The following is a 122,052-nucleotide window of genomic DNA, read 5'->3' as shown; positions in this document are numbered from 1 at the left end:
TTGCAGTAATGAGGACGGCCACCGCCCTAAAAAAAGAAGCCATTCAGAAAGGGTGACAGAGGTGAAAGCAATCACTGGACACCAGTGAATTTAAAGGTCACCAATAAACATCCTTGAATATCGTCCCGTGTTCCGTTTTTCAGTTCCCTCTCTCGACACCTTCCTTTTTTAAACTTTGCTTTCAGTGCAGCCTTGATGTTGATCTTTCTGTCTCGGCAGCACATTCGGTCCACAGTGCTGGCTCAGCGTGTTCTGACCGATGGGGGAGAGTTAGGGAGAACTTTACTGACCTAACTCTGGACAATTTTTACTGAGGAACCTCTGATTACCACCATGTCTCCTTTATGGTCTCCCAATGAATAGTTCCCTCCAACCAAAATGTTTTTGTCCAACTTGTCATCACTCTCTTACAGCCTTCAGCTCATCTCACAGAGACATTAGATTATCTCCAGAGTCATATCGTCAAATCACATCTTGCAACTAATTAAACACTGTTTTACATGCATGAGACACAACCTTAGGGACACAGAAGGACACGGAGAGGGTTGACCTTTTAATTTTACACAAATTAAGTGGAAAGTTTGGTCCTTTTGTTTCAAGCGGTAGGGGGGTCGTAATGGTTATGCTGCAACCAGAATGACTCAAAGAGGAGCTAAAACCAAAAAATATATGTTTTATCTTTCAAACATTCATTCACTGAACTAAAGAAATAATATTTAATGACCCAAACTGATGAAAATTCGAGTTCTTAATATGTTCTTGTGGTTTTTTTTGTAATGATTCAGGACATTTAAGGAAAATTACGCTTAGAATTTCCATCTCTAAGTATTTCTTTATTCAAATCGTTCAAAACTGCTGTTTAAAAAAAATCTCTTTTTTATGATGTAATAAATTAGCTGACCATCTGTTCCGCTTCATTCCGATCCATCCACTTGCTGACAAATAGATCCATGTCTTTGTTCTCTTCGTCTGAGCTGGTATCTGACTCAAAACTTCACGGCTGGATAGCTCCAATTTGGCTCGCCATTTTTATGGCACCGGTAATATTAGGTTGGGGTTGTGAGGGGCGGAAAGCTAGTGGGAGGACATGTAAACAGAGAGCTCTCAACGATGGTCCCGCACACAACTCAGAGGCAAATTTCTAATTAACTACAGCCGCTCTGCAGAAACTATGTCCTACAAAACGACACAGGTTTTTAAATTTTGGCTAAAAATGGCATAATCATAATTAAATGACCACTGGGATGCTTTGAAAATAGATCAAAAGATGATTGGAGTGGGACTTTTTAGGGGGAATTTTGTCAAATTTTAAATTAACAAATTTCAGATCATTTAGATTGAAGTTATATTGTGTATATAATGTGTACTTCTATAATTGGTTTACTTTTCTTTTTTAATGGCTTCTATGTTACCCAAGAGTTGTTGAGAATTGTTAAAAAATGAATTAAATTTGTCAGCAAATCTAGGCTGATATCTCTGATAAATTCTTGAATTGCTTGTATTTAGTCTAACAATGATGATTAGATTAAATAATGCTTATTATTTGTCAAATGCTTATTCTAAAACTAATTTCATTTCATTGTGGGAATAAGCATGCTGATATAACCAGTGATTCCAATGGAGCAATAAAATTAACAATTTAAAAAAAATGGTGACGGGAAACAGTTTTTGTCTGGGGAAAAAAAAGCAAGGACTTCCTTTAATAGAGAATTGATTCTTGGATTAGATTGGTCAATATTCCATCTTCTAAGTGAAGACTGATTTGGTTTGATTAATAGGTCTAGATTAGATTAGCGATATCTCAAAATTAATAAAATAAAAGATGCTTTGAAGGTCAACGTTATAACGGCTCACGGGGTCCATACAGCTGGTCAGTCCCTCCCTGTGTGTAATTCTGAGTGGCTGTACTGTCTTTGTGTCCTGGTGGCAGTTAAGGTCGCGTTCTGACCTCAGAAGCTACACTTGGAAAAGTGCTCCATGCCACTCAGCCAAATTTGCAGAGATGGCAAAGCAGAATTGCTTTCACCAACTCGAGTCCAGACGGTTGGAGGTACAGAGAAAAGCAGCTGAATATTTTAGACAACAAGGATTTGTCTGTGTCCCTGTGACTTTCCACACACTTTTTCAGCAAACTGGATGGTGTAAATAAGTGGTTTTAAATGAAATTCTTACAACTTACTTAAACCTTGTAGTGGGCTGGAATGAAAATCCTCATAGGGGTGTTGATGTGTGTACAAAAGACTGACTCCCTTCGGAAATCAGCTGCTTCCAGAAATTCCAAAAATATGTAAATAAACAAAAAAATTAAAGTGCACACACACTAAAGCTCTGTGATAGACCCAAAGTTCTACTTAACCTTTCAGAAAAATACACTTTATTTATCTTTATGTGGACATTAAGCCATTCATTTATAAAATGTAGCTTTTATAGTTACAATAATTGAATTATAAAAGTGTCATATTTTCCTTTAAAGAACAACTTCTTCACTTTTGACAGGAAGTTCCTTTCAAAATAAAATACACCCTATGTCAAATCTGATCCTCCTGCTGCAGCATGTGTCCTGGAATTAAAAATTCAAAAAAAATCAAGTCAATCTATCATGATAATCTCTCTATATTATTGTGCTGCATAGATTAGTATATGTGCTCAACTTAAAAAACTAATTTGATATTTATTAAATTTTTTTGTATTTTTCCTAAAACCAAAAAAACACAATGAAACAAAAAAAAGTGTCACACATGTTTCCAGAGACTCAGGCTGCAGATCTCAGGTTCAAGGTGTAGCTGGTCAAATTAGTTATTCCGAACGGGAATTTAGCTGGCTTTTAAAATGGATGAATGATCACCAAAAACAGAGTAGAAAAAGTTAAAAAAAAATCACAGCTCATTAAAGTGAAATTATTTGTTATCTTAAAGACAAAGCTTCCATCAGCTGCTTTGAAGAGTTTGTTACCTCCAGAGAAGCGAAAACGACAGAACACAATCCGACTTAAATAATTACACTTTACTGCTATTCAGCCAGAGCTACATATACAGTTTTTTTTCCATTTTATGAAAACTTTCTTCTCAACTGGAGAGTATAAGAGACTAAGGTCAAGTATTTAATATGTTTGCTGTGCCTTAACCCTTTAACTCCCTAACCAATACAAAAATCAAGAATGTTTTTTCTGCTACTTATTGCCTTTAGGGATTACCACAGACAATCAATGGTTTTTTGTTTTTTTTTTAGTATGTTTTCTAAATGGGCTCGACCATTTGGTTGAGCTGGCATATCAGCAGACAGAAACTCTACTGTTTCCAAGGTGCTTTTTTAGTTTTTTTACACAGTTCTTGAAATGTAAGAAAGGTCTTACAATGTGAATAGGTAGCACAGAGTTAATAAAGCTATTTAACCATTTAATCTAACCATAAACTCTCCTTTTCTTCCTGGAAACAAACATGCTTAAAGGCAAAATCACAAAAGGTTGAGTTAAAATCCTCATTTAAAGAGAAAAATGCTGCTCTGTTACTGTGATTATATAGCTGGGTGTTTTTTAGTAGCGTATACTTTAATCATTGCGAAGTTTCTAGGCATAGGTACCTAGAATAGACACAATATGAAACTAGATTATAGTCAATTTTAAAGTCCCTTAAATGAAATGAAATGCTAAATGTTTCATTGCTGCACTTAGAATAAAGCTGTGAGGCAAACAAAAGCCGTTGTTACAGCGCAGTATCCTTACTATATGTGATGTGTGCTTCCACCTGCAGGAAGCCTTTGCCAACAATGACGCTTCTTGGCCGTGAACTCCTAGAATGATGCTGGCTGGTAAATGATAGCCAGCCAGCCCACTCGGTGTGACTGGGGCAAATCTACTCTCCTAATTTTGGGATCTAGTTCGGTGTTCCTCCTTTATTTCAGTCAGGAGTGCTGTTTCTGATTTAGCTTTTCTTGCTTCATGTCCTCCTAGAACTAGTTTCTGCCAATTTTTGTGTTCAATTGTTTTTGTATTTAAAAGAAATAAAACCTTCTACACCCACTCCTGCATTTTACTTAGTTTTGTTACACCCACACTTTTTTTTTTTTTAGTTTTGTCATTTTGGGAACCATCCTCCACAGTGGAGGAAAAAAAAGGATTGGTCAGTCACTGGTTTTGCTAGGTTTCCGGCTGAAAAAGAGGACAAAGGTCTGTAATGTTCTACACCTGGGAGACAGAGTGAGATTTTAAAAAACAAGCAGGAATTCTGTCCCTCACAGATCTGTTACTTCTTCTGTATTAATGTTTCCTGTTTGAACTGGTCGTCTGTATGAAGACACCTGTCCATACCCTTAAACAGACGTTCCACTGTAACAGAGGCCAAAGAGCTGTCCAAAGACACCAGAGACAAGATTGTAGACCTGAACAAGACTGGGATGAACCAATCTACAAGAAGTAAGGAGCTTGGGAAGAAGAGATCAACTGTTGGGGCAATTATTAGAAAATGGAACAAATGGAAACGGGAACTTTCTGCATTTGGGAGTGGAAACATCAGGCTTAGAGTCTGCTATCCTTCAAAGGAGACAGCAGGACGACTGATCCATATAAAGGAAAGGACCATTATAAAAATGTATGAGAAAACTCTCCTTCCATCAGCAAGAGCATTGAGGATACAACATCGCTGGATCTTGGACAATGATCCCAAACACATCATCTAGGCAACAAAGTAGTGGCTACGTAAAAAAACATTTTAAGGTTTTTTGAGTGGTCTGGCCAATCTAATCTAATCTGTGAAGGGAGATGAAAGTCCCAAACATCCCCAGCCGAAAACATAACAGCTCTTGAGAAGAGCTGGATGGAAGAGTGGGCCAAAATATAGTCTTGAATCATGGTGAAGACCTACTGAAAGCACTTAGGATATGTCATTGCAAATGGGGTTACATTACAGAGTATTTAAGTGAACTTTTGTTACTGACCTTTTTTTATTTATTTTTTTTTTTGCAACATTATAGAATTAAATTCTCTAAAAATTAGAATAATAAAACTATGAAATAGACAGTGCTGTGTTTGAGGTCAAAACTGCCCAAAAGAATACTTTTAATGTAATTATTCTTTTAAGTGTGATTATTAGGTTGCACTAGTTCAACTACAACTAATTACAGTTATATTACTTTTTTTTTCAGAATGGCTTGAGATATCTGAGATCCCTCCGATAAAAAGATCCTTATCCCTCTCAACAGAGCAGCAACGTCTTCCTACAGTTTGATAAAACGCTGGACAACTGCTGATAGAAATCTCATCTCTGGGAGTCATTCTCCCATCCTCTAGTATACAGTAAGAGCTAAAGGTCACATAGAGTGATGGCATTAATGAGCATTAGATTGTAGAGCCGGACCCACAGCAATCATTTCATAGAAATTGAAGTTGGAGCCTGTAACATTCCAAGATTAATGCAGCGAACAGAAGGCTGGCGAGATGTTTTGTTATACTAATCACATCATATATTAAAGCATAAATAACATTAAAATGGATAATGAACGCTCTGGTCTGTTAATAGATATGAACTAAAATATTAACAGTGTGTTCACCTCTGAGAGTTGCTTCAAAGCATAAAATATTGTTCTTTGAGGTCTTAAAGTTGTTCTTGTGAAGTGTGAATCCACATATGAACCTATTTCTTTTGCAAAAAAGGAGAATATTTTGTTAGTCTAGTAGTTTGTTAGCCAGTCTCTGGAATGTTTATGATAGACATAGATCTTTTTTACACATAGCAGGTGTGGCAGCATGCCTGCTACTCCTTTTTAGGCTGTTTTTCACTTGGCAACAACGGAGAAGTGACCGGAGATCGCAAGTTTTCCAGAATGTGCAGGACTCTTAAAGAGATTTTCATGAATATTACACTATCGGTATTTTTGTAGTTTGACTTTTGCAGATCTGACCATGAACTCCTGCGTATACAAGTGATGCAGCCCCAAAAATGAGTCCCGAATGACAGTGGATTTGGATCTCGGTGAGGGAAAAAGAGTGAAAGAAAAACAAAAAATATAGTTTTATCTTGCTCCTTTCTACGGGGTAAACTGCTGGGGGGATGGATGCACCAACAGGAATGGGAAGATTGACTAACTGGAGTGGAGATCTGGCTCTGTTGTCCCAGACTGTGGTGGGTGAGAGGAGGATGTTACAGAAACTGGAATCCATCACAAACAATCCTCTTCATCTCCATCCTGATGTCACAACACGAGTCCTTGCATGCACTGAGCTGCTCCTTCAGACTTTAACCTCTTTCTTCCTGTCAGATAATAAACTACAACATCTAATAGATGCTGAACAATAACTATTGTTGTTAATTTGCATTTATCTGCTGTTTTTAATAGATTTATGGTAACAAGATAATTTCCCCTTTGTGGGATCTATAAAGTTTTTTTCTAATCTTTTCTAAACAAATCACTAAAAGCAAAGAGTTTCTGTCAAATTGGAAATGTAGACAGTTGAGAGACTTTCTAAAAACTGATCATTTGCATCAATTTAGAGCTTGAAAGACTGTCGCTGACAGTGCTCTTTCTATTAAATTTTATACTGTACTGTAATGGGGGTTTTTTTTTTCAGCTAATTGGGACCTCGAGTTAATTTATTTGGTCACACGTGTCCTTGAAATTATTAGCAGTCAGTCACTATGAGATAGTAGAAGAAAGAAATGCAAGATTGTGCTTGTATTACATTGTGGTTGGCCAACATAGAGTAAAATATACCCAAGAAATAAACATAAAATGGCTGTAAATTCAGTGTGAAAGTACCTCTAAAAAGTATAAACCTTCACAGCACATTTCTCATTTAGCCAGAAACTGCAGTTCTGCGACCGGGATGCATCCTCAACCTAAAAACACAAGGACCGTTGTCCCATTTAGGAAAAAAAATAAGGTTTATGTCGTGGTTTAACCATGACATTAAAAGTTCAGTGGGATATCGACTAAAGAGAGCAGACTACAGCCTGATCACCCCCAGAAAACAACCGAGCCACAGAGCTGTCCATCCTGACAAACTGAGGCCTCTTTATCTGAAGTCCTTAATTAACAGCCATGTCTGCAGGGTGTTGATCAGTCGCCTGGGGCTGCCAGACAAACAGGATTCTGATGTATATGTGAGCCAGGGGGCGGTGTGCAATTCCAGACCTTAGCACCAACACCAATAGATGTCATCAGATCCAACAAGCTTCGTTTCTACATTCTCAGGATTTCACAAACTTGTTTTTATGTCGAGATCAAAGTATTAAAGAACAAAGATTTGACATTTTGAGTGCATTCAAGTACATTTCTGATCACCTCAGCGGTGTTAAAAACCTTCCAAATACTGTGAAGTTTTTTGCTTGGTTTGTGACATGTTTGGAAAATGTTCTGCAGTCATAAAATATTCATTTTTTCTGTGCTACCCGTTGAATAAAATGGTAAAATATACATTGCACAAACCAACAGAATTGTTTTAGGAAATGAAGCTAAGAAAATAAAGTTTTCTTTGACAAAGATCTCAATCTATCTACGCACCGGGCATTTGACAAGAAGTTGAGTGTAGCACGTTCAGCAGGCGAAAATTTCTGTTTAGTCCAAAGCGTTGCCTCTGGACAAGCAGGGAGGGGCTTCGTCTTCTTATCCTACTGTTTACTACTGCATGAACATTATATTCAAATTTATATGCCAAAATTGTATATATTCCATTTTTGTTGCTGAAGTTAGAAGCTGGTGAGGTAACGCTTTATATTAAGGTGTGCTTGTTAAGTATTAATAAGATATTAATAAGCATTAGTAAGATGCTTATAATTTGCTTATATGCACTTATAAAGATATTAATAAGCCGCTTATTACACTATTATCTAAATTATGGCGTGGTATCAATAAGATATTAATAAGCATTAGTAAGATGATTATAAGCACTTATAAAGATATTAATAAGCCGCTTATTACACCATTATCTAAATTGGCATGATGTCAATCCAATTAATTATGTGCTTATAAATACTTAATAAGCAATTTGTAAGCTACTTATTACAGTATTATATATTATCAGGTTAATGGGCCGGTAAGAATATGCTTATAAAGATATTAATAAGCTGCTTATTAGACTGCTATTAAATCGCAAAGCAAAAGGCCACAAAGAATATGCTTATAAAGATATTAATGAGCTGCTTATATTGCTTATTACTGATGTCTAATACCAAGTTAATAAGCCACTAAGAATATGCTTGTAAATGTGTTTATACACTGCTTATTACACTAGTTTGCAGTACCCTAATCTAAAGCGTGGACCATTTGTGTTAATAAAGAAAAAACACAACAAACACTGTATGAGAAGTTTTAATTTAAACACAAAACATTACAGCTTTAAACATGACACTCTCTTTTGCTGTTTAACTCTTTAAATAATGACTTGGTAAAACAAAACATCCAGTTTGTGCCAACTGTGTGGTTAGTGACTTCAAGGCAAAGTTGTACACAAGTCTCTGAGGGCAAGTCCAAGTCAAGTCCCAAGTCTAAGGTTACAAGTCGAAGTCAAATCACAAAATTGTCTCTGTTTTTTTTTTTTTGTTTTTTTTAACTGTTTAAGGGTCCCTCCCATTCTTGGGAAAACAAACAAACAAAACAAACAAACAGACAAAAAAAATGTGTTTGTCCTCTAGTATATTGTAAAAGCAGACACCAGAATTACTAAAGCCTTTTAATTGATTATTAACTGAAGGCTAGTTGTGTGAATGCATTCAATGCACTCCCTCAGAGCATGTCATGAGGTCCCGATGCAGACTTGATGCAGCACAACGACGAAGCACGACGAAGAACTCTGACGGTCCTGCCAGAGTCAAACTGGAATCCTTGAACGTGCGCGTGTCCCACTCACTCGGTTCCTATCGTCTTCGTGCAGTCCCGGGGTTTTCAGTCGCTGGGTTAGCGGCTCAAAGTCCAGTCCGATGCAGGGTACGCTACGTTAGCTAAGTCGCGCTGACTAGCAAGCTCACACCCACCAAGTGCATCTAAACTTATAAAACCATAAACATGCTATTCTGAACTCACTGTCCGTTCGTTCTTAACATATTTATCCGTTTCTGAAACTTGTTGACAGGCTTTCTTCATCCTTCAGCCACGTTTTTCTGCCGCGAGTTTCTCGTCTCCTCCTCATGACGTCATCATTCTGCCCCCTCTCTGCATCCTCCAATCAAATTAATAGTAACAAAAATATATTAAGGCCTCTTCCTAATTAAACAGCAAAAGAGAGTGTCATGTTTAAAGCTGTAATGTTTTGTGTTTAAATTAAAACTTCTCATACAGTGTTTGTTGTGTTTTTTCTTTATTAACACAAATGGTCCACGCTTTAGATTAGGGTACTGCAAACTAGTGTAATAAGCAGTGTATAAACACATTTACAAGCATATTCTTAGTGGCTTATTAACTTGGTATTAGACATCAGTAATAAGCAATATAAGCAGTTCATTAATATCTTTATAAGCATATTCTTTGTGGCCTATTGCTTTGCGATTTAATAGCAGTCTAATAAGCAGCTTATTAATATCTTTATAAGCATATTCTTACCGGCCCATTAACCTGATAATATATAATACTGTAATAAGTAGCTTACAAATTGCTTATTAAGTATTTATAAGCACATAATTAATTGGATTGACATCATGCCATAATTTAGATAATGGTGTAATAAGCGGCTTATTAATATCTTTATAAGTGCTTATAATCATCTTACTAATGCTTATTAATATCTTATTGATACCACGCCATAATTTAGATAATAGTGTAATAAGCGGCTTATTAATATCTTTATAAGTGCATATAAGCAAATTATAAGCATCTTACTAATGCTTATTAATATCTTATTAATACTTAACAAGCACACCTTAATATAAAGCGTTACCGCTGGTGAAAGTATAGTGCGCTGGTTTCAGGCTCCCAGCTGTCCCCAGCTCCATCTGTGCTCCTGTCCTTGGTCGTGGACCTCACCTCTGGCTCATCTCACACCCCCACCTGTCACGCAGCTCCATCTAGATAAAGGATCATCTGTGCTCCTGTCCTTGGTCATGGACCTCGCCTCTGGCACGTCTCACGCCCCCACCTGTCACGCAGCTCCATTGACATAAAGGATCGTCTGTGCTCCTGTCCTTGGTCGTGGACCTCGCCTCTGGCTCATCTCACGCCCCACTCAGTTGGAGGAGGCTTGGTGCAAAATGTTGTAGTGGTGCAAATCTCGTAAATCTTGCTCCAGAGTTTTTATTTTACAGCTCTATTCATAAATTTGAAAGATTTGGTGTGATATAATTCCAGCTGAGGACAAACCGCCATTATGAAGTTATCCTTCCATGATCAATTTTTAAACAATTGGCCCTTTTGTGAATTAAAAAGGATACCATCCAAATGTCACAAATCCAAATCCCTGATTGGTTAAAGTTCAACTTGGTTTAAATCGCAACACATGTTTTGTATATAGAGTCTGAAAAGTTGTAAAAAGTTGTGTAGAAATGCATGAATGCAAAAGCTTTGAACGAAACATGCATTTACAAAGACTTTTCGAGGTATGTACACACTGGCCGCATGTGATGCATTCAAGAGCGTGCAATTCCCGGTTTCATGAATGCGCATGTTCAACCAGCACCAGATAAGAACGGGCTTCTTCTTTTTTTACTGTTCTCTCCAGGTTTTCTCTTTCACAGCTCTACTCCCACATGTGAAAGTCTTGATGTCATGTAATTCCAGACAGACACAAACTGCAATTATTAATTTATCCTTCGTGATCATGTTTACAATTTTTTGCCTGTTTTGAAGAACAGGTTACAAAATACACATTTGGGTAAAAGTATAACACCTTTTTAGGGTTTTTGTTGTCTTATTTTGGTTGTCTTGACCCATTTACAGAATGTTAAGCAATGCTCGCCCACGATGAAAAGAATGCATGAGAGAATGTTAGAGAAAATTCGTTTGGCTTGCAGGTTTTTTTTTTTTTTTACCTATTTTGTTTTTGAGGCCACAGAGCTTCAGGACCATGTACACCTTGAAATGCACGACTTTGTGGCTTTCAGTCAAACAAACGCTCATCCTGTTCACAGACGGTCTCACTCTGCAGCTATCAGTGAACTGTTGTGTCTTTCAGCAAATCCTTCACTTTTGTCTGATTGACAGTATTCATTCAGGGGAACACAACTATGCCTGGAGCTGCTTTTGGGCTGTTTTTTCTTCAGCTTTTAGTCTCCGTTATCCAAGGTAATTGTGGACATCTACATGTACTGTAACTTACTGTATGTCAAATCAGTGGCTTGCTTTGTTAAACCTCACGCAGTGTGTTAGTTAGTTAGTGGCTTTTGCTTCTAACTTTTTCTACTCTGTTTTTCTGTTAGGGCTCCAGAATGTCAATGTCATTCCTGGGTCAACAGTGGAAGCCGTCGTGGGGCAGAACGTCAGTTTGCCGTGTATCTTAAAAGAAGATCATGACCTTAAAATCATTCTTTCTGAATGGACAAAAAACGGAGCAACAAAGCTGGCGTTGTACAGTGTAGACCACGGACTGCACCTCTTTTGGACAAATGTTACTGTCCAGATTAAGAAAAGTAGCACAAACAAAATACTGGGCACCTATCAATACCTCCAAAATGTAAAGAAATGGGATAGTGGAAATTATAATTGTAAGATTGCAGGTTTTCCTTTAAGTTCTAATATAAGTGTAACAAGTCTAATAGTCAAAGACAGACCTGGGCATTATACGACCCATGAGCCAGAAAAGGCCCTTTGCTTACCTTTGACTGCTCCGCGTGAGGTAAATGGAAAATCTCCTGAAAATAAAACACATTTCCAACAATTACAAGACAACATTGATCCCACTCCTCCATAGAATCCGCGCCACACTTAAAAGCCTGTTTAAATTGCACAAGAGTTTTTGGAGGACAAAATGTCTGCTCGGGGTAAAAAGCACAAGACAGAAATCAAATGCAAAGTTTTCAACAAAATTGGACTGTTAAGTACTTTTTCACTTATATTGGAGGTAAAGCAGTGTGTTCAGTGTGCAAGGAGCAGATCGCTGTATTTAAGGATTATATTTTGAGTCAACATTACGATAGGAAGCACGGCGAGACAAACAGAAACTTCCCCGAGACCGAAATGGCGCGGACTGCAGAGACTTTGCTTGGTAAGATACAAAAATGAGGATCTAGGACATCTTGGAAAATATGGAACTTTAGCTAAAAAGTCAAGTGGCAAAATTTGACTTTTTTTCTATGGCTGTGGACGAGGGATAACAGGGTTCAAGATCACGGAGGAGATGGCTGCAATGTGCGGACTAAAGAGGGGACAATGACCGGGAGCAATCTGCTCACAGAGGTAAATGCTTGCATGGACGCACTGGGACAGAAATGAGACACATTGGTGGACCTCGCAATGGCTGGCTGTCCATATATTACTGGAAAAATGTTGGACTTTTGAAACGTATCTGAGACAAAGTGACAGAAAAAGGCACATATCTTTTTTTTAAAACTGTAAATAAAAACATGTAACATAAGGGGAGGGTCCACTCAAGACTTTTCTTTTACCCTTTCCTTTTCAAGCACATTGCTTTGTGTTATACTTGTAATATATATATATGTATATATATATATATACATTTATATGTGGGTGTGTGTGTGTGTGTATCAGCATGAGCTTTACAAGTTAGTGCTTAAACTCAACCATGTGTTTGATATTGTTACAAAAATTGTAAACTTTATTAGGGCAAGATTGTGGGAAAATTGTGATGTCTATTTAACACTGTTGTGATTCATAAAAATATCTAAAAGTTCAATGTTTTCTTTAGCTTTTCTTTACTTGTGGATATTTGATTAATTTTTTTTTCAAAAACAAGGTAATTGTTTCATTTCTTATTTAAAGCAAATGGTCTTAACAGGTCGCAAAAACAATACTATTTGTTACTATCTTAAAATAAAGAAATACAATTGATTTTACCAAAAACAAGCAGGAGAAACTCATACTAAAGAAAGGGGAGTTTACCTCCAGCTGAATGACAACAGGCTACATCTGTGCTTCCTTCTCAAGGTCCACATGGTGCTTTAAAGGCTTCCTTCACCACTCCTGAAACTGAAACTGATCAGACACAGATAGACACACAAAGATCCACAAAAATGCAGAGGTCCCACTCTGAAACAGGAATAAAACACCCCCCCCAAAAAAAACACAGAACAAAAAGAAAAACAAAACGAATGCATAACAATGACCATTGATTGAAAGGAGGCTCTTAGACATCCTAGTTTCAGTTACGCTTATCATCATGTTACTTCACAGCTTAAGTCCTTCTGTCTTCTTTGCAATAAAACCAACATTGAGAAAAACCTAAAGAAACAAACCACCATCGCTAATTTCTCCTTCGTGATCATGTTAATTCTGTGAATTAAAAGGGACGCCATCCATGCAAGTCACTGATTGGACAAAAGAATGTGTGTTTAATGGCCACCATTTTTTTTTTACGTAGAGTCCAAAAAAAATGGTAAAAACTTGCATAGTTTGAAATCTAAACATTCATACAGACTTTCATTGAAAGTGGCCACTTGAACGTGCGTTGCCGAGGACGGCGTGAACGTAGCTTGAGCGTTATGATGTGAGGAGGACAACAAGACGACAAACATAAGAACAGGTTACAAAACACATATTCTGTGTAGTGATATAAATGAACTATCCTTGACATGTCAACGTCGGGAGTGGGGTCGCACTGAACTTAATTTTTTTCAATGATTTTTGATTTTCACTGGTGTCCAAAGCAGACGACATCCTGTCTACTTTTTTCCACTTTTGTCATAGCAGAAATAACATTTCAGTGTGATAGTGGGGACATCTGGACCCCAAAAGATAACACAAGGGTTAAAAAAAAAAAAACTAGTTACAGCAACACATCTTTTAGGGTTTTTTTTTTTATATGTTATATTTATTATCTTGACCCATTTTCAGACTGTTAAGCAATGCTCGGCCCCAATGAAAAGAATGCATGAGAATGTTAGTGATTTACATCTATGTCAGGTATCTGTTTGGCTTGAAGGTTTTTTTTTTTTTTTTTTTTTTTCCTTTTCTGTTTTTGAGGCCACAAAGCTTCAGGACCATGCATGACTCAAAATGCACGACTTGTGGCTTCCTGTCAAACAAACGCTCATCCTGTTCACAGACAGTCTCACTCTGCAACTATCAGTGAACTGTTGTGTCTTTCAGCAAATCCTTCACTTTTGTCTGATTGACGGTATTCATTCAGGGGAGCGCAACTATGCCTGGAGCTGCTTTTGGGCTGTTTTTTCTTCAGCTTTTAGTCTCCGTTATCCAAGGTAATTGTGGACATCTACATGTACCATAGCTCACATCAAATCAGTGTCTTGCTTTGTTAAACCTCATAGAGTATGTTAGTTAGTTAGTGGCTTTTGCTTCTAACTTTTTCACTTTGTTTTTCTGTTAGGGCTCCAGGATGTCAATGTCATTCCTGGCTCAACAGTGGAAGCTGTTGTGGGGCAGAACGTCAGTTTGCCATGTATCCTAGAAGAAGATCATACATTCAAGATCACTATTATTGAATGGACAAAAAACGGAGCAACAAAGCTGGTGGTGTACAGTGTAGACTATGGACTGCACCACTTTTGGACAAATGTTACTGTCCAGATTAAGAAAAGTAGCACAAACAAAATGCTGGGCACCTATCTATACCTCCAAAATGTAAAGAAATTGGATAGTGGAAATTATACTTGTACAATTTCAAGTTTTCCTTCAGGTTCTGATTTACGTGTAACAAGTCTAATAGTCAAAGGTAAGTTGAGCTTATGTAGATTTATTTTAGCACACCTTAAACTGTTTTTGCGTTGCAACACATGGCCTCGAAAGTTGTTTTAATTTTAACAATACGCAAATACAACTCTATTTCTTTGCATAATTACATTTTTTCTTCTCAATTAAATCTCCAGTCCTTTTCTTTTTTTCAAGGCTATAACTTTACTGTAAGGCTGTGATTGATTCACCTTTTAAAAAATGTCCTTTTCCCACCAGATGAAATTCAAATCATTTGCGATGCTAATGCAACTGTTGAGGTTCTCTACGGAGGAAATGTCACCATTGGCTGCACGGACATTCCTCATGCACAATATAGATGGACCAAGGTAAAATGGGCTAGAACCATTACGATGAGCTGCCAAAAAAAGAAAAAAAACAACATAAAATCAGCTGTTTTGGAGGAATTTGACTACATCTATTTGTTATTATGTAAGAGATGCATGTTTTTTTGCCTTAGGACCAGAGGCTGGTGTCAGACAAAGAATTTCTGGATCTCCGGTTGGTGACAGACGATCATGCAGGGATTTATATTCTGACCGTTGATGCTGGAGCCAAAAGCCTGCATAGAGAGTTTAGCATCATTGTGCAATCAGAAACCAGCTTTACCACAGGTAAGTCTTCCTGTTGGTTTTCTTTTTTTTTCTTTACACCCACTTGACCCACTCTGAACATGACTTGCCATTTTGCATTTTTCTCAGCAGTTCAGTGCTGCAGAAGGACAATTACGTCAGAATGAGTTAATTAGAAACTTCAAACTTTTTCTTTATTTCCTGTTAGATGTCAGATAGTGTTGAACTGGTTGACAAAATAAGGTGTTCACAGCATCTGAAGCTACATTTATGGTAATATAGTCAAACACACTCACAGCTTTAGATGATTCGTTCTCAGTTGTCTGAAGCAGACGTTGTAAAAAACAAAACCAAGAGGGTTTATATTCTGTTAAAATTCAGCTTTCTGTGTTGGGATTGATTCCATTTGGGTAAGTGATCTCACAAGGCTCTGCTTTCTTGTATGCATGCTTCACAGAAATGTAAAAAACAAAAGTTTTCAGGTGCAGATAAAACAGTTGTAGTTCCTGTTCTTGTTTTCTTCATACTTTCAAGCCCTAAACAGCCGTCAAAAACCCAAATCCTCCTGTGGAGTGAGAGCACAATCTATTGGTCAGACTAGAGAATTGCAGCAAGTTGATGCCCACAAATACACTAATATTATTTTTAAATTAATTTAAAGTATAACTTTTTGAGTTTTTTTGTCTGCTCAATATTCTAAACAGTACTAGAGTGTATGGAGAAATAAATAGTTCATAGAATGTTCACACAGCTTTTGTCATTGTGTTTCCTATTGACATCCACAATTTAATATCCTGAATCATATTCAAAATCCTTATGTGGTTCTGGTGCATCCAAATTCAAATTCATTTTATTTTTAGCTAAATTCAAATTCAGTGACTTTTTGGCTAATGACTTAACTTTTCAACCTCATATTCTATTCAAATATATAGTTAATAAAAAAATAACATTTTTACGACGTGCATGAAGGGCTGATACAAAGAAAGGAACACATACAGGAATCGTTGGTTAAGAGATTTCTGACTGGAAGAAACAAAAGTGGATTTAGTTGCCTTTTCTAGCATCAAAATCGTAACAAGGCTGTTTTATAAAGATGATTCAGAGCTAAAGGTCTTCCATTTAAATATTTCTGCCTTTTATTAAACCATTCATGAAGTCTAATCTCACTTATAATGACGTCCGTTGTACATAATTCATCAAAATATTATCTGTGCTCTGAGCTCAGTGAGAATAATACATACAGGAAGTTTGTGTAAATATATCAGATATTCTTTTCTACCTGATTATATTAAGGGATGATTTTGATTTTATTACAGCAATGCACAAAATCTGATCTCAAATAAATCAAGTAAACTGTGAGTTTAATTAGAAGTTCCTAAATATGTAGGGAAAAAAGTAAGTAATAGAGGTAGAAATATATATATATTCTCTTACTTTCACTCTTTTTTAAGCAATTAATTGAACTGTTTTTGACAAAAACCCCATTTAATGGATTTTTTATGTACAAGTAAATATGTCTATCAAAAGGATTTATAATGACATTATGTGTATATCTATGAATATATATCTCATTCACTTTCAATAATTTATTTTCCAATCAAATCAAACCATCTTAAGTTTAATATAGTGGTAGATGTAAATCTCGTTTGTCTTCTTTTGTATTTTTTTGTTTTTGTTAGTTGAAATCCATTCCAAATGATTTAAAATCACTTTAGTGTTTTGGAATTTTGGAAGAACATCCTTGTAATTAGGAAAAAAGTTCAGTGAAAATGAATAAATAAAATGTTCTCATCGCCTAACATATTATACAAGATAGTAATCATGGAGCATGACTGTTAAAGTAGCCAATTGGGATTTTTGGGGAATTTCCACCAGAAAATAAAAACATAATATAAAGAAAATGATACAGCATGGTGACAGAGACAAGTTTTAAAAAATGGGTGGACAGCAATTTCATATCAAGTGAGAGTAAGCATCATCAGTGCTGAATGTCAGGAGTGTACTTGTGGGTAAGGACCTTTTCTGTCCAAAAGTCACACAAGAACTATGAAACTATGACTCAAGTCCACGTAATATAGTGAACTGTGATACTATAAATACATCTGTCTGACCAAAAGACCATCATCTGGAGTAATTATCATGTTTTAGTCCAAACCAAACAGCCTTTTAGTAGAAATACCCCAAACTCACTGTCAGGCACAATGACAGAGATGTGAAGATTTGGTTGTTTGGCTGTCCCTTAACCTGGACCTTTTGCTGTATATGATTTCAATGAATATCCTGTTTAAACCACAGAAGAGTTCAGATAAAACTGGGTCATCTGATAAAGAAGGTTAAAAAGCAAAACAAGCAAAAGCATTTGACATTTGCTCCAAAAGAAAAAGGTAGAAATCCTAATCAAAGTCAGATTCTTGTTCAGTTAGCTGTCAGTGGGCTTTAACAATAAACATATATATATATATATATAGCTTAGTCCCGTTTCAAATAAATCTGCTTGTGCTTACTGATGTCAAAGCAAGTTTGAGAGGCACACGGTTCAAAATACCGTCAGGTTTTTTGCTTTTATTACAAGCTGCCAACCAGACTGGGTGTTATTGTAAATAGCTTAACGTGGTTGAGAATTTGTGTAGTCAGTAATGTTGTATTATCGATATCCATTTTTTATTTATTTATTTATTTATTTTACGTGTTTCAAACAAGGCGGGATGTTTTTGTAAATATGCTGACATGGCTAACATTTAGCATTGTCGGAGTGTTACTGCTGGGAGTTAGCGTAGTCACAGTAACATTTGTTTTAGTAATATCAGTCTGTTTATATGTGTTGTTAACAAGGTTGGGAGTTCGTTTAGTTAGAGCAAAGTTTGTTTTAGCGGCTTCACTCTGTTTTTTACGTGTTCCAAACAAATTTTTGTAATTAAGCTAGCGCGGCTAATGTGTAGCAGTGTCGGCCTGTGTTTTTTATGTGTTACTAACAAGGGAGTTTCAGGTTTTGCTACTTTAATATGGCTAATGTGTTACATGTAAGTTCTAGAATTACTATGAATGCAGTTGATAAAGTCTAACTAACAGATTCGAGGATGTGTTGAATGCTAGTTTTTGAATGCACTTTTGACTTATGGTGTTCACACAGGTTTGTAGCTATCAAATACTAGCACATGTATTCACAGTTGAGAGAGTCTTGGTCCCAAATGCCAAAGTTGTGCTAATTTATTAATCTTGCCCCAACCTTTTTCTTACACAGCTGGTCACAAACCGCATTTATCAATTTCTCCTTCATGATAGATTTTCAAACGGTGGGTTCTTCAGCGTTTTGAAAAGGACACTTTTTTGCCAAGGATTTGTACGTAGACTGACTACAGAGTTAAAAATGTTTCTGAGCCCAGTGTGAACATAGCTTCATAGATTAATATGTCTTAGATATGATATAAATTCAAAAATGGACCATTCCTTAATGGTGCGCCTTATAATGCGTTGTGACCTATACAGCAGAGTATATGCTGTCTTGTGTTGAAAAATATAGAACAAAAAGTTTCAACAATCAATCTGCTGACTCCTGTTTTTCTCTGTGTATGTGTTTGACAGTTTCCATGGACTGTTATAAGCATTTGTTTGACAGAATCTTGTTCTTCCTCTTTCAGATGTCATGACAGTTGCACCAGAGAACCTGACTGAAATAATTCACAGCAGCTCCACACCTCCATCAACTACAGAGCTTCCAGCACATGTCAACTGGACCACTCGTCCAGATTCCAGCGATGCTTTAGTCACTGATTCTTTAGCCACAGATGTTTCAGAAACAACAGAAGAGAAGACAACCCACTCTATCAGCTTTACATCTGCAATGACTCCTGACAACTACTCGGAAACCAGTCAGCCGTTCAACTTTACTACAACAAACGCTGATACAGCGTTAATCCAATCTACACTCGACACCACCACGGATCAGATGACAGAAGAACCCATGTCTACCCATGTGGACCCGACTACTATTAACTCAACAGTCACAGAAGAATCCAGCACCCTCAATAGTTCTACAATAAAAGTTAACCTGGAGTACACTCCGACTGTGAATTCTCCTGATGGGAAAGGTAATATTTAATAAAATTTCCATGTTTTTATGATTAAAAAATATGTTTTCAGAGTTCAAAGCATCAGAATCTTGATGCGATCAACAGCAATTTGCTTGCAGATAGGAGTTGGTTTTCCCATTTCGAATGTTTGAAGTTATTTTCTGGTCGATAAATGTGTTTGTGGCTCCTCATGTAAGTCCACGGGGCCGTAAAATCAACAAAGAACAGTTTCTAAAAATATCAGAGGAGCCGAATTCTCCACAGGAAGAACCCCCAAGAGCTTCAGGTGAATGTTTAGTCAGAGTTAATATCTGTATATTCCTTACATGTTGTATTTTGATAAACTCCAGCTTTTTGAGCCTCAAGCTACTTAGCAAGATGGAAAATGTATCACGAGTGGATAGAATTGGTGCACAACCACAAGAGGATTTGAAGAAAAATTCAGCAAATGGTTTATCTTTTTTTACTTAAATCACCTACTTATCCTGCTTGGTTTGACTTAAGTATTCTCTGTTAAAAAAAAGAAATGTCTTTGCTAAAATATATATATGTATATCTCCTAGGTACCGCACGAGGTCATTTGGTGTTGATCATCCTTCCAGTGCTGACAGTACTCGGTGTTTTTGGTTTCCTCTATTGGGCACACAAAACATATAAAAGGTAAAAGCTCCACCCTTCAACAATGTTAGTGTCTTCTATTTGGTGGTCATGATATTATTTATCATAGTTTACCCTGTAAACACATCTCCTCAAAGAATTGACTAAATATTTGTTTTGTTTTTTTTAAATGTTTTTCCTTTTGATAAAATACATTTTAAAAAATTAGCAATTTCATTATTCCATGAGATATGTATTTATATATAGTATATACATATATATATATATTTCTATATATACATATATAGTTTAAGATGCAAAAATATTGGTGTGAATTTTCAGGAAAAATGCATCTTATTTACCCACTGTCTCAAATTTGATGTACCTTTGTTTTACCAGGGTATAACTGAATTGTTAAGAGTTTACTGTCAATATTTTTTTATTTTTTCAATAAGTAATCATTAAAAAATGTATGATAATAGATGAGTTAAAGTTCTGAAAATCATCTAAACTTTTCCTGCCAAAAATGTTTAAGATTTCATGGAGGCAGCCATTTTAAAATGAGGAAACGCTCATCTACTGCCCCTAGTGGAATGATGATGAACTATAGGGCAGAAATAATGGATCAACGGACATATAATGGGTTGTTATTGGAAAGTTTGAATTAAGTTAATGAAATAGGGGCCTCAGAAATGCCTGTATCAATTATAATAAAAGAAGGCGTTGACATAGTCCCCCTTCCATCATCTTTTGATCTATTGTAAAAGTGTTCCAAGTGGACTCTTAATTATGATTATGCAGTTTTTGGCCAAAAACATACATTGTTCTGTCAGATATAGTTTTTGCAGATGTCCATCCACAATTCACCTCTGAGTTTTTGGGGGGACCATTGACGCAGAGTAAGCCCTGATTTCCTATCATTACCCTCTTCCACTAGCTTACAGCCCCTCAAAACCCCAACCTAACTTTAGCATTGTAACAAAAATGGCGAGCAATATTGAAGCTATCCAGGTGCACAGTTTTGAGCCAGATGCCAGTTCAGATGAAAACGAAGACGTACACGGATATATTTGTCTGCGAGTGAATATATCAGAATGGAGTGGAGCAGGGAGCTTGTGGCTATAGCATCTACATCACAGCTATAAGCTTTATTAAACAGCATTTTTTTAAACAGAAATAGTTAGAAACAAAATTTGAAACTTCATTTCCTTTATATATGCCCTCTGTCCTGAAAAACAAGAACATGTTATACACATTGAGAACATGGTTTTCATAGGAGTGGGTCTTTAATAGACTGGTCTACTTTCTGTGGTCTGTCAGTTTCATCAGTCAACCCCTGTGTGCTCTTTCTCTGCAGACATATGGAGATGGAAGGTCCCCCTTCGTTCAAACCCCCTCCGCCTCCCGTCAAGTACACAGCTATAAGACAAAACGAAACACCAACCCAGTTTTTCCCTACGTCAAGATGCAATTCAATAGCAGATTACCCAGATAATACGTGTGTTTATTAAAAAAAGAACATTCACAAGCTTTACGTCGGGTGTGTNNNGGGGGGGGGGGGGGGGTTCGTGTGTGGTTTCCTGGTTGGTTTATTTGGTGCAGATTAAATGCATTGCTTTTACTTGCAGGTTGTTTTAAAGTGCAATTGCAGCCCAGCAGAATGAACTGACAGGAAGTGAAAGAGATTTACTTATGCAAACAAAGTCTCTGGACAATCTGGATTGTAAAGTTATTTCTTTTTTTTAATCATTATGAAGAAAATAAGGAAAAAAAAGTGCTATTTTGTTCATTGTGTACAATAATATCAGAATGTATAATATTAAGAGATGAATGACGTATATTAATTATTTTGTTAATGTTTTTTATGGAACAACATCTTAATGAAAGTGTTGTTTTTTGTACTGTTACATGTATTTTCTGTCTATATTTAATAAAAATGTTTTCAATGATTTAACTATAAGGTGGTTGACAACATACTTGTTGAAAAATATATAAATCATCATCATGATTATTTATATTACATATTTGTACATCCATTATCCAGATTTGTTCATGTATGCGTTTTTGTGTGCGAGTAACAAGAGATTTTTGAAGATTTCTATGTGTAGTTATTTTTAAGCTGTTGTAATTTTCAAGTTGTACATGTGTAAATTGTATATTTTTTTTTATTTTGCGATCTCTGTACTTGTGCACAAAATATTTTGTATACGTTACAAATCAATTACGCACAAATAAATCTAAAGTTACACACAAATCGAGAATCATACACACATAAATTGGGGTGAGTCTATTTTCTCTCCATATTTTAGAGATTTAAATGAATATGACGCCCCAAACTCTCAGCACACCCAAACTTGCCGCCCAGAATTTTACCTGCACCCCAACCACACACTCTCATTCACACTTAAGGGGCAACTTAGATCAGTTAACAAATTTTGCTACATTTAAAAATATTCATTTTTATCAAATTAATTTTTTAAGTTGAGTAAATCATCAACTCAGAATTTTAATTTAATGAAAACTAACAGTTTTAAAGTTAACAATTTAAGAACTCTGATTAATTGATCCAATTTGGAACTTTTTTCAGTGTAGAATGACCAGTTAATCTTATTTTTGGGCTGTGAGAAGAAGCCAGAGAGCACTAGGAGGACGTGCAAACTCTCCACGCAGACAGAACCCAGCCAGGATTTGAACCAAGGCCTCCTTACCGTGAGGTGAGAGTGGTAACCACTTCACCACCATGCAGGCTATATATAACACACACCTACAGTGAAGTCAACAGATGCTTTTTTTGTCATTGGCTCACCTAAACAAGCTAAAGCTAAGAATTAAAGACCTTGCTTGTCCACCACAACCACAAAGTGACACTCGTATCGACAGTTTGGGGCTAACACCACAGACCACACAACATCAAACAATAGATTTATCTTTTTTTTTTTTGTAATTTATTAGCATTTAATTTTTTTTCTTTTTATTCCACATAGTTGCAATTCATGCATGTATTTGAAGTTCTCATTTGACCACTTTAACAAACCAGTTAGTGAATCACAAGTTCGTGCAGAAACATTGAATCTGTTATATTAACACGTTTGCCCAAACGTGCTGTATATCGTGCTAAAAAACATTTCACAACTGCAGCCTGTCTTCTGATTTTCCAACCACACTAGCGAAACCACAAGGTACATGTGCTTGCAAGATCTGAATTCTCGATAAATTCATGTCAGAAGACTTGTGCAAACATGCATTGTGATGTGACAAGCTCTTTTGTTCTAAAGTCTAACCAAATACGTGTGAAAATGTGTCAAAAAGTGCAGAGTGTGAAGTTTGGTAATGCATTGTCAAATTAAGGATGAAATTTGGTTTTAATTCTTCTGAAACAAAATAAACAAGTTTAAAGGACAATCAAGTAAACGGAAGGGAAAATAAAAGATTTAATTTAAGCATCTTATTTTGAAATATTTTCCCCCGAGGAAATCTTTTCACAGACATCATTTCTAAAATGTGAAATTAATTGTTTCTAAAAGAGCATGGATGAGCAGTGGAAAGCAAACGAGGAGTTTGTCTGTAGAGAAATGTACATTAGTGATATCCATTCCAGCGATCATCGTCTTTAATAGCAAAACGCCGTTTTTAAAACTGTTTACATACTTAGAGGCAAGTCAAAGTGCTTCACAGAAAGATTCAGCAGAATGAAAAATTATATTTAAACACAATTTTGTGTGAATAAAAAGCAAATAAATATATCAAAATGAATGAAAGTTGCAAAAACAACAAAAATATTATACTAAAAAATAATTAAATTGAGATAGCTGAATGTGCAGATGCTGCAGCACTTAAAGAAGAGCACAAAGCATGAAATATTAATGTTCATATTTGGACCAGCGTGAATATAGTTTTGAACATATTAGGAAACTGGCTTCCTTTACGGTACGTGTTGCAAAGTAACAATTTTACTCTGGTTCTGATTTGAGATTTTGTTAGTTGTTTACTACCTACAAATGCAAATTGTAATTGGCTTATGAACTATGCAGAAATCTGACAAATGTCATTTTTAATTTTTGTTGTTTTTTTAAACAGGCAACCAACTATATGCATTTCAGAAGACATTTTCTTTCAATTCCTATTCAACAAAATATTTGCTTTAAAACAGTCAGACCTCATCTTCAAGTGTTTTTTTCTGTTGAATCCAATAAAACTTTATTTATAAAGCACTTTTTTTACCTTAGTAATTTAAAGAAAAAAATAATAATTTTAAAAAGCAAAACAAACACCATTACAAAAAAAAAAGAAATTAAATAAACTTCAAAAATTAGACTTTTTTTCATTAAGGCTTTTATTGTGAAGTTTCTGTTAGTGTAATTTTTTTATTAATATGCAAACTACAAAGAAATTATAATTCTATAATAATTCTGTGTAATCTATTAATGTGCTTTTATTTTTATTTTTTTTTAAAAAAGGTTGTTTGTACACATTTTTTTCATTATTGTCACATTTTGAAACAATAGAAGGATCTGCCTCAAGTTGTGTTGTATCCCACAGAGGCAACAACACAACCTGCCTCAGAATGAGGTTACGATGCTTCCTGTTTGTAACTGAAGAGCAGCCAGTTTTTGAAAGCACCTCAAAGATGTAGCGAAGGCAGGGTAAAAATAGACTACAGTGCAGCACGCCCCACTGATGAAAACGCAGTGATGTCTTTAAGTGGAGAACTACTCGATCACACTCGTGCAGTTCAAGACAACTTTAATATGAACGGTAAGAAAAGATTCACATTTTCGTTTTTTTTTAAAGATTTTTTTAAAAGGAACTTTTAAAGCCGTCTAATAGGATGTAAAAGAAAGAAAAGCATAATCTTTTTTTAGGCAAAGAACTAAATTCAGAACAGACTGTAGCTGCAGTTGGTGTGAAGAACAACGTTTAAACATTTAAACAATGTTAGTAGGTGAAAGTTTTTCTGTTTTTCCGATTTGTAAACTAAAAGACGTCAGTGTTCACATAAAATTTGCTCCTGGTTTAACAATTTCAGAGCTTATGATTTGTATTTTCTTCTTTCTTTTAAGAATTTCCAATTTACTTAGCTTGTGGAATCCTATCTGTGGCCTTGTTCATCTCCTTGAGTCTTCACATAATCTTTTGCCTCAGAAGAAGAGCCGCTGTGTGCAAAGGTAAACTCAAGCATCAATTTATTTTTGTTCACCTCTTTTCTTAGTACGACACTGTTAAAAAAAATGCTTCTTTCTTTGTACAGATGCAGATGGATGCTGCTTTGGCCACATTTCTGACAGAGAGACGTATGTTTTTTTTTTCTTTGTACTTTTCAAATTTAACTTTAAAAAGTCATGTGGAATTGAGTCAAAAATAAAAAGCAGTTTTTGTTTTAATATTTCTACTACTAAACCATGAAATGTGGAAATAAATTCAAAATTGTTTGTCTTGCTGCAGCCAGTCACAGATGGAGAGGCAGAATTTTCGTAATCTGAGTCATCGAGCGCAGCAGGAAAATCCCTGCAATCGTCGTGAGCAACAGGAAAATCCAATCTACGGCAACATCAGCACAGACAGAAGCGGTGAGCCGAGGCTTCAATAGATAACATTTATTTTGAAAAATATAAAAGGGGAAATCTTTGAATTAATTCTGTGAATTGCCCCCAAAAAATGCAATTTCAGCTTTTAGATGTTTAGCCAAATGTAGCAATTATTAATGCAAAAAAAAAGATTTTTGAATCAGTGGATTAAAAGTAGGTTTGATTTTCTTCTATTGACCTAAATTCAATTATTTAAGAACAAACCCAATAAAAAAATGACCTTTTTTCACAGAAGCTGCAGAGGATTGCTATGAGAGGATGCAGCGCAGTAGAAATCTCAGAAAGGTAAAAACTTTTATTATCATGTATTACATTTCAACAATTTATCAACAAGTTGACGCTGTAATGCAAATATTTTCTGCTTGTTTATTACTGTGAAAGTGTGTTTTAGGGCCAAAAAAAATGTAAAAATTTACATTTTTCTTGAAGCACTTCAGTTTGAAGCTTGAAGTTTAAAATAAAAATCAGATTAGTGGTTGGCATGTAGTTTAAATTCAACATTTAATGATTTGGCCCTTCTGGACTGTAACTTTTTTTTAACACTTTAACATCTGAGGCATCGCAAAATCTTAAATATACTGTAATTTTCTGACCGTTAACACGATCAATGTAATTCCAGTAGATTCTGCCACTTTTCTCCTTCAGAATCTACTGGAATTACATTGATCGCATTAAAAATTAAAAAAATTACAGTAAATAAAAGAAGATGAACAATGTAGCTCTGATGTTAAAGGGTTAAACATTATAGGAGTGACATAAGGTTAACTCTGTGCTGAACATATCTTATTAAATTAAATATTGAGGAAAAATAGTCCATATATTCGTCTCCTTACTTAAAATATTTTTTTATTTTTTGACAATTCCCACATAAAACATATTTTTAAAGCTTTTGAACATAGTTATCGTCATGCTTTTCAGTAAATACAAGAAATTTGAAGTCCAAAACTCAAATTTAACCTAAAAGGAGGCTCAGAAATGACATAAAAACGATGAAAAAGTGCTTTTTATTCATAGTATTTCCTCTCTTTTTTTCTTGATTCAGCCTTCAGAGGCTGACCTGAATTACGCCTCGCTGGATCTGAAGGTTGCAATGAAACGCAAGAAAAAGCACGGCCACTTGCAAGGCCAGACGCAGGGCCACAGCACGCTCCAGGAACACCTGCCAGACCGCCTCACACCCCCACCCAACGCCTTCCTGGAGCTCGACGCAGACGCAGACGCGCACCTGCCGCCGAGGGAGACCTGCACAATGGTTTCGCACAGCAGCATCTACCTGAACAGCCAGCAGATAGCCCAGGAGGCGGAGGAGATGGAGAGGGAGTGGAGCGCAAGCACGGAGATGGAGAGGGGATCTCTGGAAGGTCACCAGTGGGGGGAGGACGGTCGAAGCAGAGATTGGAAAATAGATCTGGACAGTGGGGAGGGTGAAGAGAGTAAACATTACGGTAGCAATGGTAATGTATGTGCACTGCTTTCAGAGGACGAAAACTAAAAGAACACTTTTGTGTCACACATTTAAGTTAAAACTGCTTCTTTCAAACTATCACAAACTATATTCTTGAAACAAAAAAAAAGTTGTGCAACTTCCTCCCAACTCAGGAAGGAAAATGTATATTTTTGTGAAGAGGATGTAATAAAATACCTAAGGAAAAAAAAACTGTATGTTGGTGACATTTAGAGGTCAATGTGGAACTTTAGCAGTTTATTGTGAAACAACGTCAGATCTTCACAGGAAATGGAAGAACCTTTCCTGTTTTGATGTCTCATCCATCACCAAAAAACTTCACATAAAAACAGCGTTTTATTTTCCCGTGTAGGCGACATTTCTCTGTCTAGACTTTCTACAGTTGTGATTCCCATGACGGACTATTAGAGTCACCTTAAAATAAAGAAATATTTAAATATAAGAAAAAAAGTCGCATAAATATAAGGAAAAAGTCAAACATTTACAAGAATAAAGTTGTTAAAATTATGAGAAAAAAGTCACAATCTTATGAGGAAAAAGCCATACTTTTTAGAAAATTAAGCCTCCCATTACGTCCTGACTAAATCTATCAATGCAGACATCTATGGGGAGAATTTTAGGCTTTGGTTTATCAAAGTATCCAAGTCCCATAATGCATTTGGACAACTATTCAACCAATGGTGTAAACAGAAAAACTCCTTATGGGTTAAGAATCATCTTCTGAAGAGGCTCAGTTTCCTGCTAATTCTTTTTAATGTTAATACCAACAACAACTGAAGTGGCCAATTCCAACATTTGTTGTTGTTGCCTATAGTTTTCTACAGACATTTGACTCATAAATGTATGACTTTAATCTTGTAAATTCTTAATTTGCAATTTGGGAAATTACAACTTAATTCTCATTAAAAAAAATAATAAACTACTAAACTATTACTAGCTTATTTTTGGAAAGTTTTGACTTTTTTTCTTGATATTACGACTTTGTTTTCATAGGATTACTACTTTTTTTCATAAATTTTAAACTTTATAAACTTTGTGTAAATTTTTTCATAATGTCCCGATTTTATTCTATACAATTACAACTTTTTCTCACAATTCTACGACTTTATTTTAGTACATTTTCCACTTTTTTCTCATGTTGCAACTTGATTTTTGTCAAATTACAACTTTTTTCTCATAATTTTACATCCTTATTCCCATAAAATATGACTTTTATTCATAATTTTATGACTTTATTCTTGTAAAATTTTGATTTTTTTTCTCTTATTGTTATGACTTTATTCTAGTAAAGTTAAGAATTTTTATCAAAATTTTTACAACTTTATTTTCATAATTTTTTTGCGTTTTTCTTATAATGTTGTGATTATTGTAGCCTTTTATAAAATATAAATTTTTTCTTAAAGTTTCACAGCTTTATCCTCATAAATTGTGACTTTTCCCTCATAATTTTCTGACTTTCTTCTCGTAATGTTTTAGCTTTTTTTCTCTTAATGTTACAACTTTCTTCTCGTAAAATTACGATTCTCTTTTCACAATTTTACAACTTTATTCTAGTACATTTTATTTTTACCTTTTTTCTCGTAATGTTACTATTATATTTTTGTACAATTATAAGCTTTTCTCGAAATTTTATGACTTTTGTTTTTTTAATTTTTGTTATAGTGTTACAACTTTAGTCTTGTAAAATCATATTCATATAAAATGACCAGCTCAGTGTCCCAGTGGTAGAGTGTCTGCTCTTAGACTGCAAGGTTATGAGGTCAAATCCAGGACAAGTCAAGCCAAATACTTTTAAATGTGACCCAGTGGCTCCGTGGTTGACACTCAATATAAATGGGTTGGACGGGGGGGAGGGGGGGGTTAAACCACCAAAAAGTTGTTTTTTACTTTAAAATTACAAAATTTTTACCATAATTTTGCAACTTTTTTCACGTGAATTTAGGATTTTTTTTTTTTTTTAATTATTACTATTTTAAAATAAGCTTAGAGTAACAGTGTGGATGTAAACTTATAAACAAAAACTAGTCAAATGCAGCTGAGAACAAGTGGGTCTTTAACAAAACTGAGTTTTCAGCTGATCTCAGACTTTCTGGAAGTCTGTCCAGATCTGTGGAGCATAGAGACTGAATGCAGCTTCTCCATGTTTAGTTCTAACTCTAGGAACTGATAAAAGATCGGATTCCAAATTGTCGGAGAGGTCTGGCTGGTACATACTGGGTAAAGAGAATGTTTGTGTATTTTAGTGCTAAACTAAGCAGAGTTCTGAATAAGCTACAATTTTCTTGTCGTTTTTTTTTTTTTTTTTTCTTTTTTGTAGTCCTATGCTAAAGTACTCAAGCCTCTTTAAGATAAACACAAGAACTAGTTTGTCCAGGTGCTGCTTAGACATCAGATCTTTATTTTTTTCTGCCATTAGTTCAAGAAGCCCTGCGACAGACTGGCGACCTGTCCAGGGTGGACCCCGCCTTCACCCAACAGTAGACAGGACAGGCTCCAGCAAAACTTACCCCAAAGAGGGATATTGCAGGTTTAGAAAATGGGTGGATGGATAGTGGGTTAAAAAGTGCAAACCCAGCATGAGGTAGTCCCCAACTTTGACTCATTAAAGAGCTTTGAGAGAGCAGATTTAAGGTAGAATCCTCTTGTGTCTTAATATGACAAGATATTTTGGGGACTCAACCCCCTTGTTGACACAGGAGCTTTTCCGATTGGGTAACTCAAAATGTAGAAAATCTGTACACTCAAAAAACAGGCATCCTAAAAAACACGTCAAAAATTCTTCAAATTTGAATGAATTTATTTAAAAAGGATAAAAGAAAAGAACTTTCAGTGGGTCTTATTGAGAATTCTTACTTTGAGAAAAGCAAGTTTTGTCAAATTAAAATTATTTATTCATAGAAAAACTTTCTTGGTAAGATTGTTTTTCTTGTGATTCAGAAAATAGACACTTTTTCTTAAAACAAGAGTCTTTCAATACTTTGTTGAGATGCTGTTTTCCACTGTTTTTGGAATATGATTTCTGCTTTCCTGCAGTCATTGGGCAAAAAAAAGTTTTTCTTTGGTCTGCAGTTAATATTAGGGTCAAAATTTGAATTTTTACTTTTTGATTGAACCCTTTGAGCAAAACATTTAGATTAAAATAACACCAAAAATTCTGAGCTTTCCTAAAACAGTGTAGAGAGATAGCTTAAATAAGTAATTTATTATTGTGGCATTGGGAGCTTTGTGTCTGGGGAGACTCTTTTCCTTCAGCTCAGAAAGTATTAAAAGTGACTAAACTAAAGAAGTTAGAGCTCAAACTTTATACTTATCTTATTTAATGACTAAAGAATCTGCTTTTTGGAGTGTTTTCATTCAAATTGACAAATGAAGATGATCTTCTATCTTGCAGCATTATTTCTGCCATAAAATGAGTCTAGGAGCAAGAAAAAAATTATTCAACCAGAGTTCATTTATGTTCCTATTGAGAATCTTACTATTATATTATATTTACAAATATAACTCATCCTTGTTGTGAATTTAATGAGTTTTATCAGCTTTGGAAGGTGCAGGTTTAAGACTCCTGTGATCACATAAGGAAAAATCACACTGCAAAAACAGGCCCCTTAGATAGAAGTAAAAGAATTTAGCAGATTTTTGTAAAATAAGAAAACAAATCCACCAATGGATAAGTAAGATAAGTGATTTATATTGGTAATTCATATTTTTATAAAAAATATTCTAAGACATGCTTTCTCAAACTGTTTGTCAATAAAAAGGTTTATTGATAAAATTAGTTTTCTTGTAAGGGATAAAATTAGACATGTTTTTTCTTTAAAAGAAAGGATTTTTACTTCTTTAATATTCATTTTTTGCAGTGCAGACATCCTTGTCACCTAAAGGCAGACTTGTTATCTGCAGTTTGTCAAGATTAAAGTGGTCAGAAATCTCATAAAACGCTGCAAATATCAACTGTGGTTTTTATTTTGCTGTTTTTTAATTTCAATTGAGACTGAGTCACGTCTTAGCTACGTGTTCCGAAGTGGATGAGATTACTTTCTGCTAAATAATCTAGATTTTATTTTCTGTTGGGAGTTGGACACAAAGCACAAAAAAGAAATAGTTTGAATGCTGAGAGAGGAGAAGAGTTACTGATAAGACATTTATTATGATTCAGCATCTCTGGCTTTTCTCCTGATTTAAGTTTGTAATAACTCTAACATTCTAAAAAAGTTCAGCTGTTTTAATTTTAGAATTCACTTTAGATTATTAAAAATGATCAAAATTAGAGTTCTGCTTTAGTAATGCTCATATATTCTTTCAGAACATTTTTATGGGAATGTCTGCTACCCCAACTCATCATTTTGTTAAAGATGAGCAGCTATTACATTTATTATGCCAGCACTACATGGTGTTCTCTGTGTGTTTGTTGCAAAAGTTCAAAGATTAACACAATTTCCAAGGTTTAAATAAAATTTGACATTTTTATGAAGAGACTAAAGATTCGTTTTGAAGTCTTAGCTCTGGACTTTTGCCGCAGGGTTTAAAGCAGGCCTTCTCTCAGAGAAAACCTGAAAGTACCAAAAAATAACAAATCCATGGCAGTATAAATTCAATACGTGAGTTTCTCAATGCTACTTGTCCCAGGAAAATAACTTAAATTGTGTTATCTTTCAACTGTGGGCTTAAAGTCCCACTCCAATCATATTTTGATCTATTTTAAAAGTGTTCCCCGTGTTTTTTTAATCATGATTATGTCATTTTTATTTAGGGGGTGGCACAGTGTAACAGGTTAGCACCCTTGCCACATAGCAACAAGGCCTTGGTTCAAATCCCAGCTGGGATCAGAATGGAGCGGAGCAGCGAGCTTGTGGCCCACCAGTTGTAGCTTCTACATCACATCAACAAGCTTTTTCCAACAGCATTTTTTCGTCTGCTTCTGATTCACCATGACTGGAATTGAGAAATATTCAGAAATGCAATTTTAAGCACAATTATTTGTATTTATGTCACCCATCATTAGAAAAATGCCACAAGATTTTGTGAATAGCGGAAAAAACATATATTTTTTTTCAGAGTAAGTTTTTAACTGTCAACCAGACCGTGTGAGCCATCTCCAGAGATGTCAAAAAAAGTTTATTTTATTTTTTTTTTCTTTGCATGTCTGAAATTTTAGCGAAGCAAGTTTTATTGCAAAATTGAGCTTACAGGGTTGCAAAATTGGAATTGACAGAAGCAATTAAAGGGTAGTGGGGTCACAATAATTTGCATTGACATAACTTAACCACAAGAATACTAAAGGAACTATAGTTTTACTTCTTCTCTTGATGACAAATTTCAAACCAAACCGCTACAAAAATGTATGAAGTTATCTCTTGCATTCCCTGCAGAGGGCAACAAATGCAACAACTTTGCATTAAAGCAATTTTGGAAAAAACAAAAACTACTTTGGTAAGTGAAAAGACATCAGCAATAAGTGGACAAAGTTTTCCCATTTTCTTACCCATAGATTATTTTAAGACCAACCATAAGGACGCGTTAAAAAACAAAAACCTAAGAAGTTTGGAGACCGCAATTGATATATAAAATAAATATATTGGTTAGGTTATTCTCACAAAAAAAAATCTATGTTAATGGAACACTAATTATATATTTGTTGCATTTTATAATTTTTCATGTAAGTAAAAAATATTGTTTTTGTAATTGTATTTCAGAAGTATACAAATTTATGGATTATTATTTTTACCTTTTAATATAAAACATAAACTACCTGAGAAAACCTGAAATTTTGCTTGGTTAAAAGAAAATAAATAAAACCTTTTTCAGGATAATAAACCAAAAATTGAAACAGAGTAAAACCTCTTCTCAAGCAGAGACGATCTTTGTTCCAAACATGGCAGCGCGCATGTGAATGTCATGCTACTAAGATCCTTTAGCTATCAGAATCTGTTCAGGTGAGGGTTACATTGAACCTTGCTGTTAAATAAAACATTTGAAAGACTTTCGGAGTTTATGGTTTCAGATTTACCACATTAGGTCCAGTTTTAACGCTTCCGTTCACCACTTTCCCTCCACGGAGCAGCAGCCATGGATCCCGACCAGCAGCTGAGAAACGTAAGCCTAACGATCAAGTTGGTTCTGATCAATCCAGACTTGATGACGTTTTGGGTTTTTTATATTTCCAACAGCTGAAGGATTTTCTCCTCGTTTACAACCGCATGACTGAAATCTGCTTTCAACGGTGTTCGAGCAACTTCAACTACAGGAACCTGACGATGGACGAGGTACAGCAGGCTCTGATCTATGAGACACTTCACTGTTATAATCTATATAAATTACCTATCGTCTTTTGGCATTAATACAACATAAAAATTAAGAGAAAATATTTTTTTTGTTCTAAATATGCTACTTTTGTCAGAGGTTTGCATGAATCCCTTTCAAAATAAGACATCCTGTAGAATATAGGATCATCTCAATGAAGCAAATGCAAATAGTGGTTTAAAAAAACAGTTGGTTTTATTGTTTGTGGTGCATCTCTGCCAGAAAACCGAGCTCAGTGAATGAATCTTACCATAAGGTGCACTTTTTTTGCCTACCATCAGGGTGGCGCTACTGAGCAATAAGACACAAAAGAGACAAATACAAATGATCATTTATTCCTGCATCTGATGGATTATTAAACCAGTCTGACTAATCACACTGGAGGCTATTTCAATTCAAATATCAACTACTTTCTCTTTTTACCAGTGATTTTATGTTTTTTTTTTCTTTTTAATATGATCTTTAGACATCTGGCCAGAACCCAACGAGAGCCACAAAGTCTTAATTTATCTTTTAAAAATGCTCAATATTTAAGCTTTTTTTTTTTGCAATGAAACAATCATTTATAAATGTAGTTTTTAAATATTTCAATAATTAAATAACAAGAGTGTCTATATGTTTAACAGTTGCAACTTATTTTATTTTTTGATGGCACTACAGACTAGTTCCTTTCAAAATAAAACCCACCCTGTGTAAAATAGGTCCTCCTGCTGCAGCAGCTTTTGTTATATTAAACATGCAAGACAGTCATTTTAAACTGCATTTGTTCAAAACTTTAACCATTTTAGTGTAATTTACAAAAATAAAAAAGCGGTTAAAGACTTTCATTTGACAAGCTATTAATTAAAAACACAAATTTAAAGAACATTTCTACAAAATTTGACGGTAAATTAAACTTTTTTTGCTTAGTTGTTTGAAATGTTAAAAATCTAAACAGAAATGACAAAATTTCACTAACTCATCTATTATTTATTTAAACGTTTTTTATTAAAGCTAAAGAGCCACGATACAGGGATAAAACAGCTACAGGTGGCTCCGGAGGTTTCAGGTTGCAGACCCCTGAACTCGCCAAAATGGATCTTTTAAATCTCTGTTATTGTTTTCTGTTCCCTAGAACTGACAAGTTTACCTTTGGACAATAAAACATATTTATTGACTTAAAATACTTGATTTTGTTCAAAAATCCTTCTTAAAATCCGCCTTAAGTATGGATTATAGTTGTATCTACTTCCAATCAATTTTCGGTAACTCAAAAATCTTTCAAAGTGTTTTCATTTTTTAACTACAAAGCCAATGGATTGCTAAAGCATTATGGGTAGTGTAGTCAGGAGCTTGGTGGAGGCATACATATTGTTCAACTGTTTGTTAATGAGTTGAATATAGTTTGAGTTAGTTTATTTTACTACTCTAGCAGAAGTTGTGGTTCTGAATGATTGTTTCTGCAGGAACGTTGTGTGGACAACTGTGCAGGGAAACTGATTCGCTCCAACCACCGCCTCATGAACACCTACGTGCAGCTGATGCCCCGGATGGTGCAGCGCCGCATGGAGGAGCTGGAGAGCAAAGCTGCGGAGAATGCCCAGGCAACTGAGGCGGCGACCATTTCTGCAGGGGCCGGGACTGCAGAAGCACCACAGGCATTTCAGCCCCAACTCAGTCCGTCCGAGTCCCCACAAGTTGCATCAGAGATGCAGGGCTCAGTTGTGGTGCCAGCAAACTTAGATATTCCAAACGCAGGACTCGAACTTTCAGCTGCAACTCCACTCACGCCTAATACTGAAGCTCCACAGGGACTTCCACAGCCAACTTTAGCGGAAACCCAAAGAGATTTTGGGAGCAAACAAGCACCTGTATTGGAGAACCTGCTGTCAGAAGCTCCTACAGTTTCCAAATCCGAGGGATTGGCCGGCCAGGATCGATCCTCGCAGGTTTCACCTCTTCCTGGGCAGCAGTCTTAATCATCCGATGGTTTTTAAGTTTCAGCTGAGACTGGAGACACATTAGCTTTTGGGTCAAAATGATCATCTACAATCTATAGATCTGTGAACATCCGTTCTTTCAAATCTTTTATAGAAACACGGGTCCATCTTCTTCTCTGAGTTTTCTTGTCTATTTTATTTCATTTTATTTTTCTGAATCTTGAAAACTTGGTCAGCAATTTTCAACAGATTAAAAAAGTCAGACTGGTCTCTACTGGTAACTTTTGGCTGCTTACCACATCTCTGTATTCTGTGCTGTTTTTCTCTTTAAATTTTGTTTTTAAGTCATTGTCCAATAATAAAATGTATGAAGGGTCCCAATTTCTTCATATTTTTTTGTTTAATAACTGAAATTGTTCTAGAAAAAATATGTTGCTTGAAAAAGAGCCAAACTTTAAATGTATTTTTACAAACGTATAGTTTTTCGTTCACTCAACAAGCTTGAAACTGCTTAAAATCTGCTTTTTTAAAGCAATAAATCTACCAATTTTCAGACATAAATTAAAAGGTGACCAATTTTGACTCTATGGCTATCTATTTGTCCATTAAAATTGCAAATGCAACTTAAATTTCCATGCATGCTGCATATAAAGGAGTAAAGTTCATGACCTTTGTCGTACAGCTTCTTATCTGTCGTAATTTCCTTCCTGTTCCATTGGCTACAATCACTCGTACCAGGATGTTGAGACACTCGCAAGTCAACAAAATGGGATAATTCATCTTAAAAAGAGCACTTTTGAGCCACTTTCACTTTTCAGAACTTTAAAAGAGCTTCTTTATCAAGCAGATAGTTAGTTTGGCAAAACACTGCTTTAAATTTAGATTCTCCGTTTTTTAAAATGAGTATAAATACACAAAAGAATAAGAAGAAAGGAAATATTTTGCAGATGTTACTGAGAGTACTTGTAGATATGAATAATATGCTTCTATTATAATGCAGTGAAGGCTTTTTTCCATCACAAAGAAACAAAAAGTAGGACTTTAAAACACTTTAAAGATAAATAAACTGTTTGTGGATTTATGGGCAAATTATAGTTTTAAAGTTTTTTAGTACTTGTTTTTATTTACAACTATAACATTCAAGATGAAAATGTATTTTTAAACATTTATTTTATTATTTAAAATTATTTTCTGCGAAGATTGTTGTTTCCCTGAGAATCTCCTCCAACCATTTGTGGCTTTTGACCTCACCCATGTTCAAAAGCTTATTTACGCAGGAAGTTGCAGTGTCGAATTTCCTCCAGCAGGAGTCGCTGTTCGTGGCTGTCAATGCTACAACTGCATGAGTAACCCGCATCAAACTTGGAGTGGTGGGCGGGGCGTGGTCTCAGTCCTTGAAGAAGAAAAAAAGGAACAAAAAAAAGTAAGGAGCAGGGGAGACAGAAAGAAGTCAAGAAAAAAGGCGACTGGTAAGCTTTTCCTACCAACTTGTGCGTTTTTTGATAAAGATAATATTTAATAAAGTAGTCGTTTCCCGTTAGCTTAACTTTTCTTATTAAATAATTGATCAGCCCAACTGAGTCGCGTTGAAAGATAAAGGGAGGAGGAAAATGGGAAAGTCCATTTGAGCACTTTCTAGTTTTGGCTAGCCGTCTATTTTATCATCTACGTTTTTGACTCACATCCGGTGTAAAAGTTACATTTAAATACAGCATAATGGGAATTTTTCGTCATAATTGAGTAGATAATTTATTATTTTTTTAATTAAAAGGTTTGGAAACAACGGCGCATAGTCGACACACGACTTAAAATAGTGATGTAAAGACTAATAAGTCGAGTAAAAAGAGGTTTTAATGTCATTATTCAGGCCCCATGGTCCCTATTTAAAGACTGAACGGGTGAACATGGATGACATCTTCACACAGTGCCGAGAGGGAAACTCTGTGGCTGTCCGTCTGTGGCTGGACAACACGGAGAATGATCTCAACCTGGGGTAAGCGGACATTTTTGAGGGTGGAGGAGGGGCTTATTTTACCTGAATTCATCAGTTCTGGTGACCATACCTGACCACAGGTATGTTGTTTAAAGACATTGTGTTCGTTTGGGATGATTAAGCCTAAAATAGCATTTCTGAGCTCGTCTTTATTCAAATCATTGTGAATTATTAGGTGAAGACGAAAAAATGTTAAAGCTTGTAGCAGTGGGCGGGGCATAAGCTTCCTGCTCTGCTCCATTCCGATGGATTTATTGAAATAATAAAACAAAAAATAAAAATAACTTTAAAAAATAAAATAATAATAAATAAAACAAAAAATCGTTTTTTCTCGTCCATATGGATGGAAATCTCTGATATAGCTCGCCATTTTTGTGTTATGATAGGGGTTTGATGGGCTGTATGCTGGCAGGAGAGTGTGCAAATAAAGGTATGATGGGAAATGAGGGCAGGCTTACTCTGTGCCAATAGTCCTGCCTGATGAGCTACTGCTGCTCTGCAGAAACTATGTCCTGGAAATTACGTTTTTCTTGTATAAAAACTGTATAATCATAAATAAAAGATCAAAATATGATTACAATGGGACTTTAACTCCAAGCAACAGGTTGTAGAACTTGATAAAAACAAAGCATGTTGGATTTATGGGGGGGTTGACTCAGGTGTGCTCACACAAAGACATTCTTGGCACTTTTCAGAGTGCTAGAATAGTTTCCACATTGTGTTCTGGCCTGCGGAGTGGCTCAGCATCTCTCAGCTGTGAGGGCTCCAGCTTCTTTTCCCTATGATGTCATCTGGAAAAACTGCTGTTTAAAATGACCGGGGGATGTTGCTTTTACTACAGTCTTGACTTTGTCCAGAACCGTGCTGAAGATCACAAATAAACCTTAGGTATGCTCATATATGCTCAAAGACTCACTCCGATGAAAATTGTGTTTTTGGTGATTTTAGCATGTTATTGTGGCATTTTTCTGATGCAAAATTTTGAATCTGGAACAAATGCAAAAATGCATTTGGGAAAAATTGTAGCAGTGACATAAAAGCTATAATCGGCAGTTTTCCTCTCTGCTCCATTCTGTTGCATCCACTTTGTTTTCCTTGTCTGAGCAGGAATCTGGCTCAAAACTGTACGGCTGGACAGCTCCAATATTGCTCTCCATTTTGTTGTACAGATAATGTCAGGTTGGGGTTGTGAGGGGCCGTAAGCTAGTTGGAGAAGGTGTAAACAGATCGATGATGGGTTTTGGGGGGTTTTGGCCACAACTCAGGCTCATTTCTAATGAACTGTTGTCGTTCTGCAGAAACTATGTAGTAGAAATTGACATTGTTTTTTCTATTTTGCCTAAAAACTGCATAATCCTAATTAAAAGACCACCGAAAATGCTTTTAAAATAGATCATAAGATAGTAGGAGAGAGACTTAAAAAAATAACGGTAGTTAAAAAAATCAGTATGAAATGCGGCCAAAAATGCCAACATTTATGTGCTAAATGTTAAATTTATCATGATAAGAATGATGTCATCTTTTAGATCCTTTTTTAGACCCGTTTTCTCCTTTTTCACTGATTGGTCGGAGGCCTTTATCTCATTCTTGAACAAAGCCATATATGTACAGTTTGTTGACGTTGACTTTCGGGGCTGCTAGCCAACCGCACAAGAGCCAAGGCCATTTCCTCTGCGCAGCTCCATAAAGGGGCAAGCCCTCGCTGACAGAGCTCCTCCAGCAGCCTCCCGCCGTCCCACATAAACATCTGAGAGGCCAGTCATTACGCCGGAGGCCTCCCGATTTTGACTCTTGCTCCGAGGAAGCTCCACTATGCAGACTCCCACCATTCCTTCCTCTCAGAATGTCAGAAATGTGTAATAAAAGTGAAATCTGATGAGAGGGTGTGTTGAAAATAAAAGCAGACAGCGAGAGTGGTGACCCAGACGTTTCAATCTGCTCCGCGAAGCGACAACTACAGGAATAGGTATTAAAAACAAAAGCAAAGGGAGAAGGAAACTTGGAGGGAAAGCTTGGCTCACCGTATTTTCCAGCCTGTCATTCCTAAACTTCTGTTTTTTCCACCCTTGCTGCTTTTTATAGCCAGCAGGGTGGTTGGAGTATGAGCTGTCCGTCCACATTGCTGGATCAGAAATGACAGTGAAGCTATTAAACTGCTATTTCACCTCAGTGTGAGCTAGTTGTGCAGCTATTTCATACAAGCCCTGCAGAGAGTAACTGGTCTAACAGAAGTTTGTGGCTTTACAGTGGGTCGTGAGAAGCCCCAGCAATTGCCATCAGGGGGTCAGGTAATGTAAAAGAGGGTGAAAAGGCCAGTCACACAGAGGTGACAGCCTGGCTCCTTGTTGGCTGTGCTGGTGAAATGCTCACCGAGCCTGTTTGCACCTTTGCATATGCTAGCTGGCAGTAGCAGCTATCATTTTTCATTTGACAGGACTGCAGGCAGAGAAGGGGAAGCGTCTGCTTAAGTCTAAATAAAGATTAGTAGGTGGTGGGGGTGCGAACCACACAGATAGTGTTTTGTCAGCTGACATTCTGTTTGTGGTATCTGGAGGACCCGCTGGCTAGCATGATCTAAAAGAGTACAATGGTTTGTTTTCACCTTCAAGCTGTCATGACTTGCTCTCACTGTAGGAATGTTTGAACTGACTATTATAACGAAAAATGAATTAAATTTGAGGTAAATGTTGTTGTTTTTTTATGAAAGTTGGCCTAAAGATAAGGGCTATGTCTGAATTCCATCACTGCCTCCTAACTCAGGGGTCTGCAACCTGTAAAGGTAGAAATATAGACCAATTCCAACTTCTTCGCCCTCCATTTGAAAGGGCAGTTTAAGCGCAAGTCGTGTCCTGGAATTTAATTTTTAAATTCCACCCTCCAAGCGGAGGAATACAATGTCCTCTGTCATGAGGGTGAACCGTGTCGCACTGAGAAGCGCTTTTCTTCACGTTTGGTTAGCTCTGAACCACAGAGGTTTACATTGAAATTATTGGTGACGTCATCAAACGAAAGTGACGTCTGAAATATTGGACACTATTTTTTCATGACTCTCAGTTTGGAGGGCCAAATGAAGGGGAAGGGAGAAGGGAAGAATTCAGATTGGGCCATAGACTATATTTATGATTTTGTGACTATTAAGCATTTTATTCATAAAATGTAGCTTTTGTATATCTCCAATAATTTAATTTTTACAGTGTTATTATTTTTTTTACGTATTTTACTTTGGACAGCACCACTTAAAAGTTCCTTTCAAAATAAAATACACTCTCAAATAAGATCTTGAAGTAAAATAACTTGAAGTAAAAATGCAAGAAGGTAAATTTAAACGTGGGATTTTCTATCTCTATGATTTTGGTGCATCTTCATCCTTTTTCTCTTTTTAATATCAAATTTTAACATTGACAACATGTGTGTAGAATCCATTTTTTTAATCTTCAAATATACACAGCTCAAAAATTTATTTATTTATTATTATTTATTTATTCTTTAGAGTTGCACGTGCTGACAACATAACCACACAAAAATAATTGATGTAAATTAAATGCATCAGCCTATGGAGGTCTGGATGTGAAATCATATTTAAAATTCAAATGGAAAAACACACCACAGGTTGATACAACTTGTGTGTAATGTCTTTGAAACAAGTCACAATGAGTCTCAGTAGAGTGTGGGAATGCTTCTGATGAGGCGGCGGATGGTGTTTGGGGGATCTCCTCCTCTCACAGGGGGTTTTAGGATCTCATCTCTGTACCTAATGGCACTCATGCTACCTCTGGTGAGCACACAGAGAGCTGTGTGGCCCTCCAAAATAAATCCACCCCAAGCTATTACTGACCCATTGCCAAACCGGACATGTTAGACGATGTTGCAGACACCAGAACGTCTCCGGACTCTGTCACATGCGCTCAGTGTGAACCTGCTTTCATCTGTAAAGACCACAGGGCACCAGTGGTGAATTTTCTAATCTTGGTGTTCTCTAGCGAAGGCCAAATGTCTTCCAAAGTGTTGGGCTGTAAGTGCAACTCTCACCTGTGGAGGTGGGGCCCTCATACCACCCTTATGGAGTCTGTTTCTAACAGTTTCTAACATTCTGGGAGTTCTCCTCCTGTTTCTCCTTGCACAAAGGAGGTAGTGGTCCTGATGCAGGGTTCTTGCCCTCCTACAGCCTCCTCCATTTCTCCTGGTGTACTGGCCTCTCTCCTGGTAGCGCCTCCATAATCTGGCAAACACAGTAAACCTTCTTGCCACGGCTTGCATAGATATTCCGTCTTGGGGTTGCACTACCTTGACCACTTGTGTGGGTTGTAGACGCCGTCTCATGGTACCACTGGAATAACAACACTGTCGGCATTCAAAAGTCACCAAAACATCATCAAAAAACATGAGGAAGGAGAAGCTGTCTGTGGTCACCACTCCTTCATTGGATGATTTGCTGATGATCACCTATTGTTTCTACCTGTTGTCTATTCCATTTGCACATAAACGTGAAGTTGATTGTCAGACAGTGTTGTTTCCTAACGGAGAGTTTGATTACAAATAAGTGTGATTGACTTGAAGTAACATTGACTTGTTTAGGTGTTTCCTTTATTTTTATTTTTTTAGCAGTGTACTTTAAAAACGTTACCTTTGAGCAGAACAGAGTGTAAGAGTATATGATTTAATAATAAACCACTCTGATCATAGATTAAACCATTTATCATCATTTTGCTAAGTTATATAACGTGTTAAAAATCCTTAAAAAAAAAAGACAAAATTTCCATAACTTTTACAAAAATTATTCAAAGCATTAGTATTTTTCTTTAAAGTCAAAGGGCTACAAATAATGGGATACAAGAGCCACATCTGATTCTGGAGTCGGACAATCATTACAGAACTACCCAGTGCTCTGGATTTTAATGCAATTCAAACACTTTTTTTGTTGTTTAAAGGTGAATATGTCATTCATTTGTAAGTAAAAATCTAATAAATATGAACATTTTATCAAGACTATTTATGAATCCATTGTGTTCTGATTATGAAACATGGATCATGTATATTAAAAAAATAATTAAAAGAAATTTTTTTTCAATGACAAAGTGGTCAAATGAAATGCGTCTATATTTGCTTATCTAGTGAGCATCGATAGACACTAGTTTTTTTTCAGAGACTTCTGGGAAATTTCCAGGGTACTGGATTTTTGAGTTATAGATTCAAAAAGAGGTCAAAGGTCTTGGTATTCCTGCCTGTAGACTAAATCAGTTTGATTTGATATCAGTTTCAATAGGAAAAATAATTGTTTTTAAAATTTTCTGTTAAAGTAAATTTTATTAGATTAAAAAAATAAATCTTTTCAGTATTAATATAGTGATATGTATTAATATATTGACCTAGCCAAACCAAAAGCATTTTTTGGCAAAAAAAAAAATGCAAAAAACAAAATATTATCTAAAAGAAAGTTTAATTCATGGATTTAAATAGTGATTTATGTAGTAATTGAACTGATTTTTATTAAACACAGCACTACTTTTAAACATTTTATATGAAGTCATTCATGGGTTCTGGGGAAATGTAAGCAAACAGAACTAGATTTTATATCTCGGACTTCATCCAGCTTACTCTTTTATCAGTCGCATCATCAATAAACATCAATGGTTCAGTGCAGCTGGAAGTCATGCATGCATGGGGGTGAGCATGCCTGTGTATTTTGTTTACAGGTTTCACAGCTTCAGATGAAGAGCACTTTCAAACTTTTTTTTTTTTTTTTTGTCTCTTTTTCTTTATTGTTTAGCAACCTTCATCTTTGATGAAAATAAAATCCCTAAGAGTCACAAAACAGAAGCATCAAGTATTGTTTTTAATGCCTGTATTTTAGTTGGGCTTTTTCTTAATTAAACCTTTTTTTTTTACAGGAACCTTAGTTAAAATATCTAAAACAAAATTTGGTTAAGTGTTTTTTTGATATTTATCGGCCTGCATTCTCCTGTCTGTGTCAGAGACGACCATGGTTTTAGCCCCCTCCACTGGGCGTGCAGGGAGGGTCGAAGCGGTGTGGTGGACATGCTCATCATGAGAGGCGCCCGCATTAACGTGATGAACCGCGGTGACGATACCCCGCTGCATCTCGCAGCAAGCCATGGACACAGAGACATTGTGGCCAAGGTAAAAACCGTCCTCTTGCCCGAGCCAAAGGCTGTTGGCACCGCTTAGACGTCTCATTTGGGTGTCATGTGACTTCCAGCTGATCCAGTGCAAAGCCGACCCCAACACCGTCAACGAGCACGGGAACACCCCGCTCCACTACGCCTGCTTCTGGGGCCAGGAGGAAGTTGCAGAGGTCTGTTGTGACACAGATACACACACTCTTGCTTCTGTGGGGTGAAGACGCCCCCTTCTGGGCACAAACCGCCACTGCAGTCAAAGCTCACAACATTTACCTGTTTTTTATGTAATCCTAAACAATAAATAAAACAGATTTGATCCTTTTAGGACTTGGTAGTCAGTGGGGCCCAAGTGTGTATATGCAACAGATATGGACAGACGCCTCTGGACAAAGCCAAGCCTCACCTAAGACAGCTTCTACAAGGTTACTTCTTATTTAACACAAAATACATCTCTCTTTTCTTGCATCTTTTAACCTATTTGTTGTTAATTTTCTAGAAAAAGCTGAAAAAATGGGTCAGAATATGAGCAAAATCCCATACAAGGAAACTTTCTGGAAGGGCACAATGAGGACACGACCCCGTGAGTGACCTTCACTGATCGCGCTGTCAAATTCACATTCATTCTCTATTATTTATCTTCACTTCTGCTGAACTCACAGGTAATGGCACCCTTAACAAGCAGGCCGGCATTGATTATAAGCAGCTTTCGCTCCTGGCAAAAATCAATGAAAACCAATCTGGGGAGGTCAGCTGCACTCTGTCCTCTACTTTTATTGTTTACAGCCTTTTTCAGCTCCCCCAATTATTTACTGAATGCTGTGTGTGCAGTTATGGCAGGGTCGATGGCAAGGGGATGAGATTATAGTGAAAGTGCTGCACGTGAGAGACTGGACCACCAGGAAGAGCAGGGATTTTAACGAGGAGCATCCCAAACTCAGGTAATGCAGGCCTCCATTTTTCCAAAAAATTACAGTAGTAGCACTAAAAAAACAATAGTATGAGGAATAAGTAGTCATACTTTTTTTTATTTAGTTGTTTGTATCCGTTTTATTTTAACAAATAGACAGTTCTGTCTATCAAACTTACCCGTTTTCAACAACAGTTGCAGTAGAAAATATGTGAACCCTTTGGAATGACTTGGTTTTATGCATAGACTAGACACACCATTGTGTTCAACAAGAACATAAATTGGTGTGATTTAAGAAGGCGATGTTTTTCTCCATTGTCTCATTTAGATTGAGAAAAGAAAAACACATCATGTGTGCATTTCATCAAGAAATTGAGGTACTTCCAAAGGGTTCACATACCTTTTCTTGCACCTGTATATGGTTCAATTCAGTCCAAAAATACTTTATTTTCAAAAGGAGAATTTAGAAACTATTTTCACAAACAGCACAACATCCAAACCAAATAAAAAAAAACTTAGAAAGATAAAAAAGATTTTCAACAGAAATTGGTTCTCTCCACTGCAGTGTCATTGTTTCCAAAGTTCAATTTCATTGTGAGATCCTGAACACAATTTGCAAAATTCAAATTATTACAAAGTAATGAGGGCTCAAACGTGAAAAACATCAAACTCTGAGTTTGTTTGTGTAAAGACATTTTTAGCGGGTGTTCATGCTGCCGTTGCTGTGCTAGAAATGATATTTTTTGACAGAATGACCCACAGCAACATAATGGGGTCAGGTTAATCATCTTTGCTAGCTTTAGTACTTTTTGTCTGATGAGGCTGTGGACGTTTGGACTTATTATCGTGTCTTTGTAAATGTTAGCAAACCATGTTATTGATCAGCGAATTCAGTGGAAGATAGTTTGCTTCAGGAATTCCCTTCCAACTGAAGTGTTTGCAGTTATTTCTTCTCGTATTTTCTGCTTAAGTTCTATTCTTGCAAAATTTAATGAAACAATTTTGCCTCTAATACTCTTGGGGAAAAAAAGTTAGTGAAACTTAAGAGCTTGTCAGCTCAAAGAAACTTCACAGGAAAAGTCGAATCTTCCAGTTCATGTTCCTCTTCAGTTTTTGTCTTCTTTTAGTTCAACTTTAAACATGTGCTTAAAATGAACTAAAAACACAAAGTATAATATATACTAACAGAAATGTAACAAAGTTTTAGTCCACTTGTAGTGATATTTTCTGGATCTATGATCACTTTCTTGTTTGGTGTAGGTTGTTCCCTTTATTAAAAAAAAAAAAAAAGGTCATAGCTATTTTTTTTTAAATTTATTTATTTATTTTTTTATCCACGACCTTTATTTTGTGTTCTTACAGGATCTTTTCTCATCCAAACATTCTGCCCGTTCTCGGGGCTTGTCAGTCACCTCCTTCTCCTCATCCTGTCATCATCACCCATTACATGCCTTATGGATCGCTCTTCAACATCCTTCATCAGGGCACTAGTAAGTAGTTTTCTTTTCTTCATGTCCATCCATTTTTTCCTATTTATTAGTGAATTAAGGGTCTGCTGGAGCCTGTCTTTGCTCTGGACCCTGGACTGGTCCACTGTCTGATCAAGGTCCACCTATCGTTTTCAGTCTAGCATTTTGCGCTTTTCCATTATAAAATGTAGTCGTGAAGCAGATACAATGTATACAAACCTGCAAAAAACATTGTTATTAACCAACAAATGTTCTTCACTATACATGATACATTGATAATCATGCAATGCGACTTCCTGGATTCTTCTTCTACATCCTGTCTCTCATAGGTGAAGTGTATCTATGATGAACATTCAAACTATTTAAGTGGGACAATTTACAGAACTGCACTGTAGACAAATGGGTATAAACTCACCAAATGTATTTGAACCTGGACCAAACACTGAGCTTCTGTAAAAATAAAAAAGGGTGGAAATGAGGATTTTCAAAGTAAAATTCTACTAATCCTGCTTGACATTAGAGTTCTGTGACTTAAAACTTTGACAAACCAGTCATCGTCATTGATTTTTATGTGTTATTTCCTTGTCTTTCTTTGTCGTCAGCTCTGGTTGTTGATCAGAGCCAAGCAGTGAAGTTTGCGTTGGACATCGCCAGCGGGATGGCTTTCCTCCACACTCTGGAGCCGATGGTGTCGAGGCTTTACCTCAACAGTAAACACGTCATGGTAGGACGCTGTTTTCCCTCCTAACTGATAGAAGTCTAAACATTCAGAGATTTCCGGCAGCGATGTGATTCGTTACTGTGGTGGATGATGAGCAGATGAATCTACTTCACAGATCGATGAAGACATGACAGCCAGGGTGAGCATGGCAGACGCCAAGTTCTCCTTCCAGTGTCCCGGTCGCATGTATTCACCAGCTTGGATGGCCCCTGAAGGTATTCGGATTGAAATGGGTTAACTGTGATAAAAGATGTGCTTTTCTTGAAATATTTTAGTATGATTATAGCTGGGATTACAAACAATAAAAGTATTTTTACACCTGCAAGAGTGTATTTTTAATTAATTTCTAAAAATGTGTTCCTTAATTATTTTGACACATGCAGACTAAAAAAGATTGATATTTATAATTAGTTTTCCTTTTGATGTCAGCCCTCCAGAAGAGGCCCGAGGACATCAATCGGAGATCTGCTGACATGTGGAGTTTTGCCGTTTTGCTTTGGGAGCTGGTCACCAGAGAAGTCCCTTTTGCTGACCTCTCTCACATGGAGATAGGCATGAAGGTAGATCAAACTCATCGCTTCACAACCTGCATCTGCTTATATATTGACACTGGATCCATTTTCGTTACTCAGGTGGCTCTTGAGGGCCTCCGACCAACCATTCCTCCAGGAATCTCCCCTCACATATGTAAGCTGATGAGGCTGTGCATGAACGAAGACCCGGCGAAGAGACCCAAGTTTGACATGATCGTTCCCATCCTGGAAAAGATGCAGGACAAATAAGAGTTGTTCCAACAGCTGCTTCATTTCTATAACCACATTACTCTGTAGCTTCACTTCAGTCACATATCTGCAAGCCACTGTAAATAACGCCAGAAACCACTATAGCTACACTCAGTTTGAACACCTACACTTCTTTTACAATGCGAGTTAAGTTAAAAAAAACTTAAGATGAGTTTTGGCCTGTGGTGCTCTTTATGACAGACATGTTAAGAATGAATTATTGGAGTGTGGATATTGTAAGTATTACATTAGAAAAAGATCCAAAGAGATGAACGAGGTATTAAAATTGCTTTTATAAACATTTGCTGATGTAATAAAGTTTTTATATTTATGGCATTTATTGTTGCTTGTTTTTTTTGTAAAATGTTCAGGTTATTTTAACCACAGCTGCAGTACCGCATTTGAAACGCTAGTGGCCATTGTTGAGTAAGATTTTGCTCCGCTTTAAAAAGGTCATTTTTCTTGTAATGTTTTGATTATGAAATCGATCACATGACAGAGCTAAATGAGGAATCAAATTTCCTAAAAGTGGATGCTTTTGAAATCAAAATACAAATCCATTATAGGATCTTCAGCAATAACAAAAAATGCAAAACTTCCTGCTATATTTCTATGTTCATGTAAACGCATGTAAGTCGAACTAACGTTTTCATAACTAAATAGAGTAAGGTAGGCAGTTATAACGCAATCTGCTGTAAAATGGAGCAATAAACTCTGTTAGGGTTTGTTTTGAAAATTCAAAGGGAGGAAGAAAACCTGTCACGTGATCAGTCAGCTGACTCGCTGCTTTTCTGCAGCAGCGCGAGCGCTTGTCGGGCAGTGGGAGCTGTGAGTGACGGAGCGCTGTTTCCGCCCGGACTTGTTCGGTAAGTGAAGGAAAAAGTGGAACAAGAGGAGGGGAAGAAGACCCGACTGTCACTGTGGAGGACGACGGCACTATTTTTCTGCTCGGATGTATATTTTAAAAAAGTAGCAAGTTAGCTAATTTGTGTTAGCAGGCTGTATAGGCGGAAATTGAGCGTTTGTAGGTGTGAAGTGCGATTATTCTAACCACCAAAGGGTGAGAAATTCAAGCGGACTCGCGTGGGACTTCCTTTCGGGTGTTTTTCTCACCGTATTTGGTCGCTTTCACGTCCTTGGCAGACCCGCGGAGGACACCTGCTGGCTGCTGTCCGGACAATGGGGTCTCCGCTGCGCTGGTGCCCCCTCCCTCCCCTCCTGCTGGTCTTCGGCTCTCTGCTCGTAACCACGCCGCTGCTGGGGTCCTGTCACCCCGCCCACATGCCCCCACGGCTCGGGCCTGTCATCCTGGAGCGGTTCCCCCCGCACGTGCTGGGTTTTAACTGGAGAAACCTCACCTGTCCGCTGTGCAAAACCCTCTTCACCATCGTTGACATCGCGCTTCTGGTAATCTGATATTTATAGAGATATAAACGCCTTTTAGGATACTTAAATAATGAAAAATGCTTTTTTTTCCTTTTGCTATTACTTGATAATACAGATAACTAATTGCTAATATGTAACAAAAACCCACTTCGATTACCTGTTGATCTATTTTAAAAGCATTCAAAGTACATTAATTATACCATTTTTAACCCCCCCAAAAAACTGTTGTTTTGTAGGACAAAGGTTATGTTCACCCTAATCCCTAACTACTAAAAAAACTATATAGTACAGGACTATCTAGTGCCCTGGTTTTTAAAAGCACTTCGGACACCATGCTCACTATTTTTTTCCCTAAATGGCAGATTTGATCTAATCAATACGAACATTTTACATCTACTTATGTGTATTGATGATGAAAATGTGAATATTTTGTTTAAAGAAATGACATTTAAACACTTTTTTTCTTTGCAAAAATTTTTCAAGCGCATTGCATTGTGGTCTATATTCGCTAATGTAGTATCGATGAATGCTGATTTTTTGCAAAGACTTCTGGGAAATTTCTAGGGCACTCGATTTTGGAATTGTAGATTGAGATTGGGACAAAATGGCGAACGCACTATATAGTGAGTAGTGAAGGAACCTGGACAGTTTCTGAACAAAAAAGCAGGAGTTCATTAGAAATTTGCCTCTAGCCGCCCTCACTTCCCGTCATCCATCTCTTAATGCGCTCTCCTGGTATCTTAAAGCCCCTCATACCCTTCCTAGCCAAACATTATAGGTGCAATAAATGTATAAAACAATATAAGAGCTATCCAGTCGTACAGTTGGGCGTCAGCTTCCAGCTTGGACGAGGAAAACCAAGAAGGAGGTTCTAATCCACCGATTACAGCTCCTAAATCACAATTACAAGTTTTTTTCATTTTCATTTCTGCATCAAATTGTTGATTCCCAATAATTTGAATCCAAAAATACTCACAAATTCAATGTAATGCCTAAATTTCTTTATATATGTCTCCTTTTATTAGAAAAATGACACAAAAACATGTTAAGTTTTCATCAGAGTGGATTGAGGTTTTAACACCCAGATTTTATTTGCAGTTTGAACTTCCTTAAATGAACAAAAACAAACATCTAACATTTTGTTAGTCATGCAGCTTCTAAAGTCCTTCCTAAAATGACCACATTCACATCTATATATGTAAAATGTCAATATATGTGAGATTCTTCTTGGAGTTTGGAGTCCTTTGTGATCTGATTGTGAAGTCACTGATTGTAAATAGGATTTCCTCTTAGTTAATAATGATTGTTTTTTTCACTTCTTGTTCTGCTTTTCTCTTTTTGTACCTCCACCAGAGCGATACGAATGCAGAGCGCGTGGCGCGTGCTGTAGGGGAAGCCTGCATCCGTCTGCATCTGGCTGAAGAGCAGGTGTGCCGAGAAATCACCGAGCTGTTCAGGGACGACTTCATCCGGGCCCTGCAGGAGTCCCTGCTGTGGCCCAGTGAAGCGTGCGCCGTGCTCGTGGGGCCCGCCTGCGGTAAATTTGACATCTACGCGCCCTGGAACGTCACTCTACCGAAGGGTCCTAAACCTCCTGTCACGCCACCGTCTCCCCCTAAACCCGGATCTCCGCAGAGCCGAGTCTTGTTCCTCACCGACGTCCACTGGGATAAGGTAAGTGAGCTTTCCTGACTGAATTGACGGCGTTCTTCCATCTCTTTTAAAGTCCCCCCGTCTTTCAGGAGTATCAAACTGGAAGTCCTGCCGATTGCAAGGAGCCGTTGTGCTGTCGGAACAGCTCCGGAAGTCCCAGCTGGAGGAGGAGAGGCGCCGGGTACTGGGGGACTTACAGTAAATGCGACCTCCCTCTGCGAACGGTGGAAAGCCTCCTTCAGAACGCCGCCAGCGTCGGGCCTTGGGACTGGGTCTACTGGACCGGAGACATACCCGCCCACAACGTCTGGTCCCAGACGAGGGATCAGCAGCTGATGGAGCTCACAGTCATCTCAAGACTCGTCCACAAGTAACTTTCCCTCCTAAATTCATTTTGAGGTTACAAATTTCTGCTTAGACACACAATGTAGCGATAAAAGAAGCCATTGAAGTGGCGGTTGGAGCTGGTGACTCATAGGTGTTGACACTGGCTGCTGCTTCGTCAAATATTTGTCATTTGTAAGCGGGAGCTGGCTTTTTGTGTCTAGACACCTCGGCCCTAATGTCACCGTTTACCCTGCTGTGGGTAACCACGAGAGCACGCCGGTGAACAGCTTCCCGCCGCCCTTCATCCACGGCAACAGGTCTTCTGGCTGGCTCTACGGCGCGATGGCAGATGAATGGGCACCGTGGTTGCCAGATCCGGCCTTGAAGACGTTGAGGTTCATGTTTTTTAAACACATATATATGTTGTTATGACACTGTAGTTCAGCAATGCAGAAATGAGAGATTGGATGGTTAGCATAAGTTTCCTTTTTGGCTGCAGTCATGCAGAAGTAGACCGGGCGTCATTTCTCAAAAAACGTCCTTCTTCAATGCAAACATGAAGTGACTCAGCTGCTGCGAGGTAACTCTGTGGTCTTCCTGGGGAATTTCAGATACGGGGGGTTTTACACGGCGGAGATTCAGCCTGGTTTGAGGGTGGTCTCTCTCAACATGAATTTCTGTGCGCGGGAGAACTTCTGGCTGATGGTGAACTCCACTGACCCCGCCAACCAGCTGCAGTGGCTGGTCCAGATCCTCCAAGCCAGTGAGGATAAAGGAGAAAAGGTCAGTTTGGAATTTTCTGAATATGTTCTCTAGATGCTGAAGTCTTTTTCTGATCAGAGTTTCATGGTGTTTTAGGTCCACATCATTGGTCACATTCCACCTGGTCTGTGTCTTGGTAGTTGGAGCTGGAACTACTATCACATAATCAACAGGTAAATCCATCTCAGATTAATTCCTTAATGAAGGAAATGTATAAAATAATTTAAGATTAAAACTGCCTTTCTGAGTATTTCTTTATTCAGGAGCAGATTTTCATCTAGCTCAAAACCGTACGGCTGGAGAGCTCTGATATTGCTGGCTAATTTTGATGCTAAGCTAATGTTAGCTAATGGACAGTAGATTGCAGACATTACAAAACATGGCATTATATATGTATACATATGAAGACAGAATTAATTCAATTTAAGCATTAGCAAAAGTGGAAGGAAATAAAAAAACTATAAATAAACCAAATTAACAGCAAAAAAGTACAATTTTATTATATAAATATATATATATATATAATATTATATATATATATATATATATATACAAATAAAAAAGGAAAACATTTCTAACTGTACTCAGAAATTAAATGAAATTGGAAGAAATTAATACATAAATAACCCCCTAACTAAGATTATCCATAAATTAAAGGGTCAGGAAAAATCACATTGGTCCATTTAACAATTTAAATGTTTTGTGGCCTTTTTATTTTGTATCTTTTTTAAAGGTTTACAGAAAAGATATAACTCATTTAAAAAAAAAAAATTGGGTCTCCTTAAAAAAAAAATCTACATTTTTAAATAAAAAAATTACCAAAAATAACTAAATTGTTGCACAAAAACTGAATTTTCTTTTTTTGTCAATACAACCAAATTGAATATTAGAGTATGTATATAAATCTCCCCTTTGACCACGTTACAATCATAAAAAAAGATTCCTTACATGCTTTTCAATATCATTTTTACATATTTGACATATAATTTGTGAGGAGTTTTAAGCTAGTGGGGGAGAGTGTAAGCAAAGGGATGATGGGAAATAAGCGGAGGCTAACCTCTGCGTCAATAGAACTGAAATATTCATTAAAATATCTAATGAACTCCTGCCGCTCTGCAGAAAGTATGTCTTTAAAAATACGATAAAGCCTTTGTGATTTTGGCTAAAAACCCCATAATCATAATTAAAAGACCTCTGGCAACAATTTTACAATCCATCAAAGTATAGTTGGAGTGGGACTTCAAAAATGAGGCATTTTGTAGAAGCTTTTAAAAACCTGCCAATATTGAGTCTTGATCCAATACTTTCCTTTTTTTCCAATACTAAACTAAATAAACAAATTATGATAAAAAGATAAAAAAAATTACCCTATTTTTATTTGATTAACCTTCTTTTATTTTAATGATCAAACAGAGCTCTTCTGTGAAGTAGCTTTAAAAATCAAATGAAAATAGTGAAACTATCAACTATCTTTTTAATAAATTTTATTTCTCACATATTGAAAAATATTCAACTATTAACTAGTAAAATGGGTGATAATTAGTCTAGTGACTATAGCTTTATTCTTTTCAGAACAATGTCATATTTTTTTAGTGCTGTCATGTGATCAATTTTATGTGTGGTTAATTAATTGTGACCTGTAATTAATTAATCTAATTAACTGATTTTAATCACAATGATTTTTAACCCAGTAGTTGCTGTTAAAAGCTGAATTTTTAGATATTTTCTTTAAGTTTGTGACAGTGAAAGATTAAAATAAAACTAAACAGGTGGCTTTATTACATTTTTTTTTAATAATTAAAGACTTATTTAGTTTGACACCACCGAGCGGGTTATCATTTTTCAATCTTGAACAAATAACAAAAATAAAAAAATAAAAAAAACATCATGTCCAGAGTCTCTAATTTACCACATCAAAAACAGAAGGAACACATTTCTAAACAATCCAAAAAATATTGAACATCTACTCTTTATTAATACCATAATTAATTTCTGTCATTGATATGCTTTTTTCCCAGTTTATCACAACACCAAGACAAGAGAGTGATTTTATAGTTTCCTTTAACCTATTTGGGTGAATTTGATCATTTTAAAAACTGAGATCAAGCAGAAAAAAAGAGAAGAGAATCTAAGAAGGAAGAAATGAAACACCACAGAGGAATTGATCTATTTAGACTTTGTTATTTTTTAAAATAGACTTCTGCTTCATCATCTAGACAGAAATAAGCGCTAAGAGATGAACTTCCCCCCTAAAATTATGTTTTTTTTTTTTTAAGCTTCTCGTGACAATCCCCTTTCTCAAAAAGGAGCTATTGTGGAGCGCGTCTCGCACTGAAGCTGTTACCATGACATTGTGACGCACCACGTATTAAACCCTCCTTTTTGTAAAGAAAAAAAAAACCAAAAAATTGTTCCAAAATTGTTGTGAACATGAAGAGTATTCAGCTCATATCAATAGAACTATTTATTATTTTTTGTTGTTTTTTTAAGAGACTAATTTATTTTTTTAGCTTTACGCTGGAGTTTGCACTTTTTAGACGGTCCCTTGGCGTCCGTCTCTCTCTGCTTAGTTTGCTTTAACAAGAACAAAATTCCTTTAAAGGTCGTTGTCAGAAAAACCAATAGTTTTGAATGTTTATTAAATCTAAACTAATCTGTGATTATTTCGCCAACTTTACTGATCTGGTTTTGTTAGGCTCCCACTCAAACTGCTGCCGTTTTCTGATGCACTTTAATAAAATGTTGTGATATAGACTTCCACTAGGGCATTTATTTGTAATAATAAGCTCCTTTTTGTTAAAGTTTTCACTTCTTCATTCTGGTTTAGCCAGACTGAAGCTTTTTCTGGGTTATAATGTAGAGAAAAGGTCACCAGTTTTGTTTTGTTCAGAATTTCTTTTGTTGTTGTTGTTTTTTTCAGATATGAAAGTACAGTCACGGGACAGTTTTTTGGCCACACTCATCTGGATGAATTTCAGATGTTTTACGACGAGGAGAGCATGACTCGGCCAATTGGCGTGGCGTTCGTTGCTCCCAGTGTCACCACTTACGTCAATCTGAACCCAGGTGAGTCAATCGGTGCAATGATTGTCCATTTTTCTGCGTATTGAAACACCACCATCGATTCTTCAGGTTATCGAGTCTACATCGTGGACGGGAATTACAAAGGCAGCTCTCGGCTGGTGCTGGACCATGAAACCTACATCCTGAACCTGACGGAGGCCAACCGTCCAGCCGTGTTGACTAATCCAGTAAAGGAGCCCAAATGGACGCTCCTGTACCGCGCCACAGAGGCTTACGGTCTTCCCGCGTCGTTCCCCTCCGACTACCACTCGCTGCTGCGGGCCTTCATCAACAACGACCGTGTTTTCCAAAAGTTCTGGTACCTCAGACACAAAGGACACGTGTCGGAGGTCTGCAAAGAGACCTGCAAAACGACGGTGCTCTGCTTCCTGCAAAATGGCCGCTCCGATCAGCTGGAGCAGTGCGACCTCATTCACGGTTTTGAAGGCGGCGTGGGGCGGCCGTTGAGAAAAACTCTCTGTTAACCGTAGCAACTAAAGCTGAGAGACTATTTATTGAAACAAAAAAAAGAGCAATATTGCCAAATATGAGCCAAAGCATAAAATTGAAGTTGCTGCAATAAAAAACAAAGTTTCCAGCTATGCCGAATCATTTTCAAAGCCTTACATACCAATAATCGGTGTTGACGGATCATTTAGAAAAATAAATAAATAAAATAAATATACTTGAATGCGCACAATTGTAGGATTGTTTTTCTTCTTTAAACGTACAGAAAGCTTCCCTTTTCTTCTTTACCGAGTGCCTTTTCCATCAGAGTCCATGTAAAACCAACAGTTTTACAGCAAAGCGTTTAATACGCTTTTTAAGTTTCACTTCATATTTTTGGCTTTAGCGCAGCAGGAAGTCTGTGTAAAACTTTTGTCACTTTATGGTTCTTACCTTTTGGTAGCAATCGCCATCGTTGAGGAGATTTAGGTCAATTTAAAAACCATCTGCCTCAAACATTCTTTATTCCTGTATCAGTGTTTTGTTTAAATTCATGTTTACTTTATTTGCACTTTAATTCATTGATTTGTCAAAAGAATAAGTGTGATTGGCTCAGAAAGAGGTCTGTTTGTGAATGCAATTTGTAAATTGGGTTGTATTTATGATTGAATAAACATCATTCTGTATGCTTTTTGTCATTTTTAACTTAAAAAAATATATATTTTTTATAGTATTTAAAGAACTAAAATATATTTACATTTTTCATATCCTTTAGATTACTTATAAAAAAAAAAAGTGTCCTAAATTTTTAAGAATCCACTAAAAACTACAGATCCAAAAGCCCCGCCCCTTCTCATTTGGTATTAATATGACGTCCAATATGTCTTCTGTAGATGCCAAAAGGAGTAAATTCAGTTTTATGCAGTGGCTGGGAGATGTTTAGGTCCAGAAATGTTCTTTATAGTGGAAAAAAAAAATTGAAAAAATGCACGTTTTGGTAAATCACCTCATAAAAGAAGAAATAAGAGAAAACATGCCCTAATCTTGATTTAAAATGACTTTAAAACACTAGATTTTGGAGTTTTTATTTCAAAACTATGTTTTTAGTGCCATTTTCACCATGAGCTGATGTCCTTCAGAAAAAAAGTCAAACTCAGGGAGGCAGGTTCATATTACTGGTCCGACTTGGAAATCACACTAGTATTGCAAAAACAACAAATCTTCAAACGGTGTTTAAAGCAGAATAACTTTCTACACCTGAACGACGGTGAATTTATTTGTAGTGCGTCATCTGTGGGGACACAGCTGAGCAAAACAAATAAAACATTAACCAAAATAATTTATTCCAGTCAGGCGGACCAGATTAAATAGTATAATGGGTCCACCCTTGCTTTAAAAATATTGCTTAAATCCAGATAGTTTAAAGCTTTTATTTCTGAAATCCTCCTGCAGGTTTGTAAGTTGAAGAATGATTTTGTTTTGCCGCCCTCTAGTGGCCACTTTCTAAAACTACCACTTTGCTTTGTTCCCTTTTACTGAAAGTAGCAGCATTTTGAGGTCATAAAGTCACACTTGATCTAAATTTGTTTTAATGACACACATTCTTATATACATTTTATGTGACAACAGTAAGGAACATTTCAGGATGAAGAATTTTTGGCTCAGATGTGGATTCTGCAACATTCCAGATAATGAAACCGTAGACAAAAGTCATATTAGTGCTCCAATAAGCCCCCCCCCCTTTTTTTCTTTTTTTTTTAATCACCGTCAAACCAACAGGTGATGTCATTTTCCACGTTTCTTCAGCCGCTTTACTTAGATTCGGACAAAAAGAAAACGGTGACCCCGAAGTCCTCCTTGTACAGGTTCCATGTTTTTGGTTTGTGTGGGTTATCCAGCTCGTCTCTGGGCAAAAACAGCCTGAAGGGGGTGTAAAGGGGAAAGCAAACATGGCGGTTAATGTAAAAGCCTTGAAAAAAAAAAAGGAACTACCAAGGAAAGAAAAAAAAACCTACTTATTATGCTCCACGAAAGAAGTATTGAACCAGAAGTAGAAGGGAACATCTTCATATCCTTTAGGAAGCCCCTAGTTAAAACAAAAGAAGCCTCACACATCTACTGGGGGGATTCTTCTTCTTTTTTTTTTACTTCTGGAAAAATGCAAAAGCACTCACAGCACTCGACTCAAACATAACCTTCACATCCCCTTCAACCACAGGCCCGTTCTGCAGGCTGATGACGGCTGCATTGCTGCCCGCATCAGGAAATACCTGGTCAGAATGAGCTGAAGTCAACCGCTCAGGAAAATAAAAATGACACAAAACCAAATGAGTTGGCGAGTCTTACTGTGCAGTTTTCTTGTTGGGCACACACGCACTGAAACACCAGCTCCCCCTTCACGATTATCTTCACCTTCAGATCGCTGCCATCACCTTTACCCACACCTGGACGGTGGAAAAACACCGACATAAACAGATGAAGGAGCTCAATGCTGACGGACTCTTTCTGTTTATTTACCTGCTATAGAGTGAATGCGAAGGCTTTTGATTGTGAGGCTTTGAGGTGGAGGCAGTTGTCTGCTGAACTTGGTCTTCATCACCTCGTAGTATCCAACATAACGGCTCTGCGGATGGACGGAAACATCATGAAGTTTTCACGAATTTGCACAAAAATGCCTGATAGAAATTGAGCTTTAATTTTTTATTTCTGCTTTTTTTTTACATTTTAAACAGAAGTGGTGACAGATCTGGATTTTAGAGACATTTCTAAGTTCTAGCTTGCAAAGGTTCAAACTACAACATGTTTTAGGTTAAATTGTCAAAAAACAATCCCGATCTCTTGGATGTAAAAAAAAAAAAAAAAAAAAAATGGCCCTCTCAAAATACATTTTAAAAATCTAGAATGCAAGACGTAAGTGAAAAATCTGCCAATGGAACTAGTAGAATTTGGTTTGGGAAGAATTCTTACAATAAATTGTGATGTCCTGTCCTTTTATAACAAAATTTTATCTAGAAATTGGCTATAAACACTCATAATTAGGCATTTTGCTCTAATAATTAGAAATTTCCTGCTTAAAAATAAGCGTATGTTACTGAAAAAACATATATTTTCAAATTAGGTAGATTCACGTAGATGCCAATTATTTTTTCTCAAAAAATATCCTATTTTATCCACTACAACAGTCAACTGTTAATTCAAATAAGACAACATAAAATTGTCAAAAAAATGTTTCAAATTATGAGTCAAAAAATGTTTTATTAGAGATAATCAAACATTTAATCTTATACAAAAGTTACTAGTAAGTTAGTTTGTCTTATATCAAGATATTTAAACAAGAAAATAGACAAAAAGACTTAGAATAATAAAAATAGGCCCCGTAGAAATAGGCAAAAAAATTATGTCAGGAAATTTTTCCTTAAATAACAAAAAACAATTGCCAGTAGGGTAAAAAAATGGTCTTAAAAGAATTTTTATTTTAAGAGAAGAAATATTATATTCTTTTAAATGTGTTTTCTTAAACTAGGATTATTCTGATATTGAAAAACTTTATTGATAAGATTATTTTTCTTGCAAGACAAATTTTTCTTTTTTTTTATTCTCTTGAGCTTTAGTTATTTGTTGTGCAGGGCAGTTTCTCATGCCACCCACGTTGATGGAAGCGTTTCCCCTCCATGTGAACGTCCAGTCATCTTGAAGGCGTTTGATGAATCAGCCAAGAGCACAAAAGAAACGTAGCTCACTCAAGAAATGAATCAGCTGAGGAAATGCAAAACAGATACTGCAAAAAATGTGGTAAAAGAAAATATGTTTGCATTGCAAGAAAAATAATAATCTTATCAAGAAAGTTTTTTTTTTTTTATTCGAATTCTTGGCACAATTTTTGCTTATTTAAAGCCCCACTTCAACTGTATTTTTAAATATGGTAAAATCGTTTCCAGTGATCTTTTAATTACGATTATAAAGTTTTTAGCCAAAATTGAAAAAAAAAAAAACAAAATGTTGATTTTTTTAAGACATATTTTGTGCGCAGTAGCTCATTAGAACTACAACTCTGGGTTGTGGGCGGAGCTGTTGGAGCAGAGTGAATCGCCCCTCCCCCTCCTCACCACTGAGAGCTTCGTTTGCCCGCTCATGCGTGAGCTCATAGCATCAAGCTAACAGTAGCAGCCCAAAAATATTGGATCAATCCAGCTGTACAGTTTTGATCTAGAATTCCAATTTGCAACAGCATGAGTGTTGAACGCTCATCATTTCTCACCCAAGCCTGAGCGGGGGAGGGGAAACGTAGCCACGCCCATTTCAGTAACTCTGTTATTAGTTTTAGCTTTTTCAAGCATCCAGTTTTCTGATCCAACACAATTTGAATTAGGAAATACTCAGAAACGCAGTTTTAATAGTAAATTCTTAATATACAAAATTGCAACAGGAATGCATTAAAAACTAAATCTGCAAATGGAGTAAGAATTTTTTACTTATTTCTAAGGAGCCTTACAATATTACAAATTATTTTTGAAAAGAAAAAAAGCCGAGAAATAAACAAAAAAATATAACAAGACGGGTTTTGTTTACTTCTAGAATAGTAAATAGCTAAAATGTTGTACATTTTGTAAGGTTTAACATCATTTTATGAAGCATCTCTGAAGACCCATTCCAATAAAAACTGTTTTTAACAAGTTCTTGTTGCATTTTTTTCTTATGATGGAGGACATATGTAAAGAAAATTACACTAAATATTTAGGGTTTTTTTCAGATCATTATGAATCAATAGCAGATGAAAAAAACGTTTGAAAATGAGCTTATTTGTGATGTAGAAAATACACTGGGCGGGCTTACTCTACGTCATCCGTCCACAACAGTTCTAATGAACTGCTGCCACCCTGCATATACTATGTCCTAGAAAATGATAAATCCTTTGATTTTACCTAAAAACAGCATAAATATAATTAAAAGACACTTTAAAAAAATCGATCAAAAGATGCAGCTTGGCCTTCAACCTGATCCTTCAAAAGATAAAACAACAAAACTATTTTTTTTTACTGCAACAGTCCTCAGCCGTGGTTCCTAAAAAGCTGACCTGGGAGGGAGTCTCCACCCCCTGGAACTTCGAGCTCCGACTCTTGTCTGTCCTCCTCTCGCCAAAATACTCAAGGCTGTCCTGTTTCCAAGCAGAAATCAGTGTTGGCTTGTTTGCTCATGCAAGAAACTTTAGAAAAAAAATATATAGAGATAGTGCAAAAATTAAAGTACCTGTGCGCTCTCAAACTGGTCGCTGTCAATGAGCCAGGTGCACACCATGGTGCCTGTGCGTCCTGCAAAAGAACAGAAGGGGGCGTGTTTTCCCTGGGAGGAGCACCGAGAAAATCACCTCACTAGTAATAAGTAACCCTCACAATCACCTTTGCCTCCTTTGCAGTGAATGGCGATGATGTTTTGGGGGTCAGCGGACATCCACTCCCTGACGCTCGCCGTGAATTTCAGCATATCCCTGAAACAGTTACAGGAGGAACCGTTTTACAGTGAAGGCTTCAGCAAAAATCCTTTCTGAAGACTCGTGGTTCTCACTCCAAAGAAGGGACGTTGTGGTCGTCGATGAAGACCCTTTCAACTCTGTAGTGGAAGTGCTGAGGGTCATAACCTTTCTCACCTTTAAATAGTGAGAAAAGGTTTTTTTGTTAATCAAAATGTAATAAATAATTCAGCCAATATGATCCAGAGAGAGGCCGACTCACTGCAGAGGTTATAAACTTTATAATGGCCTTCATGTTTAGTGTCTAGAAACCTGGCCACCTCCTGTACAGAGAGAGAAAAACTATTTAAAAGGATTTAAATACGATGAGGAATTTTTAGGATCTTTAAAAAGTTTTACCTTGATTGGATTTCTATAAAAGGCCTGCTTCCCAGAGGAAGGAAAGGACATCGCTATGACACGATCTGTAACAGTAAAAAAGATGTAAACACAGATTTTTTTTAATCACAAGTTCATAAAAAACAAAAAAGAAAACATAATTTTTGGAGTATAAGTTGCGTTTTTTGCAATATTAGCCAGGGATGTGACTCATACTCAGGAGTGACTTGATTTTTATTTTAAATAAATAACAACCACCACTAGAGGGCACTGTGGGCTTGTGTTTCAGTATTTGCTACTGACAGCAATATAGAAGAAGAAGCATTTCTAAAGCTTTGTCTGAACTCCTTCACTACACACTATATAGTGCACTAGTGCAATAGTGCACTAATGTGTTTAAATGTAATTTTTTTCAAAATCCAGCCATATTTTCATCATCAGAACACAATGGAGTCACAAATACACAGCGTGAAATGTATGTATTCATTCAATTTTCATTTGCGAAATCCATGACGCCACATCCTGTGTCTATCAAAACAAAAGTAAAGTAGTGAGCATCGTGTCCAAATTGTTTTTAAAATCAAGGGCATTATATAGTCCTGCACTATATAGATTTTTAGTAGTTAGGGATTAGGGGGGGATTCAGCTTAGACACTATGCCCAGTGTGCTACGTTCACACCAAGAATTGTATGTGCTTTTAGCATGTGGTGTTTACTTAGGTCTGTCGGTACCCAATACTCATATGTACTCTTAACCCTCACTTCCACCGAGCGTTTTGTTTTGATAGCGCCTATGTGGTGCAGACCACTAGTGTGTTGTTGCGTCATTGTAGTCCAACGACTAGAAAAGCAACAACAATAGAGATCATCCAGCAGCTCGTCTTTTTATCCACCACAGACCAGGCGCTCCAGTTGTTTGCAGGCATTTTAACTATAGACTTGTAGCCGAAAGAGTTCAGAGACAATCACAAAAACCTGAATGTTTACAAACGTTAGCTTAAATTAGCGCCATATTAGCACTTTCTAATGTTGTCATCACTTTTTGCCAATTAATGGGTGGTTACAGCGGCTCCGCCCTAACCGTTCCGTTCCACTTTTCAATTCAAACCTACAACTGATGGGGCCCTCAATAGGTACGGTTCAGTACAGTGTATAATGGGTTCATTTTACTATACCGTACTGGACCGCTCAGTGGAAACAAGGCTCTAGTTGGAAGAGGTTTAGTGAAAAGAGTTGAAACGGTGCAAATCTTGCTTTAGGATTTTTTTTTCACAGCTCCATTCCGATTTATGAAAGACTTTGTGTCATATAGCTATCTATTTTTTTTTTTTTTTAATATTTCGGAATCTATACTTCTCTTTGGTGCAGTGCAATTCATGTGTTGTTCCTCTTTCCCACTCCCCAAAGGGAAACTGCTTTTCCATAATTAATGGTATAAAGCCAAATGAGACGTTTGTTTGTGATATTGGGGTATATAAACATAATTGAATTTAATTGAATATAGTTCCAGCCAGACACAAACTGCAATATTAATACCTCCTTCATTATCGGTTTTCAAACGGTTGGTATTTTCATGATTTGGAGATGACGCTACCAAACCTTTTTTACCAAATATGAGCCTGTTTGGTCAAAGTTCAACTGACTTTTTGTTCAGTTTCTGTGCATTTTGTATATAGAGCCTCAAAACAGATTTAAAAACTAGTGAATGTGAGAGTTTGAAACGTGGAAACCAGAATCATACGTATATGTGCGTTTAAATAGACCGGGGTGTCCAAAGTCAGTCCTCGAGGGCCGGTGTCCAACGTTTTCCAACCAACCTGCTATTGCAGTTCCTCATTGGCCAAACACACCTGATCCAGGTAATCAGCAGCAGATAAGGCAGCAGGAGGCCGGCCCTCGAGGGCTGACTTTGGACACCCCTGACCTGACATAGATACTTTATTGGAAGTGGTCGCTCGAACGCACGTTTCCTAACGCAGCATTTCGCTAGAATTGTTCCAAAGAGGCATTGAAGATGAAGAATTCAACTGAATTTGTGTTTTTAAGTGATATAATCAGTTCAGTTGACTTGTTAGCATGTTCTTTATGCTATGAATTTTTTTTTTCCTACATTGCACTGATTTACTAGATTCCTCCTATGTTTCATGAAGCATCAATATGCAACAGTAGTGAAATATGCATACATTTAGTTTATTGTTATCCATTACAGGTGGGCGTATTGATCTGAGTATCAATAGTATCGATACCAAAGTGAAGTATTGATATAGGGTGATGAGATTGATCATTTTACTTACAGTATTCAAGTAAATGCAGTGTCTACCTGTCTGTCAGTGTTGTCAGATTGGGCATAAAACTGCTCGGTTTGAGCAAATACTTTGGGCAGGAAAATGCCTAATCTAGCAACACAGTCTCTGTTCTGTCTTTTATTATACACTTAATATTTAATTCCTAAAATTATTCAGCAACCAAACATTAAAAAAAAAGTATTGGTGTCAGTGATATTAGTCCTTTAATTACTTAGTATCAGATCAATAAATAAATTCCCAGTATCACCCGGCCCTATTATCTATTTCTGTGTTTTTTTAATTGACTTTCAAGATTAAATGTCCATTATTGGTCCTGAATATTTTAAACATAAATTTCTCCCAAAAGTGTGATTTATAGTCAGAAAAATGCAGTAATAAGCAATTAAGTTAAAGCACAATCATGTCATGCCAACCTGTGACGTATGTAAGATCAAGGTCAAATCCATCCTTCTGGTAACGCCTCTTGTTCTCAGAAATCTAAAGAACAAAAAAAAAAAAGATTAAACTTGCAAAAACTCGGTCACGTGACCTTTTCTACGTCTTCCACAAGCCTCACCATCCTTCTAGTGACTTTCTCCAACTCCTTTTTCTGAGCTGCTAGTCGGAAAACCCTCACGAGGATTATTATCCTCAAGAAGCGAAAGAAGTTAACAACCCTGGTCAAGAAAAATTAAGAAAAAAAAAACATTAAATTTATGTCTCTTTATTTTTTCCTCCTAAAAATAGCCATTTTGTAATATGAACGTTGACCGGACTGGCCTGCACGGGTTCATTTATTTACAACAATGACACAAGCTAAAGTAGAGCACAGATCCGAGCGCAGATACTCCAAAACATCAACAAATATTGATGCTGACACAAATCATGGCAGATTTAAGTCAGCACTCGCAATGTGCTGACACAATACACGTGCACAGTAAACATAAATACCATTTTTACGAAAGCAAAACAACTAAACTGGGTCAATTGCTAGAAAGCATCACAGATATTAAATAACTCGTTCTTTCGAGTCTTTGTTTTCACATTAATAACAAAAGATATATACACAGTTTAGGTAGAAATTAAAATAAATTAAAAGTGATTATCTTTTGAAACATTTAATTTTCTAAACACACTGACCTGGGAATGAGGCTGACCCCCGACAAGTCACTGAAGGTGTAGACCATGGTGACGACCAGCGTCACCACGACGACACAGGCATCTACGATGTTCAACTTGGAGCTGAAGTACACCTTGAAGCTAGTCAAGAGAAGTTTTACATCATTAACCCCTTCATGTCACAGCAAATCTGCTCATTTAACATCACCAAACACAAAAACAATACATAATAGTTTATTTTATATCATTAGAAATAAAGTTAATAGGGCTGGGTTGATAAAATCAGTTAATCGATCTAATAAATCAATAATCGATCCATAAAAGTAGAGATCGATCTAATGCATAAAGCTAAAGCCCGCTAGCTTGATGCTAACATATAATGGGATTTCCTATAGGATGGCTAATGCTAACGCTTGGTCAAACAAATCATACATTGCTGACTAAAACATCTTTATAAACTCACAGCCATAAATTTTCCAAAATCTTTTAAGGAAATATTTTTTAAATAACCATTTGTGGTCATACTTTCTTCTTCTTCTTCTGGAATAAAGTGTAATGCTATAATGCAATTGCCACCTAGTGGCCAAACTGAAATGATCTCCAGGAGAGGCAGAACAATTGTTGGAGCTTCTCTGTTTGAGAATCCATGTAACACTGTATGCTATTAAAAATCTCATTATTATTTAATAGTAATTAAAAAAAAAATCAGAATCAAATGGATCCAGGCTCTGGTGAATCGAATTGAATCGATTCTACAAAACTCTTAGCGATACCCAACCCTAGGCATGATGAAGGGGTTAAGAAATTGTTTTTTTTTTTTTTTTCACTGCTTAGATTCTACAATGTCTGGCGGTTAGATGTTGCACGAATAGGATTGACAGTGACTGCACAAGCATTCCAGAAAGTAAGACATCCATTTCCTGTAAAGCTTCCTCTCATAAACTTCCTGTTCAGCAGCTCATCTCTAACTTTCTGCTGACACGACATGGAGAGTGTTTGTCAATTTTCCTGCTCTCACACTGAGGTTTTGCTCGTAAAACTGAAGTTAAACAGTCACACTTGTTAATCAATCCCAAGAAAACAATGTGTACTTTTTTAAAGAATTGTTTTTTATCAGAAACTGGGATTTTCCCTTAAATATTCCACATTTTTTTAGGGCTTTTTAGGGCCTTAAAGGGGGTATTTGTTCCCCACCTACCCTTCCACATAGACCCGCAGGAGGACGTCAGCCAGGAAAAAAAAGGAGATGCTGAGGGACACGGCTTCCAAAGCGTGGCCAACCTCTCTGCTCCTGGCGGGCAACGAGAAGTCCACAATCACAAGAACAAAGTCCACGATGATCAGCACCACTCCAAAGAGGCTGAAGGAGAGAAGGTTCCATGAGTACATGTCACAAAAGATCCACTTGACAAAAAACACACTCACCGAAATCCAAAGGACATGACAAATGGAGTTATCACTCTGCGGATGTTGCTGCAGGGGAAAAAAATAGGGATTTTAGAGGATTCTGGAAGATTTCTGCAAATTTGAAGGAATATTCTTACTGGTAAAGAGTGTCTGGGAGTGCGCTCTCCTCCTTTCCATTATCGATCTCCACTTTTGCATCTTCCATCTTTGCAACGTTTCTGACCATCATCAACAAAAACATAAAAAAAAAAAAACATTTTTTTAATGATTTGCAATGCTTTTGATTTAAAAAAAAACACATGAATATCACACTTTCCCCCCAAAACTTGTGTCTCACCCATTCACTCCAGCATCTGACCCTGGGTCGAAGTGGACAGACATGATCAGGTATTTAAAAACTGGTCCTCCTTCAAGTCTGACGGCAGGAAGTGCAAAAATCTAAATAAAAGTAGTCAGATTTTGTGCAGCGACGGTCAAAACTACTACAAGTGCGCGCCCACTGGTTGTTTTAATTTGACTGGTATTTTCAAAATTAAAGCCTTGGCATTTCAACTTAAAAGCAATCGGAACAAGCAAGAAATAACAAAAAATAAAAAAATAAAAGCACACAAGAAAAGCTGCAGCCGCTTTAACACTGACCTTAACCGATGGAAAGCATCTATTGAGTGTTTTCCACAGTGAGTCAACAGCAGAAAGCAGCGACGCTTGGACTGTACGCCCCTTTAGACCGTCATTCTCGAAATTATACGACACTTCATCTTGTGACTTTTTTAACGGACGGTGAAAGACGGTGCAAAGGTTAACCTACTGAACTTTTTTTGTATCCCTTCACTTTTCTCCGTCATTTTTCCTCCTCGCTTTATTTTGCAAACGCAGTGGTTTCAGACTTCCTGGAATCAAAACACGATGTCCTTTTTTTGTCTTTCTTTCTCGCCATAGTTGCTGCTTCTCTTTCCTCACGTTTACTACATCCACTTTCACACCGTTTCACACCAAAAGAAGCTTCGAGGAGAAACTTAAAGTACCTGAAAGTTGGAGAGTGTGTCGGCAGTCTGCAGCCTCGCCTCTAGTCCTGCATCTGGTTTTAATTCAGACCGCTGCTCTTTCTCTGCAGACAAAAAAAGGAAAAAAAAAAAAAAAAAGTTTTCCCCTTTTTACTTTTTTTTATTCCCAGGATGGCCTAACCAAGATGGTAAGCAAAAGGAAAGTTAGGAGGGAAATCATTTTTTTTAATTTCATAGTTTTTTACTTTATCTTGAAATTGTAGATGATACATGCTCATTTCTTTCCAGTACTTGCAGATTAGTGATTAAAATAATCCCCTCATTATATTATATAAAAAAGGAAAATAATGTTTTTTTCTTTTCTTTTAAAAATGTTCCTAATTAACATAACCAAAATCATTTACAAAAGGAATATATATATATATTTAAAGACAAATTTTGATTTTTTTTTTTGTTTGTTTGTTTTTTTTTTTTTTAAGCTTTCACGCAGGGGATTTTATGCTTACTGTTTCCAATAGTTCAGAATGGATAAAAAGAAAAGTTTCAGATTTTTAAAAAATATTTGTTTATATTGCTCTTAACCAAGCTTATTTGAGGAAAAACTAATTTTGATTCACTTTTTAAGTTTTTTTCTTAGTTTGACACATTTATTTTGAAGTTGCATGAGATTTATGTTTGAGTACTGTTCCAGAATGCAAAAAAAAAAGAAAAATTATAAAGGGTTGTGATTTTTTGTTTTATCATTTCTTTATGGTTCTTAAATTATCTAATCAATTTATTTACAAAAGGAAAAACTAATTTTGATTCACTTTTGAATTTTTTTCTTATAGTTTGAAACCTTTACTTTGAAGTTGAAGGTGATTCATATACATGCTTCAATAGCCCAATGTGTGCAGATTGGTGATTTAAAGAACCCCCTCAATCTGCAAAAACACCAAAATGTTTTTTTTCTTTACTTCATTTCTTTTAATTTTATTTTCCCTTTTTAATTATTCCTAAATGACCTAACTAAGATAATTTACAAAGGAAACTTAAAAAAAATGTGATTTTTGATTTTTCCTTTGAATCAGATGAGTGGGGAACGTATGCTCCAGTTAGTACCTGTATTCAGTTTGTTTGGATTGGTGACAAAAATAATTTTCTCATTCTGCCTAAAAACGGAATTTGATTTTTTTTGTCTTTTTTGCATTTTCTACTGATTTAAAATAAATAAACTATCATTACTTACATTTTAGTATGTTTCATTGCTTAAAAACTTTATTTTGAAGTTGCAGGTAAATCATGCATCCCTGTTTCCAGTGTTTCTGAATTGATGATTAAAAATTCCTCTCATTCTGTGAAGGATTACCCTAAAAAAATAGTGCACAAAGTTTATTTTATTAAATAAAGCAGGTACACTATTGACCAGGGACAAACTTTTTTGTCTTGTTGGTCACAGAGGGTTCTAAAACTTGACAAAAGGGCTGAATCATAAACTTGAAATGTTTTGGTAAGCAACCTCATTTGAGGAAAAAAAATATATATACAGGACTAAAACATGCATGTTTTTTTTTGCACCGATTGGTTGATGTCTTTCAGGGAAAAACACACACTTGCTGTGTTTTTTGTGTTAGAATGATCGGAAAAACGACCGTCTGACTCAAAAAATACACATAAACGTGAGACAATCAACAAATCTTTCCACACAACATGAATGCAAAAAAACTTTCTGCACCTAAACACACGTCAGTTTCTTAGTGAAGCACCAGGAGAGGCACCAAAATTACAGAGTAATATAAAATATGGATTATCAGTATAATTGATTCTAGTGTGGTGGGCCAGATTAAATGGTTTGGTGGGCCGCTTATGCCCCCCAGGTTGTAGTTTGACCACCCATGCTACAGACCATGTATGTGTAGTGTATAGGAAGTGTATACTTCTTCAGAATGAATTGGAACATTTAAGTGTACATTATATAGGTATTTTTAAATTTCAGTAAATTTCAAGTATTCTGCCTCACTTTTAGGAAAGACCAGATATACTTGTAGTGCACTTAAATATTAAAAGTTGATGATACCTAAACTAAAAGTTAAACTAAAGGTTGATGAGCTCGAAAAGAAGTGTTGCCCCAAGAAGACCAGAATTAATTATTTAATACCAAGTTGGTTATTCAGGAGTCTTTCTTAATTCACAAGTGTTCAGATATTGGTGTTTTTGTAACTTTTATTCATGGGTTTTTGTATTGTTTATGCTTAAATTGTTCATTTTATCTGTTTTTTATTGTTTGGCTTCTGGTATTTAACATTTAGTAATTTTAAAAAGTGCAATTCTGAAATAAAAAAAGACAACTATTAGTATTTAACACTCTTTCCTTAGATTATTTACTGATAATGGAGCAAAGGAACGCAATGAATTTGCTTATCAAGTCGAGCAGTAAAAGTTCAAAGCATTTGTTGACACTATGCTGGGATTTTAAATAATTGTCCATTTGTCACCCAAAACTGAACATTTACTCACCTGCAGTACTAATACAAACATTGGTGTATATTTTTTCAAGTTGGAGACAATACATAATATTAAAATAATATTAATTTCACAAAGTCTGTGTTTTACATTTGCACCAACAGCTGTGATTGATATTTTTCCCTTAAAGACAAAGAAATGTCTCAGTTTTGTCCATGTAGATGTTTTTTTTCTTAAGCTCTTTTTAGTAATAACAAAAATACCCTCATTCATTGTTTTTAACAGGCCATAAGTGTATGTCAGCAGTTTCCTAAATAAATATTTACTTTTCACAGCCTGCATTTTGTGTGTCCTCTATTTGGACTCAGATGCTCTCCAAATGTGATGGAGGCAAGAAATTCTATGATTTTTTTTTACATTTTAGTTTGAATTAAACCACATCAAACAAAGCAAATATAAATTAAGTATTTATTGGCATGCAAGAAATATGAGCATTATTCTTTTGTTAGTTATTTTTATGTAAAAAAGAAAAAAGAACGGAGTCTGGATAAACAGCTCTGTTGGACAAATATGCGAGGAATGAATTCTTTTTGGATCCGTGGAGGCTCCAGCAGCTCTGAGATCAGCAACACTCACTTGCTTTCTGAAGAAGAGACATTTTAAACTGTTCTGAATTCAGGGTTCTGCAAAGATTGTTCAAGCCTGAATCACCTAATGTGGAGCATGCAGAACTGAGCCACACAATAAATCTAAAGCTGACGCATTTAAGAGGCTCTGAACTCTGAAATATCACGCAGAGAGACGTGTGGTGGAACGACGGTAGGTCTGGAAGTTTTGTACTCTTTAGTTCACTGGTTGGTATCAAATATTGAGAAAACATTTTTTATTTTTCAGAGAAATTTGACTGCGATGGGATTTATTATAAAAGCCATGTTGGCGTGGCTGTTTCTGTTTTGCACAACTGCAGGTTCTTCTGCACAACTGCCCGTATGTGTACTTTTTCTTTAACAGCATGACTGTATATTAATGTATGTTGGAAGCAAAAAATATATATTTTGTTAAAAGTATAAATTAAATCAAAAGAAAATTTTGTTTTTTTTCACAGTAATTGAGTGGTAGAAATGAAGTTTATGAAATAAATTATAGAAAATAGGGACAAAAATCAATCTATACAGCAAAATAAGTTCTTTTTTCAAAACTGAAGTGTAAATTTAACAAGTCTACAAACATAATTCTTGAGTTTGTTGTTGAAATTTCTTCAAGTACGAGTAAAAAAGTATAATTAATAAATAAAATGTGGTTCCAAAGTTAAAAATGAAAAGCTAACAGCATATACAATTTTCATTATACTTTAAATAAAAAGATAAAATCAAAATTATAATTATTTTTACAATTAGGATTTTGTGGAGCCCAAAAGTGGATGCACCTGCTTTGATTAACTTTTTTTTTACTTTAATGTCTTTTTAGTGGCTACATAGGACTTAAAGATGCAGCTTTACAAAATAAATAAATAATAAAAGTAAATTTTTTTAAATGTTTGATGTAGACTTATTGATTTAACAAATGACATATTTCCATTATAATTGACTCTGTGTTTTTAAGGCACAAGACTCGTGCTGGTCAAAGATTTCCATCCTGAAGAGCAGCATAAAGAAGCTAGAGTACAAGCTCTTGATTAGCACTTGGCAGGTTGAGCACCTGCAGAAGCACAAATACTTTAAACCTTCTCAACCGGCCGAGACAGACAGGAAGTCTCAAACTGACTTATTTTCTAGCACCAATCTGAACAACAGCTTGGATCAGACACAGATGACCCCCCTTCCAGCAGCTGGTAGTTTAATCGTCCATGATACAGGTAGGACACGTTCAGATATTTGACCTACTTTCTGACTGTAAAAGTGATGCATGGCAACCTTTGTGAGTAACCTTTTTGGTTCTTTCTAGACTGTTCTGATATATTTGACAGACTGCGACCGCCCAGTGGTTTCTATCGGATCAGACCCAAACCACAGCAGGATCCTTTCCTGGTGTACTGTGACATGGAGGATGGAGGAGGGTGGACGGTGTTCCAGAGACGTCGGCATGGGAAAGTTGACTTCAACAGGTATATTCATCCCCAGCTTACAGCACACGTGGGACTTAAGGCTAGAGGGGGGGAGTGTGGACCCTGGAGTGTGTAGAAGGAAGGAATTGGGAAAGGAAATCACACCTGAAAGACCCACTCTGATCATATTTTAAATCATGTTAAAAGTGGTCTTTTAATTCTGATTTAAAGCCTTGTTTCCACTGAGCGGTCCGGTCCGGTGTTTTGAGCATTTCCATTGTAAAAGTGACCCATTAAACGGTACAGAACTGTATCTGTTTAGGGCTCCGTCTGTTGTAGGTCCATAGAAAAATGGAGCAGAAGCCGCTGTAGCCATCTGTTGATTGGCAGAAAGTGATGATGACATCAGAAAGCGCCAATTTAGTGCTAAGCTAGCATTTCCATTTTTCTCTTTACAGAAATATCTTCTTTAATTCTTCTTTTAAACAACATTGAATTCCTGTTTTACATGATGTACAAAAAGTAAGCAAGAAAAAGACGAGCTTTTGGATGACCTCCATTGTTGTTGCTTTTCTAGTTGTCGCTCTACAATGACATGCTAGCACATGCTAGCGGTCTACACCACGGATGTGCCGTGAAAACAAACGGCTCAGGTGGAGTGAGGGGTAACTTAATGAAAAATGCTCAAGAATTAACTGGACCATACCGTGCCACTCAGTGGAAACGAGGCTTAATTTGCCCCCAAAAAAACCTGTGTCGTCAACATAATTTCTGCAGAGCAGCAGTAGTTCATTACAAATATTCCCCTGAATTGTGGGCGGTACAATTAATGCAGAGTTCTTCCCTCTTTGTGAGAGCTCTCTGTTTACACTATCTGCAGCTAGCTTACAAACCTCCAATTTAGCATTATCAGTTCAACAAAAATGGAGCTATCAGGCAGTACAGATATTAGCTAAGACGAGGAAGGCGACAACATACATGGATTTAGTCGGTTGTATTATCTGTCACAATAAAGAAGTACTCAGAAATCCCATTTTAAGCTTAATTCTCTTTATATGTGCCCTTAATCATTAGAAAAATGCCTCATGAACATGTTAAAAATACAATTTTCATCAAAGTGGATCTTTAAAGTATAGGTTGGAAATGTCTATCACTATAATTTACAACAATTCCACACACAACTTATTTGAAGTAGAGTTAACTAAACATAACTTTTTTAGTTGTGCAACCTTTAAATGTAGTCAATGATTAGGCCAATAGGTCAAAGAAATATTGCCCCTTTAGCTTACAAATAAGTTACTACAAAGCATTTTTTGATTGTTGTATAAAAATGTGAACATTTTAGATAAAAATAAGTGATTTTCATTTCAGAGACTGGGTGGATTACAGAGACGGCTTTGGTGACTTCAAGTTGTGGAATGATGAGTTCTGGCTCGGGAATGAGCACATACATTCTCTACTATTGGAAGGTCCTCCCCCACAATTAAATATGTTCTTATACAACTTCATATATATTTTTTTTATCTGTATTTGGTTTGTCATTTCTCAATAATTAACCGACCCTTTGTTCTACAGGTAGGAACCTGGTGAAGGTTGATCTGATGGACTGGGATGGACACAAAAGTCATGCATATTATGAGAACTTCAGGATCACCAATGAGGCTGTAAGAAAAAAAATCACATTTTTATCTTTTTTTCTTGCTTAAATTACAGGTATAAATGTGTTTTTTCTCCAGGATAAGTATCGTCTCCAGTATGGGAGGTACAGTGGGAAAGCAGGGGATGCTTTCACTGGTTCAGGGGGAATGGTGGAGCAGTGGTCCTCCTGCCTCAACAGCATGCAGTTCAGCACCAGAGATCAGGTAATCCCATTTGATCTCCACTCACCCATTTTCTGGTGTGTACAAATTATGATTCTTGTCAATGATTGACAGGACAACGACCGCTTCCTTCAGGGAAGTTGTGCCCAGGAGAATAAGGGAGGTTGGTGGTACAACAGGTAGTACTTTTTTACTTTCTACTTCCATTTGATCACAAGTTTCGGTGCTGGATTTAGTTGGAAAACTCCTGTAATTGTTAATCCACAGATGCCATGCAGCTAATCTGAATGGAAAGTTCTACCACAAGGGGAATTACAAGGCCCAGTATGACAACGGTGTTGTGTGGGGGACCTGGAAAGGTCTCTGGTACTCACTCAGACACACCACCATGAAGGTGCGACCCCTGCTCTTCCTGGACTCAGTTGGAAGTGGACTGGGAGAAATTTAAAAGCTCAAGACTCCATTTCTGGATAAAAAAGTTTAATGGTTTATATTTTGATTTCTCCTTTTGCTTCTTTTTCTGAACGTTTGATCATGGGATCAATAATATAGCATCTTTGTAACTCAACTAAATCATTTCCTTCTACAAGAAGATATTACTCTGATAATAAAGAAGCAGAATTCAGCTACACTGCCTCATAAATTGTGGATTTATATACACAGATTTATTTAAAAATTCATAGCAAAAATGACTCTTCAATAATTATTAAATGAATTAATTAACTTTTTGTGATATTTCAAAGTTTCTCCAATTAGATTTCTGTCTCAAAGTAGACCCATGCCAGTGTAGGATTGTCTAAAATGTGTATGTCTATAGCAGTGATGATAGTTTTTTTTTGGCAAAACCTTTAAACATTTACAAAAACACTAAATAATAAGTATTTGACCTTTGTCTCAAGATTCAGATTCCTGGGAAACTGTTTTCCTGATCTATCTACTCCTCTTCCTGCACGAACACAGGAGACAAATCCAAGTCCAGCATTCTCTGTTCTGCCTCACTCAGCCTGTAGGGGGAGCCACCACTGCTGCCGTGGTCCTCGGAGATGGGCAGCGAGCGGCAGCGGTCCCTCCTCTGCTCCGAGGAAGACACGCTAAAACTTGAGCTCCGCTTGCATCCTTTGGCTCCGGAGCAGGACTGAGCTTCCTTCAACTTCCTCGCTAAGATGTTCCTCTGAATAGGAGATGGGCCGCGCCGGTTCCAGTTCTGCTCCGCCCGCTCAACCTGATCTATACTCAGATCGTTGGTTCCGTGAGACCGGGTGGGCTTTGTAGCCGGACCCCCGATTCCTGAGTCTCTGCTGCCCCCTACTGGCTCACCACCCTTTTTTCTCTCCACTGTGCCACTAAAGTCTACGCTCTCAGAAGCTGGGAAACTGTTTGTGTTTGTTCCTGTGTTTTTGCGCTCCGGATTGTGAGAAGAAGCAGCTGAGTGAAGCCAGAGCTTCTTCTGGTCACTTCTGTGTGTATTGGCTCTAGTCCACTCTGAAACTCCATTCTCTGGGATAGGGTAGGGGCGGTGAGGTTGTCTTTCCCATCCTCCTTTGCTCCAACAACTTCCTTCTGGGAGAGTCCGAAATCCCACCTACAAGGCACAAATTTCAAGTTAAATAACTCAGATTAAAAAGAAATAAATCCAGTCGGCATGACATCCAGTTCCATTACCTGAGTCATGCTCCTTTCTCTAAACTGTCTGGACTGAGCTGCAGATGTTGCATAGAATTTGGTGTCACTGAAACTGGACGTCCGCCTGAAGTTCGGATTCTTGGCGCCGTCTGCATCTCCTCCTCCCATGAGGCCCATCGGAGCACTCCTTCCCACCATCTCCACCCAGTCAGCTGTGCGGTCATGCCACTTGGAGTTCCCTCTGCTGGTGCGAGCAGAAACCGGAGGGCCTGGGACCAGCATCACCTTCGGGCTCAGCCTGTCAGGTGTGATCCTTGAAGGCTGCGCTGGAAGCTTGGACAGTGGGGTCGCGACGCAAACGTGGTCGTCGTTATCCTGCAGACTCAGAGGTGAGGCGGACTGAGCAAACTCGCCATGTGAGAGAACGGCGGAGCTGCTGGGAGACTTTTCCACCGCGGTGTCATGAACTGGGCTTGAAGAGACATGGTAGAGCTGCGTGGCTTCTTTTAACCCCTTCCTCTTCATTTCTTTCAATTGTTGCTGAGCCAGTTTGTACCTTTGGCGACAATAATATTTAATTTACCAAGACTGCTGCGCCAATATTCTTTTAACAATAGAAGCAGTTAAGGTTCCACATCGATCATCTTTTGTTTTTAATTATAATTATGCCGTTTTTGCCAAAAAATACCACGAGAACATGTTAAAAACACAATTTTCATCGAAGTGGGTCTTATTTAAAACTTACCCAAACACTGATGGCAACACCTTCTGACCTGTTGGAGAAAGCCTTTCTGGGTCTGGTGGCAGCACCAGTGACTGCGACAGAGGCTGATTTCCACGGTAGTGCGTGTCTGCTGGAACGGCCACGCCCCCCGAGGAGCCGGGACAATCTGACAGGCTGGGTCTTTGGAGGCTGTGGCCACAGATGGAGGCCTCGTCCGATAACTTACGCCCGCCAGGGGAATGAATGGAACCTCTGCGCACTGAGCTGCACTGCGGGGTCTGACAAAACCTCCTCCACACAGTCACCACCACAGTCGCCATGATGACAGACAAGCAAAGGGAAATGCCGAGGATCACTATCATGTTGCCACCGAGGGATGTGACTCCAACTGGCACCGGGCGGGGGGAAGGAGACGGAGAAGGGGACACTAAAAAAACAAAAGGAGATATATTTAATTCTCTAAACAATTAGATTTAAAAATACAATTTATTCAAGTATTTTGTTGGGTATGGAAGCGTATTGCATATTGTAGTTCTTTTGGTTTTGTAGTTCTTAAAAATACAAAAATGAAGAACAAGTAAAAGAGCAAAAACACATTTTTTTCTTTTTTAATAAATTTTACATTTTAATAATACACAAAATTAGAACGAAGATCCCCTTTCTTGCAATACACAAAAAAAATTAGCACAAAAATGACATATTGTTATACATAAAAAAATTGAATGAAGACTACCTGGGTTTTTTTGTTGTTGTTATGCAAAAAAAATTGAAACAAAGATTACCTGTTTTTTTGCCATCCACAAAAAAATTAGAACAATGATTAAATGGTTTTTTGTGTTATACCCAAAAAATTAGAATGAAAATGACTTTTGTTTTTTGCTATCCACAAACAAACTTGAACAAAGATAACCTGTTTTTTTTTTCTTTTTTTTATTCATACATAATAAATTTGAACGATTACCTGTTTCCTAATAGACTACATGTAAAAATTAAAATGAAGATCTTTTTTATGTTACACACAAAAAATTAAAATTAATTTTTTTGTATTTTTTTTTTGTCATACACAAAAAAAATAAAGATAACCTGTTTGTTGGTTATTCTTGTTATACACAAATAAATTTACCTGTTTCTTATTAGGCTACATGAAAAATTTGAATGAAAATTACCTGTTTTTAATAAGCTACATAAGAAAATTAGATAGAAGATCTTCTTTTTAGCTATACACCAAAAAACTAGAACAAAGCTTGCCTGTTTTTATTATTTATTTAATGCAATACACTTCTATAGTAGAGTAGGTTAGTGCCCAGCCTGTTTGTAGTTATTTGCCTATGTAGTTCTTAAAATATTAGAACCTAGAACACAAAAAAGAGTGAAAAACTCATGTTTTTTTAATCAATCCCTTTAATTAGTTACTTTTTTATTTATACACACAAATTAAAACGAAGACTACCCTTTTTTTGGTAATAAGCAATAAAGAGAATGAAGCTTTTTTTTTTTAACTGAATGCAATACGCTTCCATAGTAGGGTACTTAGTTATACTAAAAAATGTATAATTGAAGTTTAATATAACAGAAAGATGGTATGGATATTAAAGAACAGAACTAACCAGCACAGTCCTCCAATGAACACAGGGATTGCTCCTTTATCATTCCACTGCACTGCAGTCCCTGCACACCCGAGGGAAGCAAACACTCACGAACCCGTTCCCTCACCGCTTCCCCACAGCTCGCACTGCACGTGCTCCATGGTTGCCAAGGTCCCCATTGTTCTGCCGGTTACAATTAGAATTTAAACGCATGGAGAAAATATATTATATTCAATGTTAACCAAAAGTAAGCTGATCTAAAGTTTAAAATGGTTCTGTTCAGAAGAAAACTCTGTTTTCAAGTTTACAATGTGTGTGTTTGAAACTGTTTACAAGCTAGTTTATCACTGGCTTTAAGCTGATCCTGATTTGATCCCATAGCTGATATCTGTTAAATGCTAATGTGTCCATTCACCTGCACTCCTATAAACCACCAGACAAGTCTGTGCTGGACTCGGGGAGCGACTGAAGTTGAAGACGAAGCGAAAGCAGTACTTATTCTTTCCCGGGTAGAACACGGAGCAGTTGAATTCTGTCTCGTTCTCTCCTTGAGTCAGCCAGTTGAAAGCCAGAGGAGGAGAAGTCGGTTCCTCTGGTCCCGGCCCCGTCGCTGCAGAAGAAACAGCAATTCCCCTTTTAACAGCTGCATCGCTGTACAGCACGACCTTCCCGCTGATGTGAGCACATGGTGGGGTTATCATTTTAACCGTCATGGTCCCCACACAGCCAGTCTTGTATGCGTTGGCGTTCTCCACCAGCAGCTTATAGGAGAATATACGGGACAGGTAGAGAGGTTCGAGGCTTTTCACTTCCTGCGTTGTGTGAGGTGATCGCACAGTCACTCTAATGAAGTCCTTCTCTGTGAAGGGGAAAGCGCAGGAAAACTCGACGCTTTGGGAACGGATGGCTTTGATTGGGCGCTGCACGCGTGCCCGAATCTTGTCGATGCTGTTGCGTCCTATCTGGTTGTACTCCATGTACGTGACTTCTAAGAGGAGAACGTCCTTGATCGAGCTGGAGCAAGCCGGAAAGTGTTCATTCATGAATATTCCAACCTGTGGAGACAACAGCAGGTTAGAGTGACCAGAACGACTTCAAATAAACTCAAATGTGGGTTCAACTCATTGACTGTATATGAGAACTGGATGAAGTGACCCCTCCTTCCTCACATTCCAAACAGGAAGTACCCAAATAAAAACTCCCATACAGAAATACACAGCTAATGTATTTTTCAGAATAACCCTTCTTGCTTTACCTGTTTTTAACATGTTCTTGCCAAACCAATTTTTTTTTCATGAAATTTTGTCTGTCATGAAAGTTATTTCTGTTATAAACTGGCCAATCAGATGCCTCTTTGAAAGTTTGTGGTCTCACGTTGCAGGTTCTAAGCATGTGATTGACAGATTCTATCGACCACGCTTTTATGTGGTAGGGATTTCAATTTTCAACAAGCTCACTCCTGATTGGCAAGAGTGGTTGTCATAGAAACAATGACTCAGACAGACTTGGACCATTCACTGAAAAAAATGTGTTCCCACGTTTGACGCCGCGGCTGCATGTGGGAGGAGCAATCTCACTTAGATTGTATGGAAGATGATGTTGAGAGATCAAGTTTATTTATTGTGAAGAGTGCTACAAAATCTTCAGTAATCCCGTCTCCATGTCTGGGTTTATGTGATCATTCTAAGGATTTCCTGGGATCGGGGGCCTTTATCTCACTACGGTGGCTGTGTCTGTATGACAGCCACTTCCGCTGTGTTTCTGTGTCTCTGTGACTGAGTTTGAAGGCTCTCTGTCCTGAATTAACCTGAGAGGGAAAAAATAAAAACAAAAATAAAATTGGGGGACCTTTTTTTATTTTCTCGATGAAAATAATAAAAAATATCATAAACTTCAGGAGACCAGAGCTGGCAACCTCCAAACCCAACAGAAGCCAGAATAAACTCTGGCAACCCCACGGCCTCAGCGGATTAAGGAAAAAGACAGAAGTTCAGGACAAAAACGCTCGCATTAGAATAGAATTCTACCCACTGATTGAGTCACTGAAAACGTCACATGCCCAAAGCTGAGTCCCTGATTGCAAAAATTCAGATATTTGAACGCTTGCTGCAACTCCCAATTCGTGCCGCCTCATTCAAGCTGCTGCAAGACCGCCACAATGTGCCTGTCTCGCAAATCGTCTATAAAAAAAAAAAATTGCGCTGCAGGACCTTAAGTCATGTCTGTACTATTAACTTAACATTGAAACTAGCAGCCTCGGCCATGCAAATTGCATTCGGTGTGAACACGACATTACTGAGAATTTCTGGTTCCAACATGGCGACGTCTGTCTTGCGAAAAAATTGCGACTGAACTGACTTAATTCCGTTGGAACTGGTAGTAAGTCTTTGTCCGAATTCCCTCCTTACTCAACTAAATAATAAAAAAAACTATATTGTGGAGGATAGTGTCCTGGATTTTAAAAGTAATCTAGACACCATGCTCACTCCTTTTTTTTCTTTAATGGCAAATATGGCGTCATCAAATTCTTGAAGAAAAAAACAATCAATATTTTATAAAAACTATTTATGAATTTGTGTTCTGATGATAAAAACTTGAATGGTTTATAAAAATAAATAAAAATATTTTTTTTTCATATGAAAAAAATAATTCAAGTGAGCATCGATGCCCACTGGTGTTACGCAGAGACTTCTGGGAAATTTCTGGGGTACTTGATTTTGGAATTGTAGATTCGGACAGCTCTAGAAAATGGCAAACACACTAGAGCACTGTAGTGAGTAGTGGATACATTCACTTATTTTCGGTGAGTGACATCACACTCACTCGGTCCAGTTCTCTTATACAGTCAATGGTTCAAATTAATTATTTGATCTCACCTGAAAAGAGTCAGAGTGGTTTGCTGCTCTATCCACAGCAATATGAAAGGTAGGCCACTGAACCTGCAATTCTGAACTCCACCACCAGGTGAGGCTCTCTAGGCTAGTGCCATCCGTTCCATTGGTATTTAAAGCAGGGGTGATGGAGGTCTGCCTCAGCAGGAACCGGAAAGTTCCCGCATACAGGAAGCAGGAACAATTGAACTCCACCTTACTGACCGGTTGGTTGCTGGGAAGAGTCCTGATCAGAAGGGTTGTGTTTGTTCCCATGTCGACAAGAGAAAGACTCAAGTTACTTACGATGCTGCTGCTGTTTTTTGCTCTGAAGTCCACAAATACGCTGCCGTTGCTAAGGGCAACATGGAATGATGGCCAGATACTGAGCCTTGCAAAAGCTTCAAGGAAGACACAAATATGCAAAATTAGACAAAACTTTTGGTGTACTGCTTACTATTTTTATGTTTAATCACATTTTTATGTTTATTTTTAATGTATGTTCTTATAGAAAGGTCATTGATTATTTTGGAAATTAATGTATAACGTTTTATTGTTGCTGAAGTTTTAAAATAATTAAGAACTTTTAGTTTTAGCTGACCATTTTACAGAATGTAACAAAACCATCACTTAACCACTCATTTTACTGGCTTATGTTTGGCATATTGTGTCATAAATTGAATATAAAAAAAGAGAAAGTTGTGCATTTTCAAACATTAACTTGTTTTTAGAGTAAAATTGAAACTCACCATATCCCAGCAGTGTCAAAAGGAAGGGCAGCGCTGAAACAGCCTGTGGCATTCCGATGTTTGTGCCTCTTTTTTATTCCACACCTCATGACCGTCTTATTCCAGCATGCCGCTCCTTTACGCATTGGAGGTTAAGTCATTAAAAGAAAAACAAAATCATCAGCAAGGTCCAGAAAAGGTTACACAAAAACAACGATTTGTGATAGAAGGAAGCAGAGAAGACATGTTTTCCTCTTGGTGTGCAACAACAAGTATGACATTTCTGGATTTATAGGTGCGTCTTCCTCTTCCTTTTCATGATCACAATGGGGGCAAGGAGCTGCCGTCATCACTCAAGCAAGGTTTTACAGGGGGGCTTTGTTCTAACTAAGCAGAAAAGACTTTTATGATTTCCCTCTAGTCTTTTTTTTTTTAAAGATTTTATGAATAACTGCTGTTGTTTTAAATATAATTTCATGTCACAAGATTCAGTTGTGCTATCAGTAAAATTATGAAATAGGAATGCTTTTCATATCTGTTTATGGCAATAAATAAATACCCCATACACACTTTCTTTTTCATTCAATATTGTTGATGTTTAATTCTGTTGCTTAGGATTAAAAAATATAGAGAACTTTAACATTTTGAGGAAAAAAATGTAATTTTATTTTTTATTTAGATTTTTGCTTGTTAATCTAAATGTTTAAATCATAGAATTGCTTTTCATGTAAGTTTTTCCTCTTTTTTTAAGTAGGAGTGAAATAAAAAGTGTTATTGTTTTATAAAAAGGAAAATTAAACATATTTCTTGATATTAAACAAAAATAATGACAGTGTTAAAGTTTTTTTAGTATAGCAGTTTTCCAACATATTTTCTAGCATACAGAAAATTGGTAAATAGCAAAAAGCAAGCATTTTGATATTTTCCAATTAACGTAGAAGCGCATGTGAATCTAAATATTGAACGTAAACCGTGATTTTTGTCGTACATCTCGACCCTGCGCGTGCCCGAGGTTTACTTACATATCTTTTTGTTGCTTTAGTCGCTCAAAACAAGGCATTCTCCCATCGAAGTCTTTCCTCGTTAAATTCAATTTCTAACATTTTTTTTAAAAGCCACAGAAATATTTCAGCAGCAACAAAAGGCTGGACGGTTAAGAGGCGCGCGCATGAGAGCGCGTGCTATCAAGTTCCGCTCCAACTAATTTCCTGCTGTACTTCACATCTTCTCATCCCAAAAGTGGAAAACATGATAAATTATCCTGGAAATACTTGTATTAGACTCACATGAAGACTGCTCACCTGTTGTTTTTCGAATTAATTTCTATTAAAAAATAATTTCAAATCAGTTAGTATTTTCTGACAGAAAAATAATTATTCATTAAAAAACATAAGGACATTGTTGTCTAAGCACTCGAACATAGATCATTTAATGAGTTATATCAGATTAAGTGAATTATATGATTTAACTTTCTCTTATTTTAATGCTCAAGTTCCAACAAACAATAAAATAAATCATTAATTTAAAAAAAGTTTGCCAATATTAACTAAGTTAAATAGCCACGCCTTCAAACAATAAGAATAATACATTTTCATTTCCATATTAGGAAAATCTGAACTGATTGTGTTTTTTTTTTTTTAATTTCCATGTAATTTTTTTAATGTTCAAAACACTTTACATGCTATCTCATTTAGAAAGCCAAAGGTTCATGATGAGTTCAATCTCAGGCTTGGATTATTGTGCAAGAGGGGCAGACCTGCTTCATGTGCTCTCACAATTTCCCAAACTAAGTGAGTTAATCCACAATCAATAAGTGAACTGCATAGCAGGATAATTTAATCAGCTATCCAGACCTTCAGTTTCTTTATAGGAGGGATGGCAGAAAACAGGAAGTTTCCCCTGAAGATGAAAAATTACCATCTGGGGCAATTTAAAGCAAAGTCAAAAAGCTCCTTGTTCAAGTATATTAATATTAAAATAAGAATCAAATGTAAAAAGTGTGATAGTTAATATGCAAACCCTTACTTCCTTACTTTTCCAAATATTTTTCAAAATATATGTGTAGGTAATAGTCTGTTAAATCTTCCAGCACACCCAGGCCGGTTCTTACATTCTTCAGAACAGAAAAACAAAATAAAACATTTGAAGTCATTTATTGCAGAATCAGATTTTTTATTTTATAACTTCACCATGAAATTAAAAATAACAGAAACATAACATTTTTTTTTGCTTATAAAAGAGGTATATGCTTTGAAACCTTAAATTTTTTTAATCTTGAAGAATTTTTGTTGCAACCACAGAACAGTTCATTCATCAGAAGGATGAAGGAATGCAAACATTTTGTTTTAAATATGTTAGAAAATAAAAGTCAGAATATGTATTGGTAAGAAAAACTCAATCTGAGATGGAGAAATAGAAAAACACAAAAGAAAATAACTATAAATGCACCAAATGAACATATAAAAGTTTGTATCATAACCAGACTGACTTCAAAGCTGAACAAGATCTGGAAAATTATTGTCAAAACAGGGTGACTTCTTTAAAATATGCATCAATCATATTAGTAAATCTTCAAAACAGGTTTGGGTAGAATCTCAGTCCTTCAACAGAGTCATCTCTACACAGATGGCCCATCTTTTCAGCAAGCAGCAACCTGGAGATGAAAAATGAAAAGAAGACATTGTAAAGTAAGAAATAAAAAAAATAAAAAAAACAGAGGCTACTCGTAGACAATCATATTTTCTAAATAGTTACTTACCGTTCTTTGGATAGAAGCACAGAGAGACCCAAGAGTTTTGCAAACTCCTCAGCCGTCAATGAGCCTTTATCAGCAACCTGTTGGTAGGTACAGAGAATAATACAGAAAATAAATCAGAAAATAAAACATTTATACCAATAAAATGTTTTTTTTTTTAAACTGACATTATCCATAGCTGAGGCAATCATTTCCTCTTCACTGTGAGACTGCAGCTGGACCACCATCACACCACTGTCAAACACTCGCAACCTTCACACAACAAAAAGGAAAATATCACTGGAAGTCCATACGATAAAATAGAAAAAAAATGCAAGTATTGATAATATAAATGTTAAAAATAACAGATTTACTAAACTATGCCCACAAATCTGCTGATCACCTTGATGGTTAAGTATAAATAACTCAGGAAGTTACAAGCTGGATTATGATTACTATGTAAATGAAAAAGAGTTCAAGTTTAATAGGGGCTGGATTATAAAAGTTTGCTTCCTACGACTCATTTTCAAGCTTTTATTTTAAATCTTTTTGACAAACTTCACATTTGATGGATTTAACATGTCATGTACTGTATGCATGCACAAGTACAGTATGTGAACCTTTTTGGAGGACCTCAATTTCGGCACAAAATGGACACATCATTTTATTAATCAATCTAAATCACAAAGATAGAGAAAAACATTGTCTGCTTAAATCATACCAATTTTAAAAAAATTTTTATCGAACACAATTGTGTATCCAGTTTATGCATAAAAACAAGTATTACAAGAGTTCACATATTTTCTCCTGTAGCTGTATATATGTGGAAGTGTTCTTTTATTTTTCCATTGGTTTTGTCATATAATCACCAAAGTTTGATACATTTTATAGATATAAGTTCCTCTGTTAGCTTTTTTTAGTTTATTTAGGACTGATTATTTGTTTGATTGAGTTTGATTGCTTGACATAAACCAACTCTAAATCCATTTTTTAAAGAACTCTCGTTTCTTCTTTATACAGGCACTTGTCTACGTACTTATGTTAAATGTTCTTAGCAAAATACCAGCTTGATGTTGATGTGTAAGAGATTTTGCGTTGATTTTTCTCAAGCAAACAAATTGGAAACCAGTACAAATCGAAAAAACAAAACTGAATGTAAAACTAAAATTTATATCTAAGAAAATACTAAATATGCAAAATGCTAGCATTCATTTTATTGTAGTTAAAATTCAGAAATGTACGTTGCTATCAACTATTTGAAGCTAGGGGTCACCATTTTTAAGCTTTTTTATTTAAAAAAAGTGGACATTTGGGGACACAAGGGCCACAAATGTAACGCGATGGGGAAACAGGGCAGCGTTCCTTTAGAGACTCTGATAAAGCAACAGGAAATGACAGCTGTGGAGGCCTGGACACCCTTTCCTACAACAGGAAGTTAAACAGGAAGACCCTGGAACTTGTTCAGCCAAGCACCAACCCAGCACTACGCTCAAAAGGAATGTAGAGCACCCAAATCTTTACAACTATACAGGTCAAACTCACTTCAGAGGGAGCTTCAGGGAGTCGAACATTTTGCAGGCATTTAGCAAATCTTCTGGGGATAAAAGCTGAGAAAGACGGGGGAATAAAGCAAAATAAGAGCATTGTTTTTTGGAAAAGTTGACTAATAATCCTTCACTGTCTTGTGTTTTTTTCACATATGGTCCGTGAGCATCACCTCCATCCCTCGTGCTCGGTTAACGAGACAGTACACCTCAGTGAGAGCCATCATTCCGCCGCGCTCCTGAGATAATAGCAAAAAAATAAAAAGACAAGTCACAAAAACATAAAAGTGCAGGATAAAGCAGGAAAACCCCAAAAGTTGTAGCTAAAGTGACACACAAACCTTTACACCTACCTCTAAAGGAGCCTGGAGCATATCTCCCAGTTGTTTGCTAAGCTGCATATGATAGTGTGTGCCCGAACCGTGAGTTTCCCTGGTAACCGGGTTTGCGATGCCCATGCTCAAGAGGTAGGATTTAAAGCGTATGGTCTACAAAACACAACATGACTGTTAATTTAAAAAAAAAGTTAAAAGTTGGGGGCAAAATTTTTTTTGTTAAAGACCAATACTTACTTCATCCTCTGTTATGTCTCCTTGCTTTTCTTTGATCTTGTTGGCAATAGATTTGGACAGCTCCACCATTTCTTTGGCCTGTCAGCAAGAAACTGTTTATCAAACTTTAACGAAATAAAGTTCTGATACAGCTTAGTATTAATTAATATAATTTGAAATAAAAAAAAATGTTATAAATCGTGCTGTAAATTTAGGGATTTTTTTTACCTTTACCATCAGCTTACTGAGGTCTTCAAAGGCCTGAAAACATTAAAATATCAAAAATACAGAAGAATTTATACTTCACATTTTTAGATGCAAGTTAATAATATTTCCATAGACTATTTATTAACAAAATTCAGAATATACCACAACTCTAAAACACCGGAAGTTTCTCTAAGGAAATTGAATGCATCACAAGGATGGGAAAATTCATCAAAAAAAGAAAAAAAAATGTTATTCAGGTTTATTGATAGATTTTTATAGAGACAAGACAACACTGTTCAACCATAGACTATCTACTCAGAGCTCAAGCATTTACCTCGGAAATGTTTTTGTCCGTTTCTTTTCTTTTCTCCTCGATCTTACGCTCAATCCCAACGATACCCACTGCACGCGTCCTTCCTGCCTGAACAGTTGGAAACAAAAGTACAAACTACTTTGTCAGAAACTGGTACAGAACAGTGACTTTTATTCCAGATGTGTATGAACTAGGGCCGGGAATCGGTTAAAAAAATGAAATACTTCATCGCAAATCTGGAAAAAATAATCGCGATTAATCAAAAATCACAGCCCTAATATGAACTTATTTTGGCCTGTAGAGTATTAAATCTGCAGATTTTATCAACATGTTACGACCAAATGCACTTGAAGAGACAGACTACCCACTAATGTGTCTTTAAACAGAACACTGAAATGCATCCACTATACAGAATGGGCTCTTACTTGATGCAAAAATCTTTGAAAAATAAAAAAATGAAGATAAATAAAAAAGGGCATGTCATTTTTGGTTGTTGTAAACAGTGTTGGGACTAACGCCGTTTAAGTATAACGGCGTTACTAACGGCGTTATAAATCAAGTAATTTAGTAATCTAACTAATTACTTTCATCCTCGCTGTAACGCCGTTATAGTTACTTTGTGTAAATCGCGGCGCGTTACTTCAAAGTTTGATGATCTTGCTGGAGCTGGGCGCTTCGCACCCGAAAGTTGCTTGTGTTACGCGCCCCAAGTTGCATCAAGATACATGAGAAAATCCGGTTTCTTTTCAAAATATAACCAGTTTTTCACAATAAAATGCCACGATTGACAAATGTGATCATAATTTTGTGTCTAAACAGGCGGTAGACACGGATATAAACATACAATCACAACACAAACGTGCGCGCGCGAGCACAGAGACACACAAAACAGACAGGCACGCACACTTTTTTTTCGTTTTTCACAGACACATACACACGCAGATCAACGTGGATAGACTCCGGTGCGGAGTGAGGAGTTTCGGGAGTTAATAAAACGACAACAGAGAGGCAGAGAGTAGCTCATCTTAGCAGAAACGGGGTAATATTTATAAAACACACAACACAGACAGACACGAGCGCACACAGATCAACGCAGTGAGCAGACTCCGGAGCGAGTGGGCGGGGCTGCAGGATTTTGGGAGAGAAAAAAGAGATGCAGAGAGCTGCTCCTCTTAGCAGAAATATGGGTTAATAATTGTAGTTTATTAATTTATTATTGTTTTGCACTTTCAGTTTTTTAAGCCATTTTGTTTTATTATAGTTGTAGGTAAGATACTTGAAGTATGTTAATAGTTGAAACGTTTACCTTTTTTGTGTGAAGTTACATTTTTTATATACCACTTGTTGCAGTGTTTTGTGTGATAATTCTGACAAATAAATATTGAAAATTCTTTCCCTGAACCCTCTCTCATGTGTATCCTAAACTTAGACAATATGACTCCATTGGAAAACTATACCAGTATACTATTGTCGGTTATCATCTATTATTGAATGTAAATTATTTTTTTATTTGTAACGCAGGAAAAAATACAAAATATTACCATATTTAAAGAGTAATTTAAAACGAGTTACTTTTCCAAGTAACTAATTACTTTGAAGATGCAGTAATTGAGTTACTAACTCAATTACTTTTTGGGAGAAGTAACTAGTAACTATAACTAATTACTTTTTTGAAGTGAGATGCCCAACACTGGTTGTAAATGTAAATAAAAAAATAATAAAAATCAACAGCAGAGCATACTGCCATCTAGTGGTATTCCTTTGCAGCTGCTCATCACAGCATAAAACATGTTTACTCACAAAAACCTGAGATGGTGTATACTTTTTTATAAAAACTCTTTTTGTATTTTATAAAAAAAACATTTACTTCACAAATGGGTAACAAGAGGGCTGAAAGAGGTTATGTATGGCAAATAATATAGTCTTCAAGTGAGGTTACAAACTGCGCAAATAAAAATAATCCTTCTAAAACAGAGCTCTAGTCTGGATTAACTTTTTGTACTGGTTGCACCGGTGCGCTTAACTTTTTTTATCAGGTGCACCAGGACAAAAGTTTGGTGCACCCACCTTTTCGACCACATTGCATTTAACAGCACTTTCCGTTTTTTTACATGGTTAAAAAAAACGGAAAAAAAAAATATTTTTTTCTTGCTCTACCTGCCGCCACCATCAGGCGCACGTGCACAGGGTGTGTGCGCACAGAGTCAGAGTGAACGACTTCGGTTGATTGCGTCCCGATGCGACCGGTGTGGAAGCACCTTCAGATGTATATTACACTAAAATAAAAATGACTCTTATTGGAGGTTGTTACACCTGCACACACATATAGGAAGGAGACATTTGGATTCGCAGACATTATGTGTATTTTGTTCTGCCACGGAATGACTAGGTGTACTGGTGCAACCAAGACTTTTTTTTTAGGCACACCAATGAAGAATCTTGTCCCAAATGTGACCTAATTGTTCGCACTCAAGAGCCCTGTAAAATTAGTTAACAGTATTATACTCAGATGAAGGCTAAGGGCATACTAACCCACTTGACAGTGTTTTTTCCTAGATCTAAACTGAGTTCGATATTAGAAGACCACAATTATTTGTTGTTTCTGACTAATTGATTCTATCATCCTTTTAGAAGTTTAGTTGTCAAATGTTGTTTTTTGTATTTTTTAGAACGTTTAACTTAATATTTAAAAATTAGTCAAAAATTAAAATATTTACCCCTCAATGCTGTTTATCAACAGGAACAGAAAATATTACAAAGAAAGAGAAAGATTGTTCTTTCAGCTCCTTACCTGAAGTCCAGTTCCTGTAGGAATGGGCTGTGAAACAGGTGTATTCTCCCATCTTTTCTTGGTGATTTCTTCTGTTAGTCTTCTGTGAAACTACAAGCAAAAAAAAATGTAATCCAGGCAATTGAAAACTTCAAAATCAAAATGTTTGTAAACCTTAAGTATGAATAAGATTACCTCAATCTGTCCATGTTCCTTAAAGGAAAGTTTTATATATGAGTATTTACTTTGCGAATAGGGTCCCGGCTCCTTGTTGGGAGGTGAAGGGTGCAGATGGATAACTGTTTTTGCACTTTGGAATAACATAAATCATTTGTTAAGCAACAACACAAAAACAAAACTGGATCAAAGTTCTCAACAATAGTTTTTACATTAAAAAAAGTTATCATAATCAATGGTCAATGGCTGTAAATATATAAAAGAATAACCTAAAACACCATGACATCTGCATACCTCTTTCCTATTCCTCCAGCCTGCTCCTCAAAGAAGATGATCTGAGACAGAGGAATGGCTATGCAACATTCCTTCAACATGAGCAGAAAAATGCAGATAATAGTTACAACAACACCAAATCAAAATAATAAACATGTATACCAGTAATAAATCTTAAATGATGAAAAGATATCACAACTACACAAGACATTTAAGACACAGAGAAAGTCACACTATTTCAAAAATTACTGTAACACATTTGAATTATTTTTATTAGTTTTTTTTGTTTTTGTTTGTTTGTTTTGTTTTTTGTAATAAACATGAAACTCTATCAAAAAGTGGGGGAAAAGTGAAATGTGAAAATGTTCTGTCGGACTCCCTGACAAAATATTACAGATAATTTTACTTTTAAAGACCCGGTTGAATTGGGAATAATGAACTTTTCTGTACATTATTGGAAATAGAATGCATGGCATAATATCACACAGCCATGGAGAGTAGGACTAAATAAATCAACAAGCACGTTCCCTTAGCATTCCAAATAAAAATAGTTAACCATTTCTTTTGTATTTATGTGACTGCATTTTACCGTGGGTAAACATCTATTATTTACATAGTCTTTATCTCCATCAAAATATTGAATACATAAAAGTAACTTTAGTGGTTGTTTGCTTTCTTACGTGGTTCTTGGTGTCCCTCCAGATCAACCGGTGTGTGCTCAACAGGACAACTCCAACTTCCATTTTTGCCTGTTGACATTTCAGAGCACATCATGCTGAGAAGTGTTCTTGCTAACCAACATAAATTAAAAAAAAAATCTATTATAATAAATAACTTCAAATCACAAAAGGAAGATATAGATTTATAATCATAACACCAACTTTGACTTTCATACCGGTATGTTTTAGCAACTTCAAACCGATCAATGTATTTTATTAAACTTGTGTGCTAGTATGTGTTTGTGTCAGGCTAACATTTTGGCTAATGAACAACAAAACTACCTTGTCATCACCGTCATACAGCCGGACTCCTCTTTGCGTAATTACTAAAGTTTCATCAATTTCCAGGAGCCCGTTTGTCCAAGAAAATCTGTCCATTTTTAACGTTTAAAAAATATATATTCGCAAAGCGTTCAGCTCTGTCACCGCCCCACCAGTACCCGGAAGCAAGACCAGTACCCCGCATGCGCGGGAGACGTCACTTCCGCTAAAACGTTTTTTTTTTTTTTTTTTTTTTTTTATTTGAACACAACAATGACAAAAATACAAACTCCAGCATGAGTGAAGGGAAAGAGAATCATGTGTTGAGGGAGCCTCTTATGTTCTCCTTTCAGTTGAGAAGTGACTGAAACATTTTTTAGTGCAGACATGATGGGTTTGAAGAACCTATATTTTTGTTTTGAGGAGCAATAAACCTAGTTTTGGTCCTTTGTTTCTTTAAAAAAAAAAAAATGTTTTTCTGTGAGTTGCATTACAATGCCACAGTCATTTCAATCTCTGAGAACCTTTCAAATGTGCCTGTGGGACCGTGGTTAGATGCCTGACATGGGGTAAGGGGTTGTATGTGCCACTTTTAACTGACCTGAGACAATTCACTCCTTGAGTTATGTGTGAACGGAGCTGAGACGGAGTTTGAAGGCCACAGAAGTGATTACATAGATAATGTCTTCGTGGAACCTGGGTGTAATATAGGATGTGTTCTAATTTTACATATAAAAATAAAGCAGTGATCAATAAATGACAGGTACCTTCGGCTCTGGAGAAGATCTAACCCTAATCCTTCACGTTAAGAAGAGGCAGAGACCACAGGGAACTCTAAGTTTCCTGTGGATATGAAATTTTACTACAATTATAAATAGATTAATCAAATAATAGTGTTTTTATTGGTGTTTTGGAAATCAAAGAAACCAAATAAAACATATTTATATAAAATGTTAAAGTCGCCCAGAATCCTATTTCGTATAAAAACACAAAATTCCTTCCAGAAAGTGATAGAATAAAGATAATAAAAATAAATGACACAATGTTTCAATATCCAGATTACAAAAGGAGAAATGTTTGTCTATATCGATGTGAAGACGGGATTTTTCTGGATAGCACCTGTGAAGGGGTTTAAAACATACCTCCCGAGGTTTGTTGGAGATGAAGTATTTCAAAGATAGAGTCCAAACTTTCTTCCATTCGATTTTCGGGACACATGTTCTCCAATAATGTGTCACATAAGGCATAATTGCTGTGTCTTGTTGAAAAAGAGATCTTATTTTTTGTTTCTGGATGAACGGCTGGAAATTAACCATAATTTACCCACATAGGTTTCAGACAATGACACAATGCATGGTGAAGTACATATGCTCCCCTTAAACAACATCAACTGTACTTGAGGAGTAGCATCCATAACAATCACAAATTCTTTAGGAGTAACCATGTGGTGGGTTTCTAGGAGCTCATTATAGGACATTAAATTGCCTTCTAAGTTGAAAAGATGTTTAACATATGTCATCATCAAACCAGTTAAGAAAAAATAAAGACTTTCTTTTGAAAGGGATATTGCAATTATTCCAAATATGAAAGTTGTGGGGAGAGAATGAGTGTAAATAAGGGACCAAGCTAGAAGCATTTGTTTAGGAAAATTAACTAATTTGATGCGCATTTTTTTTTAATGTTATAGTTTGACTGTAGAAGAAAAGAGAGGCCACCAAGTTTAGAAAGAATATAATTTGGGATAAAGTTCCATAATGAAGTTGGGTTAACAAAAAAAATTCTGATCCAATTAATTTTAAAGGTAGTTTAGAGTGGTGAAGTCTAAAAAAATAAGTCCCCCAAAGTCTATGGAGTTTAAAATGACTTTATTTTTAATATAATGGGTTTTATTCTTCCATACAAATTTGAAAAGTATTTGATCTATGGATTTACAGGTGGAGGCATTGACACTTAGAGCTAGTGTTGCATCTAGAGATCCTTTCAGCTCTGGATAGGAAAGTTCTTCCTCTTAGAGTTAAATCTCTCTGAAGCCAGTGGTTAAATTTACTTTTGGTCTTAGCAATGATAGGGTCTAAGTTTAAATGAGACATAAAAATATAGATAAGATAGACAAGCAAGATTTAAAAAAATAGAGCTAGTAGATAAGCTCCAAACTGCCTGTTTCTATTTACTTCCTGTACGGTGTTCAAAAATGGCCTGATGTTGCCTGTACAAAATCCCTCAAACTGAGTATAGGGACACAGAATAAATGTATATTACTTAAAATAATATTTTTTGCTATTATATGACTATTTTCAAAGACACGATAAAGCTTAGACAGATTTTTGACCCTTGTTTTTACTGTAATCTATAGAATTAATTTTTAGATAGGCGTCCTCAGAAGGGTCCAATTTTGTTGACGTTCTTGCCGTTGGCTGTCTCGAGCTAGCTGCATTTGTACCTTTTAATTATTGTGTTTCATTGATTTTCAAATGTTCCGGTGATTTTGTGATACAGCATACTGTTTATTTTAGTCAAATTCAAGTGAAAGAGACCGCCAATTCATGTTTTTCTTTTTCTTTTTTGTTATTTTGTCGTATCGTGCTTGTGGATGAGGTAGCTGCTAGCTTGCTAGCTTGTTGTTAGCCGAAGACAAATGTGAAACAGGGAGCTGTAATTTCATACAAATCTTCTTTAATTTAAATTATGTTGTGGATAAATTGTGAGTTGATTTTAAAACCGCAGTTAAGTCGAATATTTTTGGACTAAAGTCAAACGAATGAATTGTGTTTGACTCCTGTGGTATAAACAGTGAATTCAAGTTGTTACTATAGTCATTGTTAGGAGAGTGTTTCCCTCTGAAATCAGAAAATATGGACAATAAAGCATTCGACATTGTGCTGGACGAAATAAGAAAGGTAGAGTTTATTTTACTAGATATGCGGAGGCATTACATAGTTATGGTTTGCCAATATTTTATTCTTTGTTTCAGTGCGTCCTGACTGATCAGAGGGTCAGAGCTATTGAGCAGGTGCATGGATATTTCTCTAGTAAGCAGGTATGTTCAAACTGCAGTACCCTTATTTTGCTTTTAGTTGTCCCGCATGTCTCTAATTTTATGTTTTACAATGGATCGTTTGACTTTCTTAATATTCAAGGTCAATTGAGATAATATTGTGGACCAGATGATATAAAAGCGATTTTTAATATCTGCAGGTGATGGACATTTTAAAGTACTTCTCATGGGCGGAACCTCAGATCAAAGCTGTGAAAGCTCTGCAGCATGTAAGTGACCTACCATTTCAGAGCTCAGGTCCCAGGTTTTATATATATATATATATATATATATATATATATATATATATATATATATATATATTTCTTTTGTAAAAGTAAAATTGCTTGAATTTAAATTTGTTTCTTGTGATTCTTAGAAAATGGTGGCGATCCGTACCACTGAAGTTGCAAATATATTGAACTGCTTCACCTTTACAAAGGATCGACTTGTGGTCTTGGAACTCATAGCTTTGTGAGTGCACTTTCAAAACCTGTTTTTTTTTTTTGTTTTTTTTTTTTTTTTTACATCGCTAATGCATTCATGTAAATCAAGCACTTTGATTTTGAATTCCATGTTCTTTTTGCATTAAATTTACTGTTTCTTCACAGAAATATTTCAGATGCTCAGAATTATCATCCTGTAGATGAAATGTTTCGCACACATTTGTCTGAAAAGAAGCGCGCTCGCAGGATACTGGAGCAGGTAGGTAGAAATGAAATAAACAATGTTTTATCATAGTTGATTATGCGTTTTTATCAAGTCCATAAGGCAGAATACTATTTTTTATTTTTAACAATCAATTAAACCAGACAAACTCACAAAATGTACAAGCTTTTAGTTTTACTGTGCTCTCATTTCTTTTCTTTTTTCTTTTTTTGATGGAAAATACTAATACTTATTTTATGTTAGGTGTGTAAGGTTGGCTGCAAGGCTCCTGTAGCCATGATCTCCTCTTGTGGAATGATACCTGGAAATCCATATCCTAAAGGCAGACCCAGCCTGGTAACTGGAACTTTCCCTGTGAGTTCATGCAAGATCTGATTTGATAATTCAGTTTCATTTTGATATTACTTTGAGTCAAATATTGAAGTCTAACACAATTTAAGAGATGGAGAGTGATGGGATGTCACAAGACACATTTCTTCAGTATTTGCTGTAGACTTTCTAGATATTTTATCTTATCATGTAAATTGTTAGAAACATCGCTCACTCAGACTATAGCAGATCTGTTAACATTTTTATTTAGAATGTTCTACTCTTTATTATATTCTTTCAATGTTTGGTATCCTTTCAAACAGAAATCGACAGTGAAACGGCATTAAAGAGCCACATTCAGAAACAGCGTTATGATGCTCTGCACAGTTATTCGCTTGCAATCTCTCATTAAAATAGCTTTCTTTCAGTACTCATCTTTAACATATGACCTTCCATGTAAAGTGAACATGTTTGCTCCAACTGGTGTACTTAAATTGAATTGAATCTTATTTTTCTGTGATTTTTCTGGAATAATTTACATGTGTGAAATATTTTTCTTGCTCAGATTAGGTTCATTGCTTTTTAATGATGGAGTCTGTTTGTAATTTCAGGGAATCCCTCCAGCAAAGAAAGAAGGGGAGAAGAAAGAAGACACAAACAGTATAGAGGGAAAAGGAATTGCTTCACGCATAACAGGACAATTTAAACCTGTAAGCATGAGTATTAGAATCACCAAATAAAATGAAAAAAATAGTTTTTTAAAATTACATTACTAAAAATAAAGATTTGTTTATGGAGTCATTCTATATTAACAAACGGGCAAAAACCTTTGTACAGAAACAATTATGACTTTATGTTATTTAAATATAATAATGGTTAAAGTTGAATTTGTTTTTATATTTGATTAAATGTCTTATATTTCTTACCTATTTTCATCAATTTTCTAAAAATATTTTGTATTTAATTTCTTATTTGAAGTGCTTATTTATTATTAAATCATGTTTTTAATGCCCTTTTTTCCACATTTTTTTTAGAAAGTTCCCATTTGTTAGAAGTAACTTTTTTCCCCCATTTCAGTTTCCTTCAACCTACAACCCTCATCGGCCTGTTCCTTACCCCATACCACCGTGCCGACCCCATGCTACCATTGCACCAAGTAAGGAAAAACACAGTTTCACGTATTTCCTGCTGCTTTTTCTGATTCTTAATCCTCGTGTGTACCTGTCACAAATTTAAGAGAAAAGATGGAGGGAAAAGTTGAAGAAAAAAATGGGTTAAGGGTGATAACAAGAATTATCTATTTATTTCCTGTTTCAAAATGTTTGGTCGACACCTTTAATATTTACAACTGCTACTCAGGTGCGTACAACAACGCAGGCCTTGTTTCTATGGGAGGGGTAATAACAGCCAACGTGCCCCCTCCCCCCTACACCTCTGCCCACAAAGTAGCAGGTATGGTTCATTTGGAGCCGGTGTGAGTGTGTGTGAGAACAACTCCCTCAAGCTTGCAGCCTAACTCGCTAGCATGCTGCTTACCTGCATCCCTCAGGCAATAACTTTTATCTAGTGAAGAATATTATTTGCTTTCACTGATTGACCAGAAAAGTACACTTTACTGTTTTGGTCTTGATTGTAAGTAGCCTTGGACATTATATTCAAAAATTAATAATAAATTACTCCCTCAAAATAATAATTAGTGGGCAAAGCTTTGTATTTGATTTCACAAATTAGTATTTTGTGGCCACAATTAAGTGTTTTATTACCATTTTGTGGCAAACAATTAGCATTTTATTAGCATTTACTAGGTACAAATCTATTAAATTACCATTTTGTGGCCAGAAATTAGCTTTTTTTTTTTTTTTTTTTTGCATTTACTGGGCACCAATCAGTGATATTAGCATTTTGTGGCCAATAATTAGCATGCTTTTTAGCATTTACTGGGCACAAATTAATCAAATTAATATTTTGTGGCAATAAATTAGCATTGTATTACCTTGTACTGCATTCAGATGTATAAAATTAGCATTTTGTGGCTACAATTTAATATATTGTGTGCTCAAATTAGTGTTTTGTGGACCCAGATTAACATAATATTAGCTTTTAATGGGCACACATCTAAATTAGTATTTTCTTGCCAAGAGTGATCATTTTGTGTCCACAAAACAGCCTACTAATTTGTCTGCTCAAAATGCTGATAAAAATGCTAACTTGTGACCGCAAAATGGTAAAATGTGTTCACAAAATGCAAATAAAATCCCAGTTTAGGCTACAAAATACAAATTTGTGGCTGCAAAAGATTAATTTGAGGGAACATCTTGTTTTGTTTTTCACATCATGTCCAGGATTCCATAGTAAAGCTATGTCAGGAATAACTCTGGGTTTTTAAGATGCAGTAAAGGCTTTTTGCCTCCATCCATGGTGTTCAACACCACCCAAACAACATGCTAAAAAGTGACAGAAAATGAGACCAAAGCCCCAATTATTATTTTTTTATTTAATTCAGTTTTAATTTCTTAATCTGTTTCGTTTTTTGTTTGTGTGAGTTCTACAATACATAAGTACTGCAGCACATCTTTTTTTTTCTGGTCATTCAGTAAAATTTTTAAGACTTTTGAGAATGAAACTTGAGTATTAACAGAATGTTAAAAAACGGTATATTTTGTGGAGTTACGCTGGGTTCTGGCATTTAACACGAATCGCTTTGAGAAGTCGGGTTTCTTTCTTTTCTGAATGCAGAGTCCCAACTACTGTAAGTGAAAATACAACTGGAGTGACAAAAATGCTGGAATGATGAGCACATTTTAAATAAATATATACATTTTAACAACCAATTTGAAAACAATTTAGTTGATATCTTAAGTGCTGAATTTAAAATTATTTGTATGTCAAAAATTCCGAAAGCTTCTGCTGTTGCTTCCACTCACATACATCTCTATCATGTCGCTAAAGCCTCTTTAATACAACCATTGTGCAATAAAATAAATCCAGCCACATTTCATTATTATTCACATTAACTCTCCTAATGTCAGTTCACTCACAAAGTCAGGTTAATGTTGTTTAGTACAGGTTAGCATCATGTTATCCCAGAAATAAAAGGAATTTGACAAGTGAGACCTTTTGTGGTTAAAGTGTGGCATGTAAAACATCATTTTTCAAGAGTTTGATTTTTTTTTTTTTTTATGTTTAGTACTACAGTTTTTTTTTGGTGCACCACGATGGTCCGAACACTTCTAGATCTTTTCAGTGTCTGCACAAGCTAACCGGCAGCTAATATAATGTCAGGTATCAGATCTCAGGCTCAAGAAATAAATGTCTCTTTGTTAAACATCTACACTAATCATTTTTTGTTGTTAAACACAGGCTGGTATTATTTGAACACTTGTTACTTCATGGAAGTTTTAAAGACGATTTTTGCATTGATTTCTTTGGAAATCAAGTTCAACTTTATTGATGAAGCAGTTTTTAATACAACAATAATGCTAAGTGCTTAACAGGCTTAAAACAATTCTAATTGAAATTATCAAACACATAGAACGCCTTCAACCTGCTGCACCCAACATAATAAAACATGAAATGACAAATGAATAAAAACAAATATTATAAATGGAAATAGAAACCGAAGTGGAAACCTAGCTTGTGGCAGATCTGGTTATACAGGGAGGAAAAACACACAAACATCATGATTTTTCATTAGTAGACTATTATCAGGGTGTTTATCTGCTGTGTATAGTTCCAAATGAATACAAACGGTAATAAAAGAATCTCGTCATACTCTGAACTTGAGTTATCATTGGAAAAGCTCTTCTATAGCTGTACACACACATCAGCAATTAAACTAATAGGAAAATGTAGTCAATGGTTTTCATTAAAGCTTGTATTTACACGTCATTATTACACAACTTTGTGGCTCTTGTTATGTTACTACAGCTGTCGTGATGCTCCATCTTACCTTACAAACATTATGCTCTTCTTCCATTCAGATCTCTGAAGAACGTCATGGAAACAAAATGTAATGTTGTGCTGTGTAATGGAAAGCACTATGAGACGATATCGAGTGGTTGTGTGAAGGAGCTTAGAGCTGTACAGCTGGCTAAAAATATAAATAAACATTTTCTCATTTGACTTGTAATAAAATTTAAAGAAAAAAAAACATTAATCCATTATCAGTAGCACCTATCATTCTGCAGAAACTATGTCTTAGAAAACGAGATGTTTTTTATTTTGTGTGTGGCTAAAATTAGCATAATTGTAATAAAAAAAACAATTGGAGCAAAGAGGAACAACACATGAATTGCACTGCACCAAAAAAGCGTAGATAGATAAATAAAATAAATAATACAAAATAGAGATGAAAATTAAGTTTAAAATTGTATTTGTTTATTCAAACTGTTTTATATAAGGAGCAAACTCATTTTTTGGGCTAAAATCAGCATAATCATAACTACAAGACACCTGGGAAAGCTTTTACAATAGATCAAAAGATAATCGAAGTGGGAATTGAGCTCCAAAACACCAGGCAGTCTTAAATCAGTACAATGTAACTGTTTTCTGTGTTCTTTTTTGCTAATCATGCCAGCATTTTTAAAAACATAATTGTACATAAAAAGACCTTTGGGGAGGATTAAGTTTCAAGACCACTAACGTTTGTATGATCATGTGATGAAGTCACATCATGTAAACTTTGATTTATGAAAACCATCAAATTTAAGTTCATATATAAAAAAATAATAATTTCCCCAAAGGTAAAAACAAAGGGTAGTTTTTTGTTATTCTTTCAAATATTTATTTATCAAACGTGCATGTTTGTAGTATTGCTCTCTGGCTGTGCCTCCCCTGCTTTCACTTCAACTTTCCTAACTTTTATGTCGGATTATGGTTTCTCAAACTTTATTTTTCTGATGACCTAGAATGAAATACTTTTACTAAACCATTTCTGATCAGCAAAACAAGTCTTTGCTTGGCTTAAATATATTTTTACGCACTTTTCATGCTTTATTTTAGAGCGCTATATATTTGTTTTGTGTAATTTCTTATTTTCTACTTTATTCTTCCTTCCAGGTTACAGACCAGGCAACCCACAGAACACAACACCTGGAGTCAACAGCGGGCCTCTTCCTATTCCCCACGGGTCGACTCCCTCCACTCCTGTCCCACCCCAGTCTCCCGCCCAGCCTCTTCCCACAACTCCCATCACACCTGTCTTTCCCGGCATGGTGCCCTCCCACAACCCCAATGCTCCTTCTCCGTCTCCGGCCCCATCCCCGTCTGTGATTAAAGCAGGACCCCAAACCCCCAGTGGCCATACCACACCCACACCCTCCGTCATTAAGGCCCACACCCCTTCAGGTACCCCCTGTGGAACCCCCGTCCCCAGTGGGAGGTATTCCTCCTCCCCTTTCCACTCCGGAACAGACGCCGCTTCCCGGAGCGGCCAAGACTTCGCGCCCCAAACAAACTCCATCGGTTCGGCACAGCAGAGGAGTTACTCTCAGTCTACAGACCACCAGTCAGCATCCCCCTTCTCTGCCACACATCAACAAGCAGGTAACCCCCCCGGGTCCGTGATCCGGAGTTACACCCCGTCCAGACAATCACCTCTCACTCCTGGGTCCACGTCAGCAAATCCAAACTCTTCCACCCCCGGCCCCAGCCCCAAACCCTCCCCCCTTCACCAGGCTCAGGCTGTCGTTGCTGGAGCCCTGAACAGACACTCAGGGGGGAGTAACAGTGGGAGCAGCAGCCCCGTCCCCTCAGCCTTTAAGGGCACGTCACGTTCTGTTACTCCATGCGTTGGCTCACTGGTGGCGTCAGGTTCTGCCCAGGCTGCCCTTGTGCGGTCCTTGGGTCTGTCGCACCCCTCTGTCTCTCCTCAAGTCTCTCTCCCGAGTCCTGTTGCCATAGCGGGCCTCCAAGCTCTTTCTTCCAGCCCGGCACCATCGCATTATCCGGGCTTGTCTCCTTTCCCAGCTCTGACTTCCTCTCACCCTGCGACCTCCCCGTCAGCTGTCCCGACAGCAGCTCCTTCAACCAACATTTCCAACCACCCCGCCACATCCATGTACCCAGGCCTGGCTCCGAGCGCCGCTCCCAGTTCAGCCTCCGCGTTTGGTTTAGGCCTCAGCTCTGCACCTGTATTCCCAGGAATTCCCCCCGGTCCCAATCCCACCTCTTTTGCTGGACTGGGCGTGTCGGGGGGGCACGGTGCAGGAAGCCCCGTGTTGTCTTCACTGATGGGACTGTCAGGAGCAGCCCAGTCGTCGGTGGCGTCAGTCGCCCCCCTGCAGGCAGCTGCAGCCGGGGTCCCAGCATCGTCCCCGGTGTTACCAGGTTTCGCCTCCGCCTTCAGCTCCAACTTCCAGCCGGGGTACGCACACTCTGCAGTCAATAAAATATGTCCTGATTCATGAGTGGAACATACAACACAACTTCCTGATATCTGCTGATCAAGTTAACTGGCAGTAATCTGGGATTTTGAGCACATAATAGTTCAAACATGTGACAAACTTCCACGTCTTTCAAAGCTGGGTAAAACAAAGATGCATCATAAAACATGACTATCAGTTTCCACAAACGTTTAGCGTGATAAGTCGAGTGTTGCACCTACAAAGTACAAAGTCCTCTTTAAAAAAAAGAAAAAGTGCAGGGTGTTGGCTGTATGTTGTCTGCTAGAGGATAACTGTAGGTTTAAGTCAAGAACTCAATGTAGGAAAGACAATCCTCACCTTTGTTTGCTTTGTAAATATGTCTTTATGTGCTTACTAATGGGGAGTGTAGCACTAAGCAGATATGCATATTTTATGTAGAGCCGTACTTTATAACCCTTAAGAACCCATTTTCCTGAAAACTAAAATATGTGGGATATTCCACAAGCCAAGTGGACCAAAGACACATTTCTGATGTTTTTTTCTGTTACACTGACGTTAGCATGGGTTCTTATGGGTTTTGTTTTGGATGTTTTTTTGGTTTATAAATTTAAAATATAGATGCAAAAGCACACAAAAAGTCTTAGGATATCATGATGTGAAATATGTTTTTAATGTAATGACTTAAATTTAAATTCACCTTTATTTGTAGAGCATCTTTCCTGTTACATGTCACCTCAAAAATAATAATAATTATTATTAAAACTTAAATTATTAAAAGTCATTTAAACGCTAAGCTAAAAAGATTGGTTTTAAGCTCAAAGCCTAAAATATATCTTAAACTTAGTAAGTCTTAAGCTGAAGTATTTACTAGTAACTGTTTAACTATGACAGACCTGTTAACCTCGTAAAATGTGGAAAGTATTTCCAAGAATCATCTTTTAATGGGTTTTTTTAAACAAGAAAAAAACTTTATGATGTTTGTACAAAAAATGCTGGAAACGTAGGGTAAGATCTTATTTTATGTCTCCGTAGACTAAATGTTTTTTAATTGTATCCATCCTATTATTTAAAAGCGTATTAAAATTCTAATAAAAAGGCCCAACAGAGACACGGTTCTTTGATGGACTTCAGTGAGTAATATTTCCTGTCTGTTCCAGGTTGGGCAGCGGCCTCCAGCCTCCAGGAAGTAGTGGTTTCCCCGGTCTGCTGTCGTTCCCTGCAGTAGCAGGCTTCTCTCCCTCTGCTTCTCCTGCTGCACTCGGAGGCCTCCACAACCCAACCATGCAGTCCGCTCTGCTGCAGGTATAAACACTCACAGTTTGACCAGTAACGCCAGAGATGCCGCCGGTGATGCTGAAATAACACGCGCTCTTTGATACACTGACAGATTACGCGATCAACATGAAGCAGCTGATTCTGACGCGGGAAAAAGCGCCCATTTATATCGGCTTTCACAGATATGTGACACATTAGTAATGTAAAGGGTTAAGTGTTGCATTTTGGTGCAAAGCTGCTTTTCTCCTCAGTGTAATCAGCTGAAATTATATCAATCATGCAAGCACTTTACTACTGTAAAGTGTTGAGTGTTAGCGATAAGCTAATGTTTTTAAAAACTTTTTTTTAACTGCAGTCCACCTTATAATTCGGATCGCCTTATATATGGATTAATTCTACTTGTTCTTACTGATGTTGAAGGGATTTTGAGAGGTACATAGCATTCTTTCAGAATCTGAATCTGTTAAACTTGCAAACAAGGCTTGTGAGTTAATATTGAAAACATGCTAATGTGGCTAATGTGTAGCTGTGCCAGACATTTTTTTTTCTTTTTTTACCGAGTTACTAACAAGGATGTGAATTTGTTTTAGCTGTATCAGTTTAGTTTTTTTACGTGTTACAGGTAACGTGAGTACACTAAACCAGCTAACACGTAGCGGTATCCAACTGTGTTTTTTACGTGTTGCTAACAAGATTTGAAGTTAACATAGTGTCAGTGAAGATTGTTTTGGCTGTGTTTTTTTATGTGTTGCAAACAAAGTTAGGAGTTATAGATATTGTGGCTATGCTAACGTGGCTAGCATGTAGCGGTGTCCAAATACTATTTTTACGCATTGCTACCAAGGTTTGGGAGTTACTGTAGTCACAGTAACGTTTGTTTTAGCAGTATCAATTTGATTTTTACTCGTTGCAAACAATGTTGGGAGTTAGAGGTGTTGTAAAAACACTAATGCTTCTAACTTGGCTAACTTGTAGCATGTTACAAACACGTACTAGGCTATGTCCGAATTCCTTCACTACTCACTAAATAAATGTTGTAAAGTGCTTGTATTGATTAGATTTTCCTTTGTGAAATCGATGACATCATACATGCCGTTAAAAAAAACAAAGTAGTGAGTATGGTGTATAAATTGCTTTTATAATCCAGAGCACTAGATAGTCTTGCACTATGTAGTTTTTTAGTAGTCTTGGAGTAGGGTGGGAATTCAGACATAGCTCCAGAATTACTTTGAACGGAGTTTGACCCAAATTCAAAAATAGAGCTTTCATTGATGATGTGCTTTATAATCCGGTCTGCCCTATAAAACAGAAAATACAGTACGTTCATTGCAAAAACTATTACAGAGTTGAAAAGAATGTAAACTAAGGCTCCGGTGTAAAAGGATAAATGTAGAACCTCGTTAACCTCTAGTCTGTTTAACTTTGGACTCTTTTCTTTCAGGCTCATCCTACCTCCGCTTTGGAAAGTTTTCCTGCTCAAGCCAACAGTTTTACCAACTACCCCCCAGGTCCAGGAAACCCTTTCCCACTCCAGCCAGGACTCCACCCCCAGCTGGGTTGGCAGTGAAGCAGACACCCCCCCTACCCCACAGAAACAGCACATTATTGCCCTGGAACTCTGAAGAAAACTGAATTCATTATGGTTGGTGTTTTACAGAAAGACTTATCCATTACAACCAGCACTACCCTTCAGTTTGGGTGGAGGTGGCTCGTGTTTCTATTATTTTATGTAGAAAATAATGTGACTGTTTAAACACGACTCGTTAAAAACTTTAGGTTTTTGAAAATAGTTGTTTTGCTAGTCTGCTAGCCTGACCTCCCTGTTTTTTTTTGTTTAAATGAGCTGTATAATGAAATGTATGAATTCTGAACTGTATCACGACGTTCTGTTTCACTAAAGAGGAAAAAGTGGATTGCTCTGTATTTATTACTATACTGTGACATTTTACTGACTAACAGTTTTACTGTATGCAGTTACTTTTTTGGGGCGGTTTGCTGTGATTTTACATTTAGCATGTTTACAAAATGAACAAAAATGACATGCAGACTCAGTTACAGCAGGATGTGAAACTCCCTCTGTGAATATTCCAAAAACGACGGGCTTGAAAAACAAAGTAGTAACATTTCAAGTTTGCAGCAGCTTAGAATTATACATTAGTCGTGTGAGGGATGGTATAGTAACATTGACCTGATGGAGAATAGTCCTCCAAAGTTTTTTTATTGATTTTTTTTTTATATTTCTCCAGTAATCTTCTGGTTGTCATAGATATAATTGTACTTGTAGTCTGTGATGCTTTGGCTGTCACCTAAATAAAATTACTAAAATATATTATGTGAGATTTATTTATTTTAATCTAAATGTACTTAAAAACATGTTTCAGTTTGGCTTTGGCAGTGCATGATCCAGCTGTCTTAGAGGAGGTTTTACAGTCTTTGTGGGTTAAAATTAACCAATATGGTCCATGTTATGTCCCAACACAGAATACAATCAGTCACATGTTGATTACGACTAAATTCCACTGGAGATGTTTCCAGTCATCTAAAGTAGTGGATTTAGAACTTTATTGGCTTCATTGGATTTATTGTCAAAGGAAATTTTTACACATGGAAATATTTAGTTTACTCCCAAAAAAATAAAACGGCATATAATCATGCTTAAATAGTTTTAACCTGGGCACTACATTTTCATTTTTGTCATTCCTGTCCACATATTTCAACAATCTCATCTGAAAAATTTAATTGTTACTAAAACAGTCATTCATTTTTATTTTTTGTTTTTCGTTGGAATAAAAAAGGTTCTTTATTAGATTTTATTAGTACTATATTTTGAGAGCAAAAAAAAAACTTAGAAATTATTAAAATATTTAAAAATATCTTAAGTGTGTTTGGATAAAGCTAGTTGACTATTTAAAAATGGTCGGAGCCTTCAATCAAATACTGCCTGTTGAAGTTAGTGAAATTCCTTAAGGTTGGAATATTCCTGAATTCTGTACATTAATAATAAACTTTAGAAGAAACTAAGTCCTGCATCATTAAAAAAAATGAAGATGATGAAAAACTATAAAGAATATTCAAATGCTTCACATTAAAAACATTTTCCAAATAAGTAAGATAAAAAAGATTAACTATTAAACATATACAGACTTCCTGTGAACTCCTTATTTTGACGCCATTTGGGTTGTGAAAACAGGAAGATTCTTTCTTCCATTTGTCAACCCCATTTTAGCTACCACTGCTGGGATTTTTAAATCGATAGCAAATCGTTTGTCCATCTCAACACGGCTGTTATCTGAGATAGAGATGCACAAAGAAATGGTTAATGGGACAGCGTTTATGTAGCGCTTTTCTAATTTGGCTGATCAATCAGTGAGCTTCTACACTGAAAGGCTCTTTCATTCAACCACGCTGCACTTTAATCCATTTGGAGATTCCTCCATTGGTGCATAAAGTGCCTTCTGAAGACACTCAGCTGCTGATGGACGTAAACAATCCATTATAAGAAAAGGTGTTTCCAATGACTGTATGAAAACTGAGTGACCCCGCCCCCTTTGGATTCCAAACAGGAAGTACCCACTGGCTCCAAGATTTCTACAGAGAAATAAACAGCAATTACTCAGTCATTCTACTACTACTACTTTTATTTTGAACACGTTCTTCATAATTCTATCATTTTTTTATATAATATTTTTTCTTTATTGCAAGTTATAAACTGACCGATCAGATGCCTCAATAATCTCATATTGATAGATGGATTTTCTTGAACCCGCTTTCAACTAGTAGAGACATCCAACATGCTCCCTCTTGATTGGCAAGAGTGGTTGTCATAGAAACGATTTGAACCAATCACTGCTTAATGATGTCGTCTAGCTCCAACATGGTGTCACTTGTATTGCCAAAAAATGGCAACTGAATTGACTTCCAATCATTGGAGCCAAAAGTAAGTCATTTGGATGACATCACAGTCCCTTGGTCCAGTTTTCATGTACAGTCAATGCATGTTTCTCGTATTGTGTTTCTCAGAATCGGATATTGTCTCTTCCTATTACCATAATTCAACTGATATGATTCCACCTCTCAATGTAATTTAAATATAAACAAGCAGTATATTCTAAGCCAATATATTGTAATATTAACCTATCTTATGGGGTCCAGATGACCCAAGCCCTACATTGACGTGTTATCCATCCCAGGATTTCATGTCTGCCACCGACACCAGTGAAGATCAAAAATCATTGAAAAACAAAGTTATCCAACTCCCAGCGTCAACATATATAGGATAGCTCAAGGGTTGAAATATTAGAAATAACTGACCGATAAAAGTAGATTTAATAAAAGAGTTGCTGGACTGAACTGCATGAGACTGCACTGGTGTCCCAGTGAAAGCAGATTTTTTATTTTTATTTTAGTAGACTATCATCAAGACTTTCCACTTCAACAAATCATAAACCAAAAAAAAAGCATATTCTGTTTTGCAATCTTGAAAATTATCCATTTGCAAATTACCTAAGCACATGTTGGGGTCAAAGCCACACCTCTGCACTGAGTCATATTATATGGCAGGACTGCAGCTTTAAAAGGCTGGAGCCTCCTTCTCATCAGCCACACTTTAATAAACTCCCAACACACTTCAGAGGAACATTACCGGCTGAAAGGAGGTATATGGACATGGAGGACCAGATGGAAAGCCAGAAGAGAAGACAAGAAAGCAAAGATACTTTGATCTGTAAGTTCAAATGCTTTTTTCTTCTGATTAAGTTAGAATCATTATTATTAAAGGTAGCAAGAATTATCTGAAACTTTAAAAGATATTTAATCTGAGACATAATTGAAATAATGGAGTATATGGAAAAAGAAAAATAGCTACAGACAGAATGAGAGAGATAGTTGTTGGGATTCACAGGAAGATAAGAGCACACCTGTGTGAACAGAAAACAGGAAAGGAAGACTCACGGGACACAGCATAAGTGCATCGCCGTGGAGACAGAAATCACATGTCATAGAGATAAGTCCATCTGAAAGCATGTGACAATGTGTGTGTGAAGGACTAACAGCAGTTATCGACCTGCAGTGGCTGCATGTAAATTATTCCGAATTTGCATTAAAAAAAGACACCTGTCCACACTTTATTTTATATTGGAACTCTTGATGTAGATCTTTAATTTGACTAAGACACTTAATGCAGAACATCACTGTAAAATCAGACTTTGAGGTTTTGGACCGCCTGACACGCTTCCCAATTGCAACACATCATGTGAGGCAATGAAAGGTTTTCTATTCCTATGTAATGAGTTTCAGTGAACCGTGAAAGTTCCTAAAAGCCACTTCCTTGTTTTGTTTTTAATGTTTAACTCACAAAAAACCTGTTTTTGTCTGCTTTTGTATGTAAAATACATAATGAAAAAAGTGTCAAACATTTGCTGAAAAAGCCTCATGATTTGTTTTGTTTTATATTACATTGAAAGAAAATGATTAATTCTGGAAGCTATGGCATGTTGACACACAGAGCCACTCCTATTGTAATGACTATTGTCCAAGCAGGTTCTCAGATCACGTTACGTAGGCAAACATTTGACTATTTTTCCCATTTATGCGATTATTTATATGCAACATCGGCTTATAATTTTATGAAAATGCATTGGCACCTGCTAAACCTTTTATTGTTTTTCTAGTAATTTTCTGTGATGTTGAAATCTGTCCTGACAGCTACTAATAAAGTTTTAGATACAGAAAAGCAGGAAATTTTATTTGTTCCTTAATGAAGAGACTCAAAATATTTATTTATTTTGGTAAGTGATGCTCTTTTCCCTATAGTCTTTGTTTTTCCTTTTTACATAAAGCAGTCAAAACATTCATTTTTCATCTTTCTTCTTTTTTTTAGCTGAAAGGACAGGTTCTTTGGGATGCGTTGGATGGTTTATCGTCATCCTCTCTGGGTTCTTCACAGTTCTTCTTTTTCCCATAACCATCTGGTTCTGTTTGAAGGTGAGTGGGCTTAAGTGCACCACATCTAAACTCCCTAATGAAACAAACAAGCATGTGGGCTGAGGTTATACTGTTTGTGGTATTCTAGATTGTTCAGGAGTACGAGCGAGCCGTCATCTTCAGGCTGGGTCGCATCATAGACAAGAAACCCAAAGGACCAGGTGGGAAAGTTTTTCATCTCTGTTTTCAATCACTATTAGCATTTCATTACTCGCTTTTTTAGAAAAATATTCCTTATATTTCTTTTTTCTTAGGAATATTCTTTGTCCTGCCATGCACTGACTCCCTGGTTAAAGTGGATCTGCGAACCGTTTCATTTGACATTCCACCTCAAGAGGTCAGTGACGTTGTTACACTTTTGAAGAAATGTTCTACTTGCAGCATTTCATTCTACAATTTAACCTTTTCCAGATTTTAACCAAAGATTCCGTCACTGTGAGTGTGGATGGTGTGGTGTACTTCCGGGTCAGTGACCCCATCGCTTCGGTGGCCAACGTGTCTAATGCCGACTTTTCCACCCGACTGCTGGCACAAACCACCCTCAGAAACGTCCTGGGTACCAAGAACCTCGCTGAGCTCTTGTCGGATCGGGAAGGCATTGCTCACAGCATGCAGGTACGAAAATCTTCAAATATGTACAAGTGTGGTCTTGGTTTTGTTCTGTTAAAGGTCAATATATTTTAGAAGCTTAGTTTGATGTTTGAACACATTTGTTTCCCTATTTTTTTTCTAAATCAATGCTGTATTTTCTTGTGTAGATCTGGTTCACTTAGAGTGAAAAAGATTGTTTTCCCCAATAATCTGGTACAAAGTTTCAGTCTGAATACACCCAAGGAGTTCCTGACCCATCTTTCAAGTTGATCTTGACTAGTTTCCAATCAGACTGAGCTTTGGTTCGCTCTGAGTTTCCTCAGTCTGAATAGGCTCCATGCTCGGAGCACAATAACTGAACTGAAATGGCCACTGAAGCCAGTCATTACAGGATGTAAACACAGTAGTGGAGCAACAGTGAGGCACAGGAACTCATTGGAATTTAGTTGGATGAATGCAGGTTTCATTAAAACTACTTTTAACGTGATACATCTCAGTAACTACCATACCGTACCAAAGTAGTGTTGTGCCTGACGTTGATACAGATGTTCAAAACTGGTCAGGGAAAAACCTTGGCCTTAACAAGTTTCCCATGTTTTAAGCTCCCACAAACACCTTTGTTTTGGCGGGACCTCCTTTGGGTCTTGGATTGAGATAGTGCGACCTAACTGGACGGGGGCATTGGGACTCAAAAAACTTGGTACCACCATGTTGGCTGAGCAGAGATGATGGGTCTTTTGATATTTCCAATTATGTTCGTTGTAACAACATGCTTTAAGCATATTTGAGGCTTTTATTTGTTGGTTAACATGTTTTTTGGAGAATTAGACCATTATCATGTTCTGTATGGAGCTTGGAGATTTGACCTAAGTTGTATGAGATGAGATGTTGGGTCAGGCTCTACTGGGATCCTGGTTGTTTGAATAAATAAACTATGCCATCAAGGATTGCATTGAAGGACTTCTATAATTCTTTGTCCCATTGCTTTGCCCCACCCTAGTAATTCCTGGCCAATGAACGAAGAGATTTTTAGTCGTGTTGTTTTATTTACAAGCTATGGTTTGGAGTAGAACTGTCCAGTATACAGCAGTCTGAAAACAGATCAAAAGCAAGGTTTAGGACTGGATTTGAACCACCTTAAACATATTTGGTCTGGACCAACAAACTTAGGCTACACTCAACAAAACAAGACTAGTGTGTAGGCATCAAAACTAGAAGAGACAAGCTTAGCTACCGGTATTATTCCCCTCTGTCCCCTTGAACAGTCGCTTACCCTGTGCCTCCCTGTGAAATCACAGTTTTCAGATAAGTGTTTTTCTAACTTTTTTCAGTCCAATCTGGATGAAGCCACAGATAACTGGGGAATCAAGGTGGAGCGCGTGGAGATTAAAGATGTTAAGCTTCCTCATCAACTGCAGAGAGCCATGGCTGCAGAAGCAGAGGCAGCCCGAGAGGCCAGAGCAAAGGTCTGTTTGTACAACACATAATGGTTCTAACATCCGTTACAGTAACAAATCATGGCTTTTCATTGACTTCATGGCTCCTACTCTCCTCACAGGTGATTGCAGCAGAGGGTGAGATGAACGCATCCCGCGCCCTAAAGGAGGCGTCCCTCGTCATTGCAGAGTCTCCATCAGCTCTGCAGCTTCGTTACTTGCAGACTCTCAACACCATTGCAGCAGAGAAGAACTCCACCATTGTTTTCCCATTGCCCATGGATGTCATATCTCACTTTATTCGGAAATGAATTTGCAAAGTCAAGTGTTCTGAATAAGATTTGATAACTGTGCATTTCACGTCTACATGATAAATTGCTCAGTTGTATTGCAACGGTTACTAATGAGACAAATCTATAATTTCATTGTACAGTACATTAAATTTAATCTACCCTTTCCCATTATCTGTGTTACATTCTTCCTCATATTTTGTAAATAGTTATGAATTATCACAACATCTGCAACACTTCTGTTACTTCTTAAAACTTGAAATAATTTTTTTTTGTCACTTCAATAGTTTTTCTATGTCATGTGTCAATTGAAAAACAAACAAACAAAAAAATCTACTCAGCATAAAAACAAAGTACTGGATACATGCCTTTACCAAAGGTTCTGATGTAAATATTTGAATAAGTGTCAAATAAACTAATGTGTAGTCCATAACCATTGTGTCATCTTATGGGGTCCAGATGACCCCACCCTTATAATGATGTGTGATCCCTCCCATGACAAAGGCGGAAAGGATTTTATGTCTGCCACGGACACCAGTGAAAATAAAAAAATCCTTGGAAAATAAAAAAGTTCAGGATGCTGTCTTGTGGGGTCTAGATGATCCCACTTTTAATGTAAACAAGCCTAGAACAGCACGAGGGATGACAGAAAAAAAAATATTTCTATGGTTGCGTTCACAGTGCTTTGATATCAGCGAAGGCATTAAGAAATAATAGTCTCATGCCCTTTACTGAAGACTTTCAAAAGTTGCAGGAACATCTCTATTAACAAGAAGAGCGGTTCAGCTTCTGAAAAACCTTCAAAAAATTATTGGAAATGTAAAAGAAATTTTAACACATATAATTCTCTGTAACCCTTCCGCTCTCTTTGGGGTCCAGATGACTCCAACCACATATTGAAATGTGATTTCTTCCATGACAAATGTGGACAGGATTTTATGTCTGCCATGGACATTAGTGCAACTCAAAAATCCATCCATCCATCCATCCATTTTCCTGACCGCTTCGTCCCTTTCGGGGTCGCGGGGTGCCGGAGCCTATCCTGGCTACTGAAGGGCGAAGGCGGGGTTCACCCTGGACAGGTCGCCAGTCTGTCACAGGGCAACTCAAAAATCAAAGAAATAAAAAAAAGTTCAGCATTTTGGGGTCCAGATGACCCCACTTTTAATGTAAACAAGCTAAGGAGAGTGGAAGGATTAAACAGTGCAGAGAAGGTATTAAGCATGGCTAATTCTACTTTACAGCAAACACGTAGCAGAGGTTTGTATTTGTGCAGGAATTTAAATGCAAATATTACTATTTTTACAATGTAATTCTTCATTGACTACAATAGAACCTTCACACTAAATAAACCATATAAGCAGCCATGAGGAAGTGGGAGAGTGTGTGAAGCAGGGGGTGCAATACTATCAGAGAGACATCAGAGGGCACTAGTGAGGAAATTCCCCCCACCCCCACACACAGATGAGTGAAAAAAACATGTACTGTGTGGCAGTGCTAAAATACCCCAGGGACCTTAAAAATCTGCATTTTAAACAATTGTAAATTAATTTCCTCATGGAGACCAAAAATCTGGTTCCCACTCTGAAACCTGTACCCATCCTGTGACTGCTTAACCAGCTTGTTGTCCCCAAAATGTGACACACACACACACACACACACGTGTGCACACACACACCAGAAAATGTTTTTTTCACATTTTTTTTGTCCTTTGGGATTTGTAGACCAAGAAGCATGAGAGATTATTATATGAGCCTAACAAAATTAAAAACATTTTTTTGGTCTGTAAAAATTAAGTTATGCATGCTAGTTATATGAGCTGGATTGGTAATGAGCATGCTGGCAACTACTGCAGAGACAGGCAAGCAGAAACGGAGCATCTCTTCTGTACAGGTAGGTAGGAAAACGATAAGTGTTTCTGATCATCTACAACCAGACTGACAGTAGATTAGGGTTTCTGGTGATCTCCTTCAAATAAACCAGTAGAAAAAAAATATTTCTGCTGATCTTGAAACAAGGAATTGAAAGAAGCAGGTGGCTGCAGGTTAACCTGGACCTCGTGTTGGTTTACGTAGCAGGTGGGCTTGTACTGCAGAAAGTTACGCTTTGCTGGGTCCAAAAAAGCCATATATTTCTGAAGAATATGCATACAAGATAACACATCACTTGTTCCCCATTAAAGACACTCAAAACTCCTACATTATTTTCTGAGTCTCAGGCTTCATAAATTCACAATAAATTATAAAAATAAAATGGAAGACCGGCTGCACGGTGGCGCAGTGGTTAGCGCTCTCGCCTCACAGCGAGAAGGCCCCGGTTCGACTCCCGGCTGGGACCTTTCTGTGTGGAGTTTGCATGTTCTCCCCGTGCATGCGTGGGTTTTCACCGGGGACTCCGGCTTCCTCCCACCGTCCAAAAACATGCTTCATAGGTTCATTGGTGACTCTAAATTCCCCCTAGGTGTGAATGCGAGAGTGGATGGGTGTGTGATTGAGGCCCTGAGACAGACTGGCGACCTGTCCAGGGTGTACCCCGCCTTCGCCCTTCAGTAGCCGGGATAGGCTCCGGCACCCCCGCGACCCCGAAAGGGAAGAAGCGGTCTGGAAAATGGATGGATGAAATGGAGGACCATCACACTGGAGGTCTTCTTGAGAGGGAAAACACGTAATAAATCAATAGATAAAAAAAACACGACAAACATTACGATTTGTGGTGCATAAAATAAGCTTTTTGTTTTTTTTGTTTTTTTTTTTTCTTTTAAAGTTTCCTGGTGGTTTTCAAAGCCTGACTTTGCTGTTTCTAGAGATTAATTCAATGGATACTGAATAAATTGAAGAAACATCACTTCCACTGAAGAAGAAAAAGCTAATTAATGAAATATTTCACATTTATTACTATTCTGAGACTGTTTTTTATAAAAATTATTTTTTTATGTTTGTAGATATCTCTTCCCTCTAGTTAACTGTGATTTTCTGGTTTCTGATCAAAATTCTTTGGGCCAAATTATTCAAATTGAGTTTGATTGAATGATAAAACATTTTTTTAAAGCACACATACGTGTATTAAAACAGTTTATTATCCATTTATCTTAGCAAGTGGTTTTACAGCTAGTCAGTGGGGGAAAGTTTATCACAACCATTCCTCTTATCACCTAATACAGCACATGATCCGTCATGGGTTCTTTTTTCTTTCGTCAAGAAATTCCACTGTAGATGTTCCATTTATTCAAATGCTCCGTAGTAGGTTGATTACTTTATGGTCTTCAGTGCAATTCAGTAATCAATTTTTATCACAATGTTTCCGTTTTTACATGTTGAAAATGATGTTTTGCATATTTTAAAACGTAAAATAAAAATGATGCTTTTTGTCAATTAAATAAAATCGCAAAAGTGAAGCTAACTGAATGTTTATTAGGTATTGTTCAGAACTTTTGCAATAATATAGTCAGATAATTATGTTCTCCATAATGGAGCTTCCATAGTTTCCATAGAGTCTGGCGATACAATACGTATCACGATATATCCCAACAAAGCACCAAATGCAACATTTAGAAAAATAAAGTAAGAAAATATCTTATATGAATAAAATTGTCAAATACATTTAATTTGAATAATCAGAGCATCAAGCCCAGCAAATCTACCTCATATAGTTCATTTTACTCAAGCAAGTTCATGCTGATTTTTCTTATAGTAAGTGAAGAAGTTTGATTTTCTCAAAACATTTAATTATCAATTCCTTTAAAAAATAATATCTATTTTTTTAAGAAAATATAGTGCTATTAATTTCCAATATTGCCATATGTAGCTGATTCGGTACATTTAAAGCAGTTTAGATGCTCAACTTTAACGCCTAAGACTCAAAATGTCCGCCTCTACTTTACTGCTAATTTTGACTGAAAGGGTCAGAGAACGTCCTACAAATGTGTCCTTTTGCTCCTTCGATATCAAATTTTAAATATCTAGTGTCATTTTACAATTTATTATGTTTCATTTTAGTGTTATTTAAAATGTAAAAAAAAAAAAATCACAGAATTGATATATGATTTGTAGAGTTTTTAGTGAGAAAAACTGTGCAAATGAACATGAACAACAGGTCTTGATTGTTAGAAGTTAAAATGTGTCCAATATTAAGCTATTTACAAAAAAATTTTGTATCTTTCTCTCTAAACGTGCAAAAAAACCAGTGCATAAAATAAAAAATATCTGCAGGCGTTTTTGGTCACAGAGGGCAGTTTTGTCCTGTTTGGCTTCTCAAAGGCCTTGGTTATGTTGCTAGTTACAGTCACACGTGTGCGATTGCAATAACACAATATTAACAAGAAATCGCAATGTTTTAGCTTCCAGAAATTGTTGGAATTTTTCAAATTGAGCAACTATTTAGGAATTATGGTAATTCAAAGAGTGCTTGTGCAAATGTGTCATGGGCGTTGGTGTTAAAGGCTTAAACAGGTGCTTAAAAAAATTCTTTAAAAAATAATTAACCGTGCCTTTCCCTGAGTCTGTTTCAGCCTCAGCCGTACTTGAATGTTTTGAGTCTGTGAGTCTGTCCTTTTTAACAGAAGTTGTTAACCACATGAAGCCTTCTGGCTCTCCACTAGACATTGTGCCCTCACATTTATTTAAACAGGTTTTCTCCAGTATAGGTCAGTCAGTTCTTGCCATCATCAACAAAAGTCTGTCATCTGGCATGGTACCGTTGAACTTTAAACATGCTGTTGTTCATCCCCTACTGAAGAAACCAGGTCTGGATGATGCAGTCTTAGCCAACTATAGGCCCATCTCCAAGCTTCCGTTTTTATCAAAAGTTTTGGAGAGGGTCGTTTACACACAGTTGCAATCTTTTCTGGTTGAAAACGAAGTTCTGGAAGTCTACCAATCGGGCTTTAAAAGCCTTCACAGTACGGAAACCGCCTTGTTGAGGGTCTTTAATGACATCCTGCGGGCAACAGATGCAGGAGACCATGTGGTCCTTGTGTTGCTGGATTTGTCAGCTGCTTTTGACACTATAGACCATAACATCCTACTGTCCAGGCTCAAAAACGTGGTAGGGATCTGCGGTACAGCTCTTGACTGGTTCAGATCCTATCTGGCAGACAGAACTTTGAGCGTGAGCTTATACGGTTTTACATCTGCTGCTGCTCCTCTGTCTTGTGGGGTTCCTCAAGGCTCAATCTTAGGACCTCTTTTTTTTTCTCTATACCTCCTTCCACTGGGCTCTATCATTAGAAAACATGGCATTTCCTTCCACTGTTACGCTGATGATAGTCAGTTATACGTCCCCATCAACAAAAACGGTTCCTCTATAACTGCCCTCCTGTCTTGTCTTCATGACATAAAAAATTGGATGGCCCTCAGTTTTTTGAGTTTTAACGACCAAAAAACAGAGGTGATGGTGTTTGGTCCAAGTGGCTCCTGTGACCCCTCCAAGATGGATCTGGGTGTCTTGACTCCACACGTTAAACAGTCTGTTTTAAACTTGGGTTTTAAAATGGACAGTGATTTTAAACTAGACTCCCACATCAGCTCAGTGGTGAAGAGCAGCTTCTTCCAGCTGAGGCGGTTGACTAAGGTGAAGCCATTTTTATCCCAACAGCACTTTGAGACAGTGATCCATGCCTTCATTACATCCCGGCTGGATTACTGCAACTCGTTATATTTCGGGATCAGCCAGTCGTCCCTCTCACGTCTGCAGCTGGTTCAAAATGCTGCTGCTCGTGTCCTGGTTGGAGCACGGAAGAGGGACCACATCACACCAGTTCTGGCTTCCCTTCACTGGCTGCCTGTCCATTTTAGAGTTCACTTTAAGATTCTTTTATTTGTTTTTAAATCTTTGAGTGGTCTCGCCCCGCCTTACCTTGATGAGCTCCTCTCTCCCTACACTCCAGCCCGGTGCCTCAGGTCAGCTGATCAGCTTCTCCTGGAGGTACCGAGGTCCAAAAGGAAATGCAGAGGGGAACGAGCCTTTTCTGTCTGTGCTCCAAAGCTCTGGAACGCTTTGCCACTAAATATTAGACAAGCCACTTCCCTGTCCATTTTTAAAACTAGACTGAAGACTCATTTTTATAGCCAGGCTTTTATTCACGTATGAGATGTTGCTCTGATTTTACTTTCACATTTTATTGTATGTTTTTTTACCTTCTGTGTGTTCTTTTATCATGTTCTTACCTTTTATTATGTTGCTTTTATCTTTATTCACTTATTTTATTACATTTGTTTTATTACGCTTTTTAGTTTTTAATGTTCAGCGCTTTGTTTCAATTTTAAAATTGTGTTAAAGCGCTTTATAAATAAAGATGATGATGATGATGATGATGAATTATTTCCATAGACATTTAAGTATGATGAAGCATCGCAATAGGGTGAAGGAGAGTGCTTGAATGCGGCTAAGATGCTTTATTTCCATGTTTGTGTCCATGTCTGTACTGCAGCTCTGTCTCCACACGTATGAAAGTAAACACGGTCATCGTTACGGCGCTGGTCTTTTTCAGAGCATTATACACGTCACTCAAATTCATCAGGTTGCTGAAATGTAAAACAAAATTAAGACAATGAAATATATGTTTGCTTATGAATAATTAATTAAATATACCCTAATCTTTGGAAGATTTAATATCGATACAAGTATCGCTGAATGGTGTATCGCGATATTTTATCGTATCGATTTTTTCTTACGCCCCTAGTTTCTACATTTGGAGAGCTAGAAGTGTTTGTAAGACATTCTCTTTAGCAAATGAGTTTAATGTGCTGAGGCCACATACAGGACATGCAGATTAATTATCGTTTATAGTACAAATAAAAAAATGGAAATATGCATGATATTTCTCTGGTGTTTTTATGTACTGACAGGAAACAAATTTTCCTTCCAGTACACAATCTAAATTCTCCCCATTGCTAAGTCACAAGGCATAATTTTCACAAGATCTATATACACGTTTACAACCTCAATGATTGTTCATCTGCAATTACTTAGTTGAAGATCAACTCAGAGGTCAAAGCCCCACCTTTGCCTTGAGTCATATTATATGGCAGGTCTGCAGCTTTAAAAGGCTGGATACTTCCTCTCATCGAGCACACTTTGATAAACTCTCAGCGAGGAACATTACCAGCTCAAAGCGGCAAATGGAAATGGAGAACCAGATGGAAAGCCAGAGGAGAAGACAAGATGGAAAAGATGTTCTGATTTGTAAGTTCATTATCAGAAAAATTGCTGTCTTTGAGAGCAAAATGAACCAAAAAAAACAGCTTAAACCCATAAGAACCCATGGTGACATCATCTGTGGTCAAATCCACAGTTTTATTTTTAGGCAAAATGGGTCTTTATGGGTCGATGAGGATTTTAACGAGAATTACTTCCTTTTATGTTGAAATTAAAAGGAATTAAAACAACGAAATACTTGTAACATTCAAAGTATTTTTAAGTTTTAATTTAATAAGAACAAAAAACTCATGTATAGATAAGAGTACAGCTAAGAAAGGTTCATAGTGCACATCCTAAGTGCATCGTCATAGAGACAGAAATCATGTCACAGAGATAAACAGTGCTTAGAACAATGAAATCCTGTCAGTGAGGGTACCTTCGGTTATATAATAGCTGTATATGCATGTAAATGAAAGATTGATGTGTAAAAATGCCTTTTTTTACATTCAGATGCTGAACAGAGTAACATGACAACAACACCTTACAAACAAAACAGCATCTTATACCATCTGCAATCCAAAGAAAACAGGAAGTGTCTGTAAAGGGATGAATCTGGAACGACTCATCCTTTTACAGACACTTCCTGTTTTGTTTTGTTTTTTACTGCTGTTTGACTTAAAAATTAAGCAGATTAGTGGATTTATTTCATTTGTCTAAGTAGATGAAAGGGAAAGAAAAAAAATGACCACAACAAATCATATGGAAGCTTTACTTTCAAATTTTCATCATGTTACTGCAAAATTCCCTTCTCCTAAAAGTGTGATAGTATATTTCGTTCAATATTAGATGCAAATTTTATGATTAGAAACTATGAAATGTTGATACTCTCCAGTTTTTATGAGTTCTCAATCATGGTAAACAGGTGAACATTTTACTATTTTTTCCATTTAAATGGCAGATTATTTGTATCAAACTGCAAACACTGCATTATAACATCCCTTCACATTTCACTTTTTTTCCCTGTAGCTGAAGGGACAGGGTCTTTGGGATGTGTTGGATGGTTTATCGTCTTCCTCTCTGGACTCTTCATGTTTCTTCTTTTTCCCTTCACAATCTGGTTCTGTTTCAAGGTAAGTGCACAAGTTTCCACTCTCTAATGCAAAAATGAGCATGTGGGCTAAGGTTGTGTTGTTTGTGCTCTTCCAGACCGTTCAGGAGTACGAGCGCGCTGTCATCTTCAGGCTGGGTCGCATTACAGACAGGAAACCCAAAGGACCAGGTGAGAGTTTTAGCTAAACCTTGGAAAAAAAATATTTTCTGTTTTAAAACACTATTATTTTTATTAATTAATATCTGCTTTCCCTTTTTTTTTTTTTTTTTAGGAATCTTCTTTATCCTGCCATGCACTGACTCCCTGGTTAAAGTGGATCTACGAACCGTTTCATTTGACATTCCACCTCAAGAGGTCAGTGGTACTTGCACACTGTGGTACACTTCTCAAGAAATGCAGCATTTCAATCTACAAGAATCTTCAAACTTAAACTGGTTTTAATTTTCTCCAGATTCTAACCAAAGATTCTGTCACCGTGAGTGTGGATGGTGTGGTGTACTTCCGGGTCAGTGACCCCATCGCTTCGGTGGCCAACGTGTCTAATGCCGACTTTTCCACCCGACTGCTGGCTCAAACCACCCTCAGAAACGTCCTGGGTACCAAGAACCTCGCTGAGCTCTTGTCGGATCGGGAAGGCATTGCTCACAGCATGCAGGTAAAACAATCTATAAAATCTGCAAAAGTTTGGGTTGTAAAAGATACTAATAATTATCAGAAAATCAATCAAGCACTAGGAGTATCACAGATATTAAAAATATGCTGGTAAAAAGATATAAAATTATAAGTAAATAATCAGTGTCTAGCATACTTTGTCACTTTCTCTTCCGGTTGTGCTCTCTACTGTCTTTTATGTGGAAGTAAGGCAAGCAAATAGACGTCCAACCGTAAACTGGCTTGTACCAACCTGTTTCAATTATAATTAGCTGACACAGCAAGGGATGTGTGTTGTGTGAACTAAACAAATTTTCATCTTTACTTTCACAGCATTTCAAACAATACTTGGATATTATATGCTTTTTTTAACAACAAGAACAAAATAAATAAAAGTTATATAGTAAAAGTTATTTAATAAATGTACATTGCATATTAATGAACATTTAAAATCAGATGTAAATATGCCAGATTTTAGCAACAAGCTAATTTCCATCCACAGTCACCAAGCAGGTTGATTTTATGGAATAAATTAAAAATAATAGCAATAATAAAAATAAACTACACACAAGAATAAATAAAGCAGACTATACATATATAAAAGACATTTTGTTTGCCTAAAATAAAAAGTGCCAGTACAAAGAAATATGAGTTTCTCTATTAAAAGGCATTTATTTTTATTTATGGTTTTAAATGAATAGTCAATATCTAGATTGTATCCATTTAGGCAAAAGAACTGGATGGTCAATAGTATATGGATACCAAAGCATCCAAATATAGACACTTGTACATCACCAATTTTGATGTAAAATATTAAAATAGCAGTTACTAATTAATACATAAGAAAATAAATGTTCATGTCATTTGTGGAAATTCTTGGTTATGAGTTGAGTTACTCCGGTGTTGCTCCATCAGGCATATGACCAGAGGAGCCAGGAGTTTTGCTGGTTACTCTTAGCAACAGCATTACTTAAAGGGTAACCAAACAGGGAAGCTGAGGGCTGACGACTCCACCCACAATCAAAATGTGAAAATCCAGTCAGAGGGGTGGAGCTGCAGATCATAACGTGGGACTCAAATGGTTTGACTAATCACAAAATTCAAATGTAATACCTCGATTCACCCTGTAGGGGACAGCATACATAGACGGGTTTGTACTAGATTTTCAAGAATTGAACAAGTTTATTTCAATTTGGCAATGACCAACAGACAGCTCTTTTAAAGCCCCATTTATAGAGATCAACAGACAAAAAAAAAGTTGATTTAGGGTTCGGTTACCCTTTAAGTGATTTTACCAAAGAAGGATTTTGTATTTTTAACCTTGCACATTTAAGTTTTTACCTGGTGACATTTGTTTTTAGAATAACAAATAAGATTCTAGAGGAAAAAAAAACAATAAAGAAAATACCAGTAATAGCTGTTAGTATTGAATATTTTATGCACAAAGTAATCGGTATTGTATTGAATCTCAGAAGTGCTGTATCACCCATCACAAATAGTAGCAACGTAAGTTGGCTCTTCTATGTATCAACCTGTAGACCATGTGTTGAGTTGCGTTTTATACCAAAAAATGATGGACACTGCTAGTCAAGTCTGTCACGTATGCTACAGGGGTGAAAAAAATCTTTTTCTGACCTTTTTCAGTCCAATCTGGATGAAGCCACAGACAACTGGGGAATTAAGGTGGAACGAGTGGAGATCAAAGATGTCAAGCTTCCATTTCAACTGCAAAGAGCCATGGCTGCAGAAGCAGAGGCAGCACGAGAGGCCAGAGCAAAGGTCTGTTTGTACAACACATAATGGTTCTAACATCCGTTACAGTAACAAATCATGGCTTTTCATTGACTTCATGGCTCCTACTCTCCTCACAGGTGATTGCAGCAGAGGGTGAGATGAACGCATCCCGCGCCCTAAAGGAGGCGTCCCTCGTCATTGCAGAGTCTCCATCAGCTCTGCAGCTTCGTTACTTGCAGACTCTCAACACCATTGCAGCAGAGAAGAACTCCACCATTATCTTCCCATTGCCCATGGATGTCATATCTCACTTTATGCGGAAGTGAAGTTGCAAAGCCCAAAGTCTTCTTAATGAGATCTAATCATTGTACATTTTATGTCTACATAAAAAGTTTCTTAATTGTATTAAAATGGGTTGAACTTTTATTACTGAGACAAATCTAAAATGCGTCATGTTATATTTAATTGTCCCCTTTTTATTATCTTGGTTAAATAATTTGGTTGAATTCTTCCTTTTTAGACTTAATAAATAATTTTGAAATATTGCAACTACAACACTTCTGTTACGTCTTTAAACTTGAATCCAACTGCTCTCTGAAAATACACATTTTTTGTCAACTCAATGGTTTTTGTCTCAAATGTGAACAGAAAAAGCAAAGAAAAACCTATGAAAATTAAAAAAATACAGATACATGTTTCTACTAAAAAAATATTGTAAATGTTTAAATAAGTGTCAAATAAACCAATGTATAATACTGAAGATGATTGTTGTGAAATCTGGCTACACAGTACTTTGATATCTGTGACATTTAGGAAGTAAAATAGAAGGTATATAGTCTCATGCCCCCTACTGAGGACCGTCAGAAGTTGCAGACACATCTCAGTCGAGTCAAAGAAGAGGGGTTGAAGTTTAAATGTTCATTCCAAAAAACTGCATGTAATACAGTCTGAGCCATTAATGAAGATCTACTATTTCATACAAATGTTTATACCTTCAATTTTATATTTGTGGAGAAATGTTGTACTTTTTTAACTTAGTAAGTAATATTGTTTTATTTCCGTGTCTGAAGTAAAACATTGACAAAAAATAAATAAATCATATAAGTGGGAACAAGGAAGTGGAAGGTGCTTTACTGTTTTAGGAGAATTGTGGGTGTGTGAAGCAGGGGGTGCAATACCATCAGAAAAAACATTAGAGGGCACTAGTGAGGAAATCTCTTACACAAAGATGAAAAAACATGTACTCTGTGCCAGTGATAAAATTACACACCATTTTAAACTATTCTAAAGAAATGTCTTTATGGGGACTAAAAACCTGGTCCCCACTATGAAACTTGTCCTCATACCATGACTGTTTAAAAGGATCGCTGTCCCCACAATGTGACAAATACGCACTTGCACACACATACCCTTGAGTAACAGAATTCTTGAGGCCTTGCAAGTCAAGAAACGAGACATTGAAATTAACCTGGAGCTGGAGTTA

The 122,052-nt window shown here is 36.7% G+C and overlaps 12 protein-coding genes and 1 long non-coding RNA gene across 21 annotated transcripts; 10 read left to right on the top strand and 3 right to left on the bottom strand.

Annotated features, from left to right (window-relative positions):
- The first annotated feature begins 10,520 nt into the window (after window positions 1–10,520).
- On the top strand, window positions 10,521–13,143 carry LOC118599668. Its single transcript, XR_004949109.1, has 2 exons — window positions 10,521–11,202; window positions 11,337–13,143. It is a non-coding gene; the product is annotated as an uncharacterized LOC118599668 (long non-coding RNA).
- A 394-nt stretch (window positions 13,144–13,537) lies between these two features.
- si:ch1073-15f19.2 (T-cell surface protein tactile) lies at window positions 13,538–23,142 on the top strand. The gene is made up of 7 exons (XM_024266244.2): window positions 13,538–14,291; window positions 14,420–14,764; window positions 15,001–15,110; window positions 15,242–15,395; window positions 18,992–19,441; window positions 19,987–20,083; window positions 21,378–23,142. The coding sequence occupies exons 1-7, from the start codon at window positions 14,234–14,236 to the stop codon at window positions 21,529–21,531; spliced, it is 1,368 nt and encodes a 455-aa protein (XP_024122012.2). The 5' UTR covers window positions 13,538–14,233; the 3' UTR covers window positions 21,532–23,142.
- Window positions 23,143–24,574: 1,432 nt separating this feature from the next.
- On the top strand, window positions 24,575–27,965 carry LOC112142519. The gene is made up of 6 exons (XM_024265954.2): window positions 24,575–24,775; window positions 25,081–25,185; window positions 25,269–25,311; window positions 25,463–25,587; window positions 25,838–25,890; window positions 26,648–27,965. The coding sequence occupies exons 1-6, from the start codon at window positions 24,712–24,714 to the stop codon at window positions 27,095–27,097; spliced, it is 840 nt and encodes a 279-aa protein (XP_024121722.1). The 5' UTR covers window positions 24,575–24,711; the 3' UTR covers window positions 27,098–27,965.
- A 4,926-nt stretch (window positions 27,966–32,891) lies between these two features.
- Window positions 32,892–35,670, top strand: timm10b (translocase of inner mitochondrial membrane 10 homolog B (yeast)). Its single transcript, XM_024266796.2, has 4 exons — window positions 32,892–33,003; window positions 33,132–33,163; window positions 33,238–33,333; window positions 34,816–35,670. The coding sequence occupies exons 2-4, from the start codon at window positions 33,137–33,139 to the stop codon at window positions 35,326–35,328; spliced, it is 636 nt and encodes a 211-aa protein (XP_024122564.1). The 5' UTR covers window positions 32,892–33,003; window positions 33,132–33,136; the 3' UTR covers window positions 35,329–35,670.
- Window positions 35,671–36,546: 876 nt separating this feature from the next.
- Window positions 36,547–47,635, top strand: ilk (integrin-linked kinase). Its single transcript, XM_024266051.2, has 13 exons — window positions 36,547–36,758; window positions 37,157–37,282; window positions 43,255–43,420; window positions 43,500–43,595; window positions 43,748–43,844; window positions 43,919–44,002; window positions 44,082–44,167; window positions 44,251–44,360; window positions 45,692–45,819; window positions 46,401–46,522; window positions 46,635–46,734; window positions 46,949–47,079; window positions 47,152–47,635. Exons 2-13 carry the CDS (start codon window positions 37,194–37,196, stop codon window positions 47,299–47,301), a joined length of 1,359 nt encoding a protein of 452 aa, XP_024121819.1. The 5' UTR covers window positions 36,547–36,758; window positions 37,157–37,193; the 3' UTR covers window positions 47,302–47,635.
- A 396-nt stretch (window positions 47,636–48,031) lies between these two features.
- smpd1 (sphingomyelin phosphodiesterase 1) lies at window positions 48,032–55,627 on the top strand. Of its 3 annotated transcripts, none has more exons than XM_024266050.2 (9): window positions 48,032–48,167; window positions 48,445–48,708; window positions 50,041–50,361; window positions 50,430–50,710; window positions 50,889–51,062; window positions 51,279–51,450; window positions 51,526–51,602; window positions 54,350–54,495; window positions 54,562–55,627. In XM_024266050.2, the coding sequence occupies exons 2-9, from the start codon at window positions 48,481–48,483 to the stop codon at window positions 54,975–54,977; spliced, it is 1,815 nt and encodes a 604-aa protein (XP_024121818.1). In that variant the 5' UTR covers window positions 48,032–48,167; window positions 48,445–48,480; the 3' UTR covers window positions 54,978–55,627. The 3 variants fall into 3 exon arrangements, with proteins under 3 accessions (XP_024121818.1, XP_036071129.1, XP_036071130.1); XM_036215236.1 differs by having other exon boundaries at window positions 48,085–48,255; XM_036215237.1 differs by lacking the exon at window positions 48,032–48,167 and adding an exon at window positions 48,186–48,361.
- An 884-nt stretch (window positions 55,628–56,511) lies between these two features.
- tpte (transmembrane phosphatase with tensin homology) lies at window positions 56,512–66,726 on the bottom strand. Of its 3 annotated transcripts, XM_024265656.2 has the most exons (19): window positions 66,235–66,368; window positions 65,933–66,010; window positions 65,733–65,813; window positions 65,614–65,661; window positions 65,387–65,548; window positions 64,210–64,329; window positions 63,647–63,746; window positions 63,504–63,567; window positions 60,806–60,870; window positions 60,669–60,729; window positions 60,502–60,583; window positions 60,336–60,424; window positions 60,187–60,248; window positions 60,014–60,094; window positions 57,457–57,562; window positions 57,286–57,383; window positions 57,114–57,209; window positions 56,955–57,025; window positions 56,512–56,859 (listed from the first exon to the last, which is right to left on the bottom strand). In XM_024265656.2, exons 2-19 carry the CDS (start codon window positions 65,974–65,976, stop codon window positions 56,751–56,753), a joined length of 1,539 nt encoding a protein of 512 aa, XP_024121424.1. In that variant the 5' UTR covers window positions 65,977–66,010; window positions 66,235–66,368; the 3' UTR covers window positions 56,512–56,750. The 3 variants fall into 3 exon arrangements, with proteins under 3 accessions (XP_024121424.1, XP_024121427.1, XP_036071131.1); XM_024265659.1 differs by lacking the exons at window positions 65,933–66,010; window positions 66,235–66,368 and adding an exon at window positions 66,621–66,726; XM_036215238.1 differs by lacking the exons at window positions 65,933–66,010; window positions 66,235–66,368 and having other exon boundaries at window positions 65,733–65,923.
- On the top strand, window positions 66,673–73,534 carry fgl1b (fibrinogen like 1B). 3 transcript variants are annotated; one of them, XM_024265660.2, is made up of 9 exons: window positions 69,496–69,860; window positions 69,936–70,028; window positions 70,644–70,896; window positions 70,986–71,145; window positions 72,457–72,554; window positions 72,661–72,749; window positions 72,822–72,947; window positions 73,020–73,084; window positions 73,173–73,534. In XM_024265660.2, the coding sequence occupies exons 2-9, from the start codon at window positions 69,951–69,953 to the stop codon at window positions 73,351–73,353; spliced, it is 1,050 nt and encodes a 349-aa protein (XP_024121428.1). In that variant the 5' UTR covers window positions 69,496–69,860; window positions 69,936–69,950; the 3' UTR covers window positions 73,354–73,534. The 3 variants fall into 3 exon arrangements, with proteins under 3 accessions (XP_024121429.1, XP_024121428.1, XP_036071132.1); XM_024265661.1 differs by lacking the exons at window positions 69,496–69,860; window positions 69,936–70,028 and adding an exon at window positions 66,673–66,787; XM_036215239.1 differs by having other exon boundaries at window positions 69,496–70,028.
- Window positions 73,505–81,679, bottom strand: LOC112142361 (thrombospondin type-1 domain-containing protein 1). Its single transcript, XM_024265651.2, has 8 exons — window positions 81,459–81,679; window positions 80,458–80,572; window positions 79,715–80,109; window positions 77,254–77,893; window positions 76,860–77,021; window positions 75,274–75,679; window positions 74,568–75,084; window positions 73,505–74,487 (listed from the first exon to the last, which is right to left on the bottom strand). The coding sequence occupies exons 2-8, from the start codon at window positions 80,507–80,509 to the stop codon at window positions 73,840–73,842; spliced, it is 2,820 nt and encodes a 939-aa protein (XP_024121419.1). The 5' UTR covers window positions 80,510–80,572; window positions 81,459–81,679; the 3' UTR covers window positions 73,505–73,839.
- Window positions 81,680–82,584: 905 nt separating this feature from the next.
- On the bottom strand, window positions 82,585–90,102 carry vps36 (vacuolar protein sorting 36 homolog). The gene is made up of 14 exons (XM_024265650.2): window positions 90,007–90,102; window positions 89,686–89,754; window positions 89,027–89,097; window positions 88,751–88,865; window positions 88,577–88,666; window positions 85,807–85,893; window positions 85,494–85,526; window positions 85,287–85,364; window positions 85,068–85,202; window positions 84,888–84,953; window positions 84,713–84,777; window positions 83,359–83,443; window positions 83,195–83,271; window positions 82,585–83,089 (listed from the first exon to the last, which is right to left on the bottom strand). The coding sequence occupies exons 1-14, from the start codon at window positions 90,100–90,102 to the stop codon at window positions 83,008–83,010; spliced, it is 1,149 nt and encodes a 382-aa protein (XP_024121418.1). The 3' UTR covers window positions 82,585–83,007.
- A 2,076-nt stretch (window positions 90,103–92,178) lies between these two features.
- On the top strand, window positions 92,179–103,964 carry proser1 (proline and serine rich 1). 3 transcript variants are annotated; one of them, XM_024266266.2, is made up of 12 exons: window positions 92,179–92,882; window positions 92,957–93,014; window positions 93,181–93,249; window positions 93,399–93,493; window positions 93,631–93,724; window positions 93,932–94,042; window positions 94,609–94,707; window positions 95,075–95,153; window positions 95,357–95,449; window positions 99,056–100,361; window positions 101,520–101,664; window positions 103,079–103,964. In XM_024266266.2, exons 2-12 carry the CDS (start codon window positions 93,000–93,002, stop codon window positions 103,202–103,204), a joined length of 2,232 nt encoding a protein of 743 aa, XP_024122034.1. In that variant the 5' UTR covers window positions 92,179–92,882; window positions 92,957–92,999; the 3' UTR covers window positions 103,205–103,964. The 3 variants fall into 3 exon arrangements, with proteins under 3 accessions (XP_024122034.1, XP_024122031.1, XP_024122032.1); XM_024266263.2 differs by having other exon boundaries at window positions 92,957–93,022; XM_024266264.2 differs by lacking the exon at window positions 95,357–95,449 and having other exon boundaries at window positions 92,181–92,882; window positions 92,957–93,022.
- Window positions 103,965–106,227: 2,263 nt separating this feature from the next.
- stoml3b (stomatin (EPB72)-like 3b) lies at window positions 106,228–110,369 on the top strand. The gene is made up of 7 exons (XM_024266702.2): window positions 106,228–106,360; window positions 107,516–107,619; window positions 107,708–107,780; window positions 107,874–107,956; window positions 108,031–108,234; window positions 109,542–109,676; window positions 109,769–110,369. The coding sequence occupies exons 1-7, from the start codon at window positions 106,297–106,299 to the stop codon at window positions 109,955–109,957; spliced, it is 852 nt and encodes a 283-aa protein (XP_024122470.1). The 5' UTR covers window positions 106,228–106,296; the 3' UTR covers window positions 109,958–110,369.
- Window positions 110,370–117,006: 6,637 nt separating this feature from the next.
- On the top strand, window positions 117,007–122,008 carry LOC112142985 (erythrocyte band 7 integral membrane protein). The gene is made up of 7 exons (XM_024266703.2): window positions 117,007–117,118; window positions 118,100–118,203; window positions 118,280–118,352; window positions 118,456–118,538; window positions 118,636–118,839; window positions 120,480–120,614; window positions 120,707–122,008. The coding sequence occupies exons 1-7, from the start codon at window positions 117,055–117,057 to the stop codon at window positions 120,893–120,895; spliced, it is 852 nt and encodes a 283-aa protein (XP_024122471.1). The 5' UTR covers window positions 117,007–117,054; the 3' UTR covers window positions 120,896–122,008.
- The last annotated feature ends 44 nt before the right edge of the window (window positions 122,009–122,052 follow it).

The sequence above is a fragment of the Oryzias melastigma genome, linkage group LG14, assembly GCF_002922805.2.
Source record: "Oryzias melastigma strain HK-1 linkage group LG14, ASM292280v2, whole genome shotgun sequence".
Taxonomy (NCBI): Eukaryota; Metazoa; Chordata; class Actinopteri; order Beloniformes; family Adrianichthyidae; genus Oryzias; species Oryzias melastigma.
Note: the sequence above shows the minus strand (reverse complement) of the source record. Positions and strands in the feature narration are given on the sequence as shown.

Coding starts and splice junctions, on each gene's coding strand:
- si:ch1073-15f19.2 (XM_024266244.2), top strand. CDS start 14,234: ATGCCTGGAGCTGCTTTTGGGCTGTTTTTTCTTCAGCTTTTAGTCTCC. Junction 14,765..15,000: donor AACAAGTCTAATAGTCAAAG/GTAAGTTGAGCT, acceptor TTTTCCCACCAG/ATGAAATTCAAATCATTTGC. Junction 20,084..21,377: donor GCACACAAAACATATAAAAG/GTAAAAGCTCCA, acceptor CTTTCTCTGCAG/ACATATGGAGATGGAAGGTC.
- LOC112142519 (XM_024265954.2), top strand. CDS start 24,712: ATGTCTTTAAGTGGAGAACTACTCGATCACACTCGTGCAGTTCAAGAC. Junction 25,312..25,462: donor CACATTTCTGACAGAGAGAC/GTATGTTTTTTT, acceptor GTCTTGCTGCAG/CCAGTCACAGATGGAGAGGC. Junction 25,891..26,647: donor GCAGTAGAAATCTCAGAAAG/GTAAAAACTTTT, acceptor TTCTTGATTCAG/CCTTCAGAGGCTGACCTGAA.
- timm10b (XM_024266796.2), top strand. CDS start 33,137: ATGGATCCCGACCAGCAGCTGAGAAAC. Junction 33,164..33,237: donor CCGACCAGCAGCTGAGAAAC/GTAAGCCTAACG, acceptor TATTTCCAACAG/CTGAAGGATTTTCTCCTCGT. Junction 33,334..34,815: donor GGAACCTGACGATGGACGAG/GTACAGCAGGCT, acceptor TTGTTTCTGCAG/GAACGTTGTGTGGACAACTG.
- ilk (XM_024266051.2), top strand. CDS start 37,194: ATGGATGACATCTTCACACAGTGCCGAGAGGGAAACTCTGTGGCTGTC. Junction 44,168..44,250: donor ATGAAAACCAATCTGGGGAG/GTCAGCTGCACT, acceptor CTGTGTGTGCAG/TTATGGCAGGGTCGATGGCA. Junction 47,080..47,151: donor ACATGGAGATAGGCATGAAG/GTAGATCAAACT, acceptor TTCGTTACTCAG/GTGGCTCTTGAGGGCCTCCG.
- smpd1 (XM_024266050.2), top strand. CDS start 48,481: ATGGGGTCTCCGCTGCGCTGGTGCCCCCTCCCTCCCCTCCTGCTGGTC. Junction 48,709..50,040: donor TCGTTGACATCGCGCTTCTG/GTAATCTGATAT, acceptor TACCTCCACCAG/AGCGATACGAATGCAGAGCG. Junction 51,063..51,278: donor CCGGCCTTGAAGACGTTGAG/GTTCATGTTTTT, acceptor GGGGAATTTCAG/ATACGGGGGGTTTTACACGG.
- tpte (XM_036215238.1), bottom strand. CDS start 65,896: ATGTGTTTTTTTTTAAATCAAAAGCATTGCAAATCATTAAAAAAATGT. Junction 60,871..63,503: donor TGATCTTACATACGTCACAG/GTTGGCATGACA, acceptor TTACTGTTACAG/ATCGTGTCATAGCGATGTCC. Junction 57,026..57,113: donor TTATGTTTGAGTCGAGTGCT/GTGAGTGCTTTT, acceptor TGTTTTAACTAG/GGGCTTCCTAAAGGATATGA.
- fgl1b (XM_024265660.2), top strand. CDS start 69,951: ATGGGATTTATTATAAAAGCCATGTTGGCGTGGCTGTTTCTGTTTTGC. Junction 70,029..70,643: donor GTTCTTCTGCACAACTGCCC/GTATGTGTACTT, acceptor TGTGTTTTTAAG/GCACAAGACTCGTGCTGGTC. Junction 72,750..72,821: donor TCAGGATCACCAATGAGGCT/GTAAGAAAAAAA, acceptor TTTTTTCTCCAG/GATAAGTATCGTCTCCAGTA.
- LOC112142361 (XM_024265651.2), bottom strand. CDS start 80,509: ATGCCACAGGCTGTTTCAGCGCTGCCCTTCCTTTTGACACTGCTGGGA. Junction 75,680..76,859: donor TTCATTGGAGGACTGTGCTG/GTTAGTTCTGTT, acceptor TTGTTTTTTTAG/TGTCCCCTTCTCCGTCTCCT. Junction 74,488..74,567: donor GAGAAAGGAGCATGACTCAG/GTAATGGAACTG, acceptor TGTGCCTTGTAG/GTGGGATTTCGGACTCTCCC.
- vps36 (XM_024265650.2), bottom strand. CDS start 90,102: ATGGACAGATTTTCTTGGACAAACGGGCTCCTGGAAATTGATGAAACT. Junction 89,755..90,006: donor TGTATGACGGTGATGACAAG/GTAGTTTTGTTG, acceptor AAATGTCAACAG/GCAAAAATGGAAGTTGGAGT. Junction 84,778..84,887: donor ACCGAGCACGAGGGATGGAG/GTGATGCTCACG, acceptor CGTCTTTCTCAG/CTTTTATCCCCAGAAGATTT.
- proser1 (XM_024266263.2), top strand. CDS start 92,838: ATGGACAATAAAGCATTCGACATTGTGCTGGACGAAATAAGAAAG. Junction 93,023..93,180: donor GATATTTCTCTAGTAAGCAG/GTATGTTCAAAC, acceptor TAATATCTGCAG/GTGATGGACATTTTAAAGTA. Junction 94,708..95,074: donor TAACAGGACAATTTAAACCT/GTAAGCATGAGT, acceptor CCCCCATTTCAG/TTTCCTTCAACCTACAACCC.
- stoml3b (XM_024266702.2), top strand. CDS start 106,297: ATGGACATGGAGGACCAGATGGAAAGCCAGAAGAGAAGACAAGAAAGC. Junction 107,620..107,707: donor CCATCTGGTTCTGTTTGAAG/GTGAGTGGGCTT, acceptor GTGGTATTCTAG/ATTGTTCAGGAGTACGAGCG. Junction 108,235..109,541: donor GCATTGCTCACAGCATGCAG/GTACGAAAATCT, acceptor AACTTTTTTCAG/TCCAATCTGGATGAAGCCAC.
- LOC112142985 (XM_024266703.2), top strand. CDS start 117,055: ATGGAAATGGAGAACCAGATGGAAAGCCAGAGGAGAAGACAAGATGGA. Junction 117,119..118,099: donor TGGAAAAGATGTTCTGATTT/GTAAGTTCATTA, acceptor TTTTCCCTGTAG/CTGAAGGGACAGGGTCTTTG. Junction 118,204..118,279: donor CAATCTGGTTCTGTTTCAAG/GTAAGTGCACAA, acceptor GTGCTCTTCCAG/ACCGTTCAGGAGTACGAGCG.